The 140,107-nt window shown below is 42.7% G+C and overlaps 12 protein-coding genes and 2 long non-coding RNA genes across 28 annotated transcripts; 7 read left to right on the top strand and 7 right to left on the bottom strand.

Moving 5' to 3' along the window:
* The first annotated feature begins 42,602 nt into the window (after positions 1-42,602).
* LOC129584772 (uncharacterized) lies at positions 42,603-43,442 on the top strand. The gene is made up of 3 exons (XR_008689916.1): positions 42,603-42,765; positions 42,927-43,016; positions 43,176-43,442. It is a non-coding gene; the product is annotated as an uncharacterized LOC129584772 (long non-coding RNA).
* Positions 43,443-44,140: 698 nt separating this feature from the next.
* Positions 44,141-46,578, bottom strand: LOC129584777 (paired box protein Pax-2a-like). Of its 2 annotated transcripts, none has more exons than XM_055477091.1 (3): positions 46,347-46,578; positions 45,252-45,475; positions 44,141-44,887 (listed from the first exon to the last, which is right to left on the bottom strand). In XM_055477091.1, exons 1-3 carry the CDS (start codon positions 46,360-46,362, stop codon positions 44,336-44,338), a joined length of 792 nt encoding a protein of 263 aa, XP_055333066.1. In that variant the 5' UTR covers positions 46,363-46,578; the 3' UTR covers positions 44,141-44,335. The 2 variants fall into 2 exon arrangements, with proteins under 2 accessions (XP_055333066.1, XP_055333068.1); XM_055477093.1 differs by having other exon boundaries at positions 45,252-45,472.
* An 821-nt stretch (positions 46,579-47,399) lies between these two features.
* On the bottom strand, positions 47,400-53,589 carry LOC129584637 (UNC93-like protein MFSD11). 2 transcript variants are annotated; one of them, XM_055476883.1, is made up of 15 exons: positions 53,301-53,589; positions 52,732-53,088; positions 50,917-50,954; positions 50,549-50,742; positions 50,399-50,434; positions 49,798-49,993; positions 49,653-49,689; positions 49,400-49,465; positions 49,133-49,255; positions 48,734-48,902; positions 48,518-48,558; positions 48,391-48,413; positions 48,221-48,292; positions 48,006-48,093; positions 47,400-47,815 (listed from the first exon to the last, which is right to left on the bottom strand). In XM_055476883.1, exons 2-15 carry the CDS (start codon positions 53,072-53,074, stop codon positions 47,754-47,756), a joined length of 1,488 nt encoding a protein of 495 aa, XP_055332858.1. In that variant the 5' UTR covers positions 53,075-53,088; positions 53,301-53,589; the 3' UTR covers positions 47,400-47,753. The 2 variants fall into 2 exon arrangements, with proteins under 2 accessions (XP_055332858.1, XP_055332859.1); XM_055476884.1 differs by lacking the exons at positions 50,917-50,954; positions 53,301-53,589 and having other exon boundaries at positions 52,732-52,921.
* Positions 53,590-54,487: 898 nt separating this feature from the next.
* Positions 54,488-58,375, bottom strand: LOC129584652 (UNC93-like protein MFSD11). 3 transcript variants are annotated; one of them, XM_055476908.1, is made up of 14 exons: positions 58,026-58,153; positions 57,863-57,958; positions 57,656-57,693; positions 57,391-57,584; positions 57,164-57,199; positions 56,763-56,966; positions 56,615-56,652; positions 56,287-56,352; positions 56,049-56,171; positions 55,707-55,875; positions 55,461-55,501; positions 55,250-55,272; positions 55,013-55,084; positions 54,488-54,941 (listed from the first exon to the last, which is right to left on the bottom strand). In XM_055476908.1, the coding sequence occupies exons 1-14, from the start codon at positions 58,033-58,035 to the stop codon at positions 54,795-54,797; spliced, it is 1,257 nt and encodes a 418-aa protein (XP_055332883.1). In that variant the 5' UTR covers positions 58,036-58,153; the 3' UTR covers positions 54,488-54,794. The 3 variants fall into 3 exon arrangements, 2 of the variants coding, with proteins under 2 accessions (XP_055332883.1, XP_055332882.1); XM_055476907.1 differs by having other exon boundaries at positions 57,863-58,375; XR_008689909.1 differs by having other exon boundaries at positions 54,895-54,941; positions 55,250-55,394; positions 57,863-58,375.
* Positions 58,376-59,028: 653 nt separating this feature from the next.
* Positions 59,029-62,849, bottom strand: LOC129584584 (UNC93-like protein MFSD11). The gene is made up of 14 exons (XM_055476805.1): positions 61,951-62,849; positions 61,852-61,889; positions 61,310-61,503; positions 61,209-61,244; positions 60,839-61,039; positions 60,599-60,636; positions 60,468-60,533; positions 60,283-60,408; positions 60,048-60,216; positions 59,940-59,980; positions 59,708-59,730; positions 59,547-59,618; positions 59,410-59,466; positions 59,029-59,325 (listed from the first exon to the last, which is right to left on the bottom strand). Exons 1-14 carry the CDS (start codon positions 62,348-62,350, stop codon positions 59,236-59,238), a joined length of 1,551 nt encoding a protein of 516 aa, XP_055332780.1. The 5' UTR covers positions 62,351-62,849; the 3' UTR covers positions 59,029-59,235.
* A 575-nt stretch (positions 62,850-63,424) lies between these two features.
* Positions 63,425-64,570, bottom strand: LOC129584796 (uncharacterized). The gene is made up of 3 exons (XR_008689919.1): positions 64,276-64,570; positions 63,964-64,054; positions 63,425-63,809 (listed from the first exon to the last, which is right to left on the bottom strand). It is a non-coding gene; the product is annotated as an uncharacterized LOC129584796 (long non-coding RNA).
* A 160-nt stretch (positions 64,571-64,730) lies between these two features.
* On the top strand, positions 64,731-68,443 carry LOC129584680 (cell cycle control protein 50A-like). Of its 3 annotated transcripts, none has more exons than XM_055476966.1 (10): positions 64,731-65,083; positions 65,230-65,378; positions 65,652-65,788; positions 65,983-66,147; positions 66,537-66,723; positions 66,795-66,914; positions 67,119-67,211; positions 67,273-67,401; positions 67,601-67,766; positions 68,029-68,443. In XM_055476966.1, exons 2-10 carry the CDS (start codon positions 65,351-65,353, stop codon positions 68,075-68,077), a joined length of 1,074 nt encoding a protein of 357 aa, XP_055332941.1. In that variant the 5' UTR covers positions 64,731-65,083; positions 65,230-65,350; the 3' UTR covers positions 68,078-68,443. The 3 variants fall into 3 exon arrangements, with proteins under 3 accessions (XP_055332941.1, XP_055332940.1, XP_055332939.1); XM_055476965.1 differs by having other exon boundaries at positions 64,731-65,087; XM_055476964.1 differs by having other exon boundaries at positions 64,731-65,091.
* Positions 68,444-70,198: 1,755 nt separating this feature from the next.
* LOC129584686 (spliceosome RNA helicase DDX39B-like) lies at positions 70,199-73,126 on the top strand. Its single transcript, XM_055476974.1, has 6 exons — positions 70,199-70,612; positions 70,711-70,791; positions 71,190-71,638; positions 71,928-72,064; positions 72,149-72,327; positions 72,591-73,126. The coding sequence occupies exons 1-6, from the start codon at positions 70,357-70,359 to the stop codon at positions 72,866-72,868; spliced, it is 1,380 nt and encodes a 459-aa protein (XP_055332949.1). The 5' UTR covers positions 70,199-70,356; the 3' UTR covers positions 72,869-73,126.
* Positions 73,127-73,993: 867 nt separating this feature from the next.
* On the top strand, positions 73,994-85,150 carry LOC129584649 (calsyntenin-1-like). Its single transcript, XM_055476904.1, has 12 exons — positions 73,994-74,478; positions 74,553-74,654; positions 77,215-77,749; positions 78,748-79,109; positions 79,697-79,890; positions 80,098-80,574; positions 80,678-80,822; positions 81,406-81,718; positions 82,529-83,156; positions 83,308-83,545; positions 83,654-83,994; positions 84,434-85,150. Exons 2-12 carry the CDS (start codon positions 74,561-74,563, stop codon positions 84,731-84,733), a joined length of 3,627 nt encoding a protein of 1,208 aa, XP_055332879.1. The 5' UTR covers positions 73,994-74,478; positions 74,553-74,560; the 3' UTR covers positions 84,734-85,150.
* Positions 85,151-93,175: 8,025 nt separating this feature from the next.
* LOC129584634 (gamma-aminobutyric acid receptor subunit alpha-2-like) lies at positions 93,176-110,106 on the top strand. 6 transcript variants are annotated; one of them, XM_055476874.1, is made up of 15 exons: positions 93,176-93,890; positions 94,864-94,897; positions 99,749-100,481; positions 101,549-101,652; positions 104,528-104,595; positions 104,814-104,985; positions 105,296-105,344; positions 105,415-105,497; positions 105,659-105,808; positions 106,044-106,123; positions 106,187-106,337; positions 106,982-107,170; positions 107,305-107,489; positions 108,583-109,217; positions 109,719-110,106. In XM_055476874.1, the coding sequence occupies exons 3-15, from the start codon at positions 100,291-100,293 to the stop codon at positions 109,750-109,752; spliced, it is 2,091 nt and encodes a 696-aa protein (XP_055332849.1). In that variant the 5' UTR covers positions 93,176-93,890; positions 94,864-94,897; positions 99,749-100,290; the 3' UTR covers positions 109,753-110,106. The 6 variants fall into 6 exon arrangements, with proteins under 6 accessions (XP_055332849.1, XP_055332854.1, XP_055332853.1 ...); XM_055476879.1 differs by lacking the exon at positions 94,864-94,897 and having other exon boundaries at positions 99,972-100,481; XM_055476878.1 differs by lacking the exon at positions 94,864-94,897 and having other exon boundaries at positions 99,893-100,481.
* Positions 110,107-111,519: 1,413 nt separating this feature from the next.
* LOC129584565 (aminopeptidase O-like) lies at positions 111,520-114,045 on the top strand. Its single transcript, XM_055476776.1, has 2 exons — positions 111,520-112,771; positions 113,098-114,045. Exons 1-2 carry the CDS (start codon positions 111,602-111,604, stop codon positions 114,028-114,030), a joined length of 2,103 nt encoding a protein of 700 aa, XP_055332751.1. The 5' UTR covers positions 111,520-111,601; the 3' UTR covers positions 114,031-114,045.
* A 3,860-nt stretch (positions 114,046-117,905) lies between these two features.
* LOC129584518 (excitatory amino acid transporter 3-like) lies at positions 117,906-125,749 on the top strand. The gene is made up of 15 exons (XM_055476705.1): positions 117,906-118,435; positions 121,698-122,011; positions 122,481-122,515; positions 122,585-122,748; positions 123,016-123,096; positions 123,248-123,347; positions 123,563-123,668; positions 123,830-124,017; positions 124,145-124,170; positions 124,237-124,257; positions 124,365-124,452; positions 124,524-124,560; positions 124,653-124,679; positions 124,748-124,818; positions 125,403-125,749. Exons 1-15 carry the CDS (start codon positions 118,207-118,209, stop codon positions 125,635-125,637), a joined length of 1,722 nt encoding a protein of 573 aa, XP_055332680.1. The 5' UTR covers positions 117,906-118,206; the 3' UTR covers positions 125,638-125,749.
* Positions 125,750-126,212: 463 nt separating this feature from the next.
* LOC129584519 (uncharacterized) lies at positions 126,213-127,611 on the bottom strand. The gene is made up of 3 exons (XM_055476707.1): positions 127,366-127,611; positions 126,805-127,056; positions 126,213-126,552 (listed from the first exon to the last, which is right to left on the bottom strand). The coding sequence occupies exons 1-3, from the start codon at positions 127,400-127,402 to the stop codon at positions 126,389-126,391; spliced, it is 453 nt and encodes a 150-aa protein (XP_055332682.1). The 5' UTR covers positions 127,403-127,611; the 3' UTR covers positions 126,213-126,388.
* Positions 127,612-130,582: 2,971 nt separating this feature from the next.
* LOC129584530 (glycine receptor subunit alpha-4-like) lies at positions 130,583-139,168 on the bottom strand. Of its 4 annotated transcripts, none has more exons than XM_055476723.1 (14): positions 138,725-139,165; positions 138,346-138,648; positions 135,224-135,306; positions 134,692-134,765; positions 134,459-134,615; positions 134,053-134,128; positions 133,803-133,885; positions 133,435-133,506; positions 133,118-133,186; positions 132,931-133,034; positions 132,780-132,817; positions 132,611-132,698; positions 131,888-132,151; positions 130,583-131,539 (listed from the first exon to the last, which is right to left on the bottom strand). In XM_055476723.1, exons 2-14 carry the CDS (start codon positions 138,414-138,416, stop codon positions 131,306-131,308), a joined length of 1,413 nt encoding a protein of 470 aa, XP_055332698.1. In that variant the 5' UTR covers positions 138,417-138,648; positions 138,725-139,165; the 3' UTR covers positions 130,583-131,305. The 4 variants fall into 4 exon arrangements, with proteins under 4 accessions (XP_055332698.1, XP_055332701.1, XP_055332699.1 ...); XM_055476726.1 differs by lacking the exons at positions 138,346-138,648; positions 138,725-139,165 and adding exons at positions 136,248-136,413; positions 136,549-136,777; XM_055476724.1 differs by having other exon boundaries at positions 131,993-132,151; positions 138,346-139,168.
* Positions 139,169-140,107: the final 939 nt, after the last annotated feature.

The following is a 140,107-nucleotide window of genomic DNA, read 5'->3' as shown; positions in this document are numbered from 1 at the left end:
TGTGTGGGCTGCTTTTTTAAGCTCGGAAAAATTTCTTCCAAGAGGTATTCCATTTGTAACCGTTTGTTTGTGGGTAAAATAACCTAACATTTTGCGGAAGAGCCCGGGAAATCAGTGAAGTAATTAAAAGAGGGGCAAAACATATACTCATTGCGCATTTCCGTAAAAGTTCCGTAAATGCCACAATTATTTTTGTAATAATCCCGGGAATATCCTTGGCGTTTTAACTCGTCGTCCCAATTTGAAAATTTCACGATGTTACGGGACTTTTAATTTCCAATCAATCAGTTCGTTAACAGTGGGGCCAAAGCTCGTACATTGATTAAGTGAATTATGTCACATGGGGCCGGCTACGAGCCCGAAATTTAAATCAAATACTCAATAATTTTGGGGAACGTCGAAATTCTTGTTCCCGGCTAGGTTGAATTCCGTCGACGTTATTCTTCCGTTGGTGAACTCGTGGAATATTTCCGCGTTTACCGCATGACTAGCATGTTGCGTCCTTGAACCAACATTCCTGGTTCACGTGACCGGTCACTCCGCAACTACGACCTTTTGGCTTCGTGACAGTACGTCACAATCCTTCACGTCGCTTTGTCGTGTTTGCATAATTTTAATAAATATTTACCAGTTCGTACAGCGAGCTCGGTACAACTGCAAAACATTATTGCGCGCACTCTATCATTGTCATTGACAATGACAACGGTTGTTCAGGACACACAGATACCACAAGTATAAAGGACATGGTCATTGGCTACCGTAAGACGGATAGCATAATCAGGTTTTGGATACCGGGTGGGTAAGGAAAGAGCAACATGTCCTACGTATTGCGTTAATGCAAAGTTAGGTTGTTTTGCCGTTATAGGGATGCAGTTTTATTGACGTTTCTATGAAAACCGAATAGTTAGTGTACAGGTACACTGAACTCGGGCGCGTAGGAATCAAACTGCGCCCCCAGCCAATATGTCTGGTCTTTAAAAAATTCCCCTCCAAACCATTTCATACCGGTGACCTTTCCAATTTCCGAGAGATGTTCGGACAATCGTGCTGCGTGCATATTCTAGAAAAATAATTAAAAAATGTCGTTGCGCCGCAATAAGAAGAGCGTTTGGACGTTAACGAAAATTCGATGCAGAGTATATTTTTAGAAGCAGCGTAAATAAACCTTGGTAGGATTTAACTTCTCATTCGCTCTTGTAACATCCAACCCCGGCTGCTGTTACAAGTACGGTACACAGGTCTTTGGGTGCCTGGACATCGTGCGTACGTCGGCTTATTCAAAAGCATAGGGTAAACTGAAGAGATTGTTGATGGTTGAAGTTATGCATGTATCCAGGCCCGCGTTGGAGAGGGGGGGGGGCGGTGGGGGCGGCCGCCCCCCCTACCCAAAAAACGCCAGCGCGGACCTGCATGCATCATCACTAGTACCGACCACACAGTAAAAATAAATAACAAGAAGCAGGCACGGCATTTCGGAAGGCATCCAACAGGGGGAAGAGCAGGACAAGTGGTGGGGCAGCAGCCGGCATTTGCTGCTGCAAGTTGATAGGAAGGATTGATTGGACTGGGCGTGTAGCGGGAGAACACAGTGGAAACCCAACGCGCATGCGTGCAACCCGAGCGGTGTAGACATGTTGTTAGAATATTTGTACAACAACTCACATAAACCAAACGTATCCACAGTTTCGTCAGCAACACTATAAGATTTCCAGCGATTGTGAAAAGTCCATGAGGAACAACTGCGGAGTATGGGGAAGTATTTTTCGTTCTCACATTGGATTTACGAACAGGTCCACGTGCGCCAAATGCTGGGGATCCATTAGGAGGTGGAACGCATTTTGTTCTCCAAACCAGTGAGCAAGCAGAAACAACTTCTACAGGTTTGGGCACATCTCCGACAAACGGACAGGCAGTCGTGCGAGAGACTTTTGCTAGTATTCAGAACGAGGCTGCGCAAGTTCGGCCGAGTGGGCACAGCGTTCAAGTTATCAAAGTGACTTGTCACGTTTCGCATGTTGAGAGTGTGCGAATTCGGAATTCACGGCAGTATTTCAAGTTCGCGGCATCCATTCACTATTTCAATAAGTAGCCGATCAAAATTAATGGCTATCACGGTTAAGGGTACTCTGTACAGTACATAAAGAAGGCCTTCTCATCTATTTCCACTTTCGGCCGGGGGTACACCACAGGAAATTGCGAAGGAACAAACATCCAATCCGCTTTCTGACGTAACGAGAAGGATCCGGTCCGCATGGCGTGTTTCACGGCTAACGCTACACGCTGAAACCATCCGACACTACACCTCGTCCTGACAAATTCATGGGCGACATGTTCTAGCGTAGAGTGTGAAACGTTATTCCTTGCCCGTTGTGTATGGTGATAGCCCACGCTGATGTTAAAAGGTGAGTTCGCGAACAGTTTTTGGGTCTTCTCCATGAATCCACGTCGTAATTACAGGAGTTATTGGACGACAGTTGTTTAGTTTAGTTTAGTTTAGTTTAGTTTATTCAATGAGCAGACAAACCCTCGAGGCACTAACAAGTCTGGTCAGTAGCATATGAAATATGAAAACATCAGAATTAAGATCATTACAACAGATTCGCCAGTTTCAGTGAAGACAGGTATTCCTTAACAGAGCCACAACCAAATACTCAACACCATTATTTTTTTCACCACCAGTAACTTTATCAAACAAAGTTTTCAGCCTCATTGCTAGGGTCGTCTTTCCAATCCGTGACCTCGCAGTGGTGTCGATGCGTGCCTCCCGGCGGAGGGCATACCTCGCGTTGGTCTCTTTAAACGGAATCAGCTCACACATGTACGACGGTACTGTGAAATTTTCCCGGTTTCGTATCTTATACAGCCACACAGCTTCCTTCTGGCGCCATCGATCGACTGCTGCGGTTATACCCAGCCGTTGGTACAGTTCCGGTGTTACCCGTTCCCTGTTATCGGTGATGGTCCGTAAGGCTGCGTGTTGCCGTTTCATCAGCTGCTCCTGCTCTCCCAAGGACGCTGCCGACCATGCCATAGCACAGTAATCTATGTATGGCTGGACGAAGGCGTGGTGAAGGGTAACTCGCTGGGAATCGCTGAGACCGGATTTAACACGTTTAATCTTTTGGATGCCATAGTTGATGTTGCGCTTTACTTTCTGGAACTGCTTGTCGTTGGCAAACGTGGGCCCCGTATACCAGTTGAATTCGACGAAAATCACGTATGGCATAAATCCAGACGTAGATGATCCAATACATTGTCGCATACGTCGCCCAGTGCCCGTTAACCAAACCTTTGGCAGCTCAGATATTTCTTTCAGCATAACTCGGCTTTCCGGGACAGTAAAGGTAAATCAAAGGCTTCCTCCAGCGTATCTACTCTTATTATCGTTTCTATTTCTTCCGATTCTGATGTTTCTTACGCTTTTGATTTTTCTTCCGATTCTGATGCTTCTTGTTCTGACACGTTTGTTCGAGTGATGAATTCAAGCGGTTTGCCCACAGCACATGTCTTGCGTCGCATCTGCGTCTTCTCTCTGAGATTTATTAGCGCAAGCCAGTTTCACTCACACAGAATATAAAGAAAACAGAAATAATTACAGTAAAAATATTTCCTTAAATTTCTCGGCTCCATCCATGGTTCCGAGTACGGAAGCAGCGTTGCCTCTTTGGATTTCAATCGACAAACGCTGACGGAGAAATTCGAGTGAGCGAAGCTCGCCAGTATGCTGCTGTAATCGTTTGCCAATTTCCTTCACTAAAAGTGATGCCGACTTTCCCCAGGGACCAAAAGTCTCGAATGCAAGAGGCGCAAAGATGTATCGGCCCTCCAGATAAGCATACAACTTGGCTTTTTTTATCTTCCGCCTGCGCTGCTGCGGATCCGGCGGCAGCCGAAGTAGACTTTATATGGGACAAGGCGACAGTATCCACGCAGGTCACGTCCCATGCCAAGCACATGCCACGTTTCCAGGCAAACGTAGTGCATCCGTCTGGGCGGCGACCGGACGTATGGGACGTACCACGCGGTTCCAGTTTTGCTGGGACGCCCGCTGAAACCAACGATCGGCACACAATGCTGTTAAGTCCACCGTGTCTAGGATGACGTCCAGCGGAAAATGAGCATGACAGTCCGTGGTGGCCATATACATCTACGGGCTTGTGACATTTCGCGCATAGATGTGCTTCGCAAATGATAGCGCCTAACCTGAGCCCAACTGATATCTTCAGGGTGTCGTCGTCCAGGAGGTTGCCGATGTGAGCTGAAGGCAAAGCATTCAACCAAATGCCAGCTTCCGGTTTTGATTGTGCGAGGAGTCTGGCCCTGTTTATTTCATCGTCATGAAAGATCTCAAGCAATGTGGACAGCGATGCATTACATAACGGTAAATCCCACGTTCGTTGTGAATTCCTGAAAGAGGCCTCCGGGAGTTCCGTCTGCCGGGATTTAGCTTTCCACGACTGCCGTGCGCTTTCAGCGTCCACTGCCGGGTGATGAGGAAGCAGTTGCGGCATTAGTTCGGATACGGAATGAATCGAAGCCAAATAGGCTGGGAGGGATAATTCTTCCGCCCGACGGATGCCGATACCGCCTCTACTCACTGGTAATGACGCTTGCCGCCAACACGGGTAATCGTTTTGGTTTGTTCGCACATTGCATAATATCTGAAAACACTCCGCATCGCTTCGTCCAACTGATAAAGCTGTTGTGGCTGCTTCCAAGCGTTGCAACATCGCAGCATGTACATTATTTTGGGGCACCGAGGCAGTTCTTTAAGAGGAATAATGCCTGGTGCCGGGGGAGGAGCTCCAGTCTCGCGCAAGCCATTTTCAACGTGGTAGCCTTCTCGGCGATAGCTGGGCCGATAGCGTCGTCCAGAACGGGAGCGCCTAGCAATGAAAATGTCGCACTGGTTAAGATTCGCAGACTGGGGTACTTTTCTCGAAAACTGTCCACGACTTCCTGCTGAAGAGCAACCTTCCAGCTGAAGAGCATCTTCTCTCTTGTATTTCTTGTATTTCACTAGCAATTCGCGCAGATCAGGGTTAAACGGACAAATAAAGGGACAGATGAAGGATCGGCTGAAGTCGCACTGGTTGCTCTTCGCCTCTTGTTTGTGGACTGCTTGAAAGTGTACTTGTACGTTCGTGGCGATACTAACAACTGCTTCTCGTGATTCTGAGTTGAATATTGTCAACTGCGTGAGGGTTAATATTAACACAACTGTGAAAGGTGTTAAATGGGTAATTCGTGTCAGTGTAAGGTATGCAGTTGGACATTTATGCCGCGGCTAACTGCCATTTGTAAAATTCCGGTACCATGTTAGCAGAGTCGGACTAAACCGACGATAGGCAGACACCATGGCGGCATTTTTCAGTTGACTGCATCACCTGTCTTTCCATGCTTTGCCATATTCACCTATACGTCATCCTGCGCTTGGCGTTGAAGGTCCTTCCGGCCAACTTCGTACCTGACTGCCACTTCACTGCCCGCCATAGAGTACTCCTAAGTTGTAACGTAATTGTGTGTCAGTTTGAAACAGCACTATCCCCGCCCATAACAAAGGCAACCGCAATTGAAATTGCCTCCTCAAGTATTTTTTGCGTATGTGGGAAATGCGCACTTTCTAGCCCTTATTTCATAACAAAAAAGACACACATACTAACTATCCCTTTTTTCCGGGAAACTTGTGTCACCTCCTGTTCATAGTACCGCACGCCGCTGCTTTTGTCGCTAAAGACAGTGAAAGTGTGGAACCACGGCTGCGGCTTAGCAAAAAAAAATTTGTGATCCCACGTTAAGCAAAGTAAACTGCCAAACAATAATCGTTAATAGATAACTTCGCTATCCTTCCCCCATTACGGTTAAATGGTTCCACAATAATCCTCGCAATAATCATTACGAACAGTTTCCTGTACGTCCGGGTATAACAAGTGTACGACAGCCAATTCCTGCATGGCTAGTACACTTTCCCATGCTGGAAAAATGTGCGTTGATCTTTAATTTACTTCTTCCTGTTTTTCAGTTCCATAACACGTCCACATCTGTCGCTTCAGTGCAGATTTTTTGAAGCAATCTGGCATACATTCGTACCGTTGAACGTTGCCCTTTGAAAGCGCTGACAGTGGCAATTCAAGCATGGAAAAGCAAATGAAATTCGGACCGTAATGGATTTGGCAGGCCTCAGAGGAATTAGAATTATCTTAATATTATCGTCCTTTAAAAGTGTCTTTAAAAAATTAGCTCTGCCAAATTTCTCCATAGAGGACTTGGTTTTGAGTACGATACTATTCATCGGGCAATGGTAATAATTCTGCTATATTTAGATCTGTCGCTGAAGATTTTCTCCTTTTGGCCGGTCTTTTCACACAGTATACGCTCTCTACGTAAACGTTTTATGTGTTGGTCCAGTCCCGCTTTTGACCGTGTTATTGACGATCGAACAGGGTCGTCTTATCGACGGTCATAAACGGGAAAGGTCAGTGCATTACTTCCGTTTCGCCAAAAGTACAGTATGTGTTTTGTTTCTAAACGGAGTGTTAACAGTCTTTAATAAGTATCGTCATGTAAGTACAAACTGAGTACTAAACAGACGAGATTTATAACAAAAACACTTCTTCAGTGCTATCCTGCTCAGTGTACCGATTGTACCAATATTAAGGGAGTGCTGATTGTGCCCAGTCAGTACAGGGACAAAAATCAAGCGGAAACAATTTAATCAAGCATTCGTAAATTTACGAATATACTATCACCAGTTGTACCGAATGCTACTTCGCCATAATAAAACTGTTTAAAGTTAAGTGCTATGACTAACAAGCACGAGTACAGTTCTGTATTCAGCACAACTTTTCCAAGTTAATGCGAGGAGGCTTCCGCAAAACTGATCATGCATCTTGCAATTTGTGCAGTAGGAGTAACGTATATTACTGCATCAGTGAATAGCAATAGCAGTTGATTCGAAATGTCGAACTGCGCATCGCGGTTGCTATAGCAATGCCACTGTGATTTTAAATTTACAGCTGACATTGCACCTTGTATCCTTTTGATGGCAATTTTGGTTTCATTCGCAATGCTTTAAAACTGGTGCATGTGTATTCAAACTTTTCCGTGTAGTACAATTGAACACTCGTATTCTACTATACGAAAAAAAGCCGTTATGGCATAACTGAGGATAGGACTTCCGTTTGCCGATAATTGTGGAAGCCATCTCAAAATGATGCAAATAAGTGGAACAGTTCCATTGTATTAGGACTTTCGATAGACCCGCCACGGTTCGTTCCATTTCAAGGGGAAAGGAAAACTGCAAAAAGTACGGTTTCCGTCTTTCCGGTAAGCAGCAAGCTGCTATGTCTCGCTTTATTTACAACTTTTTTGTTTCTTAACGGAAAGGGAGCATTAATCAAATTTGACGGACTGAGAATTTCTGTACAGATTAGCATCTTCGCCTACGTTGGTACTAACAAAAACATCTATCGATTTTATGACTGTTGTTGTATGAATCAAGTATGACTTGCACTTGAAAACACCCGGGAACTGTTTTTTTGCATGTGGTAGAATTTAAAATCTAAAGAATCCACTATCATAACCTCGCACTAAGTTTTGGTTTTTCTGACCACCTTTTGACTATTCCCACTTCTATGTTGCCTTTATTGCTTTAATGGATTTTTATTGCGGCCGCAAACGTTGTATTAGCTGCAGATACCTTTTCGTAAACAGGAAGAATGCTTTTGTACACTTGTTTCTTAGCTCTCCGTAGGTCCTTGTCAGAATACTAGTGTCCACATTCCTCGACAGATGTACCATTTTTTCCCACATAGATTTGCAGTTCTTAATTCCGGTAACAGCACAATCATCAAAAGGTTCGTATATAGATTGCATATATATTACACTGCGCATGCGCCTGCTATGTTTTACATTTTTGTTCGAGAGTTTCCGGCCTGCTACTGCGCACAGTGTACAGGCATATACGCTTGCAGTGATATCGGCATGTAAAGGTTATCAGCGCCTAATGTCATGTCCTCGTTCGTTATTAATTCATCGTTAAAGTCTATAATAATTTCCTAACAGTCAAAATTGTACAAGTATTTGTATAACTCGGGATTGGAATAGCCCGCATCGAAAGGTAGCTCTGTTGCGCTGCCAGGTGCTGGATGGGTGGCATTCCTTGAGGCTAAACCCGCCTCTTCCCCATCCAAGCGACACTGCCGCTTACGTGCGCGGGCTTTAAGGGAAACGATTTGGCTCTATTTCGGCGATGCCCTCCTCCAGCCCGCGGCGTGCTTCGATGTATTTGATTGCAGTGCTGAAGCGTGTGAGCTCATGGCACAAGCGGAGCAGGTAGGAATAAATATTTACGACTTTATTATAAATAATCTAAATTTAATTAGTTTTAAATTAAATTCTCTGAACATAGGAGTTCTTTTAAGTTTTAACGTACAGTTAACATACGTCTCGGAAATACATCTCGTTATGGCGCTAATCTGATGCTTTTCTTTACAGCAACTTTTTATAGATTCACCTGTAACTGCAGCTGCATATCTATACTTGCAACATCAAGTGATTAACTTCGATAACTTGATTAAATGCTCAAATCAGTGTTCTTTCGTATCTTACGGCCTGTAAACATCATGTATAGTTGCCACTATGTTGTGATTTATGCGGCTAGGGAGGGCATTGTTAATGTTGCAGTCGCCTATGAATAGCAGCACAACAAGATACTTAACACTCGCACAATTTCTACTGCCGCTCAGGCGCAATAAATGCTTAAAAAACCAAGAACAAATTCTGCAGATGTGCCACGCTCTTTAGCCTTATATGTATTCCTAGAGAATTTGATAAGCTATAGAACTAGCTAAAATTTTAGGAAAACAGAACAACTGTGTTATTGTTAGCCAACAGAAACGGGAACACTCCCGAACCGGAAGTGGCACACGTTTTCCCTGCTTACGCTCGACCAGATTTTTGTTTGGAATCAGACAACGTACGTTGCTAGATCCTGCTATTCAGCATATTTTAATACCGGTTTATACTTAGGGAAAATTAGTTTGTTGATACGGGAAGAGACGTTTGTGACACAAGAGACTGTAAAAATCGCTCTGTCCGCGGTTTCACCGTCTCCCTCGGACTGGCTTTGTAGCTGACTGCGCTGATTTGATTTTACTAATGTTTCATTTGTTGATTATTTGAGTATTTGAGGCATTTTTATTATTCGGTATTCTTCATTTCTTCTTAATATTGATAATGTTGGTTTCGCTCCAGAAAATGAATTAAAATTCTGAAATATCATTTGCTCATTAGGAGCCGTGTGAACACCACATCTGAGGTCGACCTGCACAGCAACCGTGTAACAACACGCACAGAGCAAATTGAATTGCTGGTAACAGCTGGTTTACAGAAAGCGAAGAGCTCACTGAAGAAACGTCAGAAGATAAGCAGTTTGTTACGTTGTTGTTGTTATCTGGAAATAGCGTAATAAAGTAGAGATCAGTTCCTCAGAGTAAATGGGAGCCTCGACTTCCCAGACGAGTCCATCTCGCAAAACTAACAACCGGATTCGCCACAATGACGGCTCAGATCAACACTGCTAACTTGATTGACTACCCAGAGTCGACTCCTCTTTGAAATGTAAACATAACATCCACCTTCTTTCCTCACAGATTCTGCGGATGTGCGCTGCTGGCTGTGTTTTGAGCTACGGTTGATATTGCAGACTTTGAAGAAACGAGTTACTGTTCAAACAACGCAATTTTCGCAGGCAAATGGAATATTAACTGAGCGTCCCAATCTTGATCTGCAAGTCAATGCTCCGTAATATCGATGATAAGAATTTACAAAACTAAAATAGGTCGACCCAGATTTATTAAATATCGGAACTAACTCTGCACTCTGAAAAGCACAAAGTAAATGAGTTATGAGAGGATAAAAAAATCCAAGATCAGACAAACTGAATTTTCGATTCTGTAACGGAATGTTAAATTTGGCGCGAGTGTGCAAAAGCCTCGTAACACAGCCGGAAATGGGCGTGTTGCACGATCGTGATTGGCGCTGCCTGGCCGGCGCACAGGAAAAGCCGACGTAAATCGAATGTGAAATTGTGCGAGTGTTAAACGAAGCGATAAAAAAAATTCCTGCCGGCAGTTAAAAAAGACTGCTGCCTCCGCACTGACCATCATAAAGTACTCGTAATTTGACATTACAGAGGATGGGCGGTGTTACTTTGTACTAACCTCTGCACTTTCGTTTAAGCAATATTTTGAACGGAGGAACATATGTATTACGACCATGCGAAAACGGAAAATTGATTTGATCGTTTGTCTGCGTACTCCAATAAACAAGCAGGCTTAAGCAGCAGCGGCCTAACAGCAACAAAATGCCGCATTAAGTGAATGGTTGGCGTACTTTGTTCGCTCACTCTCTGCTTCTAAAATGTATAAATTTCACTACCATCAACTGCGCAAAAACTAGGAAGCTGGCGACCATAAAATCGCTTTAAAATACTGTACTTGCATCAGCTGCATGTGACACTTCGCTCACGATGCGCATTGAAGCACTCCAGGCTCCACGCTTTCCCAGTGTACGATAACTACCAGCAGTTGTTCTGGCAAAGTGTTCACGTATAGATTTAAACTTATTGAACCGCTACAGCAACGTGTTAATTTAAGATTTAAAGGAATATTACATATAGCCTTCCGATAATTCACTTACTCTTATCCTGCAGACGCTAAACTGCCCGGCGAATTAGTTTTGCAAAAGCTTTCCCGCCCTCCTCTGTAAGATGGATGCCATCAGGGCGCAAAGACCTCAGGGAGTCAGTGACCGCCGTCGGGCGACACATGGAAACCAACATTTCAAACGGCTTAACCTCTAGTGACGTAAGCAGCAGACCTTTGTGTTTATCCGCAGGGATATCAGCAAATCTAAAATAGGTAGTTATTGTAGTTTTCTGTCCACATATCCCAGTTCATTGTGTCTGGGTTAAATCGCAATAACTGAGTGTTAACAGGCGTGGCCATAAAAAAATTATGGAGAAAACGCAAACAGACTGATAGACCACAGTCCACAGATAACAAAGTCACTGTGATCGATTGTAGATGAGTACGATAAATAAGCAAACTTCACGCCATTGTGATATCTGTATATTTGTAGTAAAATCGTAAGCTCTTTATTGATCCGACTCATATTGCAGCAGAAAGCAACTGAACAGAAAAGACAGAATCGTAGCTAGTAGAATCAAGGAAGCAGAAAGCTGCTGAGAAGGAAACAGGATTAGGAAACTATAAATCACGAAAAACAATTGTTAGTATCGCACCGTACGTACAAGTACACTCTGAAGTACTTATTACATACACCACAAAGTGGAGACAAATGTGACCTTCAAGTCAGTGCATAACTCTTCAAGCCACCTCATCAACCCGCTGATCATGCGCGCCAACGCATGATCAGCGGATTTGATGAGGTGGCTTTCAATTTATTTGCTTTGACTGTCGCTTAGGCTCATGCCCATGACGAAGATCTCGCGGTTTCTTGTGCGTCCTGCACGACCAAATCCGCCGTATTTCTCAACCATTGCTCCTCAACAACCTCCCAATCTCTGAAAACTCTGTTGTTTTCTCTTGATTATCAATATAAAGTGGTACAGCTGACTATTGCAATAGGCAGTTCTGCTTCGCAGTCTTGCTGCATTTATTACATGGAATCAGACTCCGTCGTGTAGAACAGAAGAAAATATGTCAAATAAAGCGTATTTCTAATGGCAAAAAACGGAAAGCGGAATAGCTTTACTCAGATAATTTACCTGGCTGGCCGAATCTAAATTATTCCCCCAGCCAGTCGTAACCGTGTTCATGGGCTAGAAACGCCAAATACACTCCAACGTGTGAGATTCCGTGCGGAAGTTCGACCAGGTGATTCGGCTGGACTCTAAAAGAACGGCATTAGTGTTAGCAATTCCATGCGGGAGGTAATTCAGCTGGATTTGGCTGATAGGTGGAGACAATAGTCTAAGGTGCATTCCGTGCAGCGAGATCACTGGGCGCATCAGACTAGCTTCTTGTTTGCAGGAGACTGTCAACAAGAAATGTGTCTGCTGTCGCAAAACTCGGGCGCGTAAAGAATCAAACTGCCCCTCCCCCCCCCCAAACCAACATGTCTGATCTTAAGAAAACGTTCCCCTCCAAACTACATCATACCGGTGACCTTTTCAATTGGCGAGAGATGTTCAGACAACCGTGAAAATTCTAGCAAAACAGAAAAAACAGGAGTTGGGAAGCAAGAAGAAGAGCCGTTGAACGTTAACGAAAATTTGATGCAGAGTATATTTTTTAAAGCAACGTAGACAAACTTTGGCAGTATTTGTCATCCCATTCGTACTTGTAACATCCAACTCCGGTTCCTGTGACAAGTACGGCACACAGGTCTTCATGTGCCTGGGCAGCGTGCGTACGATCAGCTCCTTCAAAAGCGTAGGACAAACTGAAGACATTGTAAACTGAAGACAAACTGAAGACAAACCTGAAGTTAAGCATTCCTCATCACCAGTACCGACCACACGGTAAAAATAGATAATAAGCAAGCAGGCACGGCATTCGAAAGGCACCCAACAGGTGAACGAGAAGGACGAACGGCGGAGCACCGAGCCCGAGCGGTCTAGACAGGTTGTTAGAATGTACATATACAGCTTACACAATCCAGAACGATCCGCAATTTCGCCAACACCACTGGAAGATTTCAATCGCTTGTAAAAAAAGTCCATGATGAATAACTGAGGATTGTACCGAGGTCAGTACCGTTGCCACACAAGATTCCCGGGCAGATCAAGTTGCGTAAGATGGTAGAGTTTTATTAGCGGGTGGAAAACACTCTTCTCACCGAACCAGTTATCCGCCAGTGAGAGTTTCTCCAAGTTGGGGCACATTTCGACAAGCGGGACATGCATTCGTGCATGTGAGGGTTGTTGTCATTCAGAACCAGGTTACGCAAATTCCAGTAGGAACGGCAAAGCGCTTAAGCTGTAAAGGTCATAGTTTCGCATGCTGAGGGTGCGCAAGTTCGAAAATTACGGCAGTATTTCAAATTCGCCATGTCGGTTTATTATTTCAATGCACCGTCGATCAAGATTAATGACTATCTTAAGGGCACTCTGTACAGTAAATGAAGGCTTTTATTTTTATGCTTTCTCACGTATTTCACTTTTCGGTCTTGGGTCTTACGTCAAAGGGAAAGGGAACGGAACAAATATCTTATTCGCTTTCTGACGTGAAGAGCAAAATCCTGTCCTCATGGCGTGTTTTACGGCTAACGCTACACGCTGAATCCATCCGGCATTACACCTCGTCCGGACATATTCATGGGCGGCATATTTTAGCGAGGGTTTCGAACGGCACGGACGCTCGTTTGCGAATCCAACGAAAACGACGACGGCAAATTATCTGAGATTTGTTCATCTAGATGGACGCGGTTCTGGGATTTCCGCTTCCGCTGGAATATGGTGAACAGTATTTCGTTGCTAAGTACACTACACAGCGGTGTTCGGGAATTTTCAGCCCATCCTTTTCTTGAAGCATCCACTTGAAGCATAAAGAACACATATAAGATTTTATACGTGCTTGATACGGACAGCCTCTTAACAGTGTGCTGAATTTCGGGATATCTAATCACGCAATGACTCATTATGACTGTACGGGCGATACTTGCTCTTCCATGCCGCGGTTGTTTACCATCTAAGATGAATCCAGCGCACTGTCTATTCTTATTTCTCCCGTGATTCTTCAAGCAGACACCGGTTACCAGGTAATTTTTGCCTCAGACACCGGTCACCAGGTAATTTTTTACTGCTCTCTGGTCGAACGCTCGACTTCGGGAATGCTGTCAAACTGCACCGAGCCCAGAAGAGCCGACGCCGCGCTTTCTTCGGCCTTGTCTTGTGGAATGAGCAAATTGTTTTATCTATCTTTCACTCAACCGAGTTAAAATTTGTTTCGTGAGAAGGAACTAAATTCGAAAATGGACGTCACATTCTGATCGCACTGAGGCGTACAAGTCAATCGAAATAATATTATTATAATACTCTCCAGCTCACCTTAAGTTACTAGTATTTCATCGTAGTTAAGGGTATAATTCGAATTATTTCTTTGCTAAGCCGGTTCCGTTTTTGACCGCGGTGTTGACGATCAATTTGTCGTCTTACCGACGGTCTAGAACGGGAAAGGTCGGTCTGTGGGCAATTGCATTTATTCATGGTCATGGTGATACTCACCTGAGTGAAGGTAATTATGTATTTGCCATACTGTATTGGTTAAAAATCAGGAGTATGCAGTAGTAACCTGTCGCTTTTTTTCTGTATCGAAGAAATCGCTGTCGACGCTTAGATTTGATGGTGTAAAGTCCTAGTAAACTGTCACGTTAAACTGTCACGTTAAAAGTTGAGAAGGTGAAATGCAGAAGGTATTATGCAATGTGAGTGAGTTTTGTGCGGCTGCCAACAGCGTTCAGCGGGCACAACGACAAACTGCAGTAGGTATTACAAACAGAATAAAATAATAAAAAGTGGCTAGGTTTTGTAGTTAGTTTATGCAAATACGAATAATGGCACTTTGATTACCAATATTACGTACGGAGTGCAAGTGCTAGCTTGTTTATGCCTTGTACGTACGATTCGGATTTTAGCTTCGGAATTTCGGCGATGTGCGTTAGCGTATAATACAATTTATCAGCTTATATTGCCGGTCAATCTATGTACAGCTTTTCGATAATTCGTCCTGCTACTCAGCATTTATCAGCCATACCAGCCGGAAATGGACTACCTGCTCCATGAATAATAATATTAAAAAAATAATAACTGTATTGATAGAAATTCAGTAGCATTCGCTAATAATCTGTGGACTTTTTTGGATACTACAAATTCTGTACCAGCCTTTAAACAGGAAGAAAGTGTGTACTTACCTATAAAAAATGAGTAAGGTTCTCTCTGAGGAGAATCTGTTTATTATTGGCCTACACGGATAGCCACTCCTCCTCTCAGCCGGCCACCGGTCATCGGTGGCGGATATATAAAGAGCGCAGCATACCGGCAACTTCCAGTTGCATGCAGCAGCAGCAAGCAGTTTTGAATGTGCGGCGCATCGAGATGGGACTGCAAGTACCAGCGCCAGCGCTAAAAAGCAACCGCTACAAGGGTGCGGAAGTACATGTAGTTGTTCCAAAATTGGGCAGCAGCAGTGTACTGTGCCCAGTAAGCGCAGTGGAAGTGTTGTTAGCGACGACGAAAGCGAACGGAAATGACCCGCTTATATCGTACCGGTCAGGCGGGCAGATGGTGGCCATGACGTCTCGCATGTTCAACCGTTGTTTAAAGCAAACGCTAGCAGATGCCGGAATCGACGGCACTAAGCTATCCACGCATTCGTTCCGGCGAGGAGGTGCCACAGCAGCAGCCAAATTCGGAGCATCGCCAGCGGTAATTAAAGCGCAAGGCAATAGGCGCAGCAGCTGTTATGAGAAATATGCCAGTTTGGATAATCGCAGACGAGAGGAATTCGCGCAATGTATGGCAGCAGTCGGATCGCGGGAGTGATTTGGGGGTTTGGAGGCGTACCTGCCCTGTGCAGGCGTTCTTTTGTCGTTTGTGCTATGCAGTTGTTGATTGCAGTGCAGTTGTTTGTTCGTTTCCGGTGGACAAATTCGTCCACCAGGAATTTTGTTAATAAAATCCACCCCCCATGCGTGGCAACGTTTTATCGATATAATACATTGGAGTTAGGCACAATAATTGGTGCTGTATGCAAATGCTACAATCATAATGAGTAATGAGTAAATTTGCATACAGCTTCGTGTGATTCAGAGTTTAAAAATGGCATCAAGAGCATGAAGCGCCACTTTGGTGAGATTGAAACCTTCAGGTCCCGTAGATCAAAATTGTCCCACTTGTCGGCTGACCCATCCGGCTGAAATTCGTTGTACCTGCAGAAGATATTATAAGCTCAAATGGATTTCTCCGTGTTCAAAGGTTGCTGATATACCTGCGCTATATGCTAATGGATATTACGTATCAGCTGATAAAAAATATTCATTTTAATTAATTCAACCTAATTAAAAGCAAAAGTAGTAACACTAACTATCTGTAAATATGAAAATTATTGAATTAATGTTAATCCGCATATTATTAGTAATTTTGTAAATCTATAATCTTCACTTACACTTGCAAAAGAATTCGGACCAAATCCCAATCCTTGGGATTCGTTAGTGTTCGCACCATTCGTGCGTGAACGGCTGTGACGCTGTCCACAACTGCCTGCCCAGCAGGCGGATAGGCTTTCTCCATAGCTAACAAAATAGTCCGCACTAACTGACCTTCCGAAGCGCCGTTTGTTACCGTCAAACGTGGTAATACAGCACTCAGATGGACCCTGGGAGGTACGTGATAACGGCCAACGTTAACGGCAATTTTACGATTCAACGAGTCGATAACATCCCAACCCGTTTTGTCCTGGAGAACACACAAAAACTCCCGGCCAACCGCAACCAGTTGCCGACAAAATGGGAGGCACAGTGATAAATTTGGGCAGGTGCATTCATAACGGGCCTGTGTTCCACCGGTAAACGAAATGTACACGGGCACCATACTGCCGCTTTTTAGGTAGAGTATGTCCAGTACGATTTCCTTATGCCGCAGGACGCATGCTATCACTTCATTCAACTGTCGGTATGCCAACGTTGTGGGGTCAGTTTTATTGTACAATTTGTTGATGCAGGTGATGGTGCGCGTGTGGGTCGTTATGGATTTTTCCAGAAGCACCGCAAATTTAAAGGCGCAAAGCAGCCTTTCCCGTCAAGGGATCGGATCCAGTTGCACGTTGGATAGCACATTTGGTGCATCCACGATAACATGCCAGTTTGCGCCGGGAGCATCCAAAAGCGAACGCCAGAACGAACAGACGCTAGAAATTCAATAGAAAGATTATTTGAACAAGTTCATTTCTCATTGACGTAGTAAATGTCATCTTGGCGAATACATATAACAGAACAATTAAGCAAATGGCTAAATAACATCCGCTAGCGCCACCTAGGCACGGTAAGTACGCGGTAATTTTTGTCGGGCCTGTGTTCTTATTTGTATCCACAGTAATATCCCACCGTATATCACTTATCCCCCCGTGTTTCACACTATCCTCCATGTATAGTACCTTCTAAATCTCTACTTCTTTTAATCACTGTAGTACCCCATCGTTCCTCTGCAATATCCTAAACGCATCCCAGATGTATTCAACTAGGAGACTTAAGAATATTACCCGTATACTCGGCGGGTACATTGAGGATACTGCAGAGATATGGAGGGATACGGCAACAATCAAAAAGAAGACAAGAAATTGCAAGGATACATGAGGGATACGTAGAGGATAACATGGAATACGGCGGGATGCTGTGGATACAAAAAAAACACCTCGAAAGATTTAACGTTTACGAAGTTGTCCATATCTGTCGAAAACACCCGTACTGAAATGTTAGGGTGGGTCTCACAATGAGAGCGAATCTTATTTTGACACAGCAACTCCATTTCCCAAAAATCGAAATGGTTTTGCGAACCGCATATGTGGGCGTGGCCACTGCCTACTCGTGCATTTGAACAATCAAAGTGGCGCGGTTGGTTGTCAGATTCGCTTAGAATTTGAAGCCCACCCTTAGTGTCATACTAAGGCTTCAAGCTTTCTTTCGCAATTAACCGATATATTCTGCACAAATGTTTGCTAGTGCGCGTTTGTATATGGCTTACTTTTTTGGATATACAGTAGTACGAAACAGCTGCATCTTCCCTTTTGGTGATAGGGGTAGGATACACAAAGTATTTTGAAATTTTCCCAGAAAATCGCAATTCCACCAATCTTTTTTTAAAACAGGATGTTTTGGAAGATTGTATGGAAGTAAAAATTCAACTTATTATTCTAGTACAGACCCAGAATGAGGATTTTCTGACACCGAGGCAACTTTACATCTCCTTTATTAGCGCAAGCCAGTTAGAATACTGTACTGACACCCTGCACTTGGAGAAATTTCGTACAGTATGAGCAGCGTGAACGGGTGGATTTAAAGCCGATTGCGTTCAGCCAATAGCTAGCAGTCTGCATGCAGTTGCAAGCCGTGTATATGAGCAGTGAACGCAGTCGTCGACGCGGTTATCCAGTGGGTAACAATAAAAGCAACCAGGCACCCAAATCATTCGACTAGGGCGAACCACGTAGGGCCCATGCTTGGTGTCACGCATGGCAACGTGAGCTACAGGTGGGGCAGCGTGAAAATCTGCGATCGTTTTCGGCTTCTCATTTGAGTAACTAACATTGTAAGTCCAAATATGGCGGGAATGTATCCATTCCGCTGCTGCGGTTGTGGACATGAAATCGATGAGAAAGTCCGCGCCTTCCATATCCTTGATGCGGCCCAGCCACCAATCATCATTCTCCCGCTTAACAACTACAACATTGGCAAAACCCATTTCGCGGCTCGGCGGCATCGCCGGTGTGTAGTGCGACGCCTGCGCACCCATTTTTACGGTAGTGCAGAAAGGTCAGTTCTGAACTTGAGAAACTTTAAAATGTCGAACAAATTGCAAATGCCCCGAAATCCGTCTCGAACTCAAACAACGCTAGCGTAATACGAATACTTGAACTGCGTCTTGCTGCATGACACCGTGAGGAGAAACAGCCTGGCTGTTTGTATTTAAAAAAGCAAGTCCACCTGAAGCTTAATTTTAGACGGTAAATGGACTCAATACAGTACAGACATGTACAAGAGGATGCATATCCGTGTTATACTATAGCACTTCATCACTGAACTTCATCTACGATTCTACAGTATTAGTCTCGTAGGTTTAACAAAAATTAGGCGGGACAGACAAAAAACTGTGATCTAGTGCTTCGTGCCAGATGTCTATAGGCATCAGAGTTGACCTAAATGAAAATCCGGTTACTGCTCTGGGTAACACGAAACCAGGTGCACCTATTTGTTACTGCTGCTCTCTGGATTCAATAGCAGAAGTTATCAGCGGCATAGAATTAGACCACACCCTCTTTCGTGCGAGGTGCCAGATTCTGTTTGCCGCTTCCATCGGCTGAAATGAAGTACTGTACTACGAATAAGAACAAAATTTATGAAAATAATAGTGGTAAAAAATATTCGATTTTTGATGCGCTGATTGCATCAGCAATTCATTCGGCGCCGCGTTATGCGTAAGTTCTGCAGTTGCATAAAACCTGTAATATTATTACGGTGGCTATTGATTATGACGGCATCTACACAATACTGATGCCATAAAGGAATTGTACTCTAATGATTCGCTGAAGAACTACTGAAGTACCTTGTACCGATTACGTGCAGCACTACTTTACAGCAGACGTTACAATTAAGACGTGTCCGTTCGCCGACGTTCGCATCGCACTATACTACTGCTCAAATATCATGATGTAGTGTACAGATCGAACTGTTATTTCAAACGGCTAAAGTGGTTGCTATGACGATGCCATGACGATGCAGAAATTCATTGCGTACGCAATTTTTTCAGGGATATTGAAATTTTTTTTACATTTCGCAAACTGTTACTTTTAACTGGTGCAGGTTAGAGGGCTCCGAATACGACATGGAGTAAAGCAGTATTGCGCTTAAAACTTCATTTAAAATGGTAGACTATTTTAACTGCTAATAACTCTCTCTTCCACGGTTATATCTGTCTACTAATGCCGCAGATCGGTTTTACAGTTCCACTGTATCAGGATTTTGGTGAGACCGGTTATGATTTTATGCATTACGCAGCCTGACAGATGCGGAAAACTGTACGTTCCGACGGTAAGTTAATGTACACTGATTTTCGTTGACATGTTGTGACCTGTGGAAGTGAATGTCTGCAGACGCTGCTGAAGGTTTTATTAAGGAAAACGCATACGCATTCTGTTCGAGATTTTCACTCAGCAGTTACACATCCCAAATGTTTTGAGGGCTGGTGCTTACCACAGAATATGATCGATTGTACCTCCTTTTGGTGACCTTTATTGGTTATGCAGAATTCACAGACAAGGTCGATTATAGCTTAGCACATTCATCTGCGATTTCGGAACTCGAAAATAATTTACTAGGAACGCTTCCCTGTTTCTTGTTGGCTGGTCCAGGACTTGTCGTTTGCGTAGACGCGAAAGTTTTTCCCTTGCGTTTGAAGGTTTGCGTATTTTCCATTGGTGTTTCCATTTATATTTCTCGTTATACGTAGGCAATTTTTTTGAAAAGCACCGGTTGTTAACTTGTTTCTTGTAATCATGGTCGCAATACTGAGCCCGAATCGAAGTTAGGTATTTTACAATCGTTCTTTGAATGCGTTTTAAACAAAGAAAGTGCTACGCGTAATGTCCCCATAACGTGTTGGTTTGAGGACTGCATTGATAGCTCAGTAGTGATAATTCTGCTGCATTTGGACCTGCCGCTGAAGACTGGGTCAGTTTGGTTGATCTCCGTGTTTCCCATTAAAACTGTTTACATCGTAATAATTAAATTTTATATCTTACATATAATTTTTAAATCTTATTTTTTTTATAACTTAATAATTAAATTTTTTACCGGAATATGTTCTGATACATAGTTCATGTGCTACGTGCCTGGACGGTTGACCTGGTGCAAGGGTGGCATGCCCATAACCGCGCGACAGAAAAAATTCTGTTAGATTCGCCGTTCGGCCTACACGGCACCTATCACCGCATCGAGTTGCCACAGCGTCAGCCACTCCAACCGCATGATCCAGGAGCGCATAGAGTTCGGCAGCGGATTCGCCGTTCGGCCTACACGGCACCTATCACCGCATCGAGTTGCCACAGCGTCAGCCACTCCAACCGCATGATCCAGGAGCGCATAGAGTTCGGCATAGCGTGCGACTCCGGCTTTTGCGCATTTGGTTTTCCATGCGTTTTTCTGCGCACCCACCAGAACGTGGTTCAAGGTCTCGGCTAACAGCGCAAGGTAAACGTGAGGACCAACGTGCGGCTGTTGTCTGCTAGTACGACCTGCCCGTTATTACCCGGTGACGCAAAGCTCCGGTTTCCGGCGAAATTGGTAATGCGCTGTCAAACCACTTTGTTAAGGTCAGTACAGCAGTTGCGCAGCCGGCCGGGTGTTGGATGGCTGGCTTGCATGTAAAGCATGTAAACGCATGTAAACCAGCATCTTCCGCCACCAAGGCACACTCCCGCTGGACGACCGCGGGGTTCAAGGGATGTTGTTTTTTTCCTAATTCTGCGATGTCCTCTTCCAGCCTGCCGCGTGCTGCGCAGTGCCCTTGAACTGCGGCGCTTACACGTGTCTGCATTTTGGAACACTCGGAGCTCTGTGATAAAATATTCATTATATTACTGTAATATAATTTATGAGTTTTACATTATACTACTTCTTTTAACATAAGAGCTCTTTTAAGTTTTAACGCAGAGTTAACGGAAAGACAGGGACGCAGATCTGAAACATCGCCGGTACCAGATTGTTCAGTGTCTACTCTCATTTCATAAACTAAGTTGTATGCAATCAGAGCGACCTTTAGTCCTTTATATAGTGCATGTGTGCGATAACAAGTTGAGCACGGATGAATGGATATTGGTCTACGAATGGGTAAATAAATCAGTTTAAAATTCACAGGTTGCAGCGTATTTGAAGAAACAATAGCAGTTAGTATTAATTGTTCATAGCAGGTTTGTACACGGGGGCTAACAGTTTCCTCACAAGCTTGCAATTCTTAGCGTAGACTGTTTTCCCGCTGTTGCTGCATTTCCCATGGATGATACATCGATTGTCGGTAATTCAAGGTCCTGTGTCGGTTCGATTTTGGTGTCTATGTCCAGGTAAAGGTTAGCGTAATGAGTGCTGTCGTAGCGGAATGCATCGTTCACTTTTTCGAAATTAAATACAATGATTTAAAAGACACAAAATTGTATTTTGTTTTGATTCGCCCAGTAAAAGTTTTGTTTGGTTTGGGATCGATCTGTTCGATGATAACAATATAATTTGGAACAAATTGTTTAATAAAAGGGGATATATATGTACACGCGAGTTTAGATTAGTTTTGCAAATCTGTTGGTGAATCTTAAGTTATGTGCGAGGCTTGTTGCAATTAATCACACGTGTTAGGAAGATGGGGGATAGTATTAAGTAAACAGGAAGTGAATTTTATTAAAATTTTAATAATGGTTTAATAGTACGTAAAACTTCACTTTGGGGTTCCGCTCTTGTGTTAGAATTTGTCGTGCTGTGTGCCATCAGCTGTGTGATGATGCGCAGACTGGACTCAATCCAACGCGAGCGTATGAACGCTGAGTCATACTGCGAGAGAGGGACGAGAGAGCAAGTATGCTCAGTGTGTGCGCCGCGTATATCCGCTTCAGCGGATATGAGTGCAGTGCAGCAGCACGTACGTACAGCGAGAGAGGCGATATGGCAAGCATGAACACCGTCCATGGTGGGCCGTATGCACCAGGCGCAGTCATGTGCCTCTGACATGCCTCTGGGCGGGAATCCGAGCTCCTGCGAAGGATGCTCCGACTCGGTACCGCACCAGTACCGCACAACTCTCCAGTCGGACCCAATGTGGGGTCGCTGGTACGCGTCCTGGCAGGAATCCGGTGTCTGGTCGACCGTCCCTTCTTCACTTCCGAACCCATGAGTGAAACCACTCACGGCCGAAAAATCCGGAAGCCGCTCGGGCGTTTTCGTTGGACCGGTGGTGCTTCTGTTGGCTGGCTTCTTGCTTCTGTTGGCAACGGAGAACAATGTGAAAGAAAAGTGTAATGAAAGTTGTATACAGCGCGAAAAAAAGTATGAAATAAAGTTTAATCACAATTCCAGTGAGCAAAAGGGGTTACAAAACAGATCTGTTAAAGAGATCGAACTAGAAAAATACAATTCCGTTTGTTAGGAGAAATGCTAAAAAAAATGCAAAAAATCTGTCCGGGGTCCTATTCCGACTAGGATGACGTCCACGGGGCAGTTGAGTCTCCACGGGGTCTCCTGTCCACTTTCATCCGGTAAGTTGGGTCCGGGCATCGGTTCCCGGGTTACCCGTCGTAACCGGTTAAATTCACCGAGGTCGGATAAGCACGGTTAAACACTTACTTCCGACTCGTATCCGTCCGTCAGAGATAGAGAGGCACTGTTGCAATTGCAAATGCCGAGGCATCCTCTCTGAATGGGAATAGGACCGAGGTCGGTTTGACCAAGGTCGGCCTACCGGTAAGTCGACCGGCGGCTGGGGAAATTCGGCTATGTTCCGAATTGCTAAAGTCCAGGTCGGAGAAAGCTGTATGTAAGTCATGCGGCCTGTGTGGTCGTCATGTACAGCAGTTCCGTTCAAAAGTGGTCGGTTACAACCGTTCAATCTGCTACCACGAGCCTGGTTTGGGGCTATCCGAGTCGAACTGGCTCGAAGGTCGGTCGGAATTTATGAGTTTCAGCGATGGAAGTGTCCAGTCGACTTCCATCCATCTGTTCCGTTGTTATCCGACCTTCTGTCGAGGTCGGTTATCCTATCCGTCAGTGGTCGACTAGGTTAACCTGCAATAACATGCCCATGTGGGGCTAAACAAGTTCCTTCAAGTCGAATTCGTCCACCGCAGATATCTGTCGTTCTTCTTCCGTCATGTTGACAATTTGCCGACTTCCGACATGTGGTCGGTTATGGTCGACTTCGGAAGGTCGGATGAACTAGTCTCCATCCGTTCGAAGGTCGGATTTTTCCGTTAGAGGTCGATTTGACTTAAATGCCTTTGCCGACTTGTTGTCGTATCAACTGTGCGGTCACTTCCGACTTCAGCTTGAGGTCGGATATCCATGTCCAAGTTCGGAGGTCGGCTATTTTCCGACTTCCCAAGGTCGGATACTTTGTGTCTATCCGCGGGGATGTAAGTTTTTCCACTGAGAGGTCGATTTCGTACTTCTGGTTGGTTTTGAGCTGTTGTCGCTTACTTCCGACCTCCATCTGGTGGTTGTCAACTTCATTTTAGGAGTTCTGTGCGTTCGGCTACAGTTGGCCGGGTCCTGGTGTCAGGACATCCTTCGGTCAGTTCGGACTGGCAGAGGATGTTCGGCAACACAACTCCGTTCCTTCTGTGATTTCTGACGTGAACTCCAGGTCGGATCCGAGCTACTGTTGAGGTCGGTTAATCCGAATCACTGCTTCTGGGCCGCCAAGTCCTGCGGTAGAATTTGCTCCGGCATCTGTTGGCCGATTGACTGGCGTTTCATCATGCACTGCGCTCGCTCACAACGCTAAGGGTCTTTGTGGCCCCGGTTGCGAGCCGAGCTTGGTTTAAACTTCATGCTGAACCCTGAGGTCGTCGATCGATTCTGTTTTTTTGTCGCGAACCTGTGACGCCTAGCCGCTTCTGTTGGGGTAGACGACTCATGTCCACGGGAAATTTTCTTTGCCGCTGACGCTGTCCAATTGGCCGGTACTTGTTGCGGGCAGGTGGTCATCGTCATCGGGGTTCGTTAAAGGGTGCAGGTCGAGTATTCTAACTCGGTCTGCCTAGGATGTTCCATTGAGACATGGGAAGCAGGTCGCGGCGGAGTCGTTGGTACACCAGTATCCAAATCACCGTCGCTGTTCCTCTTCAGGGAATGGCAGCACGTTCAAAGACGCGCGTAGTCGTGGTCACCGGTGAATCGGCTGGTTTACCCGATGTCGTCCGGGGGAGACTGCGGTTGATCTCCAGGTACAGAGCCTGTAGGTCTGGATTCAAACGGAGAATCCGGTTGAATTATCACGTGACTACTGCCAGCTTCCATCCATTCTCCATAATCGACTTCTGTCGGTCGGCTACCATACTCAGTCGATCTTTGTGGTCGTCTGAGGTAGCGAATCGTGGTTTTAACGATCTGCATCGTTGCAGTTCGAACTGTTTGGGTCTCAAAACCGATCTTTGTGATCGGCACTGCCGACCTTTGTGGTCGACTTGCGCAGCAGTATCCATTATGTCTCCAAGTTATGGGCAAGTACGAAGTCGACCTTTGTGGTCGGCTCCGTACCTAGTCAAATCCGAGTCTTCCTGCACTGTTGGCGGCTCGGCCGAGGATTTCCGCTGTTTACAATGGTGAAGGCTGCTCGGCTACCCGGTTCCGAAGTTGCCACGGTGTTGCAACATGGCGTGGAACGCGCAGCGACGTGTTCCGCGCCATGTTAGCGTAATCCTCGGTTTCTTCTCCGGAGTCGGTTGGCCGGAGTAATCTCCATGTAACGCGGATTGGGGCTTTATTGGCTCCATGGTCGCAGAACGTGGTTGACGATCTGCTTTGTTAGCAGATGTGGTTACGATCTGTCTTTGCCAAGCTGGGGAACTGGGGTCGGTTGCCCAGTTCGTTCCAGAGGTTCCTTGGGGACGTACCGGTACGGTGAAAGAGCCGAAATACCCGGGCTAACCACGCGTTTCCGGGTCCGACCAAAGAATCCGGCCGACTTGTAGTCGGCTTTCGGCAAAATCGTCGTTGACGTCCGCCGGTTGGTCGTTTTCCAAGAAAGAACTGAAGAGAAGTGTCCATTCCGAAGTCGGTTCTCGACAGCGCTGTTTCTCAGCTAAACTGTTTCTCAGTCGGAAGGTCGGTCCGACTGTGCTGTTTCTCGGCAATGCCTCCTTAAAGTTATTCCAATGGGGATCGAGTTCCGTGGGAACCGATCTAGCTGAGTGAACTTCGACGGGTTTATCGCCGCCGAAGTAATCTTCTTCTTCATCGTCGTCCGGGCCAGGTCGGTTATGTGGCCGTATATTCGGGTCCCTTGGTTTGCAAGTCGCCGGGCCACTCCGCTGAGACATCTCGTCGTCTCATCTGTTTCTTGGCCTGGGCGCTCCGCTCTGCTCTTCCTCGATTCCTGGCCGCTTGTTTGCGGAGCCGCAGCGCGAACGGTCGTGCGCCGGGTGCTATGTCATCCGACATCCAAGGTTCGTAGGGCGACGAGCTGAACCGCTAGGCAAAGTTTTCTTTTCGCGGTACCAGCTGATGAATCGGGTTGCACGTCGCTGGGATCTACGTGGTCCTCACGAAAGGCATACTTTGTCGCATACCGTTCGTGGTGTACAGCAAGTCACGCATCCAGACAGCTAGGATAACACTTCTCATCGGTGTGCCGAGTTGGGCTACGAGGTCTCCACAGCCGCTGGTATCATCTCGTTCTGGTACAAGCCGTATAATGTATAATGGCAGTAATAATTGCCAAGTCGAGCTGCGAAGATAAATCGCAGGAATGCCGTGACTCCGTCCTGGGCCGTGTCAACTTCTCCTTCCGGAAGATACTGGGTTAAATCCAGTGCTGCCCGAGCCGCGGTGATTACAAAGGCTGGGTGTGCGTCCGTGATGACGAACTGGGCAACACTCTCCAACTCGTCATGGGAGTATTCCCGAGCTCCTAGTTGGCTCGCACGTGTTCCGTCCGGGCTGTACAATGGTACATTCAGCAAGACCGGGTCGGTCATCGACGGCAGCGCATTCGATCTGGTGTACGGGTGTTCAACGTTCGGCGCTGTGTGCGCGTTCATGTTGAAGTCGGACCGCCACTGATGTTGTTCAAACAGCGCCTGATATCCGGATCGGACGAGAAATTGACGAAGGTTTTCTACCATCCGCCAGATTTGTGGTCGATACCGTTCCTCGTAATTCATGACGTTCATAATGTGGTTCGTCCTTTCGGTAGGGTGTGGCATGACGACCTCGATTCCTTGTTGTCGAGCTCGGTCATAGCGAGGTCTTCTCAGATTGGCACTTCCACTTGTGGCAGTTGTGCCATCTGGTCGGCTACGTCGACGTCCATCTGCTCCCGTTGAGCTGCCAGTTCAGCTTGGACTTCGCCGGTGTTCTGCTTGTTGAGCTTCCGGCCGTTGTTCAGGTGGGATGACGTTACGTTTCGACTTATTTGTTAAGTCGACCGTAAGTCCGATCCTGTTCTCCAGATCCAGTACGTTTCCCTGGTGGAGCTCTGGTTGGCTCCTTTCCCGCTTCATGGATAACGGCTCGTTGCGCTTCGATTCTGTCTCGAAGATCAACTGCCAATCCGGGTGTCTAAGATCATGTCCCGCAAGGTTTTGCTCGGTCGGCGCTGCTGTTGAGCGCAATTTCCAGGGAGTTCCGGATTGAAATCTGCTGAGAAACAGTTGGACGGCCTGTGTGACCACTGGCGTTGCCCTGTGTGGGATTGCCATCAACTGTTCCTGAGTTGCCGGTGTGAAGGTAACTGGCTGTTGAGTTCCGTCCGGCATATTCATCATCATCGTTATAGATGCGCCGGTCATCGGTCGGTTCGGATCTCGACAAAACATCGCGTATTGGGAGTTAATTCTCCGACTGTCGGGAGACCCTGTGTGGTGTCTGTACCGAATCTTTATTTCCGGTTCGAAATCGGTCGGTGGTGGATGGACTCGCATTGTGGCGATCTTCCTATCGACCTCCTTATCTTCTTCTGGTCATCAAGTTGACGTGCAGGTCCAACATCTGCGATACTCGAACAGCCTATTTGTTAGACTGGTGGTCGAGTTTCTTCCCATCTCGGGTCGCGAGCTCGTTGTCGCTGAATTGTAGCCAGATTGTCCTGTTCATATGACTCCAGTTGGTTAATCAGGTATTCTCTGCCGGCCAGGTACCGGTATGCGCTCAAATTGCCAGCGACAACATTTAAGTAAAGTGCCGCCGCCTGAGCACGGTGTTGCGCTCCGGTGCCGGAAATTCGTTCGTTCGTAAAGGATACGATGCACAACGCGCAGGGCATTCTGTTGTTGTCCCTCGTCGCGTTATCCATGCACTGTTGGCAGTCCACCGTGAAGGCTTCCGTTCGGGGCTCTTCCGTACGAGTCTGCGGTAAAGGCGTCTGCGTGGCCGACCGCGAATTATCCGATCGCGATGTTGAGCGATGACTCGTATATGAAGTCGGGTAGGGCTGTGATCGGTTCGATCCGCTGCCACTACGTCCGCTATTTGATCCGCTGGAAGGTGGGTCGTCGGTGACGGCCTGACATTGTCGCTTGCTGTCAAGGAAAGGAAATACGGCGGGTTAGAATTCTACCAACCCCGTACATTCAACTGAAGATGTTCCGGTCAACTGAAGAGGTTCCATTTCGACACCAAAGGTCCATCTACACCTAGCTACTGTTAAGCTACCTAAAACTTATTCTAAGTTTTACCTATGGCCCATGACTGAGTCTGTTCTGTTATGACTGCTGTTTTGGGTGTCTTAGGTTTTGCTGTTTTGACTGGTTTCTCCGAGTCCGCCCGTCCTTCGGTAATTCGTTCGAGGATTTCCATGGGCTTCATCTTCAGCGACTTCTGTTTCCTCCAGCATCTGTTGTGCCGTTAGCTTCGGTTTCTTAGCTGTTCCGTACTTCCGCTTCGGCTTAGTCGGTTCGACTGCCTGGTCGGCTGCTACGACTTCCATGGTCGGCGCCGGTGTACTAGGTAAGTCGACCTTCCGCTTTATATACTTGCGTTTTGGCTTAGTCGGTTGGACTGCCGAGTCGGCTACGACGGCCTCTGTGGTCGATGCCGACGAGTCGGTTTTCTTTACCGCCCTCTTTTTCCGAGCTGGCTTTGTTGCCGACTTCGGTTCCTCCGTTGGTTGGTTGGCTGGCTGGACCGGCGTTTCCGACTTATCATCCGATTTCTTCGGTTGCTCGGTGGTCGGCTGAGCTTTGTGCTCGTCGACTTCCTCCGAGGTCGGTGCTGGGTCGGCAGCTATCACATCTTGCTTCTGAAGTTCCTTCAGTGCCGGTGTCTCGAAGTCGGTCGGAGGTTTCTTCCGAGGTCGACCTCGCTTGTTCTTCACCTTCGGTTCGGTTTTATCCGCATCGTTGGTCGGATTCGAAGGATTTTCGACGGTTTCTTCCGTTTTTTTCTTCGGCTTCCGAGTAGCTTTCCCTTCTGTCGGGTCGGCTACTGGGCCGGTTGACCGAGTTGCTGGTCGACTTGTCTCGACTCGGCAATGTTTAACTCGGTCGACGGCTACCGTATCTTCACGTCCGTCTTCGCATCGGAGGAGCAAGTTGTTTGGGCCAACGTAGTTGATGACCGTCCAAACTCCATCATAGCGTTCCTTCCGAGCTGGGTCCTTGGTCGGGAATTCTACCGTTACCTTATCCCTCGGTTTGAAGGTCGGGTTCGACTTCTTCTTGTTGTAGTGCTCGGCGTTCCGTTCGAACGCTTCATCAATGTTGATGCGAGCAATCTCGTGCGAACGTTGAAGTCGTTCTTTAATCCGTCGGATATATTGTTCTTTATCCGTAAAGGTTTCCGGTGTATTCGTTCTGGCCACTATGTCCTGTGGCATGGTCATTTGTCGACCATACAACATGTAGAACGGTGAGAACTTAGTCGCGGCGTGGACGGCTCGGTTCATTCCGCAGACGACATAATCCAAGGCTCTGTGCCATCGGTGTCCGTCCTTTACGTCGCAGAACTTCCTGATTCCGTCCCATATCGTTTGCATTTGCCGTTCGACTTGTCCTTGTCCTTCCGGATGATGGGCGGTTCCGAGCGTATGTTGGATGCCGAAGATCCAGGCGACCTTAGCGAACGTCTTCGCTGTGAAGTGTGTCCTCTGTCCGAGTGGATGAAGGTCGGCATTCCGTATTTCAGGAGGACGTCCTGACGAAGAACCGTTCGAATTCCCTCGCGGTGTTCGTCTTTGTTGCCCGAGCTACGGTGAACTTCGTCAGCTGGTCGGTTACCACTGCGATATACTGGTATCCCTTCGTCTCCGTTCGAGGAAGAGGACCTTTGAAGTCCGCATAATGCGATACCAGGCTTCACCGACTTCCATCTTCTGGAGTTTACCAGGTGGTGGGCGTCGTTGCTTATTAGTCATAATGCACTGTCGGCATTTCTCAATGTAGGCAATGGCGTCGGTATTCATCCGTGGCCAATAGTAACGCAGCTTCAGCGCTTCGATCGTCTTCTCCCGTCCGAAATGGTTTCCGGTTTTTCCATCGTGGAGTGATCGGATGATTTGATTACGCATAAAGAGTGGTACGACGAAGCACCGTTCCAACTTTGTGTTGATGGTCTTCAATCTGTACAAAACTCCTTGCGCCATCTGATAATGTTCCAGATGTTGCGACCTATGGTCAAGGTTCTCTGGGTGTTCCAGTTCGTCAATGATTTTGCGTAGTTGTGGGTCTCGCAACTGCGCTTTCCGAAGTTCCGTGTTCGGTTCGGGTGGAGGTGGGAGTGTTCTTCGACTTCCAACTCGTCCTCCTCCGCCGTGTTGACGGTCCGAATGGTCGGTTCCGGTATCTCCGGTGCTGGGATGTTTATGACTCGGACCTCTGTGGTACTCAAGTCATCCCAGTCGGTTATGACTTTGCATCCGGGGAGAACCGGTGGAAGGGGAATTTTCGGTGGTTTTCCTTATCCTTCTTCTTCTTCTTTGGAGGCATTCGCCTTCAGACGTCTAAGAGTCCGTATTGTACAGACCTTAACTTCGTCCTTAAAGTCCTCGAAGTTGGGGACTTGGTCCAACTCTTCGTGTGGATCTTTGTCGTCACTACGTTCGAGTGGCCATCTCGACAGGGCGTCCGCATTGTCGCAGAAAACTCCTGGCTTATACTCGATGGTTATGTCCCGTCCTTGTAAAGCCAGTGCCCATCTCGTTAGTCGAGGGTTGATGCCAGGTCGGTTCGACTCGCATCGGAGCAGATTCTGCAGTGCTCGGTGATCCGTTCTTACGGTGAATGGTCCGTGGTCGATGAAGTGCTTAAATTTCTGCACCGCCCATACCACGGCCAAACATTCCCATTCGGTAACTCCATAGTTGAGTTCCGGTCCACGTAGGACTCGACTGGCGTAGGCGATTGGGTGATCGTCTTGTGAGATCACCGCGCCAAGTCCGGCTCCGCTCGCGTCACATTCAATGACGGTCTTCTTGGTCGGGTCGAACTTCGCCAGTACAGGTGCTTCGGTTAGCGCCTTCTTGATGTCGTTGAACTCAGCCGTGTGGGCTTCCGTCCAATCGAGCTTGATATTCTTATCCTTCCGGAGGAGCTCATACATTTTCGAGGTTTTCTGAGCGTATCCTCGGATGAATTTCCGGTAATAGTTGGCCAGTCCGAGGAACGACCTAAGTTGCCGTTCAGTTCTCGGGCAGCTTTGTTCTGCAATGCAGGCCACTTTCTCGTCGTCGGTCTGGACTCCGTCTTGCTGAGGACGTGTCCTAGGAACAGCAGTCTGTCCGTTCCGACCTCGCATTTGGAGGGTTTGACCGTAAATCCAGCATCGCGGAGGCATTCGAGGGTTGCTCGGAAAGCCTCAAGGAAGTCTTCGAACGTTTTGCCGAAGAAGATGATATCGTCAATGTAGGCGAACACACCCTTCTTCCGAGCTGATGCCGTGATCTTGTCCATATGCATTTGGAAAGTTGCTGGTCCGTTGCAGACTCCAAACGGCATACGGTTAAATCGCCACATGCCTTCGGGTGTTACGAAGGTCGTGTAGTCCTTGGACTGTTCATCCATGGGGATTTGCCAAAAGCCGGACTGACAGTCTACCTTGCCGTAATACTCCATTCCGGCGCATCGGTCCAGTAGCTCGTCCGGGTTCGGTAGTGGGTAGTTGTTCTTCTTCGTAACTGCATTCAACTTGATATAGTTGATGCAGAAGCGTGTTCCTACCGTACCGTCTCCGTTCCGTTTCGCGGCTAAGACGACGGGAAGCTCCATGCTGCCGATGACGGTTCGATGACTCCTTGGTCGAGCATCTCTTGCACGTGTTTTTGGATGAATTCACGTCCCTTCCAGCTTGTCCTGGTGGGGTTCATCTTAATCGGCTGCGCCCCTTGGACATCAATGGTATGTGTTACCCCTTTGACGTCTCCGTAAGGTTTCTTCGAGGTCGGAAATACGGTCCGGTAATCCCATGCAACTGCCTTCAGTTTGGCTAGTTGCTCGTCGGTTAAGTTTTTACCGAAGTTCATGGAGTCGATGATTCTTCGTCGCTCCTCTGGGATTCCGCGTCTTCCTGCTCGACTTCAGCCGTGTTGACTCGTGCTTCTTCGACTTTTGGTCGTCCGTCATCATTGTGAATGCTTTCGGCTCGACCCATCGGGGCACCTTTGCGTAAGGTCACCTCGCGATGAGTGTGGTTTGCCACCATGACGGTGAATCGTTTCCCGTCATGCTTGGTTACGCCGTCCATGAATTCGACTCCGTCTCGTTTGGGGTCGGATTCACCGAGGTACATCAATTTTGGTCCTTGGATACCGGTACGTCCAGGACGACTTCTACCATGGTTACGGCTCGAGGGATGAGTTTGACCTTCCGTTGGGCTCGAACTCCTGTTGCCTCGAAAACTTCGAATTGGGGTTTTGGCTTTGCTTCCCGAGTCGGGGGCCAAGTCTTCGCCACTCTGTGTGGGAGTTCCCATTCGACGAATGCATTGTTGATTTCCGGTTCATAGACATCGGCGTATTGCATATGTCCGAGTCGAACACCTTTCTTCAGCACCTTTGTTTGGTGGGTCGTGTTCTGAATGTTTATCCAGGCCGTGTCGTTTGTCGGTCGGATGTCGATCTTGGCTTCGATTGGCCGAATAGGTCGGACTACTCGTTGTAGGGTAGAGAAGTAAATTGGTCTTCTCGGGTCCATTGGTTTGGCCGTCCGTACCTTTATCGAACATGTTGACCATGCTGGGAGAGAGACTCGCTCGCTATTAAAGACAACTTGTCGGTCTAATGCTTTTGTCTCTATGTGGGGATCCAGCCTTAGGTGGTGGACTTCTGGGCATTTGTTGTCCAGGTCCAACTCCTCGATCGTCGTTACTTTGGCAACTCGTGCTTTCCATGTGTTGAAATGCTCCGACTTCTGTTGGTCGGTTAAGTTAGCCAAGGTCGGTTGTTCGGTTGACAACTGCTGGACGACTAAAGTTGGAGGTCGGAAATCGTCTTCCTCCGGTTTACCTCCTCCGAATTCCCACAAAGCCTTAAGTTGGTCAAGTTCCTCCTGTTGTTCGGAGTCGACTGGCTTCGGTTGTTCGGTTTGTTCCGGTTGCTCGACTATAAATTCTGTGTGAACTATAGTCCGCAATGCCGTAGTTAGTCGGACATCGTAGGTCGGTTCTTCATCCTCCGATGACGAATCATCCGAGTCGTTTATGCTCGGTTTATCCGTCTTACAGTGTCGGACTGACAGATCGAATTCTCGTCGTCTTCTTCCTCGGATTCTTCCGAAGGTCGGTTATCGGAGTTCGTGTCCGCCGAGTCACTCGTACTCTGTATATCCGAGTCGTCCGACTGGTAATCTTCGTTTTCGACGGTTGTTCCGTCTTCCTGTCCAACTTGCGGTATATTGCCGACTTCGACCTGTGTGGTCGTTTCGGCTTGGTCGACTTGCTCCGTCGGTTGGGTAGGTCGATTTGCTTCATCCTGATTCTCAAGGTCGGTTGGCTGTGAGCCTATGTCGCTCAGCCATCGGATGCTCGTCTGTTGGGGCTTCCGAAAGCGGTCTACCTTCCGTTCCTGTTGCGGAGGCGACGGTGACGACGGTCTGTCGTTCGACCAAGTCAGGTCGTGATGAGCCTTTATGGCCCGTACCACTCCGTCAATGTTATCCTTGCAGATGGTACACTGATAAGGTTTATCAGTTTCTTCCAGGATTACGTCGTCCTGGGGTTTCGGTGGGCTACTCGCGAAGTGCACTGTGGTCGGAGTATGCTCTTCTATTGGGGGTAATGGGTCGGGTACGTATCGCGTTATAGCGGTGTCCTCGCCATACCGTTGCCAGAATGCGGTCGTTGACGATTCTCCGTGCAACTGAACTCGCTGCATGTAGGCAAAGAGTTGAAAGCCTAGTTCCTGGCAGGGCATTTCTAAAGGTCGTGGGACGGGGAGTCCGTATTCCATGTACTGTCGATGGATCGGAATTCGTTCATCTTCCCATTCCCATGCTTCGTCCTCTATGTCATTCATGAGGGCGATTACAGGTTCACACATTTGTTGTGCGTCCCGTATTTGCTCGTAAGTTACCGCTCCGTTCTGTCGCAGAGTGGTCACCATCTCTAACGTCCGTTGGTCGAGAAAGTGTCGAGCTCCCGAGAACCAAGTTCGGTACCTTTGTTGTACCTCTTCTGTTCTGAGCATCCGCTTCAGCGGATGCCTCTGGTATCGGGATAGACTTTAGTACTGTCTTGGCCGGTCGTAGTGTGCCGGTGTTTTTCCGTCCTTCGTACGCTTCAATGGCGTTGTGCAGTTTAAGTTCCTCGATCAGAGTCCGGTTGTTATTCCGGCAGTCACGGCAAATTCGCGAAGGGTCCGACGGGTGATCAATCCGACTTATCCTTGCTTCACTTGGTAACTCGCCCGATGCCTCTGGTATCGGGATAGACTGCACTACCGTCGTTCCTACCGGTTGTTCCGTTGTAGGATCGGTGTTAAACGAAGGTGAATTTTGAATGCAGGTAGTCGCATCCGAGCAGTACTGGGATGTCCGCTTCAGTCGGCTGGACGTGGAATGTATGGTGGCTAGTAAAGCCCTGCATCGTCACAGGTGCAGTACAGCAATGAGACACCATAAAGGCGACTTGTCCGCCTACACCAAGTATTTTGGTGTAATGTCCGAGGGGTTCCATTGTTAAACCGTTCCTCTCGCAAAACCGTTGTTCGATGAGTGAAGTCTCCGCTCCGGTATCCAACATCGCCATTGTGGGCGTGGATCCGACTTGGATTTCGTGTGTCCAAGCTCGAACTGTTTTCGGTTTCTTATGCGTTCCCTTCTCAAAGGTTACTTCCCGTATCGTTGGTTTGATGGGAATTAGTGACACCGGTCCGTGGTCGGCTGGCTGTTGAGTTGAACTTTGTGTAAGTTCGACTCCGACTTCACCCGCTTCCTGTACCTCAGGTCGGTTAGCTACTCCGTCCTCCGGTAATTCGGCGGTTCGGAACCGTTGTGCCTGAGCCAGTATCCGTTCTTCTATTGAGGTGTCTGTTGGCCTCAATTTTGACCACATATAGTCGAGGTTCAGGAATGTTCGAGAACTGGCTATCGTTCTAACTGGTCGCTCTTTGGCTGGAAGAGGTCCGCTTCTCCTGGCCGAGAGTAAACGGGTACCTGTGCTCCCAATGGGACCGTTTCCCATTCTTCGACTTCTCCTTCCGATTCTTCGGTGAGGTCGATGGCTGCCATTGTCGCAGCGTATCTATCCGTTGCGCGTCCGGATGATACATTGGGAAGTTTCTGTTGCCCCGGTGCGTGAATCGGCGTCCCGGTCCTCCGCGTCTTGGGCATCGTCTGGCCTGCTCGGTTGAGTTTATCCTCACCGGCAATCCGGTCCAACTTCCGTGGCCGGGCCGTTCTACGTCACTTTGTGTGACGGACGGCGCAGTCGCTTTGTTCGCGCTGCTTAGGTCGGGCAATTTCTGCGTTCCGACCTCCGACGTTCCAGCTTCGAGTCGAGGGGCTGGGTCGGTCGCCTCGAGTGCCTGTTGCATCCCGGGCCACGCTTCGACGGTGCCATTGTTGGCGTACACGCCGAGCTGAGCGGCTAACTTCCGAGCCATCTCCGCCTCCTTTGTGGAGGTCGATATTGCTTTTGTGAATTCCTCCTCGGAGCTGTTTTCGTTCAGTCCGAGTAGTTGGAGGATGGTGGCTATCTGTTGGTAACCTTCCTCCATCGTCGTGGGAAAGTTCAGTTCGTTCCGGGAAGTAAGCGGCTGGTTAGTGGGGTTATCCTTGTCCGGTGGTTCGGTCGGATGTTGGAGGTCGAATGAGTCACCGGAGCTCATCGACCTTGGACGTTTCCCGGGGAGTTACTCCGAGCCGGCCCATTGTTGGGTGGCGTCGAGTTTAGCGACTGGCGGGGCGGCAACGGTTCTCTGTATGCCGGGGAACCTTGTTGGTTCCCACCGCCATTGTTGCGGTTTCCGCCATTCCCTGGCCGGGCGACCGGTTTCTGTTACCGGGGCTACCCGAGCCTCCTGCCTGTTGGCGTTGGCGCGGCGGTGGTACGACGTCCTTCCAGAAGGGATTCGCCGAGCCTACCGGGCCATTTGTCGAGTATCGGCGGTACCAGTCGTCGTACCACCGAAGGTTCGGATTGTTATCCGAGCCATAGATGCAGCGCGACTCGTCATGGTTGTTGAACATGCAGTGCCTGCATCGGAAGGTCTTGTCCTTCGTCCACTGGAAGAAGGCTGCCTCCATCTTGTCGACGTATGATGTTCCTTGCCGAGCACTTTGTTGTGCCTGGGGGGGTCGGTTGCCTTGTGGGCCGCCGCCTCCGCCGCGGTTAGGGAAGTTCCCACGGCCGCGATTCCCGCCGCCGCGTCCTTTTCCGCGACCATAACCTCCGCCGCCGTATCCTTGTGGAGGATACTGTCCGTATGCGGAGTACCCCTGGTTCGAGTTCTGTCCGTAACCAAAACCTGTGTTGTTTTGGTTACCGCCCGAGCTATAACCTGGGCCGCCGTAGTTGTTAACGGGGGCTCCTGTTCCAGGCGCTGGGGGGTTCAGATTCGCTGCTGCCACTCCTGCCCAAGTCGGTTGCTGGACTGGTGCTTGTTGCACCGGTGGCGTCGGAGCCGGATTTAGTTGTCCGTACTGTGCCGTTGGAGTCTGGTATCCCGGCATCATGTGGGGCTGATATCCGGTCTGTTGCGGTATCGCCGGAGGTGGAGTCGGGACAGGTGCGGTGTTGCTGCCCGAACTCTGGCGTAGTCGCTGTCACGCGATTTCCGCACCTCATACATTTCCTTGCCGTTAACGAAGTCCCGCAGATAGTCACGGAACTCGATCGGCGTCGCCGGCATCCTGATTTCCAGGGCCTCCCGCAGTTTGGGTTCATGGATGTTCTCCCGAAGATGATATAGTATCATCTGGTCGGTGACGGTGGGGACTTGGGACTTCATGAACATCATCGCGTCGTAGTATTGTTCCGGCGTTTCTTCGCCGAAACGGAATATCCGCTTGTTTATTCGGGATATCATGTTCACTTCCTTGTTCTTGTCCGCAAATCGCTGTTCAAATTTGGTCAGCCATAAGTTGACTGGCCAGCCGCCAATTGGTTCTCCAGCGGCTTCGAGGGTATGCCAATGCTCCGCTTGGCCATCTAGTTGGGCCACCAAGTCGGCCATGAAGGTCTGGTCGTCTTCGTACCATTGTTGGGCTTGACGATACAGGCTTCGAATCTGCTTAAGCCACCCATGAAGTTTGGTGTGGTCCCGTCGAACGGCGGTAAGGGTTGTCGACGTCCGTGGGTCATTGCGCGGATCAAGGCAACGTGCGCCGGATCCTGTGCCAGAGGAATCGGATTTGCCGCCGGCGCAACTTGTTGTGCAGCCGGGGCGGGTGGTGGGTTAGCATTTGGCATGTGACCTTGTTGGTCTTCGTACGCCTCCTGTTGGTAGGCTTCATCGTAATGGCCGTTGTATCCGTCCTGTTGCGGATACCGAGCCTGAGCCTGGTCTGTGTGACGAGGCTGTTGGGGCTGTCCTCCGTACTGATTCTGCGGTGGAGGTGGCGCTCGATTTTGTCTCGGCGCCGACGGATAGAATCCACTTGGCTGATCGTAGACTCTTCCGTACCGGTCGGGCTGTGTCCCTGAGCCGGCATCCGACTTTGTGTAGGTCGGTATGGAGGTCTCCGACCTTGCTGGTCGGAGCTATCTTCTCCATTTCTTCCGTCCTGCTGCTGGTCAGCCGTGTTGAATGACCGAGCTCGCCCGCGCTCGGAGTCGAACTGCGGGTTTTGACGGAGCAGGTTCGGATTGGAGTTCGTCCGTGGTGGGCGATATGCCTCCATGCCAGGTCGTGGTGGCTGGATTGGGAGACGTTCAGCATCCGTTGTCCGATCTCCTCTGGTATTGGGTACCGGCGCGTACGTTGTTGTGCGCGTCGCGTACAAGGTGCTAGTGTATGCACCGGCCGACATTGTTGTCGCCACGTTCGTCGTTGGCACTCGTGGTGCCGCGGTCGACGTGTTGTGTTCCGGTTCCGGAGCACTCGGTATTGTTGGAGGCTGTGGGATTGTTCCCACGCTCGGGTCGGTTGTTACGACTCCGACGAAGTAGGAGGTGTTGTTCTCCTTCTTCGCCATTTCTTGGGTCGGGTTGATTCCCCACAGGATGTCACTGATTGTTCGTGACGGCTGTTGATCCTGTGCTATGGACGTCCGGTATGAAGGAGGTTCAGCCCGACTTTGCTCCTGGTATGGAGGAAGCTCAACCTGGCTTTGTTCCAGGTGTGAGGAAAGTTCGACCTGGCTTTGTTCCAGGTGTTTCTTTTCCTCCCTCAGACACCGTGTTTCCGTGTCCATCTCGTCCATTTGCCGCATCATGTCTGTGAGGTTGCGGGCGGCCTGTTCGCCGAATTCGTACAGCTCGGTTTCACGAGCCTCAAGGTAAAGGATGCGGCTGTGTTGCGCCTCGTTTACCTTGTGGGCCTCGTTCAGGTTGTGCTCCAGTTGTGCTCGGAGTTTCTGTTCCTCCTTGAGGACCTTGTTCAGTCCGTGGACCTGGTCGGCTAGCTGGGCGTTTGCTTCCACCAGGTCGACATCGGCTGTCCTTTGGTTAGGAAAGCCCATGTCCCGAGCATTCTCGTCAATGAACCGACGTCCCATTCTGACGAAAAGGAGTTCTATCTCCGACTCGAGTTCGTCGACTCGTTGTGTCAGTCGGTCGATCTCGTTATCGGCCTTCTTTAGCTCCACCACGTATCTATCGACTTCGTTTCGGTAGACCTCGGCTTCTTCATTGGCCGTGTTGAGTTGCTGGTGGAACGCTCCGGCTGCTTGTTCCGACTCGACCAGTGCGGTCTGAACATCGGCCAGGTCTTTCTGTGCTTCTTCGAGCGCTTTGTTCGCTCCGGTGAGTTCTCGGTTTAACTCGTGGACCGCTTCCATAGATCGATCCAACATGCCCTTGAGTGTAGTGGCTTCATCGATGTCGTGCCGACACGGTTGGTCGGTACGCTTCAATATGGCGTTGAGCCGGTCGATTTCCCGTTGTTGGGTGGCGATGCCTTGTTGGCATCAGCCATATCTCGTTCCCATTTCCTCCGTTCGAGTTTATGGGTGTCCTCCGAGTTTCGGAGGATCCTTCTGCCGAGTCGACGATTTTGTCCGCCAAAACGATCTGTGTGATCAGTTTATGGCATCTCGCTCGGAGTAGGTCGAGATCGTTGATCTTTTCGGGCGGTGTTGCCGCGATCCACTTCTTAGCCGTGTATTCGAGTGCGCTGGCCTGGTAGCCAAGGCTCTCCTTATCGGACTTAGGTGGTGTTGTGAAGAATCCGTCCGCACTACTCGGTCTTGATGCATTTGTCGCCTCAAAGACTTCGTTCGTCGGTGACGGAGTACTGCCGAGTTCGCCCGTTTCGAACATCGGTGGTGACGATCTAAGTGTCTGGTCGACAGGTCGACTTTGTGTCGCCTTAGTCGACTTCACCGTTTGTTGAGCTTCGGTTGCTCGAGTCGAGTCGCTTCCGGTTGGCGAAGGTCGGCTCAACGGTGAAATTATCCGTTCGTTGGGTGCCGGCATGTTAGTCGGCGATCCGGCTGGATGAGGACCGCTTCGTGGCGGTGCCTCGGAATCTTTGGTTCCTGCCGGTGATTTAGTTGGCTGGACGGCCGCATCCGACTTTGTGTCGGTTGGTTGCCGTTCCAGGCTAGTCGGTTGCTTGTTACCGACTTCCTTTTCTCCGACCTCTGTGGTCGGCGTCTGTTGACCGACCTTGGAGTTTGGCGAAATCCTTCCGACCTGTGTGATCGGTTGGATGTTGCCGACTTCTGTTGTCGGTTTCTCCATTCCGTTCGAGGTCGGTTGTCCGACCTCTTTCGTTAGTGGTAGGTCGACCTTCGGTTGGTCGACTTCGTTTACTGAGGGCTGGTCGACCATTTGTTGGTCGGCTTCCCTAGTCGGTGATTGTTTACCGACTTCTTTGATCGGAGATTTTCGCTCGACCTGTGTGGTCGGCGATTTCCGTCCGACTTGGTTAGTCGGTATGTCCATGTTGGACGAGGTCGGCTTCGGCGCTTCTTCCGTCCTGTTGGGTGATTGCCGTCCGAGCTCGGTGGCTTTTGTAGCCGTTACCGAGTCTGGAGCTCCGTGTGAGCTCGACTGTTGGTCGGCATGAGACAATGTGGTCTCTGCCTGCAGCTGTTCCACATCCCCCCGGTCGGGTGGGACGGGGCTGCTACGTCAGCTGGGGCTTCCAGGAATGTTTTATCCCTGGCGTCCTCAAAACTGTCATCCGAAGTTGGATTCGAGTCGGCAAGGAGGATGCGTTCGTTGCGTCTCTCCTTTGCCTCGGCCGACTTAGTCGAGTCGGTTGAGGACGGTTGACTTTTGTCCTGACCGGCGTACCGGAGTGAGTACTTCCCGGTCATGTTCGCACGCCGAGAATAGTCGGTGTTGAACTTTCTCGCGTACTGATCTTCTCGAGGATTCGACATTGTTGTCAAGTCAGGTCGGCTCTGGTGGAGCCTTACGAATTTTATTGGTTAGAAAGGAAAAGTCGAACAATCTTCTGTGTGAAGATGTTCGGTGAAGTCAGGATCGTCTTTTTGTTCAGGAACTTCCGAGGGTCGGGAACGTCCGGTGAGATGTTGTTGTTGTTGTTGATGTGTCTGTTGGTGACTCAGTACACAGGGTATTAGTATACAGTACAATGGTACAGTACAGTACGTTATAGTAGTACAGTATAGTACGTCCTATATTACTGTGCTGACCAGTGTGACGTAACAGGTTAAGTGGTCTTGCACTTCTGCCTACGTCACAGAATGCGAGCCGCGTGCAAAATTTGCAAAAAACGATGAATCACGCCTATGTTAAGCTATGGGAACTTTCCCCTGCACGCTGATTGGCTGCCTCTTAAGTACTGATAAACGGTCGTTATGACGTCACAAGGAAGTTCGAGAATTTTCGCGCTATTTCCCGTTAGAAAAACAAATTATTTTAGGTCGGCTAGAAAGTTTATCTAGTCGGATTTTGAAGTTTTTAACCGTTAGGAATTAGTTTTATTAATTAAGAAAATTTTCTGGTGGTCAAAACACCGTTAGAAATTAAAATGAAGAGAATTTCCGACCTGTTGCCGGTTAGCCTTTGTCTAACTGTCTAGACAGGTTCGTTGACCTAGCAGGTCGGTTCTCGACCAAAAGCAAAATTCCGAGTCGGTTTCTCCGTCAGAAATTACTTTTTAACCGATGAAAATTTTAAACTTACGGCTAGAAATAGTTTTCTACCGTTAGAAAGTAAAAAGCCGACCTAGTTGCGGCTAAAATCGACCTATAACCGTGACTTTACCAGTGTCGGTGTCGGTGTCGGTTCCGGTCGTTTTCCTCCGTCCGAGGTCGGAAATCCGTCGTTTCCGTGCTGAAATCCGCTGTTAGAGTTGCGGGTCGGTGTTCAAACCGATGGTCCCCGTATAATTGGAGTAATCCGTTCGCGCTGCAGACTCTCGTTCGAGTCTGATCCGTCAGTTGGGAAAAGTCCGTGCTGTTGGGAATGTGCTCTTCAATGTGGAAGAGACGAAGAAACTGTGCTCACCAGCTGGGTGAGAATCACTTCAGTGATCCTCGTTTTCCTCAGCTGTAAGACGGCAAGATCAGTCCGATCAAAGTCAGAGCAGAGATTACTTCAGTAATCAATCTGACAGTGACTTTCAGGTTCCTCACGAGTTCTCCGTAGATGAAGCCTTCACCGTCTCCTCAAAGGGTCCGTTGAAAGAAAACCAAACGATTCTGCTTACCATGTAACAGGCAAGCGCGAGGAGATCACGAGTGTGCTTTATTGACAAATAAAGGGAACAATGCTGCGTAATAGCAGGGAAAGCAAAAACAAAGCACTGATGGCTAAGCAAGCAAGTGAATGCTAGAAAAGCTCTTGAGCGTTCGTCAAGGCGTGAAAGAAGCAACTGGCGGCAAGCACGTGCTGTGTGCCATCAGCTGTGTGATGATGCGCAGACTGGACTCAATCCAACGCGAGCGTACGCTGAGTCATACAGCGAGAGAGGGACGAGAGAGCAAGTATGCTCAGTGTGTGCGCCGCGTATATCCGCTTCAGCGGATATGAGTGCAGTGCAGCAGCACACGTACGTACAGCGAGAGAGGCGATATGGCAAGCATGAGTGCAGTACGTCCATGGTGGGCCGTATGCACCAGGCGCAGTCATGTGCCTCTGACATCTCTTATTTAAGTCTTATAATTGATTTCATGCTCTTATATTTACTATTTTATCACAATTGCTTCCGATATTGTCCAGTTTTTGTGCTCTGATAGCAGCATGTTTTAACTTTGTACTACGTATTAACTGTAAGTGACAGCCACCTATATTCTGTACTTCAAGACTGTACGTGGACGCTTACACTGTTCATACGGTACACAATGTGGACAATGACGTTACCAAAAACCGTGAAAGACTTGTACTTTGCACGTGCTGCAGAATAAATAAGTAGAAATATTAAAAGTCGCACAATCCGTTTGTATATCAAGCAGATATGCCGAAAAACGTTGGCATTATTCAATGAGGGCATACAGTACTTTTTCCGCTTATCCTAAGTGACAGAAGGAAAACTGACGCGATCCTAAAATTTGGCGAAACTTTCGAGCATGCTCAGCACAATTTTATGAATGTCGTTATCATAAATCTTGGAATATAAGTTCAGAAAGATGTTATCTTGGGCATATCAAAATCTTCATTGTCAACATTTAAGGATCATTTGCAGTGAGGATACTTTCACAGCATATACAATGAAGCCCATCAGCGTCATTTTGGCACTATGCGTTGCACTAATGATGGTTACAACAGGTAAATCACTGCATATTAAGTACACGTTTGGATATTATTAAATCCAGACATGTTTTTATAACCCACGATTTTTAATATTTCGAAGCTCGATATATAGCGCAAATAATTTTTGTACCTGCGTAGCTATATATTTAATGCCTTGATTTAAATTTCTGTTGCAGTTTTGACTAAGGAAGTAGGTCGACGTTCGACGACTTCCCAACCGACCTTCGGGTACTTCATACGCAAATGCAGAAAGGATCCAGAAACTCGTAAGCGTCTGCACAGTGTTTAAGACTATGACTGAGCCGACCGGAACACAATTAAACAACAGAAAATTTTTCAGTAAACATAATGAGTATTTGTAGCTAGTACATTAGTACAGTACTACGGTAATAATAACTGACAGTGAGTTAGGCGTTGCTTTGTAGTGAAGTGCAAAAAGGAGCACGCTGGCGACCCGGGTGACCTTGATGCCGGATCAAGTCCTTGTGCCGAGCTTTTTAAACAGTGTATAGACAAATACAAGCAGTCGCTGATGAGCCCGTAAATCTATCCAGCTCGTCCTTGTCTTTTAAATTGACAGCCACGTGATGTTTTGAACCAGCACGATAGCAGCTAGTACCTTTTTCATTCTTCTTTTACTTGAACAGCTTCAAGAGATCTTTAAACAATTTGAAATAAATGCGTTACACAGGCGAACTTCAAAATCGTAAAAAGACGAGAATCTTATTTAAAACATTGTTTGCATATATTATACACGCACTATGTAGTAATTAGTGCATGACATATTAACAAAACGATAGTGATGGGATCAACTGAAATAACAAAGTTTTATTTTGTTAATTTTATGTTTGCAAAACAACGCAAGTACTGGCTACCAGCCAGCCACATAGGTAGGTAATGTTAGCTTCACTCAGTTGAAGACTTGGAGTAATCGATTACCCCAAGTCAGTAGGCAGTTCTCAATAGACAGATATCCTACCTACTCATGAGGTTATGCTAAAAACTGTAAGCATTTAAAAGTCGCCGCGCGTAAAATCATTAAAATGAGTACGCTACTATGATTAGCTTTTCGACTACCAAATGCTAAGTGAGCTTTGCGGACCTTACGGAAGCGAGCAAGGTACGTGGACTGTGCATGTTACAGTGGTTCTCGAAATAAATCACTTAAATATTGGTGTACTACAGTATCCCACTTTGTATACTCAGTCACTGCAATATATGACAGACAGACATATATATATATATATATATATATATATTTAGTTTTTAAAGAAAAGTGATTTTGAAGATTAAAACTGTGGCTTACCATACACGCGTAATGGGCAAATTGTTTAATTTCGTCAGATCGATATAAACCTAGATCATTCTGCTCATTTGCACATATCGAAATCCCAACGCTCACAAACTCACAACCAGTCTAAGTATCTGTATATCGCAATGTAGCCAAGGTAAAGTTAAGTCACATAGCCTTTGTGGATACTACTTTAGGGAATACCGATGCCCTTTCTGCAATCTGAACAGCGCAAACTGCCACGATCGAGCTACTCACGGCAATTTTATTAAAGGTCGTATGCATATTGTGTCACTAACTCGTTGAATCAGAAAACGAAGCGGTTTTAGAAGAAGGTTGATGTACCCACGGGCGAAACGCTGACTGTTGCGATCCAATGGAATTTGTGAATGTATGATACCAGTCGTATTTTACGGATGAAACCATTAACAGGCGATCAGTATTCGTTGTCTTTACTATAGTGGCGCCTGGCCTTTCCAGTGTTGCGTCAAAGGGAGTTGATTTCAGCAAATTATCCATAGTGAAACCATCGCCGAAGGTATTAACTGGTTTGATATCCGTAATTAATTTGCGCTTGGATTTATGGAGTTTGGGCACAAGAGCTTTAGGTTTTGGGAGGCTCGAATCGCTTCCGGTGCAAGTGACTTGAGTGTGTCCAGAACTGATTGAATCGACATTGACTGTACGCAGAATGCGGTTAATCGAGCTGACACTCGGAACTGAATGGATGTCGCACACTCGTTGCAGCAAAAGAGTGTCACGAATCTCCCAGGCAAACACGGAGGGATTTTCTCGCTTCATTTGAAGAATCTTCTTAATAACCAATGGCGTAGCGATTTGAAATTGCTGAAACGGAATTGCGAAATCATCTTACGTTTACGCAAATTATACTGTTCCAAAAATTAGGATCTCGATCGAATAAAACGCATTTGATCTGTATTTATACGCAGTCTTTTTTATGTCGTTATACATCACCTTGTAAACAACGTAAAGCGAACCACTAGCGAATTCATATGAAAACACGTTGAGAATCGTACAGCGTACCGCAAGCAATAAAATAAACATCGTCTGTTTAATCTAAAGACGTACGTTACGTTTTCATTGTAACAAATGTGAATAAAGCTTAAACTTTTGCCTTTTGCCAACAAAATTGTATATGTGCCACAACTCAGATTGTAAATTTTTCCAAGTTTCCTTCTTTATGTCGTACCTTTGGTTTACTTCCTCCAATAGAACCGGGCTTAATGGAGCCGGTTTCGTGAAAACGAGTCAAAATTTTGCTAACACATCCATGGGATACCAGCAGCTGGCGAGATATGTCGCATGGGCGTACACCTAAGCAGGCTAACTCAACTATTTTGCGACGCGTATATTCAGGTAGCGGTCGGCCGTTGACGAACACACCTCCAAGTTGATTAACACCTGTTTGTCCTGCTGTAACAAAAGAGGGATTTATATTCAAAGCTAGAAATGGATGACGTTCGCTGGTCTTTTAGTCGGCTAAGTAATGAAATTCAAAATTATTGATAAAATTATAAGTAGACCGAAACGGGCTTGTAAGTTTACTTATACTGTAGTTCGACCGGTTATGAAAGTACGGCAAAACGGAAAGTTAAAGTTTATCGTATATGCTAAAGCCTGCTGAAAATAAAATTTGACAATCTACCTGCGTTAATGCGTACGACAAAAATAATTACGCTGTCTCAGTGACTGCATTGCGGTGACCTTAGCCAGCATTAATGTCGTTGTTCAGTGTCCCACATTGGTCACAATGCACACACTACATCTATACACGAAAATAGATGTAGTGATGAAATGGTATAATTCGCAAGTGATAGAATTTGCAGAATCTAAAAATTTCTGTTGGCCTTTGCTGACCCTCTACCAGCATTTATAATTTACCTAAGCGCCTAACTGAGCTTTAGCCGCAAGTTATCACCTACGATTTACCAATATATTACTAACAAAAACTTAGTAAGCAATTTTCCTCTCTTTTTGACAAACTGTGAGAATTATTAGCTGCTTAAAAAACGTTCAGAGTAGTTTAAATCATGTCAGTATACTGTATCGTATCTTTGTATCTTGTCGGTATCTTCGTTCAGCTGTCAAAAATTCCATACAGCCTTGGTGACCTTTACAAAAACGTTATTATGGCAAGTAGAAATGCTATTTGGTCCTACAGGCTTACCCAATAAAAACTAAAAACCCTTCGGTTTCCATTTTTTTGGTATGACATGTGATAAGGCAAAACCAAATCTCACACAAAATCAGTTGTAACGACGGTAAAGTTACTGTATATTCCTACCTGTATGGGGCATCATGACATTTCACAATTGGCAAGTCCTAGAGATTACAAACTGGTACAGTAGACTGTACTCTTTGCTAAAACATTTCAGGTCTTCTAAAATATCGATAAAATTAACTAGACCATTCGAAACAGTCTCTTTTGGCCGAATTGTTAATGTCTAGAATCATGAAAAACTTGCGGTAGCATATATGGATGTGCACACAAAGGGAATGCAAATGGGAATCGCCCGCTCTAACCGACATCGTTAACGTCAGCGCACTGTACTACTTGTTAAATGGCTGCAGCTAAAAGATGTTGTTATCTAACCAGTAACAACAAAATTACAGATACGGCGGCGACACTGGAAAAAGTTTCCACCTGCTTTTTCCGTCACGGATACGGCAGTTAATAGAGCAGTTAATCAGCTGTAATGGAAGTCCCGTTTGACTGTAATGAAGCCTTTGATTGCCGCACCAAGTTATTATTAAATATAGATTGATCCTTGTTCCAAGTGATGACGCCCTTTTGTATGCTAGCAGATGTTTCCTGTCTTCCCGCATCCAGCGCCACTTGGTCAGCATCCGATCGTGTTGCGTGCCAAACGAGATTGCTTTTTCTCCACTGGCTAATACGTCAGCTCGTCGGGACACAGAATTTAAGCAGGCCGGGATTGTGCGTATTGTGTTGACACTGATCTATCGACCAATCCCGCATCGCTGGTTGGTACTAATTTACTCGCATCGCACGACATCGTACATGTCTAGCGGGTTTTGTGTCATGCCCTTGTAATTATATCTAGTTATCCTGTCAATGGTTGGATCGGTTTGCAGGAAATCAAAAGGGATTGCATAATTTAGACTGTGCAAAGTTTGTTAACAAGATACCGCAAAAATTCTATAATACTACTAAAATAATTCTTATTCCATACTTCCACAGAGTACAGGTAAATACCGAATTAACTTGCGGTTCTAACTTCTTGGTCTATGTTATGTTAAAATGCGAAAGCTTCAACGTTTTGTGTGCAGTAGTAAGTGCATTCGTTATTGTATAGAGGTTCTGTGCAAATTAATTTCGGTTCGTTTTATTATATATAGTGACCGCTACATTGAAACTGCTCGAACAAATTGCGCTCAACTCATTTGGTACCGATGAAAAGTTGGCAACTTGACTTGCATATGTACAGTACAAATGCGTTAATATAGATACTCGTACTTGAAGTATGTATCGAAAAGAAGGTGCAAATGATAATCACGATGATTCAGTAAAGGGCTAAATAATATCACAATAGAAAACAACTTATTTTAAATCCATAGATCTTGCTTGAAATGCAAAATGGACATTATTCCCATCGGCAATCACGTAAGATGCAGTCTCTGTTCAAAAGTTAACATTGCTTAATAGAATAAAAAGAATAAAACCTTTTGGTCAAGATCTGTTGTTGAGATTTCGTCGGGAAAGACATTCCACGTAACAGAATCCAACGGTTCCTGAAAAGCGCGTACGGGTAGATGATAAGACGCACGATCTTATATTCTCTTGTATTTCTTTAATCTATTAATGTCTCATCTAATAAGGTTCCAGCAGTATTTTTTTGAGCCGCGTTTCATTTTTTTCTGTATTTACTGATCAAAAGAGGTGTAACTTTGATAAAAATCAGTGCAATTCATCTGCACTCACCGGCCACGGCGAAAATAGTCAGAATCAACAACTGGAACGGCAGCGTCAAAACCATAGCCCATGAAAACTGAGCAGTATTTCCTAGAGTCTACAAACAGCAATGTTAGTTTATTCGCGAGTAATACCAATACTTCTACTGACCAACAGTAACATGTATCGCGATTCGCGAGTGTACATTTTAAAGTTTTCTTTAGTCAAAAGGAACGATCACTCACCGACCAGAAGCTGTATATAGCAAACACAGTAATACAGTCGTCCCGGTATCTGCTGCCCAAATATCCAATTATCTGAAATGTAGGAAGCGTAGCAGATTACGCAGCATTTGTTCTGTTTAAGTGGCTCGAATTATTCATAAAAATGTTTTTCAACTTCTTTTATTTCATACCTGCCCACTAAATATACCGTCTCCTAAAAAACAAAAGTTCAATGATAACATTTTCTGGCTCAACGACTCCGGTATTATTGTTCTGGTAAAGCGGCTTCAGCATGGAAAGGCGATTCCTGGCACTTACCGAGACCAAGTAGAAAGGAAACCAGCATTGCGACATAAGCACTGCAATAGACATGGGGACGTGCATCAAAATTAATTGCTGATACACTGTTCATTGGCTGTGTTTACCTATGCAGCACATAATTAACTGTTACACACATGCGATAAGTAACCCCAAGTACGCGGCGATTTCAAAGATCATAAAACCGTGGGAAGTATTAATGCAAATTTCAATTACTTAGGTCCGATGTAAGTTACATCAGAAGTCGTTTCTAATGATGCCCTTGGTGGAATATTCAGGAAGGTTAGTCCGAAAGTTACAGCATAGATCAGCATTCCCAGAAGTAATATCCCATGCCGTCCATTATAGTGCATCCATTTACCGGTTAACGCAATAAATATACCGGCTGAAACAAAACGGCAAAATCATGTACTACCGGCAACTTGATATAAATTTACAGAGACAATGTAAGTTATTGCCATGTTACTTAAAACAAACGGAATAGCATGTATACTCTTATAACTTTAGAAGGTCTTAAAATCTTGAGTAATAAGCGAATGATTAGTATTAAACACTTCCAAAAAAATTTTCCTCTGTTTTGACTCTGTTACTGTAGATCTTTCAGTTTTCAAATACCAACTATCTCTCCCACCCCCGCGAAAACATTCGTCAAACCAACCAAGGCTTGTTGAAGCGATCCGAACTTTTCCGTGTAACCTAACGATGTAGCGTACACACTCCAAAAGCTTGCTTCTATTCCTGCAAAATTCGCACTCGCTGTCCGGTTGGAAAGGTAAACCAAATAATGACAAGGCCACAACAGAAAGTGTTACAAATCTGACGCAAGCAATATTTCTTCGAACCCAATAATGAAGGTAAATATAATCTTACAAATACACACACCTGTGAAAAAGAACAACGGTAACAGGAACAAAATTTCTTTGGTTTTTGTAGCGCGTACCATAGCATCTGTAAAAGATTTTCGCTCAGTTTTCAATAAGTACCGTATCGACGAATAATATCTATGCAGGAAACATCACGAGAACAGATTTTACGCTTATTACTGTAATAATTAATGATTTATGTAACAAATCAAAAAACAGCAATTATACTAAGAATTAAAACGCTGAAATTTCAGCTATACGAAGTTACTCACAAAATGCTTCTTTTGGGGTAAAATGTATCGTCTTCGCCTATAAGAAATAAACTGTTGTTACCGATACATGTGTAATTGCGCTACAACTGTAAAAGATAGCTGCACAATGTTACAGCAAACCTTATACTACTTGTAGCCGTTTTACCTGCTCATTTGGCGCTACTGTACAGTTTTGGGGACGTGGAATTTTTTCGCACCAAGGATGAGCAAGAAGGGAAAATACTACTACTCCAAGGGCCGCTGCACAAGTCAGTATTGAGAATGTTGTAATTCTGGTCTCGGACGGTATGGTCTGTTTCCCATACAGCATATAAAAGTAGAATAAGTTGCTGAATACGAGGCTGTAAATAACAGAAAACAATGTTTTACAGTAGGGTCATTCTACTATTCACTGAATTAATTTTGTTCTATTATTATTATTATTATTACATCAGGAGCAGACAACCCGCTAAACGGGACTCCAACGTCTGGTCGGTAAAAAGCTAAACAAAAAAAGCAATTGCTAAGACAGATCAACAGTTCGGAGAGCAAATTTGAAAAATCCCACACCATCAACATGATTTATGATTTATTGTCATTACAAAACACACAAATGGCAAAGCCGCATTCTGTTGATAAAAACATATCAAATTAGATGTTATATTTAACAGTTAAGGACGCTATATAAAACTTTTGCGCTATGGTAAAATGGTAAAATACTGAGACCAACGTGTTCCTGCTGTTTTAAACTAAAACGTTAACGTTACCTTGACTGAAACAGAGCAAGAAAGATCCCAGTGTTTCTGTTAAAAGATAAAACAATCAGAATCGTGGAATAGGAAGCACATTCGCAGCTATAGAAGTATATCATGCTGTCATTCATGTCGCAAGAAAGCTTTTCATTTTCGTTCGCGTACCTTGACATTCTCTTTTTAGTGGAATTCACTGCAATAAAGTGCCCTTGGACTTGCCAGACAAATGTGGTTCCAAAAGTTGTAAGAACGGATGCAACATATGTTGTACTGGTCAAAGGTCTAATCAAGGAAGCCACAAAAAGTGTAGTGCAGACACCGCCCACAACCAACGTAATCTTCGGCCCAATTATTGCAACCTGGAATAAAATGAAAGCGGTGTTACGATTGACTAACATTGCAGTTAAAATAGCATTAAAATTAAAATGCTGTTCCTCATATTATAATTAAAACATTGTTTGTGATTTTATTATACATAAAAGTTAAGGAAATTGATTGCCTGGTATTCGTAAAGATAGACTGCATAGACTTACTATTGACGGCGAAATTATCACCGCAAAGCATCCAATAACTGCAAAAATATAGTATTGCTATTCCTGTGAATCATAGGCCTAGCTGTATAATTTTACGAGTACTTTATTAAGTACAAGATCTATACTACGCGCGGCGCCCCATAGTTTTGAGATCTCTATAACCATAAAACTTCTGGAGAAACGGACAACGCCATTAGATCCGGGATAGTTCAGAAGTGGCCGGCATGTGTTGTTTTTATGAAAATATCGAGCCGGCTTCAAGCCGGCATCAAGACCAGATTGATCCAACCCATCTTAAAGGTCACCTTGAAACTTAGAAATATTTGCCTAGATACAATACAAAATACCAAGTGACACAATTATCACACTGATTAAACCGAAAAATAAATAAATTATGGTACTTATTCAAACACTCGCGTTATTCAAACATTGCTGCCGATGTTGCCGAACGCGAAACACGTTTAAAATCAACCGACATAAAATGTAAAAATATCAAATATAAAATCAATACGAAAAATCACTGGACGAGTGAGTGACCGAAACACCATTACTGCCCACTGAGCGGAATTTCTAGGTGAGAGTCATCGAGCGGGCTTTGCTCTGCTCACCTAACGGGCTCTGTGCACTGGACAGTAGTTAGCAGGTCACATCCTCACCTAGCGATTTTTCTCCTTACCTAGCGATATTTCTTACTGGACAGGTTGAGCTCGGTCAGTCATTCACCTAGTGATTGAGTGCGTCAAAAATCGCTAGGTGAGTACGTGACCGAGCTACCACCACTGTCCAGTGCCCAGAACCCATAGGTGAAGAGTACCGAGATGCCACTACTGTCCAGTGCACAAACTCCGTTAAGTGATCTATTGACCGAGCTACCACTACTGTCCAGTGCATAGATCCCGTGAGGAAGATGGGTGACCAGAGCTACCAATACTGCCCAGCGCACAGAGCCCGTTAGGTGAACGCGTGACCAAGCTACCAATACTGTCCAGTGCACGAACTCCGTTAAGTGATCTAGTGACCGAGGTACCACTACTGTCCAGTGCACAAACTCCGTTAAGTGATCTAACGAGCGAGCTAGCACTACTGTCCAGCGCATAGACTCCGTTAAGTGATCTAGTGACCGAGTAACCAGTACTGTCCTTTGCATAGATCCCGTTAGGAAGGTGGGTGACCGAGCTACCAAAGCTATCCAGTGCACAGAGACCGTTAGGTGAACGTATGACCAAACTGCAATATTACTGTGCAAAATAGAGCAGGGCCTGCTAAGTTCTTAATAGGTGACCTATCTAGCACCACTGCCCAGTCTTAGCGTCCTTTTAGTTTGTAATGTGATACTCTCGTGGGTGATTAGATTCGGATGGTTTTTCGCTAAGAAAATTTAACAAAAAATGATCTGTAAAGTCAAAGTAATTGCGTTCGACTGCACGAAACCAAAACATCCATTTTTTAATAAAATTTTTGTTATCGGGCTCTTCAGATTTATCCGTTCTAAGTTAACAATCCGTAAACCGGCCAAGGAGTTTAGAACCCAAGAAACGCGGAGGCGAAGCCGAGGCTGTTTCTTGTATGTTATAGTAGTATGTAAATGGAATTACGTATTGTAAAATTGCGCATTAACGACAACGGCACACGAGAATTGTGCACATTGTATTGCCCTGCAGTTGCGCGCATCTATGGACTATTTTAATGGTAATATCGAACGTACCGTATGATACGTACGGTTTATATCGATTTTTACGAAGTTCGTTTTCAGTTTAGAAGACCTTATATATAAGGGTAAACCTCTGGAGAGTTCTATTAAATTGTGCTTCTTACCTGAAGAAATGGACCATAATGTGTAACCGAACGTAGTCGATGCATTGAAATACTGATCTTTCACGCTGTGCAACACCACCGTTTGCGAAGTGTATGCGGTGCTCAGTGCGCCCAAATTGAGCATAAATCCAAAACTAATCAACAGGATATTTAGGAACGATACACGACAACACAGTATCTGCCGCTTCGATAAGGTTCCCGGAGGCGGTGGCAAGGCACTTTCTTCCACTTCCGGCAGGAGCGTTCGCGCGTTGTTCGTTCCGGGATCGTCGGTTGTATTCTTCTCCGAATCATTTTGTGCGACCGCTTCCAGAAGAGCTCTTGCATTGTCAGGCACAGACATATTTGTCAGATTTCCTACACCAGAAATAATCGTCAGTCTCACATTCTTTTTCAAGCCATCGGCCATATAGTTTTCGATACGTATTCGTAGATTGATTATACTGTACATAGTCTGAATCCCAAGAAAGATTAAAAAAATCTAAAAAATTAAGCTTTAAAAATTAAAAAATTTCATAATGTAAATAAAGTCTCTGTATTGTAACTTACTGCTTCCGACGAAAACTTACTCTACAATCAAGTTGAGCAGTGCAGCATTGCGCCAAAATCGAGTATCGCGTCCACTCTGTCAGTATTTTGAGGGATATCCGGAAGGCGGCAAATCTTTGGTTTACTGTTACATGTACAATCTGATTTGAATTGCATGTATGCTCTATAATAAAACTGCGAGCGCAAAGATTATATCTGGAAGAGGGCCGAATTTCTGTGATCCGACTTGCGATTTGCGCGCTAGCATCTTCCACTGTGGAACCATCTGCAGTACTTAACAGCGGAAAATCTCACAACCGAGGCAGATTTATTACAGTTAAGCAACGTGAGAACCGGTATGGGTGTAGCACGATTCGAGCGTGGTCAGTATTAAAGTACATCCACTGTACATGATCAATGATGTGAGTCGATGAAGTACACGTACATAATATGTCCGCGCTGTTTAGTGGGTTAATACAACTGTGGCGTACGCTTTTTTACATTAAACGAACAAACAATGCGCCTTTAACGAATGCAGTAAATATTGTACGATACAGATTACGAAATCAGTGTAACTGCTTATGATTTTTAAAATTGCTATATTTGTGTGTTTTAATTTCCCAAGAAATTTATTTATAACCTGTCTACTGTACGAGTACAGTAACCGTATACGCCGGACTCACGAGTTTCTCCCTTTTCACTACTTAGGAAAGACTGTGGCCTTTTAGCGATATAATTAACTCTCCCTTGACATTCCCAGAACTTTGATTAAATGCGGCCATTAAAACCAAAGGAGCAGCCACCACCTTGGTGTCCCGTCATATATGCGATAAATAGGTAAAAAGATAAGAATTTTATGGCCTATGAAATTTAATGCCGGAAGTCATTAAAATCTGCCCGTATTCCTTGACGACCTAGTTCTACCCTACAGTATGCTGTTATACCCTTAGTGGTAAACGTGTTCCTGTATTGCTTACATTCTAATGAAGCAAGCTTTTCTATAATTATATTGCTCTTGATTTTGTTGCTACTCCGCTCAAGTAAACAGAAAGAAAATAGAAATCGCAAAGAATATACCTCGTTTATAAATATGATAATTTGCATTTGTACAATTCTGCACGCACCAATCGCAAGTACTTATAGACGGTTCTAATAAGGCTAAGTAAGCTATGGACTTTATAGGTGTAAGTATCGTAATTAAGACTGGACAAAGTCAAAATACTCTCCATTAAAAAAAACTTTTTTCTTCCAAGCGATACAATCGTTAAATTAAACCAGCGACAGCATTGCCCTTGATAACAGTCAACAAATTCCAGATTCGGTTTGGCCCCCTCGGTCAAGAAAAATCATCACCGCTTCCACTTTTAACAAAGAGTATCTATATTTCACGAGATATCGTGCTACTCAGCACTGATAGCATCTTCGCAAAAATGTAAATCATTCGAGTAAACAATATAAAATCCGTGGCTTAGAGTTGTCGAGTATTAGGAAACCGTATTGGCTTTTAGATCTATAAAAAGATATATCACTGAGCGCTATGCCAAGGGCAAGGGCTTTCTAAAATTTTTCCATTCAACTATGCAGAATCCAGTTGTTCCAGCAATGGCCACCAGGATGAGGATCAGCAATTGATATGGTAGTAAAAGCGCCGCATATAAAAATGCAACAGTGCTTCCGATAGCCTACAATAAATAAACTTGATTAAACTGGAATGACTAATCTGCGTAAAAATAAAATTATTCTGCCGGCATACCGCCCAAAAATTGCAAACCGCAAATACAGAAACGCAATCATGCCGGTAAGCGCTGCCAAGGTATCCAATGATCTGCAATAAAAGCGTTTGAAAAAACATTTTCGACCTATCTGTGCGCTGAAGTTATGATCTTATGACTGTATTAACGCATCCGTTTATTTAAAGTGTACTTTAGCTGCGATTTGTGCAAAACGGAGAAGAAGTGCAGTTCACATTATAACAAGGCTACTTTCGTACCTGGCCATTAAAGATTCCATCTCCTGTAAAAACCCAAAGGCCGCTTGTTATACGTTAATTGTGTTACAGCCTACAGATTTAGCAGTGCTCATATAGCTTGCGCTCGATTGTTTTCCGTGATAAAACTTCTGAAGACAGTTCTAAACTGAAATTTGCAAATTTCTGTCTCTCTTCAGAATTTGCCTTGCGTTTTAAAAACATACGAACTTACCTAATCCAAGCATAAATGAGATCAACATGGCAATGTACGCGCTGCAAAGTATAATGGTACGAGACTCGTAACAAAATCCGTACTGGTACAAGAGTAACACTTGACCGTGAAAATGTGATAAGGTAGAAACTACCGGCTTTGAAACACCTCTTCTGTACGTAAGGGGTGAGTGAAGTAAATGTACTCGTACTAATAATTACGTCCACTACATACGTTCGGGACGGCATTAACATTAAGGACACCTACTTTGGTCCGACAAAAGCCTTATCTGACGTCACTGTCGTAGAGGCAATCATAGGTGTATTGAGAAAAGTCATATAAGCCATCACAATATGGACTAGCATTCCGATAACCAATATACCATCCTTTCCGTTGTAGTGCATCCACTTTCCTAATAGTCCAACAAGTGTCCCCGCTATAACAAAATTTACTGTCACACAGTTTTATGACCAAAAGTAAATGTCATGGATTACTAGAACATTTATGTACATGTTGTCATGGATTACTAGAACATTTACACATGCATGATATATTTATATGTAATTTTGAGGTATTGTATTTAGCAATAACTGCAGTTCAGAGATTTACCGATTATTTCGCCAGCGCCGGCAAAAACGCTCGTCAAACCAACCAAAGCTTGCTGGAGAGATCCAAATCTCTCCGTGTAGCCGAGAGCGGTAGCATAGATGCTCCAGAAGCTTCCCTCAATACCTTATATAAAAGGTTCCCGATTTAAGGAAACGTTCAAACAATCCATCTTTTCAAATAGTGCATAGGTGCTCCCGCTTAGCAAGGTATAGGAAGATGTACAAATATATGCACTCACCAAGGTAAAAGAATACTGGTATGAGGATCATAATGTCTTTCCGTCGCATTGCTTGAAGCATAGCGTCTGCAAAAGCGGAAAATTGCGAAATCGATCAGTGCAGTAATCCAGGATAACACAAAAATGTTACTGCTATTCGCTTGTACATATAATCCTACCTGAGGCTTGATTACATTAGGCATTACAATTCATATCTTCGTATTCAGACCGACAAAAACTTGCTTTTAACAACGAAAGGTCACAGCGCAAGCCCATGACCAATCATAAGATATTTATTATCTGCGGTATTAAATGCATGCACTTCGGTTTAAAATAATTCAGCACTCACAGAAAGCTTCTCCAGGAGTGCGGTGACTGGGTTGCGCTCTAGAACAACAGAACTAATGGAGCGGACGATATTTCAGAATTAGTATCAAGCAAACGTCTGCGTACAGATCCATGGCACACGCTAAGTATCCGTAAAAAAACATACTTACTGTACAGCTTCCTGTTTATCAACCGATACTTCCGCAGGTGGACGCGGTATTTTTTCTAACCACGGATGCACCAACAGAGTGAGTACGATCACTCCGATTGTTGCTGCTGCAGTCAGGATCGAAAAAATCTGAATACGCTTCGCCGGGGAAATAACTTCGTCTCCGTTTAACATGAAGAAGTAGAAAAGATTACTAAGGACTAAACTGCAAAAAAGAACTACTGTGTTAAAATTGCATTGGATTTCTATCCGTAATTATCATTGCTGTATTACGAGCACCATATGTACAGGGTATGTGTAATATTGTGTACTAAACACTACTGATATGTAAAAATATGGATTATGGAGAGCAGAAAGTAGTTACGAAAGTGCAATATTTATGTTATGACAGACCAGACTTACCTTGACTGATATAGTGCTAGAAAAATTCCGGTATTTCTGAAAGAGAATTTCGTAGAATTTCGACAGAAAAACATCAAATTATAATTTGATCATGGATGTGCAATTAAGGCTGTGCGCCGGGATTTGAAATGTGCAAACCTATTTAAATTTGCGCGCAGAAATATAACAGCAGAAACGCTTTGTATGTTCGTATATTGTTTTGATCAAAAATCCAGTGTTTTCATTACCTGGAGACTCGCTTGTTGGTGGAATTGACGGTAATAAAATGTCCTTGCACTTGCCACATTAACGTACTTCCCAGTGTCACGAAAACCGCCGCCATGTACATTGTGCTTTTCAAGGGCCTAATAAATGCCGCCACATACAGCGTTGTACATATTCCACCTGTTATTAACGTTACTTTTGGGCCGACCAGAGCAACCTAAATTAATAAATGGGAGATGTAATACTTGCAGGTTCGCGAAAAGAATGCTTCGAGGTTGCTTTGCTTACGATTGATGGAGCTACCAAGACGGCAACGCATGCAACACCTAAAAATGCTAGTCGATGCATTATACGTATTAAGAATTTAAAGATATTTAAATTTTATTCAGTACAGTTTGTTCGGATAGTTCGCAAGTAATAGCGGCTTGCAATTGGACTGTTGTAGAGCGGATTTGTTAATTTAATTGTAGTTAACTAAGGTAGTTATCAATAAACCTGAGGATATTGCCCATAAGGTATAGCCAAAGGTTGTGGAAGCCTCGAAGTATTCGTCGTTGACGCTGTATAACACAACAGCCTGCGCCATCCATGCTGTGTTTAGAGCACCGAGGTTGAGCATAAATCCGACTCCCATAAGCAACACATTGAGGAAACTTACTCGGAAACATAAAATTTCTCGTTTAGAAAGAATTATTTCTTCGTCGGATGAATTCTGAATTTTATCGTCATCTATCTGGCCTCCATTAATATTGCTGACAACGGAATCAGATGGTAATGGTAATTTAGTTGACAACGGATTCTGCTCAAATGAACTTCCGCTTTCGCGCATCATCATTATTCTACGTCGTCCGATCTCCTAGCTAATCCACAATACGTGTCTGAACATCGAAATGCACTATGTATTGCGCTGCTGGCTAGGTGAAAATAATAGAAAAAACTTAAGTGTAATTCATTAAACCATTTAGTCACAGTCGTTGCAATACGGAACTGCGTGGATATTTCCGCTACAAACCGTGGGTAAACGAATACTACTTTGAATGCCTTTTTGACCGAGCTTTGCCATCACCAGGTTATCAGGTGTGCCACAATGTCGTTCCTGTTCCTAACACGCGATATCGTGCATAATCTTCATTCCTGGTTGTGGTTTACCGATATAATTTTACATTTTTGCAGATAATTTATTGACATCTGAACTACAATAAATGTGTTTCCAAGGCCAAGGGCAGCAGCGCGCGTCACTCTTTAAGAAAGCTATCGGCCCATCGGTTAACAATTAACGCTAACTCTCCTTATTCATATGTGTATATGGTCTCCGTAAGTCATCACTTCCATAAACCGGAGTTGTCCGCCTGTATTAGTCGATGCCTCGATGGTCTTCGATATCTCTCGACAAATAAATAATAACCTCATAAAATAACAAAATACAATAAAATTTAATGTTTTACGTGAGTAAGATTAATACTGGCCATTTCTTCAATAGATAGATCGCCTATGACAATTTCAATTTGGATTTTTCTATTTTGTCACCGCGATGAATCACTAAAATGATTTTTACTAAAAAGTACCGCAATTTCTGAACTGATGTGAAACATATGCTTTCTCTCTTGGGTGTGTATTTCCAGAAATTCTCGATGTCATGCACCAACTTTGATTTCATACCATTCAGGGTCATGCTTTTACTAATAATTTACTGTAAACTACTTTAACAATCTTCCGTTCATATCACAGTAAAATTAAATCATTGTATAAAAAGTCCAAATATCGGATAAAATAAAACAACGTTCTCGGCACACGTAAATGCATAGTGCATACAAACAGTTACAAAAAGAACAAAATATCACAGATTCTGAAAAATGGATTCCCCATTATTATTCCGGGGGGTGTGTTCGATAAGCCTGCCATTCCACATAACAAAACCCAGCAGCAGCCATCACAGCATTGATCACCAGTATCAACAGCTACAAAAACACAAGCAACGATTTCCTCTCAGAACGAAGAAACAGGGATAATACTGTGGTTTAAGATGTCCGCTAGAAATTTACCTGATAAGGAATAGTCAGGATAGTAGCATACAAAAAACTAATACAGTTGGCGATGGCCTGAAAAGCAATAACAGAATGCACACCACAGCAGCCCTGTTTAGTTGCTCAAAACCAAAGGCCAACAATGTTTCACTTACACACCAAAACTGGTACACTCCGAACACTGAAACACAGTCGTGCCGATAAACATGTCCCAAGTAGGCCATACACTGAAAAACAACGGAATGCCTGATACTGCCATAAACCTTTTCGATCATGGATTAGAAGACCGCAGAATAACCATAAATCTTCCACTAACCTGGCTGTTGAAAATTGCATCACCTGAAAATGACCGAACAATCTCAGTAAAATCAAATCCATTGTCAACAGGGATCAACAATCGTTAATGTTTCAAGTGCAGATATTTTTCTGCCAGAATTACGAATCATCTCTGGACAATTAAGTCTAGATAAAAAAAACGAAACAACAATACAAAAAAATAAACAAGACCAAACGCTATAAGAAAAACAGTCACGGAAACGATGTCTCACCTAAACCCAAAAGAAATGCGACGACCATGGCAATGTAAGGGCTGTAAAAATGAAGTTTGGTAACATTACACCCACTGCCATCAAGGAAATGATAGCTCAATCGCTTACTCAGGGTCTACGTAAGCACCGTCATCGGTCATCCCCAGCGACGCGGAACTGGGCGTATTGAGGAATGTCAGGTAATAAGCGGCGACATGTACGACCATTGCGAACATAAGCATCCCGTCCTTCCCATTGTAGTGCATCCATTTTCCCAGAAAACCAAGAAGTAGCCCACCTGTTTATTGAGCAAATGATTGCTACAGACAAATTCGATCACGCCGAAACACACAAGGTAATTCACCAATTATTTCTCCAGCACCAGCAAAGACACCGGTCAAACCGACGAGAGATTCTCTCAATGTTCCGAAGCGCTCAGTGTATCCGAGTGATGTTCCATAAACATTCACCCAAAATGTCCCCTCTACGCCTGAAAATGATGCGATTTTCCAGCATACAAGACGACAACAAATTGCAAAACATACTTACCAATATAACAAAAAATTGGCATTAGTATGAGCATATCTCTGTTCTTTGCAACTTTGAGCGTGGCCACTAGAACCAACAAATCGAAACACGGTTATTGCATTTCAGAAAAATTCCGGCAAGATTGTTTGTACCTAGCGCTTCTTTGGCAGAACGATGAGGAACCGGTTCTCTATGAGACAACATAACTAATTATATTTACAGAATAAGTTTTGTCATGCCTATAGGAAGATTTAAATACGTAAATTAAACTTCTTAAAGAGAGCAACTCTGAGTTGGTTTCTAGCTGCAAAACAGATTATTCTTACAGAACTTCATTATTCTTTCTATCTTTGGGAAACTGATTTTACCGATCAAGAACTATAAACACTTACGCTCCATTTTGACTCAGCGTAAGGTATTCATGAGGCGGTCGGCGAACCTTTTCGCACCATGGGTGAACAAGAAGAGCGAAAACCACAATTCCAATTCCAGAAATACCCGTCAGCGTTCCGAAAACAATGAGACGCGTTTCAGTGTCGATTTGTTCAGCACCATGTACCATAATAAAATAGAACATATTTCCGGTGACTAAACTGAAAACAGATCACAAACGATTACCATGCATTGAAACAGCACATCAGCAACTCCTGTACAATCCAAAATACCAATTCTCAGTTCTTGAGGCATTAGCTATAGAATAACTATCAACTATACGAAACACTTTATACGTCTCTAACATTAACTCATAATTAATCTGCTCACCTCGACTGATATAATCCCCAAAACACTCCCGTATTTCTGTCCAAGGATAAAACAAATTATTAATAGTGTCGGTTTAACGCTACCACAAAAGGCAATTTTACCTCATTACTCGCTTCGAAGTGGAATTAATGGTGATAAAATGCTGTTGAACGACCCATATTATCCCGACACCGAATCCCATTAATGCTGCACCAATATATAGGGCAATGGTCAAAGGTCGAATAAAGCACGCGATGTAGAGGGACACACAAGCGGCTCCGGACACCATCGCGGTCTTCGGGCCAATAACGGCAACCTGAAGCATCATTTTATCATAAGAATTGAGAATTCACAAGAAAATTGTCAGAAAAACACTAGAAAATTTCCACAATATGTATTTTAGGGATATTCATTTTCACAGATTGGCCATTTACAAGAAAACCGAATCATAAAGACAAACATATCAAAATACCAGTAAATAAAAATACCAAAAATACAAGGAAAACGCCAAAAAAAACAGAAAATCTAAAGTTAATGTTTGATATTTGATGTGGGAAATTAACAAGAAAACCGTGCATAACTTATGAAATTTTAGTTATAAAATGAAGCGATTGCAGAATACTAAATCGAAGATTACATTTTTTATTAAACCGTAAATACTCACCACACATGGTCCAAACAAGTATGCGAGCGCCTGCGTCCCTAAAGTGTGCAAAAAATCAAAATTAAAGAAGGAATATCTCCGCGAGTGCCTCCTCCGTACCACAACAAACCGCCCACAAAACGTATCCCAATGTGGGTGTCCCTTGGAAATAATCATCGTTCACACTGTTTAACACCACCGTCTGGGCCATTCCTGCCGTCGTATATGCCCCGATATTGAACATAAACCGAAATCCCATTAGGAGAATGTTCAGGAAGCTGACGCGGATGCACAGTATCGAGCGCTTCGACAGGCGATCCGAGTAGCGACTGGCAATATCACTCTCCGGATTGGATCGGATGGATTCTGTCAGCTCATTGTACCGTCCGTCGTGTTCCGCACTGCGGAAGTTAATATAGTCCACTTCAGTGTACGTCTTCTGGGGAACACTGGCAAAGGCAGCTTCCTCCGGAGGACTGGAAGGCCCGGGCGCATTGTTGTCGGATACGGGTTCCCACATCTCGTATTACGATAGTATGCCAGAGAAAACATAATCAATTGATTATGTCTGCGTTAACCACTGCCAGAACGATAAGAACATCCAGCTACAGGAACCAGCAGCACCGTGACACTTATCAACGGAAGCTCATCCCCCTTATCGACGCTATCTGTTAGCGAACACCATATTCGACATGATTATGAATTACCGCAATAATAGATTCCGTGATAACGACACTCATATCAGCGTGTGCGTCGCGCAGTCAGGGAACAAAGCACACAAGAAAAATCCATCAAAAACGAGGCTATGGCTGGCTCTTTTCGCAATCTCGAACTGAAGTCCAAAGAACAATTTGGTATGCACTTCGAGGAAAACGTGGTCAGAGGCCAGATCTGCAGTATTTTTGCATGTCAGCAAGGTAACGCGTGAAACGTTTGCTGTTCTGTAGGGATTTTAACAGTCGCGTGGCTGTTTAATTCACATGAAAACAAAACACCACATCGAAACGCTGGAAATTTTGTTGAAACGTAAACAAAGTGCACACAATCGCAAAAAGAAAAAACGTGACCACAGACCAACCGACTTAGGCGGGCGCCATCCATATGCCGTTCGAACGTGCCAGCCGCCTAAGGGCCATGGTATTTTGTATTCTGTACTTATTTCTACAGCAGAGATCCATCTATTCATTATAACTAGTGGTGGTTGTTAACCACATTCTTGCACCGAGCGCGAGCGCTGTTCTCCGGTAAATGTTCACATTCATGGCAGTGCAGCATATGTGTTATTCGAACTCATAACCCACAATTCATTCGAAAAATCTAACTGAAAGCATCTTTATTGAAACTAACAATCACATTTTGTGGCATCCCGCCTCAGAGCAAGCATGCTTTTGATCAGGTGGAACAATAAAAAACACGGCTTAGGTTTATCGACAACATTCAGCGCTGCGTATTCTTCCAATGGGCTTCGGATTTTACCATATTACACAACCCAATCACATTTTTGACATCACGTTTCAGTTCAAAATTAATTTTTTTATCAGCTACAACCTTCTTTTCTCCAGTTCACTGATCTTTGCCTTAATCGCGCGAGATACAGAAGCATTCGTTGCAGTTCAAATTCAGTTGTGGTTGAAGTGTACAGTTCCGCACGGCTTGAAGTAAGGCTCCGGCCAACGGACGTTCTAGCATACGGGAGCAGATCCTCAAACTTGTCAAGATAGCAGGTTCCTTTCTCACGCAAACGCTTTTCTTCTTTCTCTTGAAGTGTCAACAAAAAATTGAGGCTCTCGGTATCGTACAAATTCACAAGACAACGGATCCATTCTTTAGACCATTCTTTCGTCCGTTATACGTCGTCGACGGCAGCTCTTGGTGATTCCGTCAAAAGAGAAAGAGCAGAGAGAAACTTCCCCGGGTTAACTTGATAATGGCGACGCAATATAACGAAAGGCTGCGCAGCGATGCAATGAAAAGTGAAACTGCAAAAGGGAATTCGATATAAAAAGCTGACATCATTTCGATATAAAAAGCATAAGCCTGAATATTTTATTATTTGTTTTTTTAAAAAATTATTCCACACTTTGCTTCAAACAACATTGCAAATATTACTGCTAACTTGTAAATAAATCTTACCCACAGCATCGCTAGGTAGTAAACAGGATCCGATACGAAAATTCACGCGGAAGACAACACGCACAAGCCAAACACGTACGAGCCCACAAATCTGCAAGAAGACAAAAAACTGTTTACCATCTTTCAGTTGCGCATAATGCAGAACTGTTGTAAAATACGACACTATCGACAGTACGGTAGACGCGAACCACGGTAAATTCCCAGAACTCACATACAACGGAGCGTCACGAAAGGCCAATACAACAGGTGTCGAGGTTGAAGTAGTCAATGCCTAAACTTAGAAAGGCATTTTAGTCGGGGGGTTCTTCTCACCTGTCAAGAAAGTAGAACCTTATCCCAACCGGCCGACATAGTCAGAAGATCCGGACGAGTGGCAAACGGCGAACCCAGTTCTGATGGCAGTCGAGGATGTTGCAAGATGTGGCTGGCATACAGTATACTCCACAGTATGATGCGCGAGATCTGCAGACAATCTGGGGATTGTCAGGATGCAGAGTAGCATATTTCGTAAGTCATTTGCAACAGATTTCGCTGGAGATAAAAGTAAATGGTTTTTATTGAAATTCTCACCAACAAAATTTCGCAATGCAGATTACAAAATCAAAATTTAAAAACCATGAAAATTTAAATTCAGAATTAATAACGAGTCTAACAACCAAGAACCATTATGTGCGCTTTCCAACGTACCCACTCTTCAAGAAGCGATTGCTAAAACCACATCCAACAGTTTGCTTATGCTAAGTAATAATGAATTAGCAATCATTGCTGACTAGCGAATCATTCGTATCGTTTGCTACGGTTTGGCATTTGCAAATTTGCACAGCAAATTGAAACATTGCTGATTCTACCTGACATCACTGGAAGATAATATAATATTATCCTTTTTTTTGTATAGTTTTTATATTTCTTTTATCTCGTTTCGCATCTAACTGCGCATTTATTCGCATTTTATGCAGATTAGTTGGCTGGTGTTTTCATGGATGCTGGGCACACGTAGAGGAATTACTGTACTTACTACTGAAGTACTGACTGAATACCGCATTTTTTTGAACCTAGATTTCCGTGATTTGATTTTGTTCTCCGTGTGATTCTCCATGTGCAAGTCTTGCGCCTGTGTTATGTGTGTAGGTAATTTATTTTCGATACTGATAAATTTTGATATAGTAAACTTCAGTTAGAAACTTCTTTGACGGTACCTTGGACCATGTGTAATGTGCAAGTTAAAGTATAATAGAAGTATTTAGTATTCACCGGTTTTTGGTTTAGATTCCTTTAGGAAAGCTGACATTGCAGCCTTGTCATTGGCCATGTGAAGTGTGGAAGTTTGGATTACTGTCGGGCTTTTTGATTGAGTGCTGTTAATCCAGGAATTTTCCGTGCGTGCTCCATGGCAAGATCATCGACCTACAAAAATGGTATGTAAAAACAGGATAATGAATTTTTTGTAATACAGCAGGCAAGTGAGTTCTTGTCGTTTTTGGCTCTTCAGTTTATTTGCCTCACTGCCCGTTGTAAGTTTGAGTGTCTGTATACTGTACTCCATAGAACTGATGCGATTTTTGTTGCCAGTAAAACGCACAGTAAGAGAAACTCGATTGTCGATAGCAAATTGTTTGGTAGTTTCGTAACATATTACTTCCGGAAATTCAAATGATTTGGTGGATAGAAATGTTTTTTATGTGTTTTAGGCAGCACGGATTACAATCAGCAGCGCTTAAAAGCATGGAAACCTGATTTAGATGCCAAGACGGTGTTATGGTCTTTTCTCGTCATTGGATTCTGTTTTATTCCTGTTGGCGTGCTCTTATTAATGGCCTCCAATAATGTACGATCACGCCCGTAATTTTGCCATCTCACAGCCTTTGAATGCATGCCAATCAAGGCTGATTAAACCACAAAAATGTGTAATCAGTTACGCCGCCATTTAACGGCGGCGTGCTGCCGTTTATTGTGATACTGTACATATGTATCATGCCGCTGCATAATTTTGAATGCGTGTTGTTGTTGTCGATTGTGCAGGTACACGAAGTGGTGCTCGATTATACATACTGCTTGCGCATCCCGCAGCGCGATGATCTCCATTATGCATCGAGTTACCTGAACTGTGCGGGATATATTGCTCACACTCCCAAACCAGCGAGATGCACGTGTAAAGTGGAATTAAATTTACCCACGGGAATGGAGGTGAGATTGTTGGTTTCCTTGTGCTTGTTGTTCCTTTTGTTTACCAGTGGATACAATTAATGCACCAGCGCGTTAACCTAGCATTGTCGTTCCTTGCAGTTGTTCATTTGTAGTTAAAATGCTGACACAAGCTTGTTGAAAGATTGTCGGTTATTTTGCACAATGAATAGTGTTAGACTTGCTCTTTTAAAGATTTTGTTTGTGTGAGACTTTCAAAGCCTTGAAATAATTTTTCTGCCTCCAATGATGTCTCGGGTAGCAAATTGTTTCTCACAGCTGACTCATCATTCATATTGTACAGTTGATCTACTCGAGTAGTGTTGTTTCTGCAGGCGACAGCCGATAGATAAATTAGTTTTAATTTAAAAGTCTAATTGGTATTTTTTCAGGGCACGGTAACGATATATTACGCACTAAGCCGATTTTATCAAAATCATCGCCATTTTTTGAAATCCCGTGATGAATACCAGTTGCTGGGATATGTTGGAGGAGTGAGCAAAAGCTGCTCGCCGTTTGATTCTATTAACCATTCAATAATAGTTCCTTGTGGCGCTTTTGCTAATGCCATGTTTAACGGTAAGGAGTGTGAAATGTTGAGCAGTTATTGATAATAAATGGTTTCTGTGATGTGTTTGTTCGTGTTGTAGATACTATTAAACTACATATGATCTCTGGAAATCATGAAGTTCCGCTACTGCGGACGGGATTAGCGTGGCCTCTGGAAAAAGCGCTGTTTAAAAATCCCGAAGGAAAGCCTCTCAATGAAAGTGCGTATTTGCATACATTTTGTACGAATAATTCGACATATTTAAATATCGTAATAGGTTTCGGATAGAAAGCACCTTTGAATTCCCGTATTTAATACTGATGTAGTTCTGGTTTCCCTCAACGCGCTTCGCTTATTCAGTTTCAGAAAGACTGAGTTGTATGGAATTTCGTCTCATGTTTTAAATTATTTTCGTATTAATCAGGCTACGATGGTTACGTAAAGCCGCCTTCGTGGTCGAAGAACATATGGGAAATGGATCAGGAAATTGCATTCAATAATGGAATGGAGAACGAAGGTGATAACCTTCTCATATCGCTTCGTAATCGTTGGTTTAATTATATTTGTCGATGTTTTAGATTTCATAATATGGATGCGTCCTTCCGCATTTCCGGATTTTCGTAAGGTGTTTCGCCGAATCGACCAGTCAGTGCATTGGTTTCAAAGTGGACTTCCGCCTGGAAATTACACTTTTACAATTGATTACAGTACGTATACGATGTCCCTGCGATAAACTGTTTCGTTACTTTCAGTGAGATATAAAGCTTAACTTCTGAGAACATCAGCCGCTGTAATATTATTATAATAATTCATTCAGGTTAAACTGCAAAGGCAAAGTTTTTTCGTTTCGTCGTTATGCTTTTAAAGCCAAGCGAAGTGCTTTGGGATGACAGTGCCTGTTTTTAGATTATCCCGTCACTCCGTACCGTGGCCGGAAATACTTGGTGATATCTAATGATTCGGCTTTTGGTGGAAAAAATCCCTTTCTGGGAATAGCTTATATCGCTACCGGGGTTTGCTTGATTGTGACTGCTTTGGTGTTGTTCATTATTCACCGAAGATTAGGAATACGGTAAGCACTGGGAACAATTATTGGGTAGTAAGTACTTTGTGGCCTAAACATTTCAAAGCTTTTTTACGTATATGTTCTTAATTGTCGCTCAATGTAGCGCTAACCACTGTTGTACTCCGTGCCGTAGCATATGTGCTCGTATTTAATACCGTTTCGTGAGGATATAGGAGATAGCTTAATAATTTTTCTTTGGAAAAGAAATGTCAAGTGTGGACTTAATTCTCTTATGACGAATCTCAATGGGCCATATAAATATTTTCAGAGAGGACGAGGCAATCGATGTTCGGAAAACAGACCCGTATTACTGGTGAATCTCATCCTTGTGCCCACACCATGAGTTCAACGGAAATTTATTTTCCTTGTGGTAGACTGCGATTTCATGCTTGTAATATAAATTCAGTCAGTTGATATGTGATATTGGAAGATTTTTGTATTGCTTCCTGAATGTTTTGTTCCGTTTTATTTTTAACTAATAATTTACAGTAAGTACCTGCCTAATGCAAGGTAACCTGCTGTTCTGTTGTTGCACGGTTTACATACAGTAACACCTGTTTTTAATTGTGCGTGGCATGCTGTACTTTGATTGTTTTGTTGTTATAATGTTGCATTGTACAAGTACTTACCTACTGTTCTGCATGCTCCGGTGTCGTGTTTATTTTAGTAATTCACTGGTCCTGCCCACTCCACACCAGCGATGTTGATAAGAATGAACTGTTGTTGTAGATTGATGGTTCCGCTTTACGAGTCGAACATGGGTTATAGTTACACTTTTTACGGGGTCCATCCACTATGCACACTGGTGCCGCCAAGAAAAATCCAAAGTGAATGCCAGCTATTCTCGCAGCAGTGATGCTGTTGGTACTTACTCAAAACTTTGACAAAAAAAGAAAAGTAGCTTAACTAAATACCAATCAACGAAAATTTTACCAAAAAAAACTGCGATAGCCGGGAGTCGAACCCGGTTCAAGTGCTTGGGAAGCACCCATACTACCGGTGTACTACTATCGCTTGAGTATGAATGTTACATTTGACTACCGGGTCGGGCAGCAAAACTTTTTGCTGTTAATAACGTAACAGCTTCGTGCAAGGGCGGGTGATCATAAACGAGCTAACTGGTAAAGGGCAGAAACGTTGGCACTTGGCACTAGTACTACTCTATTTAATTTTAATTTTTCAGTTTTACTTTCCGTGTGGCGTGTGCAGTGTACAGTAATCAACCAGCAAATGTTTACTGCCGATAGCACATAAATATGGTAGTGCGCTAAGCAATCCTGAGCGATTCCGATTTCCGATTAATGCAGTTCCTCGAGAAATTTCGTAATCGCTGAACTTGTTCATCGGACTGTTAATCGGTCCGATCGAGAAAATTCGCGAATTTTGCGAATCGGAAATTTCTTAATTGGTAGTGATTAAGAAGCTTCACTACTAACAGGAGGTGGTTAAAATTGGCCAGTAATAGCGTTCTATGAGTCGAGTCGCTTTCCGTCACTCGGAAAAACTCTTAATGCCGGTTAATTACATTTGAGGCAGTTGTAGCCATGGTACACGAGAATCGAAAGAAGTCTTTACAGTTAAGTCTTTACAAGTTGTAAGCTGTAAAAACTTCTTTCGATTCTGATGTACTGTGCCATGGCTACAAGACTGCCGCGATTTATTTTCGCAACGCTTTACCAAATGAGTAAAAGGTCATGATTTACAGGAATCAGCGCGACGACTTAATGTAGTACTTAAATTTTCTCCATTTTGAGTAAGTATTTAAACTTACACAATGCCATCCTAATAATTTTTTTCTAAGCCTTAATTGTAGATGCAGAGACTAGGGTAATGTTATTGGTCTTCGCTTCTAATCGGTGGCTTTTAAGCATACTCCGGCAACGTCAAATAAGTTGAAATAACTATATAATGGATACTTCCAATACTTACCTTTCTCCCTATACTATCGAAAAGGGAAGTTGCATAAAAATCATAAAATTTTTTAGCTTTTTCTTCGATCGGTGAACTTGCGCCTCCTTTTCAGACACTTAAAATTGCATAATTAAGTGCGTGGAACAGTTCGAATCCTTGTCGCCTCCAGAACAATTCTTCGTATCCGTATACACACGAGAAAATTAGTAATTGGTAAATTACCAATTGTACCTGATTGCGAGCTGGCGATTTGGTTGTATCCGTGAAGTTTCTACAACGAAAACCAGTGGTCAATGATCACTTACCAATGCGCTGTTGCGAAAACGTTATCAATAAATATACTGGTAACAAACGGTTACAAACCGCACTACGTCATACACTTTCATACTACTACCTGTACTTCGCGTATTGTAATTATCGTAGTGTGTACGTACTACGTACCGCACAGCACGTACGGAGGATATGACCACATTGCTGGATAGGACCAAAATATTCATTGCCCAGTTCGTGTGATGCGCTGCGCTCACTGCTGTTTTGTGTTGCTCCTGACAGCGTAAAAATATGAGTTTCACTTTCACCGCTGTGTCACCTGTGTGTGCATTTGTATAAGTTTATAGCACTCAGATCCTAGCATTTTGTAAACCTGTTGCTTTTGAGCTGATGTTATTTTGCCTTCCTATTTACAATGGCTGCAGCTGTTCAAAATGGACACGGGGAGGCGGAACTGCTGGACTATGAGGAAGAAGTGGAAGAACAGGTTACCAGTAATGGCAGTGCGGAGGCTGACCAGAACCAAGAACCCATGGACGATGGAGACCGTGTCGTGATGCATACGCCCTATCACGGTCACGTCAGCCTGCACACAGCTGGCTTCCGAGACATGTTACTGAAACCCGAAATCCTGAAGGGGATCTTCGATGCGGGCTTCGAGCATCCGTCCCGTAAGTTCCGAATTGCTGAGCGTCCTCCCTGCACACAGAACAGACTTAATTGTAATATTACAAACATATTTTATAGAAGGTTGATTTTGATGTTTCAGAAGTACAGGCGGAATGCATCCCCAAAGCGATGTCGGGTGTGGATATTTTGTGTCAGGCTAAATCCGGCATGGGCAAAACAGGTACGTCAGACAGAAGTCATGTGCATTACTTACAGTACCGTGCTCGTATCTGTTTGCTCTGTTGGATTAGCGTTGTTATTATTTCGACAGAACCGTGATTTCTTATCGTATTGCGCCGATGTTTCCGTATTTGATATCCTCTAATTTCGCATTAGTTTTTTTTTATGCGCGAGTACGTAGGTCGTCTTGTCGTAATCAATTTCCATAATTTCTGATTTATTCAAATTTCGAGCTTTTCCCATTTGTGCTGGTTTATGACTCATTTTTATGACGAAATTTTTTTTTTCGAAAAAAACGATGTTTTGGAATGCAAAAGAATTTTTTGCTATATGTGCCGGCGTATGCAGTGTAAGGGAGCAATAGTGTAGGAGTAATATTAATGCGATTTTCTGTTACAGCGGTGTTCGTTATTTCGACCTTGCAAATGATCGACCCGCAAGCCACCACCCAACCGACCGTCTTGGTGCTGGCACCGACGCGTGAATTGGCCTACCAAATCGCAGCTCAGTACCGTCGTTTCAGACGACATTTGCGTGGAATCCGCATAGGCCTTTTCTACGGCGGCACACCGCTTTTGGGTGACATACAGAATTTGCGCGCCGGCCCTGTCCACATCGTTCTGGGCACACCGGGCCGCCTGAAGGCTCTGGTCCGTGAGCGCGTGCTGAATCTGTCGCACATCAAGCACTTTATTGTGGATGAATGCGATAAGGTGCTGGGCCAGCTAGACATGCAGTCGGATGTGCACGAAATTTTCCTGGCGACACCGTTCGAAAAGCAAGTCATGATGTTCAGTGCCACGTACCAGACCGCGGTTTTGCAGGATTGCCGAAAGTATTTGTCGAAGGTGCGCTAAAATGTGTTGCAGAAGTATCATACACTGAGTGGGAGTGTTCCAAGCGCTTTCTCGCAGCAGACAGACATAAGCTCAGTGAGAAAAATACCGGATAGCGTTTTTGCTATCCTTGGAGTGCTTAAAACTTAAAATCTGTATTATCTGTATATCTTCACTAATAAGAACTTCCACCATCTGTAGAAGTCAGACGATAAACCATAGTTGCTTTGTGTTTGTATAGTCGACTCATTAATGCAGAACTACTTCCAGTCTTCCATAATATTTTGCGATGTGATTGCAGGAAGCGTTTGAAGTACTGGTCGAGGATCCTGCTAAACTGGTGCTCAAACGTCTCGTGCAGCACTATAAGCAGGTCACCGAGGATAAGAAGTACCGAATGCTGAAGGATGTCTTGGACGTTATTGAATGGAATCAGGTGTACGTTAAAATACACTACGTTTCAGTCTGATGTCCCATTTGTCATGCTACTTTGTCAGCTTAATTGTGTTTTATTTCTCCTAGGATTATTTTCGTAAATACCGTTACCCGTGCTTCAACACTTGGAACTCTCCTGTCTGAGGAGATGACGGAAGTCATTATGATTCACTCTGCAATGGCTCAGGAGGAACGCTTGGCACGTTACCAGCAGTTTGTGGATTACAGAAAGCGAATTCTGGTGGCCACGGACCTTTTTGGGCGCGGTAAATCGCTGTGTTTTGTAGTCCGATCGAAGTAAACCGATGCGTGTTTGAATAGCAAAACTGTGCGGTTCCCTTGCTCTTAAAATACGGTTGGTCAGTCGATAAAACGTACTCGTAGTGTGCGAAAATGTGATGAAATATTGTACCATTTGTAGTCTTTAGCAGTAGGATAAATAATTGTTGATCAAATTTTTATTGAATCAGATTTTTACGATTTTCAAATATTTGTAAGAATTCTTATTTCTGACTGTCGCTTTGACTAGGTATGGATATTGAGAGAGTGAATGTGGTGATTAATTACGATTGCCCCACGAACCCGGACCAGTATCTGCACCGCATTGCTCGGGCCGGACGCTTCGGAACGTGCGGATTGGCTGTGACCTTTGTTGCTTCCGATGTAGATGCACAGAAGCTGAATGACATTCAGGATCGTTACGATACGGATATTTCCGCGCTCCCTGACCAACTGGACCCGTCTCTGTATACCAGCGAAGAAGCGGCTGAATCTTCATCGCCGGATAGCATTGATTCTGCTAACTGAGTTTTCTGCTGGGCTCAATGGGGTTCGGTAAGGTAATTTCTTTCTCATGCTTTTTGTGATTTTCCCCGTTGTCTCCACTAGATTTTTTCTAATCTGATGTAATCTTAAAGGTAATTTTGTATCAAAGCTTTTATCTGTTTTACAATATATTTACTCTGACGATAGCGTTGTATTTGACATTATGCTGTGTAAATGGTTTTTTTCATTTTTTATTGTAATCTGCCAATTTAGCTTAATAAAGAGGAAAGGGAAAACGAACAGACTACTCGTTGCCGGATTCTAGCACAAAATCGACAGTCGCATCGGCGTATTGCCATACAAGTGGGTCTCATGGCTGTTAAACTGATAGTAAGCGATTGAAAAATTGAGATCTCCTCTGTAGATGATGCGTCAAGTCAGTCGTGTCCAGAAATAAACGACTTTTTAAACAGATTACTGGTTAGTTTGCTGTACTTATTTTCATGCCGCCTGGTCGGAGGGATCGAAACAACCTTGCCGAGAAATGCGCCGATATATATGTGGCTGGCAGTGGTCATTGGCCTGTTTCTGCCGGCTACTGTAATTCAGCGTTGAGCTCATCTGCATGCACAGCGGTCGGAAGGGGAAGAGTGACGGAAATTGCTGAAACTCTCCCCCTTCTGTTGATTCTTATTGATACTGTAGTTGATACACGATGAAATGTTTAAATGAGGTTTTGAATTTGGAATTATGTGAAGGGGCTATTTAATGGTCAAGCACTTATACCCATAATGAAGTATTGTATATACTCTGTACTTGTTTGAGCGAAGAAACAATTCCGTAGTCGATCGGTAGCTAGTGTATACTACTGTTATTTAGTTGTGTTGCTTTTTATGCTGCACAGTATTAAAGCGGGATATTCGAATAAATTCGCATTTTTTATGTATGCGTGATGTCTGCATTTTTATGACAAGTCTGCCAGGTCATAAAGATTTTTTTCTGTATTATTAGTCACCGTATTGCCAGACATAAACTGAGCCGATGATGTAAAGCTCTTCCCACGCAAAGCGCCGAGCAGCGTGAATTGCGCATCTTTAATGGCTTCAACGATTCCATTTTCCGATACCTTATTGTTAGGTTTTACTGCCGGATCGCTGTACAGATAGTCAGCGTGCATGCAGTGTTTTCGGTTGCATATACATTACCCTACAGCAGCCTAGAAAACAGATGCGATTTTAACAATTTCTTTGGCTAAAATATTTTTGAGATAGCGTTCCTTTAGGTAAGAAATTCATTCCGCGTGAAATACAGCAATTTGTTGGAGTATTCAGGATTTCCGCGAATTGATTATCCCGTGTTCTTCTTTGTATTTCTCACGCTAGTGTGCCACCGCGTCAAATATCTGGGGCGGGTTCGTTATAAAGGAACCAATCTCAAGTATACAGTAGTGTGTACAATGTAGATAGGCTACGTGCATAAATAATGAAGCCGTGCCGTGGTGTTGCGTACTTTCACTGCACAGCATGCCTATATTGATCGATCCGCTCCACACTCGGTGTCACCATTCCGGCATATACGCATAGCAGGTACATTACGCTTGGAGATCTCCATTTGAGTCCCGTTTTCGTGGATAGCGAACATTCCAGAACACTGTAAGATTCCTCCTTAAATATAACATTCCTCGAGAAATTTTTTTCCATTGTTTAATTTCCATACCTTTTTCAAGCACATCGGATGGCATGGAGTAGCAGAATGTACCAGCTCTACGCAGCCGTTGGGCTGTGCGCCGTATTAGTGTTTTTGGCCGCTCAAGAATGTGACGGACGCGGTAAGTTCGGCTGACAAAGCCTTACGGGTGTATTAATTGGTTTAATGTCCGAGTTCGCTCGGTATCTTGCCTTATTAGTATGCGATTGTGTTTCTTCTTTTGCTGGGTGATATAATTTGGGTAACTACGCTTTTTTTCGCTGTTGTAATACTGAAATGGTAATCGTTTCCGGTAGGAGATAGGGCGAATCTAAACGTCAGCTTATCCAGCGGATACGATATTTGCTGTATTTAGACAACCTTTCACAAAAAAGCTGCTTAGTTGTATAGTTACACAGTTTAAATCTACTTTTAGCTACAGAGCGACGAAAGCATTGTTACGAAAGTTATTGTTACGAAAGGATAAGAAAATGCTTACATGAAATCATTAGCTTAAAATTAGCATTAGGATTATTATTTTTTGTTTTTTAATCTACGGCGATCTAATATCTACACATCGATAAGACATACTACATAGTTATATAGAATGCATTTGAAAACCGTCTTTTTGATGTTCGAATATGGCCCAGATTTTGACCATTCGGTTAATTTGAGAAACGCGGAATTCTGATTTTCACAGATGCTGTGCATTGATTATTGTAGCTATACTAATTCGTTTATGCAAATGAAACGCGTATTGCACTGGTCAGGAATTATAATTAGCTCATTTGCAACTAATAATGTAATTGATTCGATCCAATATTTCGCCGCGCTACGTAATCGCATTAAGTTATGGCAAAGAATTTTCGTTGTTGTGATTATGAGGGTGATTTACGAAATCGCATCACGAAAACGGTGGAAACAGCACGCGGACGGTGACCATTTGCCGGCTTAGGTTTATAAACACTGTCCGTTAGCGTTAAGCCATCGCCGTTTAGATTAGCAGCGAAACCTTGTTTACGCCTCAAATAATCATCCGTAGCCCTGATGTGTCGCCGGCGCAACAGAATATTGGCAGTGACATTTCTTCCCGATGGGAAATCTGCTTTTCCCTTCAAAATGGACCCGTCAGCTGGCCGTTTTTTCGTCAATAATTTATTTCCCTCTTCCCTAAGGGCACACACGCAGTCGATCTTATATCTATCTTGGTAACCTTATGGTCTGTCTGTATAGCGCAGCTGTCGACAGGTGTGGAAAAAAGATTTGATGACTATTTTTTCCTACCACTCTGTCAATCCCAACATGCAGCTACTGAGAGCGCGTGTGCAGATAATCTGATGATGTCCTGTGCATGGGAAGAAATTTGTAACAGGAGAAAAGCGCATGCACGGCCCAATGAGTTCCTTTTGAATGTCGTTCGGGAAAAAAACTGATTCATCAAGAAAATCCATAGCTCTTGGTTACACGTCTGTTTTCCCGTGCAGATATGCCGGGTTCAATATGGAGCGCGGATGCCGGCATGTGGATTCGATAGTCCACACAATAAACACGAGAGTTGGAAAAGATATAGATATTAATCGATAATATGAGCGGGAGAAAATCAATTTTTGTAATTAGAATATCGGAGCTGTACTCGCTTTGTTCAGGCTGCTGCCTACGTACACATGCATAAGACATTTCCATCCGGCCGGGAAAAGAAATGCGCTGAGGAAAATGCCATGTGTACATTAGGATAGCCTGCTTACTTCCATATGCAACTGCATAACTGTAGAAAGCCAGTATATCCTGCATGTAGTGTTTTAAATAAACAAATAAATGTTTGAGTTTAGGTTACATCTACGCACAAAGAATACTACTTATTTAACGTAGCGTTGGTACCAAGTGGCCGGCACACGGAGCACAACATTTTCCCTGCACTGCACTGCGGCCATCTTGATCCAGAAAGGAGATTTAGGAAGAAAATATTATTATCGATTGACGCTGGTTATCCAAGTGATTTGCTCCAGCCTATAAACATGATTAAACACAGATCTCATCACGACCAAGTAGACGCTTATTCATGGCTGCTCATGAAGTACGCTTTTGACTGCACATGAATAATGCTGCTAAATGACCAGTATAGATGACGCATGCGCGGGCATTATTTGTCATAGTCAACAAAACTGTAATCAGAAAACTTAATGTAGATGATACAGTTACGACTTACGACAATGATACAGTTACGACTTATGACTGTCAGTATTACAAAAAATATTTGCAAGTTTGTGGAATTATGTCTGCCACTCCATATTTAACAAAATTTATACTGTAGTTACCTAATCACGTCATGGCTTTGTGTGCAGGACTATTGATCACATGGAGCTTGATCCATTTCACGGCGTTTAAATATTCAGATTGCGAGCCTTAGCCCCAGAAAGGCATCAATCGTTAATATTTGCCTACTGATTTTCCAGCAGCAGCGGGAGTTATTTATACCCGCTGGTTAAGTGCGCTCAAACAGGCAGTTGGTGATATTTTTTTCTGTTGACATTCACTACGCAGTAGCCACTCGAAAGACAATAATAAAAGGGGCAATTTGTTTGAGTTTTCACAGCTAGCACCAGACGCCAGCTGATTAATAAAGCCGGGGATTTTGTCTAAATGTTATTTACACATACGTATACACACACTATAATACAACAGCCCGTCGTTTCTTCTTGCAGTGCCCAAATTCGCCATCGGGAAGGACTTTCACACGTATTACGCCCAGTATAGTGTCGATTCCCCCAGTGAGCCGCACGATATCTACCGTGCCTACATCAAAGAGAATAGTCGGGAATTGCTGGTGGAACCGCGCATCTACGTCTTAGCACCGTCCGCCACCGACAGCCAGACCGATGCGGATGACGTCTGCGAATATAAAATTGTGCCGCCGGTACGCGTTGCCGCAGCGGATGCACTGAGCAACACAACATCACGACCTGGGAATAGTGAGGAAGATGATGAGATCACAAGCCGCAGCACCGTCTCGTCGCGCAGCAGCACCAGCAGTCAGCCTAGCGATGAGGACTACAATGATGAGGATGATGACGAGGAGGAGGAGGATGAACCGGAGCCGCTGCCCTTCATCATCCGTCCATCTAAGGAGAATAAACACGAAGCCATAATTGAGACCAGTAAAGCCCTCAACTGCGAGCACAAGATGGACTATGTCTTTGATATTGTCGCGGTCAGCTGTGCCGGCGACGTCTCCGAGAGGTATCTAGAAAGAAGCAGAAAGCTAATACGAAAATTACTTGAGATATCGATACGAAATATGAGATCATATACGTGACCTTCAGGTGATCATGCGACACAGGTGCAGCCGCGATTTCAATGCGTCGTATTCAGGTTGGCGACTGATGACCTTTGAGTGTTATTTCCGCGCCTTCTGTGGGCTGGAATGTAAAACGCAGGTCGTCGAGAATAAACAAGCATTTCATTAATTATTTTGTATTGTTAGTGCGTTTGGCAATTGAAGGTGGTTTCATTTGATTAATTTGAGTGTGTATGTGGTGAAAGCCATCGTGTGTTGATTCGAGCGGCGTCTTTCCAGCGATTTTAGCTGTTTAAATTGGGTCAACACCTTAGGAGAGAACGCACAGCTCCTCTGGGATGGCCAGACAGTCAGGCGGCGCTTGACGTTTTCCAAGCAATTTCATGTAATTTTCCCATAAAATTGAGTCGCCGAGGGGTCAGCTGAATTGTGCAGGACTGCAAACGATTATTTTATGGTGTCAATGTTACATCGCGAAAATAGTTCTGCATTCCCTCATGCAAAACAAACTGATTGGGCTGAATTAGGCTGTGTATAACACTAATAATAACAACACCAATACGCACTTTTTGCACTACATTTATACCTGCATATCTACAAAATTGTGAGCATATTTTCTTCAAATAAACGCGTTCTTGGTAGTTTAAGGACTCCAATACTATTTTACAGTTTTTTACATTGAGAGTCATTTTTTTATCCGGGATATTGGAGATTTGAATATATGCAGTTATCGATTTCAAATCGATGCCAGCGGGTATCGGTCACAGTTTACGATGAGATTAATGTGTTTTGAGCAAAGCAACCTTAACAGCTGGTGATTTTCCCACCATGCAGTTGACATATGATCCGCGTATTAACCGACAGGATTCCCGAAAAAACTTGCTATAATTATCCGACTGTATATATTTAAAATTACATCTAAAATATAGTCATCTTACAGTGCTCGGGTGGAAGTCAAAGTGGAAGACGTCAACGAATTCGAGCCGAAATTTTCTCGTAATGCCTACGAAGCCACAATGGAAGAGGGCCGTTTGGTGGACAATATACTGCAGGTGGAAGCGTTCGATGCGGACTGCTCGGAAGAATTTAGCCGCATTGCCAAGTACGAGATCTCCGACCCCATCAATTCCCCCTTCACCATTGACAATACGGGAGTGATTCGCAACCTACGTCCGCTCAACTATACACAGGAGCGCAAATTTTTCCTGTCGATTATCGCCTATGACGCGGCAGGGAAGAAATCGGTCTATCCGGCCACCGTCAACATCAACGTGATCCCCGTCTGTACGCCCCACTGGAAAGGTCAGTGAGGCATGTAGTCGGTAGTGGGGAGCAGTATTTGGTTGGATGAACTTTAAGATGTACGGGAACTTAATCGTTCGGAATACTTTAATTGTTCCCTTTTTGCCTCATCTGCGCAGACTGTTACGAATGCACTACTGTCTTGCTGCATATTTGTAAAACGGGGACCTGTGGCAGAAAAAATCATAACTAATTTCGTAAAAATGTAAACATTTAGTGTTTCCTTCGTGAAATTTGGAATTTTGAGAAATGTTGAATTTCGAGTTTTTTAGATAGTGTATGGTTTTTGTATATGAGCACGTATTATTCATTAGTATGTAAGAATTTATCCATAGTGGCCCAATTCGGAGACTGAGAAATATTGTTTATTTCGTAATGTTGTATAACCACTTTGAGGATGACGTACGGAATCACAGTTCAACGAAATTATGTTCAGAATTTAGAATTAACCCAGTCTGAACATTGAACTTATAAATTTACATAGATATCTTTGCGCCAGCATATAGTATGCATTATTTCTGGAGTGCATACTAGAAAAACCACCATAAAGTTGATAACGAGCTACAGCCTGTGCTTGGTGGTTGCAGTGAATCCCCAGAGAGTGGATTATGCTCCTGATACGGCCATGTTGAAACTGTATCCCAACGCCCAGCTGGATTTGTGTGAAACATCAATCATGCCAGGAAGCTGTAGCAAGATTGAGAAAATTACCGCGCATGTAACACTGAAGAATGATCATATTGGCAAGGGTTGCGACAGGGAGGACCAACTTCCGTTACAGGTTAGCAGCTAACACGCTCGATCCATTATAGACACTTTCAATGTGTGCAGCTATTGCATATACATACACATACCGGGCACTGGCAGTGTTGCTTTTACTCTGCCATTCCCCGGCTGATTCGGATATTAAAAAGCGCATGCGCTTGAACAATCATTTCACACTATCTTTCATAACCAATCACATTTTTCGGGCATTATTATTTAACAGGTCCAACGCAAGCGATGCGCATCCCGCATCCAGCCGCATTCCAATCTAATTGAACTGCTACCCAATCCGATTACGGCACAGGCCGACAGCAATCTGAAGATGGATCGCAACAATAGCCTGCCCGGCAGTAATGTACTGTACTTTGATGGGACGAGCACGGCCATTGTGGTACCCTCCCAGAAACTCAATCCCGATCACTTCAATCGCTCTTTCACCATCACGACATGGTTGAAGCGTGATGCACCGGTCAACAGGACCACCTACGATCATAAATTCGCCAAGGAGCACGTCCTATGTATTAGTGATGATCGGGAAAGGTCACGGCATCATGTGGCCGTGTATATCCGCAACTGCCGGCTGGCATTATTGCTGCGCCGCGAACCGCGGGCCGGTGACCAACCAACCGTCTTCCGGCCGGCGGAATGGCGCTGGAATCTGGATAACTATCTGTGCACCGGTGAATGGCATCATTATGCGGTAAATATATAACGCTGATTACAGGAAACGTCATCGGCTGCGTAAATTTAACGCCCCTTAATGTAAGAAATTTATGGGTGTGTTGGTGTTTGTGTGATGGTAGATTTCGGTGAAATATCCGGATGTGAAGTTGTTTATCGATGGTAAGGAGTTTGATGATGATTCGGCCACGGAGATCATCGACGACTGGGCACTGCATCCCATTAAAGGACTACAAACTACCACCGTCGTCGGCGCCTGCTGGCAAGGTTGGTGATTACAGTACTTACTTAATTTTCAGCTTAACATAGCCGCGTGCCACTCCTGGTTTTATAACGAGACCTTTGCGACAATTCATAAAATAATATGATTATTGATTGCTTGCTTTTCCAACCGTACCAATGTACATCAACAGCGAATTTTTGTTATAGGCGATTATATGCAGTATAATTAAGCGTCAGCTGACGTAATGTTGGCAAAAAATTAAACACTGAAAATTCAGAATGGTAAACTGGAATTGCGTTTTTTGTCTTACTTCGACTTCGGAGAAATCGTTTCCATTGTACTGTGTCGCCGTCTGTAGATTCCCTTATTCAGCTGTATTAACTATTAAGGAGTGTTTTACAGCCTGTGCATGTTTACCGAAGCCCGTGCGTTTTGTATATATGGAGAATTGTTAATGTTTTTTCGTTTACCATCCCTCTCATGTCCCGCTTGATATATGGCGCTCTTAGTGCGGCGAACTGGCCTGTCAGCGCACCCGCGTTGGCATGCCACATTGATCATGCTAATAGCCACCGCCGTTATAATGTACCGGCTTCTCACATTCTGTTTTTCCCCGTACTACCACAGGATCCCAGAGCCGTATGGATCAATATCTGCACGGCTATCTGGATGGGCTGTCACTGCTCGTCAACGAGACCGAGGAGGAGAGTGTGCTGCAGTGCATGAATAAATGCGCCGAACGACTCACACTGCCGCCGTCCACCGTTAGCTCCTCGGAGCGGGCGGTGTTCTCCATGCTGGATGGGGATGAAAATGAGCTGATGGTAGAGGGCTACGATACCAAGGCATTCCAGGACTTAATTAACCAAATCGGCTATGAGAATGATCGCATGTATCCGGCAGCGGGCGTCAGATTTGTGGATCTGCGCACCACGTTTACGTAAGTCAACACTGTTTATGATTAATCCTGATGCTTAATAAGTTAATGCGCTAAGAGCTCAGATGCCCCTCATGTAACGGGAAGCCGTGAGCATTGACCTTACGATATATGGCATGGGTATCGAAATGTCATCAATGGAAACGATGCTGTAGTAATTATTAACCGTGTTTCCTTCCTTAAGAAAAACTAATGAATTATAGTTTTTATGGTAATTCATTAGCACTGCCAGTTGTGTTATTGTCGACATAATCTGATTTGGAGCGGTAGAAGCTACCTGCACATTCGCCTGTTCATACCGCATGCAGGACTAAAGACCGGGATACCGCGTTCCTAGCTCAGCTTTGCTTTTAATTAATATGTGTTTAAGTAAATAATTCATGAGGTCTATTTTAAGATTATTAATTACTTCGAAAACAGTATTTGTCTGAGGAAGATAATTGCGCATGATCATAGATATCCGGCACACCGGGTGTAAAGGATATTAAAAGGTCACGAATCCCTGGTATTTTTCTGAGTGATAGACTGCGTCACGCCTGCATTTTCCATCTTGCAGTCGGGGAAAACAGTAATCCCAAGAAAACATGTTGGTTGATTAATAATGCATTAAGCAGCGGTGGGAGTTTGAGAGAAATTCAATTGATTAAATGCACGCCATTAAATCCGCTGCGTCGAGACCAACCTTCCTAATAATCCCGTGAAAAATGATTGAATCAGCCAGTCAACCTATTGTACCGACCACTTAGCGTTCCTTGGCCTACCTGTTTTCCTCTTGATTAAATCATCATGTACGTGCTTATTTTATTTTTACAGCTGTGCTCCTGCGCCGAATGATGGCAATACCACCATTAGCCTAATGAAAGACCTGCCCGATGTGCGTCTGACCCTCAAGGTCACGGAAGCGGTACCGCCGACCGTGACGCTTAGTGGACCCAGCACGCTCACCATCGACGGCATGGACAATCCGCAGCCGGATGTTTTTCGTATGGGTGTGAAGATTCTGGACTCTCTGACAATTTCCGTTATGCGGGCTTCCTCGCCCGTTCTCATGGCCCAGGAGCAGAAGACCAGTTTAACCCAGACCGATTACGAGGCCATGGTGCGCAAGTTCGAACGCGATGTGGTACTGCTGGACTCGTGCACCATTCGACTGAAGAATGAGCGCGCCGTTGAGGGCGTTACCCTCAATGTGTCCGAGGGGGCGGTACGATCGGCGGGAATGGTGGTACAGTTGAGTCAGCGCTCCACGGGAGAAATGGAATGGGTGATTAAAGGGTCGGGTGTCAACAATGAAGTACCGGAATTCTTGAATGTGTTGCGCGATATCCGGCTGAAATTGGACGAAGGCAAAATATCCAAGTATAACGATCTCCGTGTGAAGGTGGCGGTTTTCTGCACAGAGATGTTCAGCAAATTCCCCTCTGTCGAATATATTCTTGAGGTATGCTTGTCAGGTGCCTGAAATTATTGAGTAGATCAATTCAAAACAAAATTATATCCACTGGAATGATAACCGGAATAAGAAGAAAACAAATCAATCACATCTATTCAGCATTGAAACGGTAAAGGTTAATTAGGTTTCTTGCCTGCAGGTCGATTTAAAGAACTTTGAACATTTGGAGAAACTGCTAATGCATCCAGTACAGATTCCCACAGTCGTCCATCGCAGTCTGCCTAAAGCTCAGCTGCAAGCTCATAATGAGCATGTACAGTTAAAAGAACCAGTTATGCTGAAGAAGCATGAATTCGAAGCATTGTACGGTCCCCATTCCGTCTTTTCCGTCCCTCAATTCCATACCGGCTCCGATGTCGGTCACATGAGTTCCACTGGTGCGTATAGAAATGATTATAGAATAAAACTATGTTGGAAATTTCTTGTAAAGAGTACTACGCTGCCCTTTTTTAATCTTCTTAATACTATTCTTGCATGTTCATTAGGTGCTGCCATAACCGTGGTTGTGGTGATCTGTGTGTCATTCTTCATTTTCATCGTGTTTATTGGAGTGCTGAAACTGCGCAGCATTCACCTAAGATCTCGCAACACATCGGAACCGGACCTGCAAGCCATGCATAATCGCAAGAAAAAGTCAAAAGTTTCATTAAAAAACTTACGGAAGCTCCGTAAGTCACTGAGCAGTAAATCGCGTCAGTGTGAGAATCATGACTTTGATGACGAAGACGACATGGAGGATGACTTAGAAAGGGGCACCGCATCCAAGCAAAAGCCGGATATGAAGTGGGATGATGAAGGAATGTCCATTACAGTCAATCCACTTGAAGTAAGGTTGTTGGCACTGATTGCACATGCGAGACTTTGTTGTGCATCGCAGGCTAATAAGTTGCAATGCTTTGCACGTGTTAATCACATTGTTGCTTTTCTTCACAGTTATTTGATTCTACATTTCTACTGTATGTTTTTATACTATGCGAAAATCATTTTTGACTATTGGAATATTGTATCTGTACAATACTGTATAAATTTTAAATCGACAGCACCGTTGTAAGTCCTTTTGCATTCAGTACTCAGTTTGAAGTTTTTTAAATAATAATTAACTTGCTGAATTAAAGTGGAGGAAAAAAGTTTTTTATGTAAAGGAATTGATGATTAATTGTTGCTTTATGCCTGGCCCAAACAATTTTTTAATACATAGTATCCATATAAAAACTTTAGCCATATGCATGTATAGTTTATGATGATGGATGATGGTCTTTGCGCAGGTGATGCAAGCCGGCTCGGAAGGCGAATATGAAGATGACGTGGACAACGAGGAGGACTATCATGTTCATGACGATGATCTAACCGACGAAGAGAAGGAACACGAGGATTGTCATCACGGTCATGTGCTGGAGGATGAGGACTCGGCCAACGAATGCGAAGAATGCTCTAAACCCAACCGATGCGACATGATCGTCCCCCAGTCACCCACCATTCGACGCAGTCAGAGCTGCACGGAAGCGTTCGCCAAGAGCAAGGATTCTCGAATAAAGACCGATCTGGAATGGGATGATAATATCTGAAATGATTGAAACGTAATTTCGGACACAGAAACTGTACGTCATGACCTTTGTATAATGGAACGTCCAACGCGAGTTTGCCGTTACGTGGAGGTTTTACCGGCGGCAACATGCTTCTTTTTGCACTCATTAGTCATTATAGTCTATCCTGATACAAAATGTAAATTTAAAGATTTGTTCTGGTGATGGTGGCTCTTTTAAATTAGTTCATGGTCTGTTACTCAAGGGATCAGTGCGTGTTTCTTGTAATGCGTATTAATCGTTATGGCTGGAGTTTTAATGTACATCATTTGAGTTTTTTTGTTCCTGAGTCCTAATGGCATGGCTGCAGTTGAATGCGCAGTATTATTTCCATGTGTTGTTGGTCCGTTCAGAAGATCGCAGTTTTATGGAAGTTTTCTCATAAACAGTGGCTAAATATGTAGTGTCGAATATAGCGGCGGTTTTATTTTCTCATTACAGGTTGAAAACGTTTATACTGACCATGAGTATAAAACGAAGTGGAAAAATGCACATTTTATCTTAAGCAATAACTACCAGCTCAACAATGAAAAGCATTTGTGGTCACACTACCTAAAATACATACTTTGAATTTAGATGTTGAAAAACAATCAAGATCGTTGGAGCCATTCCACTGATTTGGTCTCACGTTCAACGTATCTCAGCAGTTGCCGAATTACACCTAACCACCTCAATTAACGCTGCTTCAAAACCGCGTGAGAGCAAGTCTCTCTCCAGTCATGTCTCATATCTTCCTGCTCACAAGACTAAGCATTTCCACGACAGCGTTATAAAGGTAGTATAAAAAAGTGTGTACGTCCATGGAATAAAACAGGTGAGCCATTTCTTCGGGAACTGCATTCTTCCGGCGTTCCCTGCCTCATCTGATTGTGTCATACTTCGATTCTGTCTTTACAACGGACCATTCTGACTGCACTCGTACATTGTGAACAAAGGATCACCCACGTATCCAGATTCCAGATTTCCTGCTAGTACAAAAATGTCAAAACTAACTGACCGGAGCGAAGAGAAGGTCTTCTTAATTCAGCTCCAACGCTTTGCTTCACTGTGTCCGTTACGGAAGTTTCATCTATGACGCCGTCACGCGCCTCCACATCGGTGGAATCCCGCGTACGGGCTGTACAAATATTCTGCAATGCCTTCATTTTTTCTAAATCCTCTTTACGACGCATTATATTTTTTTGCAATTTTTTATTATGTAATTTAGAAAATTTTCTGACATTTATGTCCATTATTGAGGTGCATTTTCTTTTGTCCGTTATAGAGGTGCACTTATAGCATTTAACGCCCAAGCGTTAAATGAGATTAACGCAGAGCGAGCGAGTGTGTCTAGGCAACACCTGAAGCTCCCTTCAGCGTGCTCCATGGACATGTTGTCATTCACAAACTTATTATTTCGCGACCAGAAAAAATGCAGCCCTCCCTCCCGCCGCTCTTTCACGCACAGCAGATGCGTTATCATCATATTCATACGCACAGCAGATGCGTCCTACCGTATACCCGCATAGCGGATGCTTGTTTTTTCGTTACTCTTCCTTGATTCTGTCTTCATTTGCCATTGATTCTGTGAATTTGTTCATTTATGGTGATTAAAGGGGTGTCCGGCGCGGCTCGTATCATACACCTGGTGACCGGCGACCGCCCTTCAGTGCGTCGTCTGGACATCACCCAGGCTGACCATGATCACTTGCCCCGGCATCCACAAGCGGCAACAAACGATCGCGAGCGAGCTCGACAAGCGTTAATGGGCTTTTAATTTGGGCATCCAATGCAGTACTGTCACAGACTGCTTCGGTATCCATCGGAGAAATTGTTAAGGCGCATTTTGCGGGCTTAATTTCATAAAACCTTATGGTATGCAGAAAGGTTTAATTGAACAACCGAACACGTCCCTGCAATGGAGCACGCGTTCGCGAATAACTGCTATTAACGCAGACTACGTCAACAACAACGACGGCGCGTACTGAATTATCTTTATTTGATCCTTGGCCAATGGGTGAAGACATAGCTTCTGAACATGAGTCACCGGCGCAACCGGCCCTTCGTCCTTGCCAAAACAACCCCCGTCTCCTCGCAAAAGAGGGTGGGTTGGAGGGAAAAACGACCTGTTACATGTAAAGCAACATTACTTCAGCACAATAGCAAGTGAAATGTACTAAACACAAAGGTACAACCGCTTTGCCACATCGACAATCAGAGATGCATTGCTTGTTCAAATATCGGATGCACATCCCAACGACACACCCTAATGGCTTTTCTCGGCTGGACACTGGTCAAATAGTTCGTCCGGCCTTGCAAATACCTCCGCTGTGTTAACTGGGATCAGTTTTGCTGATTCTGTATAGTTTTGATTTACGAGGAATTGTGTAACCTACAAATTGATCAGACGCAAATAAATCGGGCTGGTGGAGGTATTCTAATTCTGTTTATTTTTCGTGCCCCTACAGCTCGTAAAGCAAAAAACAAAACTGAATATACCGGTAACCATTTTTGTGATTTTTCGAACATCTGCAAAACCATTTTTCCGAATTCTCTTTGTTGGTCATAGTCGACGCGCATTCAGCGTTCCCAATACTACTGCTGCTGCATTTCCTGATCTCACTACCGCTAAACTTATAATTAAGCGCTGTCGCAAGAAAGCTCTCGATCGCGGCTCTCCGGCCGCTTCGCGGGTTTTTCGCCGATAAAACGAGCATTTCGGAAAGGCCTTACCGAATATTCTCAGCGCCTCGGCTGCCACCGGATAGAAATATCCCTTTCCTCAACGAAAGCATGCATCCGCCGCTTATGCTTACTGTTTTCAGCCAGTTGTGTCACACTCCGAGCTTTCACCGAGCTAGTTGCTCTACTGGTTTTAGTTATGAGTGTTTGAATTTAAGTTTAAATGACATTTGCTTGTACAAGTTTGAAATAAATAATGATTTTTTCTGAAGGTGTGACTATTGTCACCGCTTGTCACCACCTTAGGCTATATTGGCAGCAGTCAAAGAGGCGGCGACAATAACCTAATGGTAAGTCATAAGTGGGTGATAAATTCGATTTTTAAAAAGGGGGTGACAATAGCCGAAGGAGTGAAAGGGGTTTAAGGGGGGACAACAGCCATTTCCTTTTTCGGGACCTTTATCAACCAATGCGGGTTTTAGTTTTGCAGTTCGCAACGTCGCCTTTTTATTGCACGTAATTTAAAAAAATTTGCCCAGCTTCTATTCTTTTCTAAAGAAATCTGTTTAGTGAATATACAAAGTACTGCCTATTGTTATCGTACGCGTACTACTTTTAAGTGCATATTTCGATAAACGAGCCAGTCGATACTTGGTTTAAGAAACTAACGGTATACAGTAACTATAACCTGGAAAGACGAAGCGAAATAGAGGAACTCGTTGCAAATTGGTAAGTTAATTAAAACAATGTACAGAGTACAGTATCTGTATTCGTTTCAATGATGGCGATAAACTAGCGCCACCAATTCGGCGACGAAAGTGAACGCGAAACAAAAGTCGCGCCACGAATAAAGTCATTTCTTTTTAGTCTGATTGCTTCCGAGACATTATTCATTATGATGGTACTGTAGGTTGCACCCAAAGTTCGGCTATCTTTGGTGTCGTGACAGACGCCAGAAAACCAATGGATCCTCGTAGAGTCGTAGCGTATTGTAGGTAGATAGATACAATATAAAATCAATCATTGGTCTGGAAATTGTGAAAAGTAGAGTTATCGCCAAAGTTAGGGACTGCAGGCTATTTTTCCGTTTAGAATTGGACGTTCCTGTTGCCCGATTAGTATACGGTGCATACATTGGTTGACTTTAGTTCTGAATTTAGTCCCGTGACCTTTAGTTCTGCTGGTTGCTCTAGATTATTTAATGTGCGTTTGGAAAGCTGCTCTTCGTCAGTCGTACGGCAGTCACAATAACCGCTTAACCGGAAACAGTTTTAATGTGGAGACAATTGTCTTTGTGTTTGTAACTGTGCACAATAAAAAGACGATGCATCTGGTCTCATTTTTATGTTTTCTTGCATCTGTTTTCACGAACCTCGGTAAGGAGAAAATACGAGTATATATGTTCGAACACAAACCGATATATGTAGCACGCAGATCATATGTATTTTTCTCATCGTTGGTCAGATTTACGTCTTTTACAGCTATAAATAGTGATTGCATTCTGATACTTGTAGCGTACTACAAAATTTTGATATTCAATTGAAATACTTAATTAAAGCTACGCCAGTAGAATGCACTATTTTAGAGCGGCACTGGCTTAGCACATAATTTGAGTGCACTATAATGTTGTTTCGCTGTTGTTTACATTAAAAAACGTACACGTATGAAAATATTGACGACCGCGCTTTATGTACCAGGGAATTTCGGATGTTTGCAAGCCGCCGAAGCGAAGATTGACACAACATTCCCCACAGCTAACACCAACCCGTTTCAAAGTACTCCATACCAGATCAGTCCGGAACGAATGCGCGAACTACGGGAACAGATGGAGGAGACCGTACAGAAAACCCAAGCACAAGAAGAAGAAGCAGCTTTCGAAGAAGAAATTCACGCCGCAGACGCGGTCAAGGGGTATCTCACTGCAGCTTTTCGCCCTCTTCACTTTTCACCCGAGCGCTTGGAGCAAATCCGCGAAGAATTCCGGCAAGAAATGGCGCCGATCGATGAATCAGCCGATATACAACGCTTGAAAGTGCAGCTTTGGTGGGAGCATTACTGCGAACGCTTTCTGGCCAATCATGACACGGCTGTGGGCATCAGTCGAGAGCAAATGCAAGAGCTCCGGAAACAGTTCCAACAACATCGAGACAAGGTGCACCGGATGCAGGATACAGTGGCGCAGCAGCATGAAGGAAAAGAGGAAATTCCACAAGATCCCGTGGTTCGTCGGCTCATTAACAATTTTACACTCGTTAAGCCCAGCTTTCCGCCACAATGGCCACTTTCTCGGACCTATCCCACGGCATATCTGAAGATCTGAAGCGACCTGGCTACAGCAACATTCAGCGATCCCAGCAGCAGCTACCCTAGACTGTTTACATGAATACTGCCGCTTTTTTCTTTGTTCTTTAGTGACGGCTACCAAATTTTGCTTGCAGCTGAATGAAATAATATTACGTAGTAACGTAGATACTACTCTAGATAGATATCCAGAATTTTCTTGTCTGCATTTCGCTTTACTCTTAATTGCTTGGGTCGGTTTATCGGATTCTTTTTTTTGTCGGCGTGCGTGCTAATTACATACATGCGTATTGATTTGTTGTGATTGTTCGTCACTGAAGTTTTAATTTTTACACCGTGGTAGGTACGCAGTGACACAATAATTATGTACTAAATTACTAACACTAGACTTCTGTGTCACCATTGGTCGATTGCTAATTTTCCGCCCCCGTCCGTAACCACTCCATAAGGGCTCAGTGCCCAAACGACTTTTGCGCTAAAGTTGACTTTTATAAATGCCTGCTTGCTAATAGAATAGAATAATCACCGCAAAAAGCTCAAATCTCCATTATCTGCAGTTCAAAACTCTATGTTGGCGCTGAAAAGACTTCCCTATTGCATGCGTGGTAAAGTAAAAACTATTTTTGAATTAGCCCTTTCCGGCTACATCGTTCACTGCCGGCTCGCAGTAACAAATCTGAAATTTTTTACTTTATTTTTCATTAATAGTGTGTAATGCGTTAAAAGTGAAAGTAATATGACCTTCGGGCCTCACGATCCAGGATTACGTAATTTGGCCACCACATGCACTGTACATATAATCATATAACCGTTTCTGAACTCCTGCAATACAGCATTTCAAATTAATCTACAGATAATAACTTACGAAACTGCAATATCAGGACAATCTCAAATTACAGTTCTTCATGACCGAGTTCAAGTTTGGTTAGTACATAAATACGCGAGCACTACGAGTATAAAATCATTTTGTCCGATTGATCTTTTAGTTCCAGTTGGAAACGAACTAATGATCCAGCTCGTTACATCACAGCTCCATGGAAAAACACAAACTATTCAATCCATGTTATGGTATAAGCATAAGCCGCTTGCACAGTCATTCCCCCCTTGATTGCAACCAGCATCCACAGACCATGAATAGACTGCGCAAAGGAATTTTTGTGTGACATGTGGCCGTGTGCTGGTGGTATTATTTTTCATCGGGTGGGCATTCTTGTGTGGTACGCGTGGGGACGCCGCTTTTGTATTAATATCTTGTGTCGTACTGTATCATTAGAGAGATGTTAAACGGACGACTTCATTCACGGCGACCGGGAGCGCGCCTGTTCCCTCCCTGTGTGCTGTCTTTTCCGGTTGGGTTATATATGCAGCAGAGCAGTATGCTTTGTAGTGCTGGCGGGCACAATAATGCCTCCCTTCCACCCGCTGACAACACCATATCCATTGTACTCCGTATTCCCCAGCCCGGTATGAGCAGCTGATCGCGAAAAAGGGATAATGCTGCAAGCACTAGTTCGTGGTGTTATTACCAGAGGGATACGTATCCCCCATACACACTACGCTCACACATCTCTGCTGGTTGACTGACGCAGTTTCAGTATTTTAGTGATTACACAACGTTACCATTATGCGATGATCCTGGGTTAAGCTATGAGTATGTATCATTCACTTGCAAGTGTGATTGCTGGGGTCTCCTGAATTTTTGAATACTCACGACTATTACAGAATCACGAAAATGCCGAAAATAACTTAAAATTTAACTTTTAATATATATCACATTAAAAATTATGGTATATGTCCGTCATTTGGCTGCTGTTTATGTAATAAAGTTAGCGCGATTAACAAAACATTATTATATATCTCTACTGGTAGATATAGATACTAGCGCACCTAAAACTGGATAGTTAATAAAATATAATGGAAAACAATCTGCGGGAAAAATTCATGTCGATATACTTCCTGCCACAATGTAGCTAGCCAACGTGACAATGCATGTAGCGTGTGAATATTGTACAGCCTAACGCAGTACGATGTGTTAAATAATATCAAACGTCCAATATACTTATGAGGATGTGCAAATCAAAAATCGTTGAAACTGGTAAAATTGTACGTGCTAACATCAGGTAGATGATGCATACGTTGCATACTTGGCGCCTTTATGTTCAGTTTTCCATATTAATTTGATTTCGTGCGAAATAATGCATAACTTGTTACTGTGATTTGGCGGCAACCCCGGCAACGTAATACGGAGAAGGTGTACAATAAGAGAAACAAAAATGTTGTGTTCCTATGGCTTTGCAACACCATTACCAGAATCAGTTTTTCTCCTACGAGTAGATAAAATTCCAACCATGTTAGTGCTTACAGTATTTTGCGTTATTGTTTGTCAATATTCAATCATATCATTCTTACTAGTCTATCTTCTGACGCTACAATAACGAAGACAGCAATACAACCGCTGATTTACAAAATTTATAATTATGCCGTTTGAGATGCCCAGTATATATGAATCCCTCCAAATCAGTTGTGTGTAGTATTACCTTTCGTGATTCTGTCACTACTGCCATATCGTGTAACATATTCGCAGACATAAACGCAAAGAGTTAATTGCCACTCAGGCCCAATGCAAAGGATTTAGAGAAATTGGCAACAATTATCGTGCAAATTCACGATCATCTGTATTGAAACCTAAATTTCAGAGTTTGCAGAAAATCTGGCTTAAGAACGTACGAGACTATGAGTTTTAGGTAAAACATATGTGTAAATTTTTTACAAATACAGATATAAAGTTTGTCAGTTTTAATCTGTAACTTGACTGATTAAATTTCACCGGAACACAAAACTGCGGTTATTAGAACTCTACAAAAATTAATGTACCCCAAAAATTCTTGGTACTTAAGAATGGTAATGTGCTTAGTACTGTCGATGGAGCGAATGAAGGCAATAAATTAAATGCAATGAATCGTTTACAATTAACATAATTCGCTATAATATCTATGCATATAATTATCTGACATGAAAATTAAAAAATTATATGACTAATGTAGCAGCTGTGCTAATCCAGGGGTTACGTTGACATGCAATTATTAATAATACAGCGACACAAAGTCGCCTGATCGCATGCCGGTACCGTGCCCATACGCAACGTATAATGATTGCAGTGAATCAACAATACAAGTTTGCCTGTGTCGGTGCTTTTTCCACCTCCATTCGTATACTATAGTTCCCTCATACACGAGCTACATGTGAAAATTATTGGGATACGATAATACAGATAGGTCCCGTTTGTAACGTACTTTTTGTACGATCCGGCATGTGGTACATACACATATATGCATTTCCATATATCCATAATATTCCAATGTGCATGCCGTACGTTACTGAATGCCTGCGTAATACGTGTTTACCCACATTGTATTTTATCCCAAATCTATCCAGTTGCAGCTTGATCCCATACAACTCGGAATATGGTAATACCTTGCAGTACTGCATTGGCATCCAAAGAAAGATGCCCGCGATTAGTTCGGTGGCATTCTGGGGCATTATTACTACACTTCAGTAGTTAATAGCTTCCGGAATGCTGGGTACATACGACATAAACTTTCATCCAATCGACTTGAGCCAAACTTCTTAACCCATCTATCTATACGTCGTTGAGACGAACCCATTTTTTGGATGTTATATTACGTTGGTCGTACCCGCAAAATAACATCGTTATGCTTTGCATCTTCGACAACTGCTGCTGCCATTCTATGCTGCATTTTGTAAGCGTGCATATATCTATATACGTGCTGGCCAATGCGAATCCCAACATTATGTACTGGAGTGCATCGTCCCTTTTTGCTTGAGTAGTTCTTCCTATCTTTTTTCCCGAACTCAAGCACATGCGTACACATAGAAAGCGAATAGGCACTACAGCGAGTGAGAGCAGTGCCGTGTGTGTATTTGTCGCCTCTTGTGCAGCGGAAGAACCTTGGCGCAGGCAATTTTAATGTTTCTCTACCATGCAGCGCCACAACTGATCCAGTTCGGCATTCTCACCAGTGAGCAGGAAAAAAATTATGGAAATCTTCCCTCAGCATTATCGTCGTCGGCAGATATCTGCCTTAGCCATCGATACTGCCCACGTTGATTTAGCGGATCATCAAGCAGGCGTAATATGATCTATGTGTGCAAACAGGTACGCGCCGCCGCCATATACATAGCCTTTTGCAATACAATATAATCGCATGCGTAGTATAACGCCATCGTCGCCAGGCGCAGGATATGTAAATGCCAGGAGTTGTGACATTTATCCTCCGCACACTTTTATTAAACTTTCATCACGTATATCGCGGAAGGCGTCAATATCCTTAACTCAATTATTATCTGCATTGATTTAAGGTTTCCTCCACTTGATTGCGCAAATAGCTGCTATTAGACTGCATCTGTCTGTGCGCAGTTGCCAGTTTGCTCTTTTTTTGCACTGATGGGAAAATTGCTTCTTCCCCTGTAATTTAATTCATCCCTTGCACTGATTGTAATGCCACTATAAATACGTGAATCATAATTGAACCACCTACAATAAATTGTTAAGTTTTATGCTGATACAATACCCGGATCATGCATTGTCCAGAAAAACTTTAATTCGCCTTCTTTGCAACTTCTTTTTGTTGCAAAAATATTTTTTGAAATTTTATGGTTACATGGATCAGTCACACATTATTTTGAAATTTGGGATACCTGGAATTTTAAAATTTTAACACTTACCTGTTGGTACGAGAATGTAAAAACGTTTTAGTGAAAGTATTTTTTGCGCTATAATTACAGTGATCATTTAATCAATGTTGCTATCAATAAAAGTCAGCAGTAGACTGTTCATTAAATGACAGCTTTTCGGAGGGAAAACTATTTCTTATGCCGTGGGTAAGCAAAGGTAAATTGGCAATGACTATTAATTACCGTTTTGTCTATTAATTATTTCCGTGCTTGACCTTTCTGCAATTTCAATGTTACTGCCAACCAGCGCCAAGTTAAAAGGTTGTAATGTCATTCGCCAAGATAAATATGATTGTTGGGATGAGCAGCTCTCGAGGAGCAATACAAACGTAATGGAAAGATAAATGCGGCATGCAAAGGATAAAGTAACACATGGCTGGTTCTCACTATTGCAGATCCCACAAACTGAAAGGGGTTTAAGGACCGTCGGTATGTATTTATAGGATAAGACATCATTACGCAATGCTTATGTATCCAGATTGTCAATCAAATCGGTTCCCAGCGATCACATCCAATCTCGTGCAGACCGCTTGAACAAAAACAAAAAATATTCTGAAGAATAAATTTAAAAATACGTATTTTGCAAAAGGTGTCAAAATTCTCTTCACTATGGCGATAGTATAGTTTGGCGAGAAGTTCGTTGAAGTTGTCACAAGTGGGACTACGTTTTTGGAGAGCAATTGTTTGAAAAGTAATTCAACACGTTTAGTTTAAACTGATTTTTTAACCTGCCAAAAATATTTTTTGCCGTTTTTATGCGTTTTTTTTGCCATAAAAGTATACGCTTGTAATTGATGCGGTGTACGGACATTTACAGGGAATGATTAGTCACTCAATCCAGTTTAATGCTATGATTCGAACTGTCTTTAAGCAAAACGTTGGTGTTAAATCTGGTATCTACAAAACAACTGAATTGATTCGATGATTAGCTTAATATCAAAGCCAATAAAAAAGTCATGATATATTTAGAAATTTTCCGGTGATGACAAAGTTTCCGCTTTCGAGGAAAGGCAAGATCAACTTACTTAATCATCTAGAAATTCTGTTGCCCTATATGAGATCTTGATAGCCTGCCTTTTTTATTGAATGCAGTCACCTTATTTCCGGTGTGTTGTATGCCGTTGACACAGCCAGTTAACAATTTCACTGGTGGTCATAATTGCACAGCGTGCGAAATTTTCCATACCTAATGGACGTTTTTCCGGCAAAAACGCGCTTCCTGGCGTGTAAGCCCAATTAGATACGTACTGTAATTTGATGTTTCGGGATCCGTTTGACGCGCAATTACTGCTAGCGCAGGCTTCTGTTTGAATTCCTCACTACGTATTAAAATTCTAATAAAAGTATTTCAGGATTTTGTGCAGCATATTGCCATAAGCCGAAGTGAACACTTAGAAGCATTTATGTACTGTACTGTAGCCTGTAGATTCGGTATTTTACAGAAGTGTGTACGAGGCGAATACAGCTCACCTCGTAATATTTTTTGCCGAAAAAAACAAACTGATTGAGAATAAATTGCAATCAGCTACCACACAGATGCACCAACTATGTGCTCTAGAAATAATACTTTATAGTCCAATCTGTCAGCTGTATCTTTAAGGTGTCAACTATATCTTTAAGCGGCATAACGAGACACAAAGTAAATATGCATAAAATAATTAATTTTATCATTGTTGTTCATAAATCAGGGCAACAATACATTTTTGATGGAGATATTTTTTGGTTAATATTTTTTCCAGCGTTTTTAGATACCGCCTAACAACGTCCTCATAATAATAAACCATAAAATTGGCTAAAATTTCCGGGTGGTGTCCATACCTACTTCTGCAAAAGCAAGTTCACGATCACATAAAAATGGTTCCAATCGAAAAGTCTGCTTTAGGAATTACGCAGAGGCCTCCTGGTGTCATAAATTGTAATGACATTATATTGTATTGATTTTGGATTTACAAGACTTGTAGGTAATCAGTTATAAACCTGTACTGATACTTCCTCATCCACAATCACTTGTGCCCGTATTACGGACGGATTGCCGACTAAACCCTTTTTACCGGTTAGAATATATAGCGATTTACGCCCATCGGAAATCCTATCAGCGCACTTAATTCATAATATAATTTGTCCATTACTCATGTGGGATGGCACTGGCCGCTGCGTAAAAAAAGTCGCGTTAGGAGTAGACGACAAAAAAACCCGGATAAATTATGTATGTCGCAATCTTATTGATTAGGCGTACTTAAATAATATGTCACATAGAAAAAGCTGGCTAAATATTTAATTATTTATGTTTAGCAGATATCTATTACTTATAAGATGTTGTACGTGCTAGGCGCTACATACTGCATAGTCTGTATTAATATATGCTGTTAAAGTCAACCAGAAGCAGGTAGCTGAAAAAACGCTTACTTAAACCTGATAAATCGTTAGGAGCATTTTGGAGTGCAGGCGCGTTGGCTTTTGTTATTTGTATGACATTTGCATTTTAAAAGAAAATATATGTGGATGAGGGGAAGAGAAAAGGCATAGCGATTTCAATTTGGCAACCTGGAAAAATGTGTCGTTGTTGAGGCTGTCAATGTCACGCAAGCTAACAATTCTGTATACACAGGAGACCTTGTGTGCGTTTCTGCTTGTCAAGTAAATTCATCAACGAAACAGAAGATATTTACCGAACATGTAGTCGTCACGATTTACACCACTGTCTTTCCACAAAAACATTTTGATGGATAATGCTGCTGTTATGCCGATGCCAGGGCGATACCGCGAGCAAACAACCACGGCCACGAGCCGTATGAACATGCTTTTGGGATTCTGCAAAACAAAAGCAGTCCACCTTGCCGTATCGGCACTCCATAAACAGTACAGATATACTATGGGGGAATGTTACGCAACGCATACTACTTGGATATCTATCCGTAGATCTTATACCGTAATTGGAGTTAACGTTATTAGTATCTATATCTTTCTTTGGCAGTGATTTAGTGCAATACTCGTATAAAATAATTACAGCTCAGTAAAATACGAGTATTTTAATGATGATATAATTGATATACTGTACAATACGCCGCTTAGGTATTCTAAAGTTAAGATTATCAAAAACTCTATAATATGAAATAAATAATCTGATCTTACAAATCTTAAGTAAACAAACGTTTGAAGCATATTCAGCAGCAGTTTTAATTGTAAAAATGTGAAGCCGATAACACAACCCATTACCTGTAAGTGTTTCGGAGTTCCTAACATATTAAAGAGATAAACAACAGTATCTGAAGTGTTTTTGAATATTTTTTCTATAAGTTGGACATTTTATGGTGCAGATACATAGCTGCAAAATATACTGCGCCTAACCATTTAGTAAAAGCGACAAAAGGATGCTGTAGTCCATAATTTTTTATGATTATCTGTAGTAATGGATCTTTACTTATTCGCAAACAGCTAAAAGCTGCAATCGTAGCGACAGCTGTCTGGTAGCGCCATGCAGTCGAAAAGCGCATTCACAAGGTTTATTATGGATTAAGCGCATTCAGGGTTGAGATCTTTAATATTATTCGTGTGGGAAATAATAGTGGTTTTAATTTTACTGCTTTTGATCATTTCATTAACTCTGCAACAGCAAGAAAACCATACACTAATTTTTGGTGAGATCAATGTGCAAACAAGCATTGAAGAGCTAGGCCTGCTGGCGAATAAAATACTGGTGCTAAGCTGAAAAAATATAAAATTAATATACTTATGTTAACACTTTTACGTTGCGCGTACGAGTTTTTCCACTTTCTGGCTGTGGTGATCTTTACTTTTTTAATAGTAACGTGTTCCACTGGAAGCATTGGTGTACCTAACTTATTTCCTTTATAAAAAGTGCTTTTACTTAGAGCTAGCGAAAGAATTTAGAATCAAATCTGAAATCACAGGATGCAGTTACAGCTTATTGTACGATTTGAACTCACTATCGAATTCTTAATTACACTACCGGAAATCTTGTTTTTGCTCTGCCCGGCACTATTAGTCGAGTATAACCAAAAAGTTTTGCTTGAACATATCGTCTCAACTAATCGGATGACAAATTGTTTGCGGAAGCAAGAAAACAAAGTGCACGAGCAATTCATCACGCCGTAATGTGTAGCCATTACAAGTAGAGTCCCCGTAACGACCAATAGAATCATTCAGCTTTTTAGCAGATTTTTGCAACTTTGCAGTGCTGTCAAATGGTGCTGCCATGAAAACGTATCCCTTTTGGTTGTATTATGCATACAGACGATGCATGAATACAGGAGCTTTATAAAAGCCTGTAGTAACAAAAAGCACAACCTTATATATGGACTATACTAGTGAAAAGCCGACAAAAAAATTTGCAATTCAATTTTTCTCGTTACGGAATGCCAGAGCCATAAATTGTATTCCCCTTTTAATCAATGAAAAGGGAGACGAATGATCTGGCGCGGCGCGCGCGCGTTAAGTACATTCTATACTGTTTCGCGCACTGTGAGATAGCAGGGTAATGATTTCTTAGTCAATAGATCCTAACATAACCCAACAGGAAATTTACTGGTAAATTTTGCCACTTTTACCAAAGATTTCTTGACATTGTTACGTAAATGACATTGTACTATACTTGGGACTGTGAACGAGTTGCGCGCCACTAAACTTTCTTAGTACTTATATACTTACGCACTCATTGCCGAAATGGGCAGAATGAAGTGATCATGCGGGAAGGAAGTTTCGTCACATCGATCTTTTTATCCCTATCCTGGACGATATATGTGCATATATCTATATGTGGGTGTCTTCACTTGTGCGGGCACTTGTATCTGTGTGGTACAATTTTGGCGGACTGTTCTGTTTACACGCGCACACGCGCGCGCGTCGCTTTCTACTCCGTATAGCGAATTAGCGATATCTACGCACTGTTGTAGTATGTGCGTATATGTGTCGATTTATTCCGTGTAGGATTTAGACAATCTGCTCTAACGGGCCAAAAGAGAAAAACATGCTAATTCCTTCTTCCTCTCCCTATTTACCTTCTCTTTAATAAACTCAAGTATTTCCAGTTCATCGCTGCCCGCTAACCGCGAAGCGATGTGTTCACAAAACCCGACGATTTTGCGGATATATGTGTACCGGCTAAGAGGACATTTATATTGTAACATAATACGGCTTTAAGAGACTTCCTGGCACAGCTGGCCATTCTGTGTGGGTTTTCACGACGATCTATTTTGTATGTAGTATATTCACTAGGTTCTGTGTGTGTGCGTAGTATACGCAAAACTCCTTGCTTTTTAGGTAAGATGAGAATAAAGACGAATTGAAGTTGAACGTTGAGGCGTGCGCGCGCGGACGTCGAGCCAGGGATTGGCTGTGTAGTTTGGATGTTACAGCAACTAATACACTATCTATCGTAATCGACTTGTTAACGAAGTTCCCTAGCCTGCAGGCAAATACAGCCCGGGTATTTTTTCGGGGACAAAAAATACCATCAATCTGCTACCAACTCGGTTATCTGCAGTGCATTGCCAGTGTATCGGCAACGCCGGGATTATGCTTAAAGATTACTTTGACCGATATGCTCCACTGGACTGGTCCCAAACGGTGTCTTAAATACTGCAAGTGACCTTTGCGGAAATATTGTAACGGAAGCGATATTTGTGAATGCGCGTGGTATGGAGGATATGGGGGATTTTCTATGCCGTTTAGTGTGACATCTCCGCTACGGATCACTGCCTGTTTGGAGTTGTTTTTTGCTCAGCTACTCGTGGAATATTATAACCGTGGCTGCTGCTGGCTGCCAGAAGCGGCAGTCGTTGCAGTAGTGATTACGAGGAAAGATGCAGCTGGGTGATAGGGGCACTGTGCTGATCCATGACAAATCCTCGGTCAGACAGTCGTCGCGGCTACCGTTATCCGTTGTGCTGAAAAGGAAGTGCATTTCATTGTGCGGTTACTGGGGAATGCTGATCATGTTACTGTATGGATTCGGCCCAGTCACGGCAACGCCCAGAGGACCACTTCGAGGACGGTAAATATTTTACTAATGCTGATACTGACCGTAAATGTCCGAGCAAAAAAGGAGGATATTTGATTGACCGGAAATGATATATTTAGATGCTTTCATTCAATTGTTTTATTTGTTTTGCAACAAATATCGTACTACAGTTTACAAAGCGGATTACTGTGCATAAACAGGAATTTTTTACATAAAAATTCGAAAATAAGCCGCTACTGAGACATTACATAATATTTTATGTATTTGTCGTACCTGGTGTATGTATTTTGTTTTGCACCAAATTTTGAGTAATTGAAGTCAGCCAATTCTTCACAGCTTTTGCTGTACGAAGCCCATTAGTATCTTATCGTATTGTAAAAAATCTTATTTAGTTTCTTAGCATTTTATGTTTCGGTTAAGATACTCACCCGCTAGCAAAAATTAATTTTGGAACAACGATTTTGCAGGCAAACGTAAGAAAATGCTTATCGTTTTCCGCAAGCACGTAATGGCAAAATCATTGGTAAAGAGCAATCCATCTGGCAAGGTAGTAAAAATTTATCAAATGAAAAAAATTTCCATGCAAAAATTAGGTCGAGAGTAGAGTCAAATCGAGTGCAAAGCTATACTTTTTGTCTTAACGGTATCAGAAGTGGTGGCAAAAATGTACAACCTGGACAAAAAAATTAACACAAATAAGCGCAGGGTTAATATTAGCTGCATTCTTTACAGTTGAGAGCTTAATATAGACACTTCTTTGTTAGAACTAAAACGAGTATTCTCCCTGTTTCAAATAAACGGGATTCGATTGCAAATTGTACATTTACCTGTACTTGTTACGCTTCGTAATGCCTAACGTATATATGTACAGTGGTGCACGGCACTTTATCTACAAACCGCAATCTAATTATTGGAGTTGCGGTGAATGGTCACATCGGCCATTTTATCTATGACGCAAGTGGTTCCGGAACGAATCTGTACAATAGAGGACGTAAAGCGCGCAAATCGGCACCGGAAATGATCCTTAACATTGTCAAGTGAACCTTAATTTGATCGGTTGTTTTTAAAGAGTTCAGCGTCTGGTATTGTCTTGCTTACAGGAATCATCAAACTGGTCAGATATTTACGGAGAAGGAGATTCTGGATATGCTACTGGAGAACTACGATAATAAACTCCGTCCACGGACAACCGTCAACGGCACAGGCAAGTCAACGAGTTGGCCGTGATTAGATTGTCAAAAAAACCTAGTCAGATGTGTACGTATACGTGAACACTGCAACGAATTGTGTGAGTACTGTAGTCTGGATGCTGTTGTACGCTTACATAGTGTTACGTTAAGACGGGCGTAATACTCCCACAATGCTCATGGTAAGCGAAAGTTATCCAGTTAGCGCTTGGCATAATTGAGTTTTATTATCCTCTTGTAAGATTGCAGAATCTAGTTGCCTTTTTCCACTTGAACGCTTCCTTGCTTGCGTACGTTACTATGCGCAGCAGCAGCAATCGATGTGTTAAGGCGCATAGTGTATATGTACGCCCATATATACACAGCCAACGGAATTAAATCCCATCAAGGTTATCTTACCCAGAATCCCCCATCGTATGAGCTACAGAAAACAGTTATCCCGCGCGCACCCAAGGAGATTTTTCTTAATCGATTATTGACCGACAATCTAACAAGATTAGCAAAAAAATATAGAACAATTTGTTAATAGATTTTTCGCCTAAATGGCTGAGGATAAATCATATTAGGGCAGTTATTTTTGCTTGCGACAGTCTTAAGACATGCATCGATACTTAAGAGCATGTACTGCAAAGCAGTACAGCAAAACTTCGTGCGCACTTACATATTTTCTGTCAACCTTGATGGAAAGCATTTTTGCTGGTGAAAAGCATTTTGCAGCCACTACTAATTGAATCTGGCATAACTAGAATGCATGCATACTGGATGTATTTTTGGCAAACAAAAGGTTAGCTCTTAGTTGCACTATACAAAAACTTAGTATAGTGCAACTAAGAGTATTACTTTGATTACAAACAAACTCGCGCATACAGTATTCTAGGATCATATGGGGAATAAATTTATACAGGCATTTATTTATCGTACTACCACAGAAATAACCAACTCTAAATTGCAGCTCAAAATTACGGCAATACACGGGATTACAATTAGTGTTGTTTTTAAAAATCAAAATTATTATGCAGTTTTATCTTTAGCAACGGGAAACAAACCTGACCTGAATTATTTCTTTAAGTGATGCAATCATTTTCACCAAAATAAACGTGTGTGAGATATCTAAAAAGCGGGAAATGAAGCTACAGCTTGAGCCATGCAGAGCAAGCATTTAAAGATGATACTATTATAGATGTATCCAAAGCTAATTCATTCTAAAGTCTAAAGTCTAAACTCCCGTTGCGGCGCCATTAAGAACCTATTTATATAGTTTTATCAAAACACTAAAAAGCATCTGATTGAGAAGTCTGTTTGATGATGCCGCTGTGTAGTCAAAAAATTTTAATGTAATGCGACATCAACCAACAAAGTGATTTCGGCGCAGGAGGTCAGCTTGCAATAAGTCATTTAAAGGTCAGAAATGTTCTGATTACTTTTTTTCGACCGCTGCACTTTCCGCTTGCGGCGTGATAATAATTTTAATGATTTTTTCTCATCGTTGTTATCCAAATCTTCCAGATCAAACATCGTGAGCTAGTTTTCCTGGTTAGCAAAAAAATTTATGAAAACAACATGTACAAAAAATGTCACATTATACGTAAAACTAGGGTCGCTGCCATTTTCAACACGGAGTATTTTGATTACAATTCCGAGTGGCGACGCGTAGGCCTTGCGCCGTCGCTCTGGGCAACACACCAGCAAAACAATATTACTTCCGGAATGGTTAGGACTTTTGTCAGCCTGCTGCCCGCATATGCACAAGGGACAGGGAAAACCGGGCATAATCCTGTAACTCTACCAGGCAGAAAATCCCGGCTATGCCATCGATTATTAGTATTTTACATTTTTTGTCTATTTATCTAGAAATCCTGCTTGGCTGAGGTTATAAATATATATTCGATACATCATTCAAATAATAGCAAGCTCGAGACTTTTCCCTTTTGCCTTCGGGCGATGAGACAACGTTCCCAATACATAGCACGTTTCCGGCAAATATACACCGCGCGCCCGCTCTCTACCGCACACTCTATACAGATTCAATGCTTAATCACGCAATGAGTATCTGGACAAAAATCGATGCCGGCCAGCCCATGGCCAGAGCCGGGAAAAATGTCAGCAAATAATCTTACAATTACTGAAACGGTATCAAAAAAAGATGGTGACGCAAGAGCAGTGTAGAAAGACTCTTAAGGTAAATACAAATCTTATAATGATCTTTACAGTGTGTGTGCGCATATACTGCAGCAGTGTGTCCCGTGTTTATAGTGGGCCAGTAGCGAAAAGTGGCATGTGCTTCTGGTCCTGCATCACTTATAACATTCTCAAGTGGTCCATGAAAAAAAGATGGAAAAATCAATACAATGCCCTCCAACGTTGTATGGGTATATGTGTGTATTGCGGAGGGGAATATTTCTTTGAGGGATTCTATTCATACACACTGCTTCTTCCTTTCTGGACACAGTCATCACATTGTATCAACAAATATTGCCGAGCAAAGTTACTCGCTCCTTTTTACCCATCCAGGCGGTCGGCTTGACGTTGAGCTTGAGCAACGTTATAATTTATTGCCTGATGAGCCAAATACTATGAAATTAATGGTCAGTCCGATGATCGAAGACTGATGATTTACATTGGATGGGAAAATTGATTTATTTCATGCTCAAAGATGACTTTAAACATTATACTGCTAAAGATTCTTACAGTAAAAAAAGCGATTTCCTGACATCTTCGAGTGCTTGGCCGCCTTGGCGGCTTGACGCGTCCGAAATTTGTGAAAAAAAAATAAAATCTTTTGATTTGCTTGGACTCGTATTGCTTACTGCAGAACAATACTATTAGCGTTGCACCTGAAATTTTTGTAACAGTTCACAAAAATTAACAATTATATCAATTGTTATATTTCAGCTGGCCCAGTTTATGTGCGCGTTAATCTACTGGTGCGAAGTATATCCAAAGTCGACGATTTAAATATGGTAAGGACTAAGTATTCATTAGAGGGGTTGCTCTTTTTAGGGACAAAAAATTTTTTGTGTTTGGGAAGTTAAAAATTTTTGCCGGCATAGTTCTTACTTAATCTTAAATATTACATTCGCAAAGCCTGCATATATTTCCGGCTGTCATTTATACCGGAGAATAACAAAGTGGTTAACTAATAAATTTTCGGGTTCTTAAAAGATATCTAATCGTTTAGGAGTACAGCACACAGTTAACGTTTCGGGAGGAATGGAATGATGACCGACTGGCGTATGATGATGGCGGTTCTCATGAATATTTGGTACTGCCTGACCCCGACCGAATTTGGAAGCCTGATTTATTTTTCCAAAACGAAAAATCGGCACATTTGCACAACATCCTTGTCCCTAGTATGAATTTGGCATGCTATTAATTTTTGCCTGCTACGCTTTTGTGTTTTTGGCGGCTACTGTCCGGTAAGAGCATATTTAGATGCTTGTTTTTATTAGTTGCGCTATAATAAATTTTACGACTCATTTATACCATACTCACATCCAAATTTTGCAGCTAATGTTAACTGCAAAAATATTGAATGTAGGATTTCAAAACTAATTGCTCTGATGATGACATTGCCAGTGCTGTTGCGCCTGCTTATTGTGCTGTAGCAGTTTTGCTCATATCCCGAAATCATACTAATTTAGTTCTTTTCTTATGCCATAGACGTCTTCTTTCGCATTTATCCTAACGGGGACATTATGATGAGCATTCGGTCTGCTTAACTCTTTATTCTCCATGAAGCATGAACAGTCAAGCTAATTCTGTGCTTTTCCATTTCTCAGATTATCTATAACACTCGGATGTCCCATGGATCTGCGGTTTTTTCCCATGGACCGGCAAGTCTGCGAAATTCGCATGGCCAGCTGTAAGCCACGGTTAAGCTAACTGTTGCGCAATGTGATTTGCGTGTTGATTACCGGCGCATATATGCTTTGGTTAGGTGCATGGTTATGAATATTTGTTCGCATTGTCACATTTACCTCGTTAAGGTTTTTGAGTAACATATATATAGCTGGATTTTTTCAGACGGCTATACGACACGCGATATTGACTTTGCATGGAAAACATCCTCGGATCCCGAATTCTATCCCGTGCAGGTGGCACCGGATTTATCTATGCCACGATTCAGATTAGCCGGACGCCGCGTCGGATTGTGCTCTTCGAACACGGCAACCGGTACAATTTCGTTTACTATTACGTAATAATTAACCGTATATTTGTGTAGTAGTGTTGTAGTTCGGGTGTTATGTATATTGTCTGTTATATGACCACCAGTTATCACTAAAAATTTTAATTTTATTATTTTCTGGCTAAACCTTTTATCACTGCGTTTGGATTTGACGAGTGAATAAAAAAAACCTTACAAAATGAACCAGACAGTCGAACTAATACTGCGTTTTGGTATTAATAGGAAGTTACAGTTGCCTCAAAGTGGCGCTATTTTTCCAACGGGAGTTCTCCTATTATCTGGTGCAAGTTTATGTGCCCACCGTAAGGTCACTCCATTACAAAAGTTCAACAACAGCTGCTGGCAACGGTAACCTTTATTTTCAGTGTATGTTGATTTTTGTCTCCTGGGTATCATTTTGGCTGGATCCAGAAGCAACACCAGCTCGGGTTTCGCTGGGTGTTACAACTCTTTTAACAATGGCCACAACCCAGTCTGGTATCAACTCCCAGTTACCCCCCGTCTCATATACGAAAGGTGCGTTTTCTTGAGGAGACATATATAAATAAGTATTATTTTGCCTAAACTGGAATTGTGTCGATGTATTACCGTTTCTTTGTAACCATGTTTTTTTAAGTTGAAGAAGTTTTGTTGATTTTTTAAGCAAAATTATGTTAGCAAACGCTACCATCGCGCGACTTGCGAATAACAGACGCGCGCAAATATCCAGGCATCAGCGTCTATACCAAGCAGACACTTTATTATGAAAAAATTATGCAAACTTCATTTCCTATTTTTCCATCAAATACGTGACAAGATGTCTAACCGTAGGTTAGCTAGTTACCATAATTTCGACGCTTAATTCGTATACGAGAGAGACTGGCACGCGCCATCTGAGTAGCCCATTAGCCGAGAAAAAGTTCAAGCTAATAACAATAATTTAGCATTGGGAGAATACAGAATTACAAATATACAAGGCGAGTACTGCATAAATGAACTGGACCTGCTTATGTTAATTATGATTTGTCACTAGTGCTGTAATTTTGTTCTTCCTACGGAATTTTTTATCATAATGTGCCGAGGTCGAGAAAAAATAGCCGGGTAATCTGCACAACGGAAAGAAGCGATAACCTTACGTCAAAACTGTTTGTATAATTACTTTCGTTTTTTCTATACGACAGCAATCGATGTATGGACCGGCGTGTGCATCACATTCATTTTCGGAGCATTGTTAGAGTTTGCATTTGTAAATTACTGGAGCCAAGTGGATAAAGCCCGGCAGCGCAAACAGCAAGAAGCAAACAAAAAGGAGGAAGCAGCTCGTAAGGAACTGGAAGCAGCGGCCACCGCCGGCACGGCTGCACATGCAGGCATGTATTTATTCATGTTCTGCTTTCTATACCCTGCATGCATGTTGAGTCGACTAGTTCCGTTTGTCCCCAAGATTGACTTTTTTACGTAAGTACACCTAATCATGCGACCGTCTTGGCCTTCTATTCAACAGCCGGTAATCTCGGACCAAAAAAGCCCAGCCAGACATCATTAGATCATTATGGACAGCATCGTATGCACTCCATGAATCGGCGCTCACAAAGGTCACCGGTCTATCGGACCGGAAGTAGTGGCACACGGCTGGATACGGAAAACGAGCTGCTGGAAGTCGAACGTAATCCATCCGCTTACGCACTGGTATGCAGCAGATTCCAGTAACGTAACTGCGCCATTACTGTAATTTGAGCGGTTAGCGACTAATGTGAACTAATTGCTGCCGTCACACAGAATTACGCCATATTTCCAGTGCAGTGTCGTAATGGGCGCGCGTTCTACCCAATCGCACCCGGTTCAGCGGAATACCCCAAATTAAAGCTTGTTATTGACTTTTAACTCCAGCAGTATATATTATTCACGTGCTTACTAGGTTATTGAGTTCATTAGGGTTTTCCAAATATACTGTTATAGAAAATCGTTTGTTCAGAAGTGTGCCAAAGTTTCCGAAATCTGTGCGCTTGTGCTAAATTTTAAAATTATAATAATCGGGAAGGATTGCGAATTTGCAAACAGGAAATTTACTATTGATGCACCTGGATATCGATTCATAACACTAGAGTTTTTGCGTTCAGGGCACTTTTCCAGTGTCCCTTGACAATAGGCCTTAGGTCATTTAAAACTAAGTCTGAATATTTACTAGTTGCACCCTATACATAAGCGAGACAAACAATTATTGACACAGTGTACGTAAAAGTGCTTGATAAAAATTCCACACATCGACAATTTCAAGTGTCATAATTTGAGAATGCTCATTTATGTGAAGAGGTCCTGTAACAAACCCGCATTGACAGCGAACGTTAGCGCACCTGAACTCTTGAAGGTGTTTCGCTTAGGAAACGAAGATTACACACAACCGTGAAATTTTAAATTCATGACGAAAAATGCTCAGCCCTGTACTGACCTGTAGAGATAAAAATTTCATTTTATCAGTATATACGAGTACATAGTTTATTTGGCTATTCGCGCGAAATATACAGATACTGTCTACCCTAAGTACGTTTTACTGCTGTTTAACATTAAACATTTTTTAGATACCTATTACGAATTTCTGTATTTGTTAAAAATAATGTGAACATAAAAATCAAAACATTGATAGCACTTAAAAAATAGAAATGCTGATAGAAACATTTACAATATAGATATATTGATGAAAATCGAGTACACTACTTACGCACATTTTTCATCGCACAGAAAGTTTTATGAATTCGTTTTGTAATTATCCTTTTATATATAGCGGCCACTGCTACCTCAGCGATCGAAAAGCCGATTAAACACATCGGGCGATAATCATCCGTCTTCCTTCTTAATCCAAACCTGCGCCGAATGCAACGATATGGGCATCAGCGTAGACGATGGCCTGCCGGACTACCAGAACTACGACGCCGATCTGCACAATGACATGGAGGAAACCGCCCTGGACGAGGGTGACGGCGGCGGGATGGTGCGAATGCGCAGCATCGGACGTAATCGATCACAGCGCAGTAACAAGAGCTCACTGCGCTGCACCATGCACGATCCGCACTTCACCCTACTGTCCAATCCTTCCATATCGGCAGCGGATCTGGAGGCCGGAAATGCTCATAATGTAGCGGCCGCCACGGCGGCTGCCGCGGCGGCACACCGGCACGCCATGACCAATCACATCGGCGGCAGTGGGACGATGCTGCCCGGTGCCGGGTCCAGACGCGACTTACATGCATCGAGTGATTTAGATGATCATAAACGAGTTGCTCAACCGAAACAGCGAAGTTGCTTCGGCGGCCGTATACGCGTACCGTCGAAGCGTGCCAAGAAAATTGATTTCTTCTCCCGGTTGGTGTTCCCTCTGGTGTTCCTCATCTTCAATTTACTGTACTGGAATCTCTATTTGTAAGTCATATATACATCTTTATAGCGGGCATCGACCACATTTGTGGTTTTAAATAGTTCTTCTTAATATGCACGACCTTTAAGGAAGAGCATAGGATCAGACGGCTTTGTACACCATATATACTGAGCGTAGTATAGAGTACCTCAATTTTATCAAAATTTTACAAAGTCAGTTTTATGATCTGCAATGCAGACTACCAGTTTTACAGATTACCTCATCGTTATTAATAGCTATGGTTCCATGGTAATTACTGTTCGCCCTCATTTTTTTATCTGCTTTACGCATAAAATGCAATCGGTAAACAAATGTACATTCGACTAACCATAAGTTTAACAAGTTTCCAAATATGTTTTTAATTAGGTACTTAGGGAAACGTTTTAGGAAATATTTTTCAGAAAACCGCAACGATCGAACTTACAATTCAAAAGGAGTACAGCTAGATATTAAACCCGGTTTGAAAGCGTTACAATGGAACAGTCTATTGATTACTTTCTTTGCAGGGGCAACGTGCGAGAATGGCCAGAGAATATATAAGTGATTTGGGTTCGGCGTGATGCATCGTCATGGAACACTTTTCTCAAGAGACCAAAATTGTATTTAAGATTTTAACTCAATACATTATACATACCCCGAATAACATTTTATTGTCAACCTGAGAGTGTGGTGATGAATGGGAATGTCAGTGGTGATTACGCAGATCTGATCCGTTGAGTTGCGGCTTTAATTTACACTATTAATTTTGACCTTTGACTTTAATTTCAATGCATTCCACGCAATACTCAAAAGAGCGGCCTTAATTATTTACTGTTCTGATTTTACTGATATCTGATTTAACTTCTATGCAGTGAGATGTCGTCAAAACCGGTTAATTTAATTAAAAGAAGAGAATACGAGGTAAATTTCGCTGGCTTTCTGATGCGCACGCCGTCGCCGTATGAACTCTGCAGTCTGGCGTAACCTTACGGCTCACGGTCAACCACAAATATTCAAAACAAGTTACGAATAAACAAAAAAAGAAAGCTAGCTATATACAGGGCGACTTCACCCCGTACTCAAATATTTCCAATCACTATCAAAATTTGAATACGAACTACTGATAGGGCTACAAACACTGTTTTCCGGATTATTTCAGATATAAAGATGCTTACGTGTACACCCCGAATTTCGGAAGCCGCCTAAGGATAAAGGAAATAAACACCCTCACCATGTCAGCATCGTTTGCTAAACACACCAAACATAAGTTCGAACCGAAAGCCATAATGTCACCGAACTTAGTAAAATTAAATGTAAGCGCGTTGCAAAAGAAGTTAGCTGTACCTGCACATGTACAAGTGACTTCCGCCACGCGCTTCTGGAAAACATTGGCTGATACGGACGAACTTCCGGCCGTTAATGTTTCGCCACATCCAGCAGGCCTGGGACACTCCGGCGACTTTGAACGCATTATCTGCAATCAAGGCTGGCTGCGTGCGTTTCGGGTTATCCAATTGCAAGAGAAGTCGCCCACCTGAAGGCGGTGTGAACCCCGGAATCAAGCGTGTGGATCCATGCATTGCCCGTGGATTACCTCGGTATAACCTGCTTGAGCACAACGCCTTCGGCCTCTGGTATTACTCTTGTCCCTTGGGAGCGCGGAAAAACACTGGGTACAGATGTAACCTGCGTGGACAACCTCGCTGCCTCATTCATCGACCCCATTTCTGCGAGAGTCCTGCAGCAGCGGAGCACGCGGAAAGAGGAAAACTGCCGAAACGTGACTGGTTGCAACAAAGATATAGATATCGCGATATGTGCGATGGGTACCTCGCATCGCACATATCGCCACACATACGGTATCCCCGAACAGGATAGCATAGAGGAAGTGTTTTTGTTATGAATTTTGTTTTAGTACTTAGTTTTTAGCATGTGTTACTTATTAAAAGTTATCCTGCACAAGTAAGTACGCGTAATGGTTTATGCGTTTCTATACTTTATACGGTACTTTGGTAAACTGCAGTGCAAGCAAAAAAAAAGTTGCACGGCTTATCTGTAAGTACTCGTTCTAAAACTGCGGCAATTTTAGCGTAGCACAAAAGAGTTGTTCCTTGAATTTGGAATGTAACGTATGTGTTTCCACTGACAGCGGGATAATAGTCCCCACGGTAGAGGTACACGGCTGGACAGTGGACACAACGGTACGACCAATTTCTGATGGTGAGAACTGAGAAGCCTAACTGTAAAGCAGCCCACCGCACCGCTCCTGGCGGCGGTTGCATCGATAAACAAAAGCGGATGGCACTCAGTCACTCACGACACTCAGAAACGAAAAATCAAATCATTTTTCACTTTTGAACTTTCAGTCTTTTCAGAACTTCATAGCTAAGAACCGGAATAATCTGGTTGCATGGTGGGCACGGCCGCACGCTGCTCCATGTTTGCTTCCGTAGTTAATTCCACGTCCGAAGACCAGAGTGTTGATGAGAGTGAACTACCTCTGTGCGCCAATGTGCGCGATGTGCTGGTCACACATTACAGTATCCAATGGACTGCGAAGCTTCGCGAGAAGCGTTTGGAAGGCTTTGTGCTTTTACATCTGAGCAAGCCTGCTGACGGGGACAATTCCGAAACAGTAGATACAGTAAACCCATCTGCTCGAAGGTGCCAAGAATTACCACCCGAGACCTCCGTTAAACGCTTTGAAATTATCCTGGATGCCTACGAATTGGACATCAAATCCGCGCATATTCTGCATTCTCCAGTGCAACCCTTCCAACAGCTGGATGAAGAGCTCCTCAATCATGAAAACTTGAAGTCTCTACATTGCACAACGAACCGCTGGAGTGTCCATATTGGCGATAATGTAGCGAATTTTCCCGAAAGGATCGTGGTTTTTTATTCCACAAAATCCCCATCGTGCTCATTACGATGGACGGTGGACGATGCAGCGCGCATTCTGATCTTCACTTCGGGAGTTTTGGTGAATAATCGCGCATTGTTACCGTGCCAGGACGCTCCTGGAATAAACGTGACATGGGATTGTCAAGTGAAAGTGTTGCTGGCTGGTACACCCGACAAACAAATCTCCTTGTTTATGACAGGCGATCATGAATGTTTTTGCGGAGGAACCGATCAAGAGCTCATATGGAGATTCTCTAATTCAGCGCCCGCACCCATATCGACACTCGGGTTATTAATGGGAAATTTTTACGTGGAAGAGCATTCGTTATTGGGTGGTCGTTTACCGTTTCGACTGATCTATGGAGTTTCGCAAGCAGCGTGCATCCGCTCTGTGGAATTATTGAGATATTTCAGTGAATGTCTGGTAATCGCGGAAGGTATGTTAGGCCTTTATCCTTTTTCGCAATTGAGCGTCTGGATTACATCGACAGCATATGAAAGTCTGGGAATGGCTTGGCCGAATCTTTTATTTATCCATCCAGCGGTGTTGTCACCGGACGGTGGGATGCTAGTGCGAATTGCTCACGAAGTGGTGCATGCATGGTACGGATTGTCCATTGGCCCGCGAGACTGGTCAGAAGAATGGATCTCCGAGGGATTTGCCACTTTCCTTGAGGTAAATGTTGCGCCGTTGGCCTTGTTTTTGGTATTGAAATTTTTTGTACGTATTATGCAGCTTTTTTATATTATTATTTTTTATATTGTTTTGTTTGTTACATTGTTTGTTACTAAAACTATTATTGTTTTGTTTGCTGTATTGTTTGTTATTAAAACTTTGTTGATTCATGAATGATGTTTTTTCGTTAATTATTCGATTTCGCCAACTTAGTGTTGGGTAGCTTAACTTAAATTCGTCGTTGCGCGGAAGGCTTAGAGTGCGAAATGGAACGTTATACTTCCACACGTCCAGTAATTAATCTTTTTTTTTCGTCCGAAACACAGGATATTGTTCACGTTGAAGTCATGCAACGGGTGAAGAGTTGGTCGGCCGAAGAATGCACACGTTGGCTGAAGCGACGCGAATTATGGAAATACCGTTTACTCGCGGAAGAAATCGCCCACACACCTGGACATCTGCAACTGCTGCAGCAACAGTCGGCTTCGTCATCTGTTGGGAACGGTCTGAACTGCGCGAAATTGTCTTGCCAGATTCATTATCTCAAGGGATACTTTCTTCTTCGGCATCTGGAGATTGTTGGAAAAGAGGCTTTTATGCAGTTTTTAAAATTTTGGACTATCCAGCACGCCGGTAAATTCGTCTTGGCTGAAGGATTTATACTAGATTATTACACAAATTTTGCCAGACATCTGAATTATGGATCTCAAGATGCATTTATGATGCACCTTCGTGCGACATGGTTGAGCCAACCCGGCATCCCGACAGAAGTGGAAGGCAGGTGTACTTCTGCAGAAATGAAACTGTTAATTGATGAATACAGATCTGTGGTTAAATTATGGAACTGCGTTTTCGGTGCTAATGCGGCCAAAAGCAAAAGAAAGTTGATAATTAAAGTGCCAGCGTCGCAGGAACCACTCGATACTTGTTTAATTCTGGACTATCTGAAAGAGTTACCCGAACTGATCTGCCCCGAGGACTTGCAGCGTCTTCGGAAATTCTACTCTATTGACGTAGCTAATGCAGATATTCGGCATATTTTCTGTGAATTGATTATTATCAACCAGTGCGAACCGTTATGGAGTTTCTTAAAGGCTTTTCTTGCCAAAGAATTTGCCATGGGAAAATGTTTGTATTCGATGATCATGTTAAGCCCTGTTCAACGTTTCCGAGCAATTATTCCCGAAGTTGTAAATTTGGTTGGGGCAGATAAAGACGAGTTTTGGTGGAAAGAAATGAAGAAAATAATGAATGAATAAGTTCACAGAATAAGTTTTTTAAGCTGTAGAGCTTTTTATACGTTCTCGTTGCCATGAAGTATAACTATGCTGATATCACCATCAGCAATACAGATTCAAAGCAATACATATTGCGTATAAAAAAATGGTACTGTATTGTTGATCACTATCACTTCGTCATGGCATTACCGACAAGTGTTGAAGCATCGTACTTGCTCTATATTAAGAGCGAAACTATGGGTTACCACACCCCACCCATTATTCTGAAGATGCTTGTCTCTGGCGCGAATCCGATCGTTCCCGTCCGCGGTGTCGCTGTGAATCTTGGTTGGAATTTCTTCGACTGGCATCACTTCCGGTCGCTCCTGTTTGCACAGCGTTAACGCAAACTGCATCACCCATTCTTAGGCGACCACAGTCAGTATTCCATTTTCTTATGTCGCTTTGGCTCACACCGCGATTCAAGGCGATACGGTCACAGGTCTCTCCGCTCTCGGCTTCCACATGGAAGACACATCGGAATCCCGGCGCCGCTTGCTGACTGCCGGCAGCAGGGCGTATAACCAACAAGACGCTGAGCGTTAACCACGCGAAACATCCGACCTTTGTGTTCATTTTCTATAGAAAAACAATTTACAATAATTGTAGGTTTTTTGCTTGCACTAAACCTAAATAAAAATATAGCCACTAAACTGCGAGCGAGTTTGTCAACAAAAACATTTGCACTGCACAGTCTGATTATGTTACATGAATACATACTTCATTATCCTTACGTACGCTAGCAAACAGAATCAGTGGGTATTATCAAAAATGCACAATGCACAAAACTGCAATGCACAAAACAGGGTTTCTACGTGTCATATTTTATGTTGAATTCTTAGAAAATATTTGGGTAGGCAAAAGCTAAAACTGCTAACTTTTACTGCCAGTAATTATTTACAGTTCCAGATTACCTGTTCGGCGCAAAGAATGCAGTTTTCAGAAACTCCAAAAGTCTTGCTATTATCCTACGAGAAGCGCGTCGAGATCAAGTAATTATGTAGAACAAATTACTGCTTTCCAGCATAAACTAATGCGTAGCACAGGCGAGCTATACACCAGCTGAGATTTCCGGTTGAGATTATGAAAAGTGTCTGTTTTCGTTAATCCTTTAACGTCCGAACCAAAGATGGATGCACCGTGCTTATCGCATATCGCTATAACGTAAGGCTAAAATCCAGAGGGTTATGTAACCGAATAAATGTTGCACGGCATCAAACTGGAAGTCGAAGTGGGCATAATTTATGATTCCTTGACGCCTCTGCAAAATATGTGCTCTGTACAATACACGTCCTGGTACAGCATTTACCGCACAAACATTGTATAAACTAACAGTATAATACCGTATGTACCGTATACAGAAGTACAAAAGTTGATTGATGGAAAACTGCCTTGATATATTGTCTGGCTGGCCCTGGCATGACTAAATTGTCGTACTTGCATAAATTACCGTTCGAAAGCAAAAAGGTATCTGGCTTTAAGGAAGTTGTTGCCCAAGTTTAAGAAAACATTGTCCGGGCAGAATTTATAAATTCCGTTTTTTTTTAAAACAGCAGAGCACTCATCTCTCCAGGCGGTTCTATCGGTTACGGGATTTAAGTGTAATTTAGAACATCCTTTTACACGTTTATTGACGCTCTGTATAAAGCAAGATTATTACATTATAATTGCACTTGTACCAGCAATATCGTAATATAAGTTTATCACGTGTTCCTGCTACGCTTCGGTCATGCAGTGCCCGTCACAAATAAAGTGCAACTTTTTAGTTATTATAAGGTTTATATTTGTAGTTTAAACCCTTTGTACGATGATGCATCAAATATACTTTAAAAAACAGCCGACAGAATGGTGTATCCTTGCATAGTCCCTAGTTCCCGCTTTTCAAAACTACAAAGGTTATAAAATTGTTCTGTAGTACAGCCAAACGAATTATATTGTACATTCTGTACAGATATATGCTATAAGCTGTACAATTTGATTTTTAGATGCACAGGATTGTGCCAGATTCGCGTAGATTTATTATGTCATAATATTCCTTTCACTTTACAAAAACGTGCGTAATCCTCGAACCGTGATACCGCACTTCAGAGACTGCCAATTAGCACTGTACAAATCTGTACGCAAAAAGAAGCTGACCTTTGTTATATGTTGTGACGCGTTCTAAGTTGTTCTGGGCGGGCCACTTTCTACACAGGAAGTACAGGAAAAACTCTGTTTTGCTTTATTTTCTGGCTCAGATATCCGCGAATTTTGGAATCTTTGTTTGATACAAACTAATGCATTGTGTTACTGTATATTACTTTTGTGCTGTTCTGCTAATTGTGATATATTATCGGGCAACGATGTGGCGAGGACAAGCACTCCGCGATCGCATAATATACTTGTATCGATATCGCTAAAAAAAGATTCAAAAATAATATTATTATACCACATCTACCAAAGCAAAATCAAAAGAGACATATTCGGAAGAATTACACAGCTGATGTATTTCTAGTGATCCGCAACAGACTGCAGCACGAAAACCTTCTATATATAGCACCGCAAGAAAAACGGAAGCGACATACGTCGACGCAAGCGAACCGGTTAGAAAAAAATGCTAATGTACCGCATGAAAGATAAGACTGAAAATGAAAAATGCCGCGCTAAATCTGCCAAGCTATCTAAACTGTCGATCACATAGTGTAGTTAAATCTTTACTACCAGATTAATATCACGCCTTTGCTGGTCGAACCGATGACAATCGGATATTTGGATGGAAACTGTCGTTTAGCATTAATACACACTACTGCATTTTAAAATTCGTACGCCGACGCGTATATATGATTCATCCATCTATTGCACAAAATTATAAGTGCAATGTTGCGGCTACTGAACCGAGGCATCTTTCTGCGACCCGCTGAGAAATCGGGTCGCCTACTAACAGCGGGAATCGCATTCTGGGAAAATTTACCCAGTACGCAATGTAAAATCACTTGCTAAATTTTTGAGCATCGACGATTTCGTTTGCGAAGAACGGTGGTTGCACAATAATTTAGGACTCAATAAGGCGTAATATGAGGTGCGTTTTAACGCAATCACAATTGTTCAGTTTACATTTCACAAGAGCCACATTATGCATTATACAGCAGGCATATAGCGGATACCAAATAATAAGGTTATGGACAATAAATATTGCGTAAAAAGCGCATAATTCCTATTGTTAATAAATATCGATCTTGTTTTCGCGCTGAACCAGAAAACGTATGTTTTGAATTAATTCTATTTTATGTTAAAGCTTCAAATTATTCTGCAGGTCATTACAGACGTTTAGCATGAAATCACCAAATTTATTTGTACAGGATGATGTGTACTTATGCAGTAGAAAAAATTGCGAGGTATTCAAAAGAAAGCAATACAAGAAACATAAGAATGGCCGAACAAGTTTTTCCACCAATCTTCTTACAAGTTTTATTGTTAGCAAAGCAGTTTACAGATCATTTACAAACACACACGTTCCGCATTGGTCATTGATTTTTGAAATTCAATAAACAATTGGTCGCTGTTGAACGGATGCAGACAAGCAGCACGAGTGATAACAGGTGGAAATACAATTAAATAGTAAGGACGTCAGCAGTTTGTGCTCCACTTTGCGCTCCTCGCACACTGCGTTAATTCAGCTATAAATAAACTTACTATACATTTTATTGTTTTGGACCACAGTGCTAAAAGATGTTTCTCAAACAGTTTAAACACAGCACGTCAGAGGACGCACCCGGTAAACTGAGCGGCAATTTCCGGTTCGGTATAGTAGCGCGGCATAAGCGCCGGCATATTACCCGGCACACGCGGGTGTAGATCGTACAACATATGTGTACGCCGGCGCGTGAAGACCACAGTAGAGGCAAAAAATTGATATGAACCAGTTTAATGCGGCGGTGCTGATAGGGGCTTATGTTTAGGCGGCCCCGATTGACAGCGCCACATTTGCTAGACAAAGACCCGTGTCTTCATTTTTCGATGCACAGCCAGTTTTTCCTTATAGCTAGCTGACTTTACGATGTAATTGGTCTCAATGGTGCCGGCATTTCTGGCAGTGTGGAGTGTTATAAGCCACCGTTTTTAAGCCATTATCGTATTGGGATTTAATGGTGTAATTCTGCACATGGTTTTTCTAACAAAATGACTCGTTTAAATAATAAGCAGAAAAGTTACGATGTCGAGGCGGAAGAGCAGGTTGAACTCCATGGATCAAACGAATTAACCACGGGTAACCATCGCAGAAAGAGCACTGGCCGATCAGGAATGGCCGGCTGCTGTCACTGCACTTGCACCAAAAAATGTTGGATTACGGCTCTCAAGAACAATCTTAAAGTTATGCTGCTTATTGTCGCCATTTTTGCTGGAACAGGTAAGAATGCACAGATATGCAGGAATGTTAATATGTGTATAGGAGCGCGCTTCTTATGTCAGTAGCCGCCGTCGGATTCAAATAATTTTTGTAGAAGTAATTACGACACTAATTGATTAATTTCGCAATACGGTACTACTGTATTAGAAATTTAATTAAAATTTAATTAATTAATTGAAAATAATTTGTATCACTTATTCCGGGAACCTTGGGACACTTTGGAACTGGCCGGAATACGACTGTTAACCTGCTTTGGAACTGTACTTTCCTACACTTGCAATGCTTACAGTGAAGCATGCTGCTTTCTTTCCGTTGCACACCGTTTTACACTTTTATCTATTCAAAAGTTCGTACCGGCGAGTTGCTGTAGCTGTGAGAAAGCTGTAAGCTTTTCATTTCATTATATAAACAAGCGAAAGCGTTACCTTCCGGGTCGAAAGTTTTTTTTGCTTTACTTTTGACCATGATCTTTGACCACAACTGGCCGGTAGCTTATATATACCACGGCAACAGAAAGCAAGCGCTAAAGGTGAATTACCAGCTCAAAGTTCATCGCAAAGCAGCAGAACAGTTTGCACTGATGCTGAAAATGGGAAAGTGATTCGACGCAATCGCTGGAATGGCTCTGTTATTTTTTGGTTAAAATTGTAACAGCACAAATAATATATGGATCAGCAAAAACGGATACGTTCATACTGTACACTTTGAATAGCGAAATGCAATCGTAATTTACTGACAAAGTAAGAATGCCCTGGCAAAACAATTTTTTAAAAAAAAGCAGTCTAAACTACGTTTAACTGGGCGCTCGCGATTTAAACCGAGTTCCGAACTTCAAAAAGGCACTTTTTCGCTTTTCAGGAATAACATGTTAACGGTTTATGCAAGTAAACATTCACAACAAGTATGATAATGGTATGACATGCATAGAGAGGTCTTTCCTTTATAAGGTCTGTGAAAAAAGAAAAACTCGCGAGAATGTAATCCAGCAATTTGGACGTGGGTAATGTGCCCCTCGCTGTGCAGAACATGTAATCTCTTTCACACCGGGAAAATGCTTATAACACTTTAACGTGCCTGACCATGCATTTAAATTTTTGAAAATCGTGTCCGACAGAATGTAAACCCACATGTCTGCATTATGTACACTTTCTATGCAAACAGATGCGCCGAAAAGCAGGGTTGTCGCTGTTGCGCTAGAGTACCTCAAAGTAAACTTAAGGTCTTGTCTTTAAAACAAGGACCGGCTTTAAGTATGATTTATTTTGTTTTCCGACCTGGCGCCAAAAGTGCAGCTTTACAAAAGGCTGTTTTAAAACAACAAACGTTTTTACTGCGTTTTACCATCAATTTGTTATGTGTTTTCTGCCAAAATTAGTATCATGTAAAACATATCATTAATTAGCGTGCCGGTTTGTATAAATCCGGTTTTTCCAGTTTTATATTCTGCCAATCAGCTGTGGAGGTATAAGTGAGAAGCGCTCCTTAAATGCCGGTATTGCTTTTAATCGGATGTTTATTGCGTATACGTAATTGTTCAGGCTTCGTTTGATATTACGCATGGTCATAATCATGGGCGAATGTGCTGCTGCAGCAATAAATTTTCACCATTTGATTGCTGCCGTTAGCACTTAGTCGTGGCCAGGGTATCACTCACCGATTACCCTCTCATATTCAAAATTGTGCCAGGTATCGGAAGCTGCCTTTATTGGCTACAATCTCTGGAGTCTGGAGTATAGAAAATATTGATTTCTCTTTTTTTTGCAACAAGTAAAAAATAGAAACCGGTTTTAACTTGTGGAAGAATCAAAAATTGGATACCTTTACGCTTATGCATCACGCGACACTCGTTTGCTGATACGATTTAATTTCTTTGTGATCTATTAAACGGCAATCATACGTATTCCGCTATACCGTTTTATACTCGTAAAACTTAATCTAAAAATATCAGTATAGAAACATAGATCATTTATAAATGTGAGCACTTGATTTTCCTCGAGCGCAGTTCCAGCGATTGAGTTTTTCATTAAAAAAATTTTGGCAACAACCGGGACAATTTTGACCGTGGTACTTGGAGATGACAAATTGGAAAAACGTTGTATAGTTAAGTGGGTGTGAAGCATGCGGTAAGATGTCGTCAACCAGTTAGTAGATCCGAGGTTTGCCAAATGTTAAATATTTTGTCAGTTCACAGGATCATCATATCCATGTCATGCAAATATATACATGCCACAACTGTTTCGAAATAATCCAGCCAACTTTTTTATGCTCCGGCATGCAGTGATTGAAATGTGAACGCTAGGGGAATCGACAAGCAAAACTTTAACTTGAGCTGCGATAAATCTGGCTGTAATTTGCGAAATAAACCTCACATAACTTACATGTATATGCATGCATGTTTGGTCTGTGCAGCGTTTAGCTAGGTTTTTTTAAATAACTGCATGAACAAAATTAATCCAGTTTTTAGAATGTGGAAATAAGGATAAAAGTCATAAAACTATCTTATCTTGGCTTTTTATTGAGATTGCGCCAACCAAAATCTTTTTTTCTGCGAGATAGAAGGCACTAATTATGTATTATTTTATGTGCAAAAGTATCTAAGATTCGATCCTAAATCTGTATTCGTGTTCAGCAAAAAGACAACGTCGTCGTTGGCATTTTTCATTGAACACCTACAATTAGAATACTTCAAAAGTTGTTATCCTATCCTAGGGGTAAAGGAAAAGGTATCCATAAGCGTTGCCAGCCGGTCGCAAACTGCTACCGAAAATTATAATGTGCCCTATTAAAAACATACACGAAGTTCTAAAATTTCGTTAGCACAGAACTGGTGAGGATGAACCTTACCTTTAATGCGGAATTGGTGTTAAACTATGGACTCGGAACAAAAACGACCTGTGTTCGAATAAGCATATAATTATATTGGTATGCAATTTTTGCCACCAGATATAAAACTTAAAGGATTATAAATGTTTGGCACCGATAACCTAATGTTTTGAGAATAAGCAAATAAACAGTATGTTTTTGATAACAATAAAAAATAACCTTTATTTTAAAATTCAAGACGAAATAAAGAAAAATCTTGCATCCCCAGTCCTTGTTATAAGTAAAAATTAATAAGGGTATATATACTCTTGTGCCCAACGCATTTTTCGCCGTTTTTGAGACGCTTCTTGTGACGTTGACTGGTAGCATATCCTTCACCGAGTTAAGAGAATCCCCCAAAGTATACCGTGCCATTCTGACTGATGTTTATTTTTCTTAGCGCTGGGATTCCTTATGCGGGAATTTGAAATCCACAAGGATCCCCGGAAGATAATGTACGTCGCCTTTATTGGTGACATTTTTCTACGAATGCTGAAGATCGTCATATTGCCGCTGATTGTATCGTCATTGATATCCGGTTTGGCCGCTTTGGAATCCCAAACAAGTGGGAAGATTGGATTACGAGCTGTTGTATACTACTTTACTACGACGGTTATGGCCGTTATTCTGGGCATCATCCTGGTGACAATTATACGTCCGGGCAAAGTGGGAGGCCAGGCAATGAAACCAGATGATACCTCCACACCAGAACCCGTGCGTTTACTTTAACAGTACAATTTTGGCAATTCCCAGTTTAACCACGCTTTTTGGCTGCTAAGAAAACCGTTTAGGGCTTTAAACTGTACCGTCAAGATTTTTCGGGTCGTTTAAAGCATAATTCAAAAATTGTAGCCGAAATCAGTAATTTTTTACCAGCTGTTTTTAAAAAAACAAAATATCTTTTAACTGTGCTCATTACTAAAAATTAATAACTACCAGCCATCGATCTCAAACAAATCGTGAACCGATCTCGTAATTTATTGCCATATCGGTTTTCTATTCTTTCGTCAGTGGTAGTATTACGTACGCGGTACGCCTAATCAACAAAAAAAAGACACATTTTTAGCTCTGCAAAGCTGTGTTACAAAGTATATCTGTATATATATAATTAATCATGTACAGTGCGCGTAAACGCGTAATGCGGAAAAAACTTTTTAATCTGAAAAAAAACGGCTTTTGATAGATTACAACGGCTGATACGTTCTTGGACCTAATTCGGTAAGAAAAAAAGCAAGTTTATTCTCCGGAAAGGGAATAACGTTTCGTATATTTATACATTTATTCCAGAAATATGTTTCCGCCAAATCTTGTCAGTGCTACATTTCGTCAGTACAAAACTCAACTTGTCGAACCGCTCCCTCCGAAAATAAACGGCACTATACTAAACACCACCACCCTAGTAAAAGCTGTGGTCGACAATACGACGGGAAATATAACCGAAGGACCGAAAGGTAATAAGAGTTTGGTGTTTGCCAAACACGATTTTTAAAAGCATTTTTAAATTTGTTTTTCGTTCGCGCTTAATTTCGACGATGTCATCATGTTGTCACTTTGCCGCGAATAAAATGAATTGCTATGTATTAATAGCAGCAGTATCCACAGGTTTTAGGTTTTCATGATACTATTAATTTTATTCACTTGCAAATGAGCGAACAAAAGTGCTGAAATTCACTGAAATTCACTGAAAATTCACTGAAATTCACTGAAAATGTGTTTAGATTATAGCCACTGGATTATAAAGGGAACGGAAATCGAAGGAATAAATATCATGGGTTTGGTCGTTTTCAGTATTGTTTTCGGTGAGTTTTTGTCAAACGTACATATAACAACCGCCATAAAATAATTTAAAATCCCGATACTGTCTGTCTTTATTGGGCAAAAGCCATCAATATAACAAAAAGTGAAATACTACACAAAATGATTTAATTCCCGATACTTGTTTCTTTAAAGGCATTACGATTAGTCGGCTTGGAGAGAAAGGGAAGCCTTTGATGTTGTTTTTTGAATCACTAAACGAAGCTACCATGAGCATTGTTGCCGCTATTATGTGGTAAGCCGCATTGTAATTCTCCAGAATGTATCCCTGATTGTAATGCGTCCATCGGGAATCACGCCGATTAAATAACATCGCAGTAAAGTAACCTACCACATTAACGGTTGAAATTGTGTGATACCAGAAAAGTCGTTACGTTACGCACGCATTAATGCCATTAATTTTTCGAGGCATGAAAAATACTGTGTACATTTAAACTTCAATTCCGACAGGCTGGCTCCACTCGGTATTACCTTCCTGGTAGCCGGACAAGTGTTGCTCGTTAAAGATTTCGGAGTTATGTTGTTTCAACTTGGCTATTATTTTCTTACGGTTTTGGTAAGTGTTATGAATCCGCCTTCTTCGTGACCTTTCTACACCACAGCGTGGTGCAATGTCATGCATAATATATACGAGTAGTACTACATACCGGCTGTACATGCTTTTCGAATCGTTTCCGCTCATTTTGTTTAAAAGATGAAAACGTCCTGTATTTGCAGTCTGGACTATTAATTCACGCGTTTGTGGTGCTTCCCATTATATTCTTCCTTTTCACAAGGAAGAATCCGTTCACATTTATAATCGGCTCATTACAAGCTTTTGCCACGGGATTCGCCACCAGTTCATCATCAGCCACTCTGCCCATTACTATACGCTGTGTGGAAGAAAATAACGGCGTAGACCCTAGGTACGAGAAATTTGTCCCAGTTGGCAAATTAAATGGTAGTCACTAGTCATAATAGTTTACGTCTCGTGCTTAGCTACGAACAGATAGTTTGTTTTACCCATAAAGCAAAATAGAAACTATATTTCAGGATTACCCGCTTTGTCCTACCGATTGGTAAGTTACAGTGACCTTTAAGGTTTAAGAATTTCGAAAATTTAACTTATCAGTGATTACTTTTAGGTTCTACTATCAACATGGATGGTAAATATGGGACGCAAAATTGCGTATTTCAAATAAATCTGTAATCGTTAGATTCGTTACATACGTGTCCATACTGCAGCAACAGTTTTTTTTAATTCTGTAATTAGGAACTGCCTTATACGAGGCTGTGGCATGTCTGTTTATTGCCCAAACACAAGATGTCGCCATGGATCCAGGGAAAATTGTGGCTGTCAGGTACTAAACACTCGAGTTTGAGATATCACACCTTTTATTTATGTGAAAAATTAATGTCCTTTAATTTTCAGCATCACAGCAACGGCCGCCGCCATCGGCGCGGCAGGGGTGAGTCAGTTAGCATGTTTTGCATCGAATTAATTCCTAATAGCAATCGGATTAACTGTTCGCGGTATCGGTAATCGAAATGTTTATTGCAGGTGCCGCAAGCTGGATTAGTGACAATGGTAACACTTGGCCTTCATTTTCAGTAACGGACGAACGTCTGTTTGTTAATGTCACAACACTTCCGCAGGTCATGGTGCTGAATGCTGTCGGTCTGGATGCCAAATACGTTTCCATGATTTTGGCTATTGATTGGTTTTTGTAAGTTAATTTAATATAAAAAATAACGAAGATTTGTCAACTTTGAGAACAGTTTTTTCATTAAACGGTTACAATTTACAAATATATGCTGATTACACTGTAAGCGTAGACATTTAGACGACCCAGGCTGGCACTCCGTAGTTCGTCATGACCTTAAGTTGTTACAATCCAGTTGCAAGCATTAAGCAGAAACTTAAAAGTTGTCGCAGAGAAGCGATGTACTGTATATGAGACGTAAATCACACTTAATTTAACCCAATGTCTTTCAAATTCAAATAAATGATGCAAAGCTGCAGCTAGATGACATGTATACACTGTATCGGCAGTTAGAGCTATCTCCAGTTTTCACTTAATTCGATAATTTATAGGCTGCTTGATGTTTTTTTGTCTTTAAATGTGTTTAACTAGTTGTTTCTCGTCATACGGCGTATTCGATCGGAAGATACGAGTATGTCAGTGTAACCGATTACATGACTGAATAACACAGCTAGAGTATTCCTTACAAAAACCAAGTAACAAATTAAAGCAACGGATGTACGTTACCGAACTAGAAAGTATATGTCTATATTATATGTTTTGTTTAGGGACCGCATTCGCACAACGGTGAACATTCTCGGAGATGTCATCGGATGTGGTATCGTACAACATCTGTCAAAAGACTTCTTAGCCAAAATGGACGAAGAGCAGAAACTCAAACGCCGAGCTAGCCGGGCGCAACGACTACAGGAAGTTATGGAGGATGTGGAAGTGGAGAGTGCACTGCTGCCCAAAAATGAAGTTATAAAATCCGACAACACCGTTGTCCATGTCCACACCTGAACACGTATATATACGATGGCTAAGCTGACAATTTACAACCCATCGATAGAAAACGAGCTATCGTCCGTCCAGTATTTAGTGGTCTAGTTCCCAATTAAATCTGTTTTCTTGACAGTGTCATGTTATAATAACACTATCTACTAATCTGTGTGGCACTCAAGAAGCGCGTTGTGGAAATATGATTAGTGCCCACATTGTGGGGTTTTCTTTGAAAACTGTAGAAACGTCACTTTTATTCTTGTGTTTAATTTTTTTGCATGGACACAAAATATCTATTATGTAATGTTGGTTGATATGTGTTTTTTAACTTTTTTTTGTTTTCATGTATTACCATAAAGGTGTTGATTATAACCGGAATACACTGTTATTGAAAAAATTCTGTTGCGCATAAGCTCAGAATTTAATTCTTTGCGACCATATGGGGCGAAAATATAAGACCTTATTCTTGTGTACCGAACATGTAATGTTCTTGTGCACCGGTGAAGCTCAAATACGAAGGCTTGCTGTACGCATTCGTACAACAAATTCTTTTTACTCGTAGTTAAAAATGCAGTGTTTCATCACATACCATTGAACGAAATTTTATATCTTAATCATGTTTGTTTGTTTTTTATAATACAGTAATATCAACAATTATTTACAAAATTATTTACATGTGTTTGCATTTTAAATTACAAGGTCAACCAAGCTACGCAAATCCGTATAAAACTTTGGAAAATTAAAGCAGGCTGCATCCGTTGCATCGCGTAGATTAGCGACGACGGCGAAGATATCCCCCAAATCCACCAAAAACAGGCGTTAGACGGCCAGTGTAGAATTCATGATCCGGTATAACGGGTTGAGCAATGAAGCCCATGCCATCGGGATTTCGGGCAAATGCGTTCATTTCTCCCCACATTGCACCATAATAAGGCACTAAAATAGCATAATAACAAAAATTTTTGAATAAACTTAAGATAAGGCAAGCAGCAACACGTCCAATAAACCCCTAAGATGGGTGAAATAGATGGTACTGTACAGTGACTTAATCTAACTTTTAAAAAATGTATGAATTTAAGTATAAAGCGAGCCATCCCGGTCCCATGGAGTAGCAATTAATATTATGGAACAAAAAATTTGTCTATGCCCCCACGACTTGCATTTACGATCAGGTTTATGGCAACTTACAAATGGACGTAATTCCCAGGTAGTCGTACACGTTGACGTTGCCACCGCCGGGAATAGCCCATGGCTGCCGACCGCCAAAACTGTTGTAAACTTGTTGAACACCAGCGCCATATCGGGCATCCGATCCTCCAACCGGTAGACCACCACCGTACGATCCACCGTTGGAGGACTTCATCGTCATGTCCGACTGAAGGGATTTATCATTTCCACTTATATATTCGGATAAAACATTTTGGCAAAAGAATAAACAAACTGCAAAGAAAGGTGTTAGTTATCGTATAAGCATATACAGAACATATATAGATCCATTACTGTACATGTACTTGGCAAAAAACTTTAAATTAATAGTTATGGTTCTAAAGGTCACCTGTCCATAGGTCACTGTGCACGAAGAAGTTTCGCCTAAATATCGGCTTTTCTAGGACGATCAATCATAAAAAATCCAAATTATCCAAATTATGCATTTGGTCGCGATTTACAGCTGTATTGTATGCTGTACATTGTGTGTCATAACATAGCTGTTTATAATTTACAGCTCAGTAGAAGAAGATAAATGCTTACCAAATCCTAGACGAAGCATGATGGTATTGGTCTCCATATTACCGCTGTTGATTAAATAGTATGACTATGAAATGTTATAGCAGCCTTCGCTGATGATGACTTTGACCAGCGCGATCAAAATTAACAAATTTTATCGCCCACTACAATAATAAAATGAAATAAAATATCTTAAATTTGCAGCCTTTAAAGGCAGATTTGAAGAATTCTAGAGCTTGTTTACGTAAGACGTGCACGACTTTAAAGTTATCTTTGATGTCAACGGTAGACAGCCTGTTTCGTACAGCGGTTAATGTTTGGACGATTTGTCGCTGGGGGCTTTTCAATAAATCATTAGCAAATTAAAGCTGCACAACTTGTTAACGGAAACAAAAGCTACCGCCAATTAAGTAGCTGATGGTATCCGCTGTTTTAATTGAGAAAGTCGTTCAATCAGCGTCCGCTGAGTTCAACGAAAACAGATTTCATCTGGCGTTCGTTAATTAGATAAAATACATATACAGTACAAGGTAAATCAAATACAAATACAGTACACACGGTACAAATACTGCAGTGATACAATACATGCGAAACTACCGACGAGCAAGATTTCGTACGTACGTACGAAGAACAAACCTAAAGAATTTCAAGTTCACGAACCCGACATTGAGCGTATCGCTCATTTATTGTTCGGTAATTAATTAGCGGACATATAAAAACTGTAACGTACAAGGCTTCGCAAATCTACCTACATCACCACAAAAATTTTAAAAAGAGGCCTATTCTCAACACTATGGCAAAAATATGCGTTGAAGGGAGCATTTTATATAAAATGTGTGCGTCAAATACGCACATCTGCGTTGAAAGGTCATTGTTGAACCTATAGGTAAATAAGTATGCACCTATAGGTTCAGAAATGCTGACCTTACATCTGGACGCACTCTACGCTGAGTCTACGGTAGATGGTGTTTCCGTATACAGCAATCAGATCTTATTAATACTAGTATCTGATTGCTGAGCCGGGAAACGAATGATGCAATTTTTTGTCAGTACATATGACCACCAGACTACCAGTTGCAGCTCTACAAAGATGAATGTTAAATGGATTTGGCGCTGGTGATGGCAGTAAATTAAAATTCAGAAAAAGAAAAACTTAATACAATGCACCATTTTAACTTTTAGATTTCAAAGGCAGCCGTGATCCCTATTACAGTCGTCCAGGAGGTCATGAGTCAGCACTCCGGCATGTCCGGGCCGCGAAAAAGAACGATAAAAAACGGCACGACAAGAGGTTAATAAGCGCGCAGGCTAACGTGCTGCTCTACAAATTAACTTACATTTTCCTTATTGTAGCCCGAGGCTAAACGACGGTTTTTAGAATGGTGGTCTCAAGTGGTACAGTTTGACTGAAAAAGACAGGAATTAATTGCCTAATTCTAACGCTTGTATAACCTGGTTATTGTATATAATTTTCCAAAGTTGGTTGGTATTAAAGTGCGATCTCCAAAAATATTCACATTACTTCAGAAAGTCAAAGTTGTATCATATGAAAAATATGAGGAGGTACACGAACATATTTTTTCTTTTCGATTATGTTAACGGTAGCACGGTAGAGTAGAACATTTTGGATCACTTAATTAAACCAGATGCAGTGCCTTTAGCCACAGCTGACCAAAGCTCACCTGAAGACCGAAGTATAGTAATTTTGTAGCAAGTCAGACGAATAACGAAGTTTGGTTATTTTATTTCTTCCTTAATTTTCAGTTATAAGTTATGAATAATCAAGCAAAAGTGTTGTTGCTGTTTGTAGTTTTGAATTGTCTTTTGAAAAACTGCTTTCATTCTTTCCCAAAGTATTTGCCACTACGGCAAAATGTGTATAGCGGTGCAAAAGATCGGCTACGAGTTCGAAAAAATATGGGTAAAACTGACGTCAACGCAGTGTTAGCTTAAATTTGTAGTTTTGAGGAGAGACGAGATTTATTGATTTGGTATACAGAGATGGCCAATTCGCCGAGATATGTAGACCGCAAAAAAACCTTACAGTAGTGCGTTGCTGTATTCTGTGCATATACACAGCCCAGTACGTATGTATACATTTGCATTAGTGAGGCTTGGCGACTAATCATATGACTGACGATTGTCAGATCTGCGATAAGGAGTTATGCTCACATTCCCGTTATGGATCCCTCCACAAAAAACAACTTGGTATTTTCCCGTCGTGTCTCCTTTAACAAAAGGCTTCTCCACTCTCGGAGATTCTTCGGCCGCCTAAGCGGGACAGCTGAGAAAGGATGGTACAGCCATATTTTTTTTGCAAATCATCGAGTGCGCATAAAAGTTAATGAATTATGGAAGCGCAAACTTTTTTTAAACGTACCTGTCATCAGTGTCATGTTGCTAGTATGTTGGTAAAGTTGGTTATCCTCAGATTCAGTATTAAACTATTTTGTAGTTTTCATTTCCATAACATTCATGCTAACTAAAATAGCATTACCATTTTATTTAACCCACTTTACATACAATATTCGAATATTTGAAAACTTCACATACATCCAGAAAAAAAATTTAAATAGACCCAGACGCAGTACAGGAAATTGTATGGAATCCCCCCAGTACAAGTGTTTTAATTTTTTTAAAATTTGTTGCTCGTTGTAGTAAGTAGTAGGTAGGTGGCGAACAGCAGCAATCGTAGTAATCTACGTACCGTTTGACGTTTCCTTGTAAAGAAGCCACCATTAAACGTTGTGTACATATATTCCTCGAAATCGGCGACATAAGCGCCATATGGATATTATTCCTTTTTGTATCTACTCGTACGTGCACATGCGATTATTAGAACTACGTAAAACCTTGCCAAGGTAAGAAGGCAGGAAATGCCAAAACTGTTTTGATTAAAAATTGGCTGTAGGGTATTCTTTTGCCTCTTCGTATGCATTATTTTGAGCGGCGGCGAAAAGAAAACAAATCGATCGTAGCTCTGCAAGCAAATGAGCCGGTTTTGGATATAAAGCATGACTGCCAAATATGGGATGTTTTCTCAATGCTGATTCAACTTCTGTCTTTTTTGTGTCCTAGAAATGCCCTGCCCGGGACAATACAAGAGCGGGCACATAAACCCGTCGCGCACACAGGAAATCCACACTAACGCTTCCTGTTTTGGGGTGGAGATTAACTGCTACGGTAGTGCGTTACGTGAATGCTTGTATGTGTGTATGGGTCGTTATGCGACGGCTAATAGAAAAAGCTTTTATTCATCTTGTCAGTCATGGCAAATTAAAAGATTTCTACACGGAAGACATTTTCGTCCAAATGTTGCAAAATCACAATGGCATTAATTTTGACTTATTCCCGCGCCTCCATTCTGTGACCGGCTTAATACCGCGCCATTCAAGCACAGAGGAATAAAAAAGGAAACACATCTCTCGTTCCCAATCTCTTTCTCTCCCCGTCTTTCAGTCTCCAACCAGAACAATTGCGCAAATAATTTACATAGTACCGTCCGCGTACACATTTCTCAGCGCAGCGCAGGCGTCGCACAACGTAAAAAAGGCCCGTTTTCGGTGAATTGTATGAGCAGTGTGTGTGTCAAGCGCGTTTTGCTTCGGTCTCGTCGTTTTGTTGCAGCACAACATAATTGACGCTCGCCTCGGTTAAAGGCCGCCGCCTTGTATTGCCGGCAAAGTAACGTCAGTTGATAGATTTCCATAGATTTGGTCAGTATTACGATCCAATTATTTGTGCTCGATCTGGAACCGCCCCTCTTTTCCCTTTAACCGTTGAGTGCTCGTTCTTCTCTCTCTTCTCCCTGTCGCTCTTTCACATTTTTCCCGGCGTCGCTCAAAATCCAAGGAAGATAAGGTTGCATTCCCAAATAACACGAACCGGCACATGGTGTGTTGTGTGTGTATATATATGTGTACAATCCCGTCGACGCGGAAAAAGTCAGTTGGAGAATAAATCGTTAAGAAGCTTCTTCCATACGATCATAGGATTGTAGCATATAATATGTCCAGTACACAAAGTTGAATGCACCGAACAAGGATGGGAAGAGAATACGAGCAATAACATCGATCCGTTTGGCTTGTTCGGCGGCTGATAATATTGGTGGAGCAGCCGGCATCGACATGGGCGGCATGTAGGTTTCATGGGGCGGCGGCGATTCCGGTATGGGCATTTCGTACTCGAAACTCCCGCTCTGTGGAGTAACATTAGTCTGCTAAATCAGGGTTAACCTTTCGCAGGTGCATGGGTGTATTGTAATTACATCGGTATCTGTATAATCCAAATGTACCGCCACCTTCATGCTTATATAATATTAGCGCGCTAACAAAATAAATATTATTACTGCAAATAAAAAAACCAAAAATAATTTAATTGTGTAATAAAAGTAAGAAAGTTATTTTTTAATAAGAAACCAAATGTTAATAAGAAAAATAAGCGGATTATGCGGGTTCTCTAATAAAGTGGAAAAATCAAAAGGACAACGCCGTTTCGTAGATTAAGAAAACATCGACGATCTAATTGGCACGCATTTGGGCTGTACCATTTTTCGAGACCCTTTGAGATGATTCTGACTAGGTGATCTGCCTGGTGGCGGCATATCAGGCAAGAAGCAGTTATCAAATTTCATCGTGGCATTTGGACTGACCGGTACCAGTGTGTGGCTGCGTGACATGTGGTTGGAATTCTGCCGGGGACGCGGCACTAACATGGGCACTTTCTTCCTGGAGGTCTTCGAGACTATCACGTACTCCAGTAATGTGGCAAATACAAAAAATGTACATGTTCCCATCCATACATCCAAGGCCTACAGAAAAAGACAGTTCGCGCTTGAGGTCACAATGACGCATAAGTCTGCCATTTTAATATAAAGAATACAAATACTAAAAGTTTGCTCTTTTGAAACGTTTGCCACGTAACAATACTTTATTCAAATTATCTAGTCATTCCAGCGTATTTTTGCATCAATAATTCAATACGTTACGCGTTGGAAATTGAGACAGAGAAGAACTGAATGATTGTAAGTTCTACTTTACATTATGGCGCAAAAGGTTTTTCAACTGCCAGTACTGCTCTTCGTTAAGTATCGCTTTTCTTTAACAACCCAGGCAAAGTATACTGCATCATAGATGCAATGGTACAAAATTGTCTACATTCAAAAGATTTAATTGTAACTGAATTAAATTATTAAAATGACCGCGCCATGAATATGGTGCATGGGCGGACGTGCAGCATGAGCCGGAAGTAAAGTACTCGTCAAACGTACTTTAATATACGATACAGCTGGAAGTCCTTGCTTGGCGCCGCTAATTAGTGTGGTCATTGTGAGCAAAGTTGTGATGCCCAGTGAGACTCTGATTAAACATAATGGAATTGGCATATAAATGACTTCCGCTCAAAGTACAGAATACAATTGTGTGTATGCGCTTCAGTACCTCGCGGGAACCGCTTCCACACTGAGCCAGAAGCTAACCTATATTAGCAAAATGGAAAAAAACATAACTGACGGATATTTATACAGTACACGCGCTGTCGTTCGCGCAGAATGAAACTATACAATGTACACAGCGGACGTCACAGTTTTACCCATGATATGGAAACGATCAGGAAAGTAGGCAGATACGTCTGAATGAGGTGATAACTGACTTGACGCTGGAATTTTATGAAGACTTTCAAATAAGAAAAATGCCCTAAAAATATCATTAATTTCCTGTGACACATCCGCAGAAGAATGGGATCATTAATTTTCGCGTGCCGCGGTTTGTTGACTTACCCATTGAATATTCATCAGTGCCTTCCTTGTATGTGTATCCCGAAATGAGAAACTGCGGAAGTTTAAGCTCTATAAAATAAAAAGTGCGTTAAGAAATATTCAATGTTAATCGATCCCATAAAATTAAAAATTACGCAGTTTTATGAAAAATTATAACTTCCAACAAATATTAGCGTATAAATATTTGCGTGCAATCTAATCTAATTTAGAATCACTTCAGTTTATAAAACTGTGTCAAAGTATACGTAGTTGTTCGCCGTTTTTACACAGTAAGTTAAGTATATATATGTTTAATGTATAAACTTGAAATTCCTTGCCTGAATTGATTGTAAAAGCTTTTGATTTATCCCAGTGCCAGTGAAAGTACAGGATTTCTGTTGAGTAACCGTCTGGAAAAACAACGCCAGATTATGGTTAAATCTCCCATATGAGTACAACTGCCGGTTGCACTATATCAACTGTTATGTGTAAAATGAGCGGCGATGCTAATGCATATGCAGTCAGTTCTACGGCCCCAATGCACAGACAATCGATCTCTTTGAGAGTAAGTTGTTTGCATACAAAATAACGAACAAAATATCCGTGAATAGGTGATAGGTGAAGTCAAACAAGAGCTTTATACACGCGGCTACATCACTGTGCGGCCAGATATTCCGATGACCTTTGAGGAAGTTTTGTCACGTACATGTTTCTAAATAAATGGAACATTCCTGCGTATCCATGGGATAATAGTTCAGCTCCATTTGGCACGTTAATGTTGCTGTTAGTCTGTGTGAATAATGGCCAATGCAATTAATGAAAACTAGGTGTGGACCATTAATTTTTCCATGCAAACATGGATAATGGCTGCCACGGGGTAAAATGCTGTGATCGCGTGCTGAGCGATCTATATGCAAGGGTAGAAAATGGACAATGTTTATATTGTCAGGACTTACCGGGAATTATACGTTACATTTCCTTCCTGTGTTATGCGGAGGAAACGATTTGGTTGTGTTACCTCATGGAAGTACGCTACAAACCACAAGTGCTTGTTAGGACAATGCTACTTATTTATAGGAGTGATTTTGCTCGTGCGTCATATTGTATCAAAACACTCACATAAATCTAGATAAAAGTGAAACGGTACTTGGCTAATCTATTTTTACAACTGGTGTGCATAACTTGCATAAATAATTATTTCGTCTTTTTTGCATCGTAAGAAAAAAGCGTATCAGTAATTTCTGCTTTACGTGTAACTGATATTGCAATGAACGATGATGCAAAATGCAGTTAAAGATGTGGTGTCAACGAAGGCGCAATGAGTAAACATTATAAAAGAAAATCACGCAACTTCGCACTGACCTTTTTTAGCGTTTATTAAATATGGATCTGGCAGCCAGAGCTTTTTGATTTGACGCAGTTGATGTAGCTCAAGTATTTTTGTCCCGTCTTTGTCGGCATCAAAATGTAACCTTGGATCGTTCCAGTGTTGTGTTAGATAAAAATCAACTGAGTAGTCCTGCGCAAAATAAAAAACAATACAGTTCTGTTATACGAAAATGCCTATTGTTTCACTATCAGATGGTAGTACGCACCATACTGCTGGCATCGATTGAGCTGATGGCCACAATATAAATTTCAATGTAGACTCTTGTCGGTATCCCTTCCCCTTTGACCATGAAAAAAATCATTGAGAGCAAACAACTGTCTGTTCGAAATTCTTTGGGATATTCTAGGTTTTCAAAAGGGCAAACTGGTTAGAATACTCATTGATTTATCATCTTACGGCAAAAAAACCTGACCTGTCATAAGTTGCAAGGCTACATTCAAAAACTATCCATGTAGGCATAAAACAGCCAAAACAGTTCCACTTAAAACATAAAAATTTGTCTTAATATAAAAACACCTGCAAAAATCAAGGTAAAAAACAAATGAAGGTGCATGCTCACCGGTTTACCATAAGTTTAATTAAATTAATCAACAAAGGGCTGTATAATTTTTATCAAGAAACGAAAATACCACGCCTTGCATTATATTGAACAAAACAATGAGGTGAATTTACGCTATCTGGCGTTCATACAAAATGCATGATCGAGCAACATTAAATCAATTTTGTAGATGCAGTACCTGCTTGATACGAAGGCCATTCTTCCATGTTGTAATTTTTCATTAATCTGTGAAACAGTTTGTGCGGAAATTCCTTTTTCCCCCTGTAATTTAACAAACAAATTACTCTATACTGGAACCGCAACTGCTACGTACAATATGCGTGCAGTTCCGCTGCTTCATTAGTGCACTCAAACAGAGCAGAATCGAAAGGTCGCGACTATTGAGAAATCACGTATTGGTGATTTAATTCAATCGCTGTTACTATCTTTGCCTGGACAGAATTAATACAGTGGACCGGATAATAAGATGTTCTATAAGTGGAATGCGGAAATATTATTTAATGTAACATCTGTTTAACAGCGACTAACTAAAACAGCTGCTGGAGATTCCTAACATGATTTGTATTTACTCAGGTTCTTTAATGAAAAAAACTGTTTACAAGGACGGCGTGTGGTGTTTGTCGACATATGTTTTCCGCAGGGTTTGTGTACGTAGTGTTTTTTCAGGGTGCGCAATTTCCGCCAAATCCACGATCACGTTATAGGTTGTAATTTAGGTTGTATTTTAGGTATTTAAGTTGTATTTTAGGTTGTATTTAGGTTGTATTTTAGGTAATTTACTGATCAACAAAACTTAAGCTATCGAAACACTTTGACATAATTATATAGGAATATTAACACAAACAACATTTAGTCTTCCATAAAATCACAAAAACTCTGTTTACTGTGGCATATAAAAACAGCGCATAACTAATTAATCCGCTGAGGAAACATTTGGATCTGGTACTCAAGAGAGAAAACATTATTACGTCACTGGATGTTGTAACGCATTTAATCGACTAAAACTAGTGGAGAAAAGTACTGCGGACTACTATCTGAATAGTGCGATATTCGGGTTTTTTACAGGAGACTTTGATTTCGCCACCGACTAGTACGAAAGTACGTTAAGTTTTTATTCGAATATTTTATTGACAAAATACATAGCACAAGTGCCGCCGGAAATTAGAGTTTATTTTGTTAACGCAGATGGTACTTAATCTTACCGGGTTGCTGTTATAACATTAATGCGCTGCTGAAAGGTTGCATTAGAAGAACAATGCGTGCTTGCGTGTGAAATAATTAAGGAGTTCCCTCAACCCGGGCATAAAGGGATACGTGGGAGAAATCAATGGGACCTGATGTAAAGTCTCTCTTATTCCCTCCATTTACCTAATATTCCAACAAGAGTCAACTGTTCAATAATTCAGCAAAAATGAGTGTGTCTTGCCGAGTGCCCAACCGTCACTCCGAGCCGGGTAGAATATAAAAGTACCCGTGGGCGAAATATAAAGATTAGTCAATTACAGCGGGCTGTCCACATAGCTAGCTCCTTCCCCTCTGTAAGTCGGAGATTTACGGCCGTTAGAAATAAAAAAATGCAGTCGTGCTTGGAAAAGATTTCCAGAAATTTTGTGCAGTCATCGAGTACGTACTGTTGCACTGCAACATGCTTTTAACGAAAAAAGCTAATTTAAAGAACGAAGGACTATGAAACGTGTAAGCCACTTACGCCATCACTTTTTATTTCTTAGCTGCACAGGTAAATAACTGTTTACATTATTGTAAAAACATTACGTTCCCTAATTCCGGCCGTTTGTGAAATATTTAACTATTCGATCTTATCAATCCTGTTAGCATAGTAACGGGTTTCCGTTTCGAATGTATTTTAAAGGTTTCTGAATTGTAGACTGCACATTCAGTCGGCACGGTTATGAAAATGATACGAGTACCGGTCGCTAGTCTAAAAACACATATGTTTGCCAAAATTTCTCGAACTCCCCGGAGACCGGAAAGAACTCCGACGCCAGCCCACACTGCTTTACAAATAGGACCGGTTCTGTCTCTAATTATTATACAGATATACTACAGCAAAACCGTATTATCGAAAAAAAGCAAATTGCGACCGCTCTTATAAAATTTTTTCGCATAACTGTTCTCATAGAGATTTATTATGCAAGTCCAAAGATATTTTTAAGTAACGTTCTCAGAGGTTATTCTGAAAACTAATAACTGACATTCACGCGTAAATAAATATGATAACAAGCGACTGAAGGTTTGCACGATAAACAATATTCCTGCACAAAGGCTGTAGAAACCTGGCCTTGTCGATACCTGTTGGTAACACGATCAGCCCTTATGTGGGTAGTCGATCTACTCTTTCTTCAGCGTGATACGACGATTCACGTCAAATGCATCACACTGATCGGATGACCACTCTGTAATTAATTCAGGGAAAACTGCCGTCTAATCGATGGGTATTCTCCGCTGAATCCCATGTAATCCTGAGACATGCTCTTAAGGTAATTGCTGTTGACTTAGGGAAAAATCAAGAACGTTTAAGATGCCTACAGCATTCAACGATTTTGTACTGCAGCTATTGGATATAACGGCGCGCGGGAAGAGAGCCGCCGTGCAGGCGAGCGTGCTAATCGCTTATACCCATGCTAACATGCATCCCACGGTTAAGTTAATGTGTTAAGTCCGACTATCAGCTAATGACCACATTTGCCCCACTTGTGCGTTGTGCGGATACGTGGGCAAACAGTGTGTTTGCCTTTGTCGTTGCCCAACTCGCACTGTATCTCTAATCATTCGGTTTTTTACGGCACATCCAGGGAAGACGGGCGCCTCTTTAGCTGCCTACCTTCAGCGTCGAATCAGCAACACATATTACGACATCATGTGTATACCGATTGTGTGTGCACAAGGTATGCACGCTAAGTGACCTTTGCGCTGCATTTCTCTACAAGTCTCTTATATCAGCAATTTCCGGTCGTGTTAACGCCAAGTCGCATGTCATAAGGCAATAAGACGACGCGCGTGGCCTTAATTAAAGAAAATGTAGAGTAAGTACACTCTGTATACATTCCGTGCTGCAATGGCTGCTGCGGGCAGAAGCGGGAAAAATTGTAAATTTTTCCCAATAAATCGATTTGTACTGCGGTAAGCATTTGTTCAAACGCAGGGACGGCACTGATTCTGGTCGGCATATATCAATGAAATTCGAACGATCGTCTTTACAGCTTTACTTGTGTGATAATCTGATTGGCCATGTATATGTGTCCACATATATTTAGAACACATACAGCGTGGTTCTCTTACCTGGTCTGTAATATAAAAAACAATGACAAAACAACACGTATCCATAATTTTTCCAGGAGATAGCGCATCATGAGTCCGTGTTGGTGCTGTTGAGCAGATGGGGAAATACACAATATACATATAAGAATCCCCGATGTGTACGGCAGAAATCAGCTGCAGGTGAGCGGCGTTATAATATTACAAATCCGGCATTATTTTCTGGGATTGTTTATATTGTGATTAGCGGAGCAGAGTAATGACAGCCGCTGGAGGAACACTCGGCTGCGCACTGCCGCACGGAGGCCATGGCGTAGCAAATATAATCTGACAAAAAGGACGTTCCGCTATGAACATCCCGTTGACAATTAAAAAAAATGGCCATGTATATATATGTATATACCGAAAACGATGGATGAATGTCAATAAAGTGATGCATGCATGCATGCAGCCCGTGGAGCGCCTGGGCGAGAGAAGAGCGTAACCAGAAATGCCAGAGCAAATTGCATAGCTCGGTTGCCGCGTCCAGTTTATCCCAGCGGTTAGGGAAGCATTGACGAGGAGCGGGGCCAAGTCAGTGGAGCATTTCATGCGCGAAACTTTGATTTTGTGCAAAACGAGCTAAAGGAACACTATCTCTTGATGGGAAACGAGAACAACACAGGGCGCAAAAGGCTCCGGTCGGTCGGCGGAATGCCGTGTGCATCTATCTATCTATACATATATGCGTGTGTAGTGTAGTGTATATACACGACAACACAGCCACACAGGCTACTGTAGCCACATGTCGACTGAGTTACAGCCGCTTGAATTGAATAAGAAGCAAATCGGGAATAGGAAGATGACACAATGGAGCGTGCTTCGACAGTAAGAGGCCCATTACCAGGGCTCCAACAAGGAATCACAGTCTCCGTTGTACACGGGTCTGTTATGTGTGTGCCGACCGTGCCGCGGATCGGATGGGATGGGATGGTGCACCGACCGGCACAAAAATTTTTAATACGCTGTATGTACATTATATGGCATGGTTTTACTGATTATCCCAAACAGTTTTTGATAATTTGTGTGATACTTTAGACATGGTATCAGCCTTAAGCATGTTGCTACATAAAAACGTTGAAACGTCGAATGTACAGCTCGCATATTTTTGGTTTCGCAATAAAGTGATATTTGTACTGCGCTGTAGATGCAAAAGGTAATTCGTTTTTTTTAAAATTCTTTCGTTTCCAGCCTGCTGCGCTGATGGAACGGATATTCTGTACGGGGGCGCGGGCTAATACACAGGACTCCTTGTAGACTACTACCGGATCAACTTATGACCTGGTGCATATATCGTAAAACATTAAATTTATCGTTTTATTTCACAAAATTATGCTTATAACGGTAGATAATTTTTTGCTAAAATATTTTTCAAGTGGCTATTATTTTATGCTTAATTGTCCAAAATGATTTGTGCTCCCTTTATTGTTCGAATTGATAACTGCAGTGAACGTCCATTATACAAATAGAAAAAACATTTCTCTAGTAGATATGCCCCCAGCCAAAACGTGTCTGCAGTCATTTGACCAAAATAAAAATTAATATGGTTGTGTTGGGTAAAGGAATGCGAGATCTTATTTAGACCCATTTCTATTGTGGGTCGATTATTTTGTGCGGAAAACTATCGCCGGAGTACTGGAGCAACCATCCACTGAATCAATGCAGTTTTCAAAACTGCATAACTGCGTTGAATGATTCAAAGATTGCACAGAAGCATTATATAACGGAGACACATCCAAAAGATACA

The sequence above is a fragment of the Paramacrobiotus metropolitanus genome, unplaced genomic scaffold (genome assembly GCF_019649055.1).
Source record: "Paramacrobiotus metropolitanus isolate TYO unplaced genomic scaffold, Prichtersi_v1.0 Parri_scaffold0000014, whole genome shotgun sequence".
Classification (NCBI taxonomy): domain Eukaryota; kingdom Metazoa; phylum Tardigrada; class Eutardigrada; order Parachela; family Macrobiotidae; genus Paramacrobiotus; species Paramacrobiotus metropolitanus.
Note: the sequence above shows the minus strand (reverse complement) of the source record. Positions and strands in the feature narration are given on the sequence as shown.

Coding starts and splice junctions, on each gene's coding strand:
- LOC129584777 (XM_055477091.1), bottom strand. Junction 44,888..45,251: donor TTGGAGGAAGTAAACCAAAG/GTACGACATAAA, acceptor ATTCCGTTTCAG/CAATTTCAAATCGCTACGCC.
- LOC129584637 (XM_055476883.1), bottom strand. CDS start 53,074: ATGTCTGTGCCTGACAATGCAAGAGCTCTTCTGGAAGCGGTCGCACAA. Junction 48,414..48,517: donor TTCCTTTCTACTTGGTCTCG/GTAAGTGCCAGG, acceptor TTTGTTTTTTAG/GAGACGGTATATTTAGTGGG. Junction 47,816..48,005: donor GACTATTTTCGCCGTGGCCG/GTGAGTGCAGAT, acceptor CGCGCTTTTCAG/GAACCGTTGGATTCTGTTAC.
- LOC129584652 (XM_055476907.1), bottom strand. CDS start 58,202: ATGATGATGCGCGAAAGCGGAAGTTCATTTGAGCAGAATCCGTTGTCA. Junction 56,353..56,614: donor CACTCCTGGAGAAGCTTTCT/GTGAGTGCTGAA, acceptor CCGCTTTTGCAG/ACGCTATGCTTCAAGCAATG. Junction 55,876..56,048: donor CGGCGCTGGCGAAATAATCG/GTAAATCTCTGA, acceptor ATTTTGTTATAG/CGGGGACACTTGTTGGACTA.
- LOC129584584 (XM_055476805.1), bottom strand. CDS start 62,350: ATGTGGGAACCCGTATCCGACAACAATGCGCCCGGGCCTTCCAGTCCT. Junction 60,637..60,838: donor ACGCTGAGTCAAAATGGAGC/GTAAGTGTTTAT, acceptor GTTGTCTCATAG/AGAACCGGTTCCTCATCGTT. Junction 59,619..59,707: donor ATGCAATTTTCAACAGCCAG/GTTAGTGGAAGA, acceptor GTTGTTTTTCAG/TGTATGGCCTACTTGGGACA.
- LOC129584680 (XM_055476966.1), top strand. CDS start 65,351: ATGGCAAGATCATCGACCTACAAAAATG. Junction 65,789..65,982: donor TATTAATGGCCTCCAATAAT/GTACGATCACGC, acceptor TCGATTGTGCAG/GTACACGAAGTGGTGCTCGA. Junction 66,724..66,794: donor TGCTAATGCCATGTTTAACG/GTAAGGAGTGTG, acceptor TTCGTGTTGTAG/ATACTATTAAACTACATATG.
- LOC129584686 (XM_055476974.1), top strand. CDS start 70,357: ATGGCTGCAGCTGTTCAAAATGGACACGGGGAGGCGGAACTGCTGGAC. Junction 71,639..71,927: donor GCCGAAAGTATTTGTCGAAG/GTGCGCTAAAAT, acceptor ATGTGATTGCAG/GAAGCGTTTGAAGTACTGGT. Junction 72,328..72,590: donor CACGGACCTTTTTGGGCGCG/GTAAATCGCTGT, acceptor CGCTTTGACTAG/GTATGGATATTGAGAGAGTG.
- LOC129584649 (XM_055476904.1), top strand. CDS start 74,561: ATGGCATGGAGTAGCAGAATGTACCAGCTCTACGCAGCCGTTGGGCTG. Junction 79,110..79,696: donor CTGTACGCCCCACTGGAAAG/GTCAGTGAGGCA, acceptor TGGTGGTTGCAG/TGAATCCCCAGAGAGTGGAT. Junction 79,891..80,097: donor AGGACCAACTTCCGTTACAG/GTTAGCAGCTAA, acceptor ATTATTTAACAG/GTCCAACGCAAGCGATGCGC.
- LOC129584634 (XM_055476879.1), top strand. CDS start 100,291: ATGCAGCTGGGTGATAGGGGCACTGTGCTGATCCATGACAAATCCTCG. Junction 104,596..104,813: donor AAGTCGACGATTTAAATATG/GTAAGGACTAAG, acceptor CTAATCGTTTAG/GAGTACAGCACACAGTTAAC. Junction 107,490..108,582: donor ATCCATCCGCTTACGCACTG/GTATGCAGCAGA, acceptor TTTTATATATAG/CGGCCACTGCTACCTCAGCG.
- LOC129584565 (XM_055476776.1), top strand. CDS start 111,602: ATGGTGGGCACGGCCGCACGCTGCTCCATGTTTGCTTCCGTAGTTAAT. Junction 112,772..113,097: donor GATTTGCCACTTTCCTTGAG/GTAAATGTTGCG, acceptor TCCGAAACACAG/GATATTGTTCACGTTGAAGT.
- LOC129584518 (XM_055476705.1), top strand. CDS start 118,207: ATGACTCGTTTAAATAATAAGCAGAAAAGTTACGATGTCGAGGCGGAA. Junction 124,258..124,364: donor TTCTACTATCAACATGGATG/GTAAATATGGGA, acceptor TTCTGTAATTAG/GAACTGCCTTATACGAGGCT. Junction 124,561..124,652: donor CCGCCATCGGCGCGGCAGGG/GTGAGTCAGTTA, acceptor TGTTTATTGCAG/GTGCCGCAAGCTGGATTAGT.
- LOC129584519 (XM_055476707.1), bottom strand. CDS start 127,402: ATGGAGACCAATACCATCATGCTTCGTCTAGGATTTG. Junction 127,057..127,365: donor CATGCTTCGTCTAGGATTTG/GTAAGCATTTAT, acceptor CTTTCTTTGCAG/TTTGTTTATTCTTTTGCCAA. Junction 126,553..126,804: donor CCTGGGAATTACGTCCATTT/GTAAGTTGCCAT, acceptor ATGCTATTTTAG/TGCCTTATTATGGTGCAATG.
- LOC129584530 (XM_055476723.1), bottom strand. CDS start 138,416: ATGATGCGCTATCTCCTGGAAAAATTATGGATACGTGTTGTTTTGTCA. Junction 133,035..133,117: donor CACTGATGAATATTCAATGG/GTAAGTCAACAA, acceptor TGATATTTTTAG/GGCATTTTTCTTATTTGAAA. Junction 132,152..132,610: donor CAGCTGTATCGTATATTAAA/GTACGTTTGACG, acceptor CTTTTTCTGTAG/GCCTTGGATGTATGGATGGG.